This window comes from Pseudophryne corroboree (genome assembly GCF_028390025.1).
Source record: "Pseudophryne corroboree isolate aPseCor3 chromosome 3 unlocalized genomic scaffold, aPseCor3.hap2 SUPER_3_unloc_1, whole genome shotgun sequence".
Taxonomy (NCBI): domain Eukaryota; kingdom Metazoa; phylum Chordata; class Amphibia; order Anura; family Myobatrachidae; genus Pseudophryne; species Pseudophryne corroboree.
The window spans coordinates 2,293,596-2,437,774 of record NW_026967493.1 but is presented as its reverse complement, the minus strand read 5'-3'; the positions used below and the strand labels follow the sequence as shown (position 1 = coordinate 2,437,774).

Sequence of the window (144,179 nt, the reverse complement as noted above, 5' to 3'; positions counted from 1 at the left end):
GGATATGTATAAGTAACATTATTACCGGCGAGAATGACAGAAGTCAGATCTAGTTACACCATACGTTACATATACAGAAGGGGAAATGTATAAGTAACATTATTACTGGTGAGAATGACAGAAGTCAGATCTAGTTACACTATACGTTACATACACAGAAGGGGGGATATGTATAAGTAACATTATTACCGGTGAGAATGACCGGAGTCAGATCTAGTTACACCATACGTTACATATACAGAAGGGGAAATGTATAAGTAACACTATTACTGGTGAGAATGACAGGAGTCAGATCTAGTTACACCATACGTTACATATACAGAAGGGGAAATGTATAAGTAACACTATTACTGGTGTGAATGACAGGAGTCAGATCTAGTTACACCATACGTTACATATACAGAAGGGGAAATGTATAAGTAACATTATTACTGGTGAGAATGACAGAAGTCAGATCTAGTTACACCATACGTTACATATACAGAAGGGGAAATGTATAAGTAACATTATTACAGGTGAGAATGACAGGAGTCAGATCTAGTTACACCATACGTTACATATACAGAAGGGGAAATGTATAAGTAACATTATTACTGGTGAGAATGACAGGAGTCAGATCTAGTTACACCATACGTTACATATACAGAAGGGGAAATGTATAAGTAACATTATTACTGGTGAGAATGACAGGAGTCACATCTAGTTACACCATAGGTTACATATACAGAAGGGGAAATGTATATGTAACATTATTACAGGTGAGAATGACAGGAGTCAGATCTAGTTACACCATACATTAATGTATAAGTAACATTATTACTGGTGAGAATGACAGGAGTCAGATCTAGTTACACCATACGTTACATATACAGAAGGGGAAATGTATAAGTAACATTATTACTGGTGAGAATGACAGGAGTCAGATCTAGTTACACCATACGTTACATATACAGAAGGGGAAATGTATAAGTAACATTATTACCGGTGAGAATGACAGAAGTCAGATCTAGTTACACCATACGTTACATATACAGAAGGGGAAATGTATAAGTAACATTATTACTGGTGAGAATGACAGTAGTCAGATCTAGTTACACCATATGTTACATATACGGAAGGGGAAATGTATAAGTAAGATTATTACTGGTGAGAATGACAGAAGTCAGATCTAGTTACACCATACGTTTCATACACAGAAGGGGAAATGTATAAGTAACATTATTACCGGTGAGAATGACAGAAGTCAGATCTAGTTACACCATACGTTACATATACAGAAGGGGAAATGTATAAGTAACATTATTACTGGTGAGAATGACAGAAGTCAGATCTAGTTACACCATATGTTACATATACAGAAGGGGAAATGTATAAGTAACATTATTACCGGTGAGAATGACAGAAGTCAGATCTAGTTACACCATACGTTCCATATACAGAAGGGGAAATGTATAAGTAACATTATTACCGGTGAGAATGACAGAAGTCAGATCTAGTTACACCATACGTTACATATACAGAAGGGGAAATGTATAAGTAACATTATTACTGGTGAGAATGACAGGAGTCAGATCTAGTTACACCATACGTTCCATATACAGAAGGGGAAATGTATAAGTAACATTATTACTGGTGAGAATGACAGGAGTCAGATCTAGTTACACCATACGTTACATATACAGAAGGGGAAATGTATAAGTAACATTATTACTGGTAAGAATGACAGGAGTCACATCTAGTTACACCATAGGTTACATATACAGAAGGGGGGATATGCATAAGTAACATTATTACCGGTGAGAATGACAGAAGTCAGATCTAGTTACACCATACGTTACATATACAGAAGGGGAAATGTATAAGTAACATTATTACCGGTGAGAATGACAGATATACAGAAGGGGAAATGTATAAGTAACATTATTACTGGTGAGAATGACAGGAGTCAGATCTAGTTACACCATACGTTCCATATACAGAAGGGGAAATGTATAAGTAACATTATTACTGGTGAGAATGACAGAAGTCAGATCTAGTTACACCATACGTTACATATACAGAAGGGGAAATGTATAAGTAACATTATTACCGGTGAGAATGACAGAAGTCAGATCTAGTTACACCATACGTTACATATACAGAAGGGGAAATGTATAAGTAACATTATTACTGGTGAGAATGACAGAAGTCAGATCTAGTTACACCATATGTTACATATACAGAAGGGGAAATGTATAAGTAACATTATTACCGGTGAGAATGACAGAAGTAAGATCTAGTTACACCATACGTTCCATATACAGAAGGGGAAATGTATAAGTAACATTATTACCGGTGAGAATGACAGAAGTCAGATCTAGTTACACCATACGTTACATATACAGAAGGGGAAATGTATAAGTAACATTATTACTGGTGAGAATGACAGGAGTCAGATCTAGTTACACCATACGTTCCATATACAGAAGGGGAAATGTATAAGTAACATTATTACTGGTGAGAATGACAGGAGTCACATCTAGTTACACCATAGGTTACATATACAGAAGGGGGGATATGTATAAGTAACATTATTACTGGTGAGAATGACAGGAGTCAGATCTAGTTACACCATACGTTACATATACAGAAGGGTAAATGTATAAGTAACATTATTACTGGTGAGAATGACAGGAGTCAGATCTAGTTACACCATACGTTACATATACAGAAGGGGAAATGTATAAGTAACATTATTACTGGTGAGAATGACAGAAGTCAGATCTAGTTACACTATATGTTACATATACAGAAGGGGGGATATGTATAAGTAACATTATTACCGGCGAGAATGACAGAAGTCAGATCTAGTTACACCATACGTTACATATACAGAAGGGGAAATGTATAAGTAACATTATTACTGGTGAGAATGACAGAAGTCAGATCTAGTTACACTATACGTTACATACACAGAAGGGGGGATATGTATAAGTAACATTATTACCGGTGAGAATGACCGGAGTCAGATCTAGTTACACCATACGTTACATATACAGAAGGGGAAATGTATAAGTAACACTATTACTGGTGTGAATGACAGGAGTCAGATCTAGTTACACCATACGTTCCATATACAGAAGGGGAAATGTATAAGTAATATTATCGGTGAGAATGACAGAAGTCAGATCTAGTTGCACCATACGTTACATATACAGAAGGGGAAATGTATAAGTAACATTATTACTGGTGAGAATGACAGGAGTCAGATCTAGTTACACCATACGTTACATATACAGAAGGGGAAATGTATAAGTAACATTATTACTGGTGAGAATGACAGGAGTCACATCTAGTTACAACATAGGTTACATATACAGAAGGGGGGATATGTATAAGTAACATTATTACTGGTGAGAATGACAGGAGTCAGATCTAGTTACACCATACGTTACATATACAGAAGGGTAAATGTATAAGTAACATTATTACTGGTGAGAATGACAGGAGTCAGATCTAGTTACACCATACGTTACATATACAGAAGGGGAAATGTATAAGTAACATTATTACTGGTGAGAATGACAGAAGTCAGATCTAGTTACACTATATGTTACATATACAGAAGGGGGGATATGTATAAGTAACATTATTACCGGCGAGAATGACAGAAGTCAGATCTAGTTACACCATACGTTACATATACAGAAGGGGAAATGTATAAGTAACATTATTACTGGTGAGAATGACAGAAGTCAGATCTAGTTACACTATACGTTACATACACAGAAGGGGGGATATGTATAAGTAACATTATTACCGGTGAGAATGACAGAAGTCAGATCTAGTTACACCATACGTTACATATACAGAAGGGGAAATGTATAAGTAACATTATTACTGGTGAGAATGACAGTAGTCAGATCTAGTTACACAATATGTTACATATACGGAAGGGGAAATGTATAAGTAACATTATTACTGGTGAGAATGACAGTAGTCAGATCTAGTTACACCATATGTTACATATACGGAAGGGGAAATGTATAAGTAACATTATTACTGGTGAGAATGACAGTAGTCAGATCTAGTTACACCATACGTTACATATACAGAAGGGGAAATGTATAAGTAACATTATTACTGGTGAGAATGACAGGAGTCAGATCTAGTTACACCATACGTTACATATACAGAAGGGGAAATGTATAAGTAACATTATTACCGGTGAGAATGAAAGAAGTCAGATCTAGTTACACCATACGTTACATATACAGAAGGGGAAATGTATAAGTAACATTATTACTGGTGAGAATTACAGTAGTCAGATCTAGTTACACAATATGTTACATATACGGAAGGGGAAATGTATAAGTAACATTATTACTGGTGAGAATGACAGTAGTCAGATCTAGTTACACCATATGTTACATATACGGAAGGGGAAATGTATAAGTAACATTATTACTGGTGAGAATGACAGTAGTCAGATCTAGTTACACCATACGTTACATATACAGAAGGGGAAATGTATAAGTAACATTATTACTGGTGAGAATGACAGTAGTCAGATCTAGTTACACAATATGTTACATATACGGAAGGGGAAATGTATAAGTAACATTATTACCGGTGAGAATGACAGAAGTCAGATCTAGTTACACCATACGTTACATATACAGAAGGGGAAATGTATAAGTAACATTATTACTGGTGAGAATGACAGGAGTCCGATCTAGTTACACCATACGTTACATATACAGAAGGGGAAATGTATAAGTAACATTATTACTGGTAAGAATGACAGGAGTCACATCTAGTTACACCATAGGTTACATATACAGAAGGGGGGATATGTATAAGTAACATTATTACCGGTGAGAATGACAGAAGTCAGATCTAGTTACACCATACGTTACATATACAGAAGGGGAAATGTATAAGTAACATTATTACCGGTGAGAATGACAGAAGTCAGATCTAGTTACACCATACGTTACATATACAGAAGGGGAAATGTATAAGTAACATTATTACTGGTGAGAATGACAGTAGTCAGATCTAGTTACACCATACGTTTCATATACAGAAGGGGAAATGTATAAGTAACATTATTACTGGTGAGAATGACAGGAGTCAGATCTAGTTACACCATACGTTCCATATACAGAAGGGGAAATGTATAAGTAACATTATTACTGGTGAGAATGACAGAAGTCAGATCTAGTTACACCATACGTTACATATACAGAAGGGGAAATGTATAAGTAACATTATTACTGGTGAGAATGACAGGAGTCACATCTAGTTACACCATAGGTTACATATACAGAAGGGGGGATATGTATAAGTAACATTATTACCGGTGAGAATGACAGAAGTCAGATCTAGTTACACCATACGTTACATATACAGAAGGGGAAATGTATAAGTAACATTATTACTGGTGAGAATGACAGGAGTCAGATCTAGTTACACCATACGTTACATATACAGAAGGGGAAATGTATAAGTAACATTATTACTGGTAAGAATGACAGGAGTCACATCTAGTTACACCATAGGTTACATATACAGAAGGGGGGATATGTATAAGTAACATTATTACTGGTGAGAATGACAGGAGTCAGATCTAGTTACACCATACGTTACATATACAGAAGGGTAAATGTATAAGTAACATTATTACTGGTGAGAATGACAGGAGTCAGATCTAGTTACACCATACGTTACATATACAGAAGGGGAAATGTATAAGTAACATTATTACTGGTGAGAATGACAGAAGTCAGATCTAGTTACACTATATGTTACATATACAGAAGGGGGGATATGTATAAGTAACATTATTACCGGCGAGAATGACAGAAGTCAGATCTAGTTACACCATACGTTACATATACAGAAGGGGAAATGTATAAGTAACATTATTACTGGTGAGAATGACAGAAGTCAGATCTAGTTACACCATACGTTACATATACAGAAGGAGAAATGTATAAGTAATATTACCGGTGAGAATAACAGAAGTCAGATCTAGTTACACCATACGTTACATATACAGAAGGGGAAATGTATAAGTAACATTATTACTGGTGAGAATGACAGAAGTCAGATCTAGTTACACCATACGTTACATATACAGAAGGGGAAATGTATAAGTAACATTATTACAGGTGAGAATGACAGGAGTCAGATCTAGTTACACCATACGTTACATATACAGAAGGTGAAATGTATAAGTAACATTATTACTGGTGAGAATGACAGTCGTCAGATCTAGTTACACCATACGTTACATATACAGAAGGGGAAATGTATAAGTAACATTATTACTGGTGAGAATGACAGGAGTCACATCTAGTTACACCATAGGTTACATATACAGAAGGGGAAATGTATAAGTAACATTATTACTGGTGAGAATGACAGGAGTCAGATCTAGTTACACCATACGTTCCATATACAGAAGGGGAAATGTATAAGTAATATTACCGGTGAGAATGACAGAAGTCAGATCTAGTTGCACCATACGTTACATATACAGAAGGGGAAATGTATAAGTAACATTATTACTGGTGAGAATGACAGGAGTCAGATCTAGTTACACCATACGTTACATATACAGAAGGGGAAATGTATAAGTAACATTATTACTGGTGAGAATGACAGGAGTCACATCTAGTTACACCATAGGTTACATATACAGAAGGGGGGATATGTATAAGTAACATTATTACTGGTGAGAATGACAGGAGTCAGATCTAGTTACACCATACGTTACATATACAGAAGGGTAAATGTATAAGTAACATTATTACTGGTGAGAATGACAGGAGTCAGATCTAGTTACACCATACGTTACATATACAGAAGGGGAAATGTATAAGTAATATTATTACTGGTGAGAATGACAGAAGTCAGATCTAGTTACACTATATGTTACATATACAGAAGGGGGGATATGTATAAGTAACATTATTACCGGCGAGAATGACAGAAGTCAGATCTAGTTACACCATACGTTACATATACAGAAGGGGAAATGTATAAGTAACATTATTACTGGTGAGAATGACAGAAGTCAGATCTAGTTACACTATACGTTACATACACAGAAGGGGGGATATGTATAAGTAACATTATTACCGGTGAGAATGACCGGAGTCAGATCTAGTTACACCATACGTTACATATACAGAAGGGGAAATGTATAAGTAACACTATTACTGGTGTGAATGACAGGAGTCAGATCTAGTTACACCATACGTTACATATACAGAAGGGGAAATGTATAAGTAACACTATTACTGGTGTGAATGACAGGAGTCAGATCTAGTTACACCATACGTTACATATACAGAAGGGGAAATGTATAAGTAACATTATTACTGGTGAGAATGACAGAAGTCAGATCTAGTTACACCATACGTTACATATACAGAAGGGGAAATGTATAAGTAACATTATTACAGGTGAGAATGACAGGAGTCAGATCTAGTTACACCATACGTTACATATACAGAAGGGGAAATGTATAAGTAACATTATTACTGGTGAGAATGACAGGAGTCAGATCTAGTTACACCATACGTTACATATACAGAAGGGGAAATGTATAAGTAACATTATTACTGGTGAGAATGACAGGAGTCACATCTAGTTACACCATAGGTTACATATACAGAAGGGGAAATGTATATGTAACATTATTACAGGTGAGAATGACAGGAGTCAGATCTAGTTACACCATACATTAATGTATAAGTAACATTATTACTGGTGAGAATGACAGGAGTCAGATCTAGTTACACCATACGTTACATATACAGAAGGGGAAATGTATAAGTAACATTATTACTGGTGAGAATGACAGGAGTCAGATCTAGTTACACCATACGTTACATATACAGAAGGGGAAATGTATAAGTAACATTATTACCGGTGAGAATGACAGAAGTCAGATCTAGTTACACCATACGTTACATATACAGAAGGGGAAATGTATAAGTAACATTATTACTGGTGAGAATGACAGTAGTCAGATCTAGTTACACCATATGTTACATATACGGAAGGGGAAATGTATAAGTAAGATTATTACTGGTGAGAATGACAGAAGTCAGATCTAGTTACACCATACGTTTCATACACAGAAGGGGAAATGTATAAGTAACATTATTACCGGTGAGAATGACAGAAGTCAGATCTAGTTACACCATACGTTACATATACAGAAGGGGAAATGTATAAGTAACATTATTACTGGTGAGAATGACAGAAGTCAGATCTAGTTACACCATATGTTACATATACAGAAGGGGAAATGTATAAGTAACATTATTACCGGTGAGAATGACAGAAGTCAGATCTAGTTACACCATACGTTCCATATACAGAAGGGGAAATGTATAAGTAACATTATTACCGGTGAGAATGACAGAAGTCAGATCTAGTTACACCATACGTTACATATACAGAAGGGGAAATGTATAAGTAACATTATTACTGGTGAGAATGACAGGAGTCAGATCTAGTTACACCATACGTTCCATATACAGAAGGGGAAATGTATAAGTAACATTATTACTGGTGAGAATGACAGGAGTCAGATCTAGTTACACCATACGTTACATATACAGAAGGGGAAATGTATAAGTAACATTATTACTGGTGAAAATGACAGGAGTCAGATCTAGTTACACCATACGTTACATATACAGAAGGGGAAATGTATAAGTAACATTATTACTGGTGAGAATGACAGAAGTCAGATCTAGTTACACCATACGTTACATATACATAAGGGGAAATGTATAAGTAACATTATTACTAGTGAGAATGACAGGAGTCAGATCTAGTTACACCATACGTTCCATATACAGAAGGGGAAATGTATAAGTAACATTATTACTGGTGAGAATGACAGGAGTCAGATCTAGTTACACCATACGTTACATATACAGAAGGGGAAATGTATAAGTAACATTATTACTGGTAAGAATGACAGGAGTCACATCTAGTTACACCATAGGTTACATATACAGAAGGGGGGATATGCATAAGTAACATTATTACCGGTGAGAATGACAGAAGTCAGATCTAGTTACACCATACGTTACATATACAGAAGGGGAAATGTATAAGTAACATTATTACCGGTGAGAATGACAGATATACAGAAGGGGAAATGTATAAGTAACATTATTACTGGTGAGAATGACAGGAGTCAGATCTAGTTACACCATACGTTCCATATACAGAAGGGGAAATGTATAAGTAACATTATTACTGGTGAGAATGACAGAAGTCAGATCTAGTTACACCATACGTTACATATACAGAAGGGGAAATGTATGAGTAACATTATTACCGGTGAGAATGACAGAAGTCAGATCTAGTTACACCATACGTTACATATACAGAAGGGGAAATGTATAAGTAACATTATTACTGGTGAGAATGACAGAAGTCAGATCTAGTTACACCATATGTTACATATACAGAAGGGGAAATGTATAAGTAACATTATTACCGGTGAGAATGACAGAAGTCAGATCTAGTTACACCATACGTTCCATATACAGAAGGGGAAATGTATAAGTAACATTATTACCGGTGAGAATGACAGAAGTCAGATCTAGTTACACCATACGTTACATATACAGAAGGGGAAATGTATAAGTAACATTATTACTGGTGAGAATGACAGGAGTCAGATCTAGTTACACCATACGTTACATATACAGAAGGGGAAATGTATAAGTAACATTATTACTGGTGAGAATGACAGGAGTCACATCTAGTTACACCATAGGTTACATATACAGAAGGGGGGATATGTATAAGTAACATTATTACTGGTGAGAATGACAGGAGTCAGATCTAGTTACACCATACGTTACATATACAGAAGGGTAAATGTATAAGTAACATTATTACTGGTGAGAATGACAGGAGTCAGATCTAGTTACACCATACGTTACATATACAGAAGGGGAAATGTATAAGTAACATTATTACTGGTGAGAATGACAGAAGTCAGATCTAGTTATACTATATGTTACATATACAGAAGGGGGGATATGTATAAGTAACATTATTACCGGCGAGAATGACAGAAGTCAGATCTAGTTACACCATACGTTACATATACAGAAGGGGAAATGTATAAGTAACATTATTACTGGTGAGAATGACAGAAGTCAGATCTAGTTACACTATACGTTACATACACAGAAGGGGGGATATGTATAAGTAACATTATTACCGGTGAGAATGACCGGAGTCAGATCTAGTTACACCATACGTTACATATACAGAAGGGGAAATGTATAAGTAACACTATTACTGGTGTGAATGACAGGAGTCAGATCTAGTTACACCATACGTTCCATATACAGAAGGGGAAATGTATAAGTAATATTACCGGTGAGAATGACAGAAGTCAGATCTAGTTGCACCATACGTTACATATACAGAAGGGGAAATGTATAAGTAACATTATTACTGGTGAGAATGACAGGAGTCAGATCTAGTTACACCATACGTTACATATACAGAAGGGGAAATGTATAAGTAACATTATTACTGGTGAGAATGACAGGAGTCACATCTAGTTACACCATAGGTTACATATACAGAAGGGGGGATATGTATAAGTAACATTATTACTGGTGAGAATGACAGGAGTCAGATCTAGTTACACCAAACGTTACATATACAGAAGGGTAAATGTATAAGTAACATTATTACTGGTGAGAATGACAGGAGTCAGATCTAGTTACACCATACGTTACATATACAGAAGGGGAAATGTATAAGTAACATTATTACTGGTGAGAATGACAGAAGTCAGATCTAGTTACACTATATGTTACATATACAGAAGGGGGGATATGTATAAGTAACATTATTACCGGCGAGAATGACAGAAGTCAGATCTAGTTACACCATACGTTACATATACAGAAGGGGAAATGTATAAGTAACATTATTACTGGTGAGAATGACAGAAGTCAGATCTAGTTACACTATACGTTACATACACAGAAGGGGGGATATGTATAAGTAACATTATTACCGGTGAGAATGACCGGAGTCAGATCTAGTTACACCATACGTTACATATACAGAAGGGGAAATGTATAAGTAACACTATTACTGGTGTGAATGACAGGAGTCAGATCTAGTTACACCATACGTTACATATACAGAAGGGGAAATGTATAAGTAACATTATTACTGGTGAGAATGACAGGAGTCACATCTAGTTACACCATAGGTTACATATACAGAAGGGGAAATGTATATGTAACATTATTACAGGTGAGAATGACAGGAGTCAGATCTAGTTACACCATACATTAATGTATAAGTAACATTATTACTGGTGAGAATGACAGGAGTCAGATCTAGTTACACCATACGTTACATATACAGAAGGGGAAATGTATAAGTAACATTATTACTGGTGAGAATGACAGGAGTCAGATCTAGTTACACCATACGTTACATATACAGAAGGGGAAATGTATAAGTAACATTATTACCGGTGAGAATGACAGAAGTCAGATCTAGTTACACCATACGTTACATATACAGAAGGGGAAATGTATAAGTAACATTATTACTGGTGAGAATGACAGTAGTCAGATCTAGTTACACCATATGTTACATATACGGAAGGGGAAATGTATAAGTAAGATTATTACTGGTGAGAATGACAGAAGTCAGATCTAGTTACACCATACGTTTCATACACAGAAGGGGAAATGTATAAGTAACATTATTACCGGTGAGAATGACAGAAGTCAGATCTAGTTACACCATACGTTACATATACAGAAGGGGAAATGTATAAGTAACATTATTACTGGTGAGAATGACAGAAGTCAGATCTAGTTACACCATATGTTACATATACAGAAGGGGAAATGTATAAGTAACATTATTACCGGTGAGAATGACAGAAGTCAGATCTAGTTACACCATACGTTCCATATACAGAAGGGGAAATGTATAAGTAACATTATTACCGGTGAGAATGACAGAAGTCAGATCTAGTTACACCATACGTTACATATACAGAAGGGGAAATGTATAAGTAACATTATTACTGGTGAGAATGACAGGAGTCAGATCTAGTTACACCATACGTTCCATATACAGAAGGGGAAATGTATAAGTAACATTATTACTGGTGAGAATGACAGGAGTCAGATCTAGTTACACCATACGTTACATATACAGAAGGGGAAATGTATAAGTAACATTATTACTGGTAAGAATGACAGGAGTCACATCTAGTTACACCATAGGTTACATATACAGAAGGGGGGATATGCATAAGTAACATTATTACCGGTGAGAATGACAGAAGTCAGATCTAGTTACACCATACGTTACATATACAGAAGGGGAAATGTATAAGTAACATTATTACCGGTGAGAATGACAGATATACAGAAGGGGAAATGTATAAGTAACATTATTACTGGTGAGAATGACAGGAGTCAGATCTAGTTACACCATACGTTCCATATACAGAAGGGGAAATGTATAAGTAACATTATTACTGGTGAGAATGACAGAAGTCAGATCTAGTTACACCATACGTTACATATACAGAAAGGGAAATGTATAAGTAACATTATTACCGGTGAGAATGACAGAAGTCAGATCTAGTTACACCATACGTTACATATACAGAAGGGGAAATGTATAAGTAACATTATTACTGGTGAGAATGACAGAAGTCAGATCTAGTTACACCATATGTTACATATACAGAAGGGGAAATGTATAAGTAACATTATTACCGGTGAGAATGACAGAAGTCAGATCTAGTTACACCATACGTTCCATATACAGAAGGGGAAATGTATAAGTAACATTATTACCGGTGAGAATGACAGAAGTCAGATCTAGTTACACCATACGTTACATATACAGAAGGGGAAATGTATAAGTAACATTATTACTGGTGAGAATGACAGGAGTCAGATCTAGTTACACCATACGTTCCATATACAGAAGGGGAAATGTATAAGTAACATTATTACTGGTGAGAATGACAGGAGTCAGATCTAGTTACACCATACGTTACATATACAGAAGGGGAAATGTATAAGTAACATTATTACTGGTAAGAATGACAGGAGTCACATCTAGTTACACCATAGGTTACATATACAGAAGGGGGGATATGTATAAGTAACATTATTACCGGTGAGAATGACAGAAGTCAGATCTAGTTACACCATACGTTCCATATACAGAAGGGGAAATGTATAAGTAACATTATTACTGGTGAGAATGACAGAAGTCAGATCTAGTTACACTATATGTTACATATACAGAAGGGGAAATGTATAAATAACATTATTACCGGTGAGAATGACCGGAGTCAGATCTAGTTACACCATACGTTACATATACAGAAGGGGAAATGTATAAGTAACATTATTACTGGTGAGAATGACAGGAGTCAGATCTAGTTACACCATACGTTACATATACAGAAGGGGAAATGTATAAATAACATTATTACCGGTGAGAATGACCGGAGTCAGATCTAGTTACACCATACGTTACATATACAGAAGGGGAAATGTATAAGTAACATTATTACTGGTGAGAATGACAGGAGTCAGATCTAGTTACACCATACGTTACATATACAGAAGGGGAAATGTATAAGTAACATTATTACTGGTGAGAATGACAGGAGTCAGATCTAGTTACACCATACGTTACATATACAGAAGGGGAAATGTATAAGTAACATTATTACCGGTGAGAATGACAGAAGTCAGATCTAGTTACACCATACGTTACATATACAGAAGGGGAAATGTATAAGTAACATTATTACTGGTGAGAATGACAGTAGTCAGATCTAGTTACACAATATGTTACATATACGGAAGGGGAAATGTATAAGTAACATTATTACTGGTGAGAATGACAGTAGTCAGATCTAGTTACACCATATGTTACATATACGGAAGGGGAAATGTATAAGTAACATTATTACTAGTGAGAATGACAGTAGTCAGATCTAGTTACACCATATGTTACATATACAGAAGGGGAAATGTATAAGTAACATTATTACTGGTGAGAATGACAGAAGTCAGATCTAGTTACACTATATGTTACATATACAGAAGGGGAAATGTATAAATAACATTATTACCGGTGAGAATGACAGAAGTCAGATCTAGTTACACCATACGTTACATATACAGAAGGGGAAATGTATAAGTAACATTATTACTGGTGAGAATGACAGGAGTTAGATCTAGTTACACCATACGTTACATATACAGAAGGGGAAATGTATAAGTAACATTATTACTGGTAAGAATGACAGGAGTCACATCTAGTTACACCATAGGTTACATATACAGAAGGGGGGATATGTATAAGTAACATTATTACCGGTGAGAATGACAGAAGTCAGATCTAGTTACACCATACGTTACATATACAGAAGGGGAAATGTATAAGTAACATTATTACCGGTGAGAATGACAGAAGTCAGATCTAGTTACACCATACGTTACATATACAGAAGGGGAAATGTATAAGTAACATTATTACTGGTGAGAATGACAGTAGTCAGATCTAGTTACACCATACGTTTCATATACAGAAGGGGACATGTATAAGTAACATTATTACTGGTGAGAATGACAGGAGTCAGATCTAGTTACACCATACGTTCCATATACAGAAGGGGAAATGTATAAGTAACATTATTACTGGTGAGAATGACAGAAGTCAGATCTAGTTACACCATACGTTACATATACAGAAGGGGAAATGTATAAGTAACATTATTCCTGGTGAGAATGACAGGAGTCACATCTAGTTACACCATAGGTTACATATACAGAAGGGGGGATATGTATAAGTAACATTATTACCGGTGAGAATGACAGAAGTCAGATCTAGTTACACCATACGTTACATATACAGAAGGGGAAATGTATAAGTAACATTATTACTGGTGAGAATGACAGGAGTCAGATCTAGTTACACCATACGTTACATATACAGAAGGGGAAATGTATAAGTAACATTATTACTGGTGAGAATGACAGAAGTCAGATCTAGTTACACCATACGTTACATATACAGAAGGGGAAATGTATAAGTAACATTATTACAGGTGAGAATGACAGGAGTCAGATCTAGTTACACCATACGTTACATATACAGAAGGTGAAATGTATAAGTAACATTATTACTGGTGAGAATGACAGTCGTCAGATCTAGTTACACCATACGTTACATATACAGAAGGGGAAATGTATAAGTAACATTATTACTGCTGAGAATGACAGGAGTCACATCTAGTTACACCATAGGTTACATATACAGAAGGGGAAATGTATAAGTAACATTATTACTGGTGAGAATGACAGGAGTCAGATCTAGTTACACCATACGTTCCATATACAGAAGGGGAAATGTATAAGTAATATTACCGGTGAGAATGACAGAAGTCAGATCTAGTTGCACCATACGTTACATATACAGAAGGGGAAATGTATAAGTAACATTATTACTGGTGAGAATGACAGGAGTCAGATCTAGTTGCACCATACGTTACATATACAGAAGGGGAAATGTATAAGTAATATTACCGGTGAGAATGACAGAAGTCAGATCTAGTTACACCATACGTTACATATACAGAAGGGGAAATGTATAAGTAACATTATTACCGGTGAGAATGACAGAAGTCAGATCTAGTTACACCATACGTTACATATACAGAAGGGGAAATGTATAAGTAACATTATTACCGGTGAGAATGACAGATATACAGAAGGGGAAATGTATAAGTAACATTATTACTGGTGAGAATGACAGGAGTCAGATCTAGTTACACCATACGTTCCATATACAGAAGGGGAAATGTATAAGTAACATTATTACTGGTGAGAATGACAGAAGTCAGATCTAGTTACACCATACGTTACATATACAGAAGGGGAAATGTATAAGTAACATTATTACCGGTGAGAATGACAGAAGTCAGATCTAGTTACACCATACGTTACATATACAGAAGGGGAAATGTATAAGTAACATTATTACTGGTGAGAATGACAGAAGTCAGATCTAGTTACACCATATGTTACATATACAAAAGGGGAAATGTATAAGTAACATTATTACCGGTGAGAATGACAGAAGTCAGATCTAGTTACACCATACGTTCCATATACAGAAGGGGAAATGTATAAGTAACATTATTACCGGTGAGAATGACAGAAGTCAGATCTAGTTACACCATACGTTACATATACAGAAGGGGAAATGTATAAGTAACATTATTACTGGTGAGAATGACAGGAGTCAGATCTAGTTACACCATACGTTCCATATACAGAAGGGGAAATGTATAAGTAACATTATTACTGGTGAGAATGACAGGAGTCAGATCTAGTTACACCATACGTTACATATACAGAAGGGGAAATGTATAAGTAACATTATTACTGGTAAGAATGACAGGAGTCACATCTAGTTACACCATAGGTTACATATACAGAAGGGGGGATATGTATAAGTAACATTATTACCGGTGAGAATGACAGAAGTCAGATCTAGTTACACCATACGTTCCATATACAGAAGGGGAAATGTATAAGTAACATTATTACTGGTGAGAATGACAGAAGTCAGATCTAGTTACACTATATGTTACATATACAGAAGGGGAAATGTATAAATAACATTATTACCGGTGAGAATGACCGGAGTCAGATCTAGTTACACCATACGTTACATATACAGAAGGGGAAATGTATAAGTAACATTATTACTGGTGAGAATGACAGGAGTCAGATCTAGTTACACCATACGTTACATATACAGAAGGGGAAATGTATAAATAACATTATTACCGGTGAGAATGACCGGAGTCAGATCTAGTTACACCATACGTTACATATACAAAAGGGGAAATGTATAAGTAACATTATTACTGGTGAGAATGACAGGAGTCAGATCTAGTTACACCATACGTTACATATACAGAAGGGGAAATGTATAAGTAACATTATTACTGGTGAGAATGACAGGAGTCAGATCTAGTTACACCATACGTTACATATACAGAAGGGGAAATGTATAAGTAACATTATTACCGGTGAGAATGACAGAAGTCAGATCTAGTTACACCATACGTTACATATACAGAAGGGGAAATGTATAAGTAACATTATTACTGGTGAGAATGACAGTAGTCAGATCTAGTTACACAATATGTTACATATAAGGAAGGGGAAATGTATAAGTAACATTATTACTGGTGAGAATGACAGTAGTCAGATCTAGTTACACCATATGTTACATATACGGAAGGGGAAATGTATAAGTAACATTATTACTGGTGAGAATGACAGTAGTCAGATCTAGTTACACCATACGTTACATATACAGAAGGGGAAATGTATAAGTAACATTATTACTGGTGAGAATGACAGAAGTCAGATCTAGTTACACCATACGTTACATATACAGAAGGGGAAATGTATAAGTAACATTATTACCGGTGAGAATGACAGAAGTCAGATCTAGTTACACCATACGTTACATATACAGAAGGGGAAATGTATAAGTAACATTATTACTGGTGAGAATGACAGAAGTCAGATCTAGTTACACCATACGTTACATATACAGAAGGGGAAATGTATAAGTAACATTATTACTGGTGAGAATGACAGGAGTCAGATCTAGTTACACCATACGTTACATATACAGAAGGGGAAATGTATAAGTAACAATATTACTGGTAAGAATGACAGGAGTCACATCTAGTTACACCATAGGTTACATATACAGAAGGGGGGATATGTATAAGTAACATTATTACCGGTGAGAATGACAGAAGTCAGATCTAGTTACACCATACGTTACATATACAGAAGGGGAAATGTATAAGTAACATTATTACCGGTGAGAATGACAGAAGTCAGATCTAGTTACACCATACGTTACATATACAGAAGGGGAAATGTTTAAGTAACATTATTACTGGTGAGAATGACAGTAGTCAGATCTAGTTACACCATACGTTTCATATACAGAAGGGGAAATGTATAAGTAACATTATTACTGGTGAGAATGACAGGAGTCAGATCTAGTTACACCATACGTTCCATATACAGAAGGGGAAATGTATAAGTAACATTATTACTGGTGAGAATGACAGAAGTCAGATCTAGTTACACCATACGTTACATATACAGAAGGGGAAATGTATAAGTAACATTATTACTGGTGAGAATGACAGGAGTCACATCTAGTTACACAATAGGTTACATATACAGAAGGGGGGATATGTATAAGTAACATTATTACCGGTGAGAATGACAGAAGTCAGATCTAGTTACACCATACGTTACATATACAGAAGGGGAAATGTATAAGTAACATTATTACTGGTGAGAATGACAGGAGTCAGATCTAGTTACACCATACGTTACATATACAGAAGGGGAAATGTATAAGTAACATTATTACTGGTAAGAATGACAGGAGTCACATCTAGTTACACCATAGGTTACATATACAGAAGGGGGTATATGTATAAGTAACATTATTACCGGTGAGAATGACAGAAGTCAGATCTAGTTACACCATACGTTACATATACAGAAGGGGAAATGTATAAGTAACATTATTACTGGTGAGAATGACAGAAGTCAGATCTAGTTACACCATACGTTACATATACAGAAGGGGAAATGTATAAGTAACATTATTACAGGTGAGAATGACAGGAGTCAGATCTAGTTACACCATACGTTACATATACAGAAGGTGAAATGTATAAGTAACATTATTACTGGTGAGAATGACAGTCGTCAGATCTAGTTACACCATACGTTACATATACAGAAGGGGAAATGTATAAGTAACATTATTACTGGTGAGAATGACAGAAGTCAGATCTAGTTACACTATATGTTACATATACAGAAGGGGAAATGTATAAATAACATTATTACCGGTGAGAATGACAGAAGTCAGATCTAGTTACACCATACGTTACATATACAGAAGGGGAAATGTATAAGTAGCATTATTACTGGTGAGAATGACAGGAGTCAGATCTAGTTACACCATACGTTACATATACAGAAGGGGAAATGTATAAGTAACATTATTACTGGTGAGAATGACAGGAGTCACATCTAGTTACACCATAGGTTACATATACAGAAGGGGGGATATGTATAAGTAACATTATTACCGGTGAGAATGACAGAAGTCAGATCTAGTTACACCATACGTTACATATACAGAAGGGGAAATGTATAAGTAACATTATTACCGGTGAGAATGACAGAAGTCAGATCTAGTTACACCATACGTTACATATACAGAAGGGGAAATGTTTAAGTAACATTATTACTGGTGAGAATGACAGGAGTCAGATCTAGTTACACCATACGTTTCATATACAGAAGGGGAAATGTATAAGTAACATTATTACTGGTGAGAATGACAGGAGTCAGATCTAGTTACACCATACGTTCCATATACAGAAGGGGAAATGTATAAGTAACATTATTACTGGTGAGAATGACAGAAGTCAGATCTAGTTACACCATACGTTACATATACAGAAGGGGAAATGTATAAGTAACATTATTACTGGTGAGAATGACAGGAGTCACATCTAGTTACACCATAGGTTACATATACAGAAGGGGGGATATGTATAAGTAACATTATTACCGGTGAGAATGACAGAAGTCAGATCTAGTTACACCATACGTTACATATACAGAAGGGGAAATGTATAAGTAACATTATTACTGGTGAGAATGACAGGAGTCAGATCTAGTTACACCATACGTTACATATACAGAAGGGGAAATGTATAAGTAACATTATTACTGGTAAGAATGACAGGAGTCAGATCTAGTTACACCATACGTCACATATACAGAAGGGGAAATGTATAAGTAACATTATTACTGGTGAGAATGACAGAAGTCAGATCTAGTTACACCATACGTTACATATACAGAAGGGGAAATGTATAAGTAACATTATTACTGGTGAAAATGACAGAAGTCAGATCTAGTTGCACCATACGTTACATATACAGAAGGGGAAATGTATAAGTAACATTATTACTGGTGAGAATGACAGAAGTCAGATCTAGTTACACCATACGTTACATATACAGAAGGGGAAATGTATAAGTAACATTATTACTGGTGAGAATGACAGGAGTCACATCTAGTTACACCATAGGTTACATATACAGAAGGGGGGATATGTATAAGTAACATTATTACCGGTGAGAATGACAGAAGTCAGATCTAGTTACACCATACGTTACATATACAGAAGGGGAAATGTATAAGTAACATTATTACTGGTGAGAATGACAGAAGTCAGATCTAGTTACACCATACGTTACATATACAGAAGGGGAAATGTATAAGTAACATTATTACAGGTGAGAATGACAGGAGTCAGATCTAGTTACACCATACGTTACATATACAGAAGGGGAAATGTATAAGTAACATTATTACTGGTGAGAATGACAGGAGTCACATCTAGTTACACCATAGGTTACATATACAGAAGGGGAAATGTATAAGTAACATTATTACTGGTGAGAATGACAGGAGTCAGATCTAGTTACACCATACGTTCCATATACAGAAGGGGAAATGTATAAGTAACATTATTACTGGTGAGAATGACAGGAGTCACATCTAGTTACACCATAGGTTACATATACAGAAGGGGGGATATGTATAAGTAACATTATTACTGGTGAGAATGACAGGAGTCAGATCTAGTTACACCATACGTTACATATACAGAAGGGTAAATGTATAAGTAACATTATTACTGGTGAGAATGACAGAAGTCAGATTCTAGTTACACCATGCGTTACATATACAGAAGGGGAAATGTATAAGTAACATTATTACTGGTGTGAATGACAGGAGTCAGATCTAGTTACACCATACGTTACATATACAGAAGGGGAAATGTATAAGTAACATTATTACTGGTGAGAATGACAGAAGTCAGATCTAGTTACACTATATGTTACATATACAGAAGGGGAAATGTATAAATAACATTATTACCGGTGAGAATGACCGGAGTCAGATCTAGTTACACCATACGTTACATATACAGAAGGGGAAATGTATAAGTAACATTATTACAGGTGAGAATGACAGGAGTCAGATCTAGTTACACCATACGTTACATATACAGAAGGGGAAATGTATAAGTAACATTATTACTGGTGAGAATGACAGGAGTCACATCTAGTTACACCATAGGTTACATATACAGAAGGGGAAATGTATAAGTAACATTATTACTGGTGAGAATGACAGGAGTCAGATCTAGTTACACCATACGTTCCATATACAGAAGGGGAAATGTATAAGTAACATTATTACTGGTGAGAATGACAGGAGTCACATCTAGTTACACCATAGGTTACATATACAGAAGGGGGGATATGTATAAGTAACATTATTACTGGTGAGAATGACAGGAGTCAGATCTAGTTACACCATACGTTACATATACAGAAGGGTAAATGTATAAGTAACATTATTACTGGTGAGAATGACAGAAGTCAGATTCTAGTTACACCATACGTTACATATACAGAAGGGGAAATGTATAAGTAACATTATTACTGGTGTGAATGACAGGAGTCAGATCTAGTTACACCATACGTTACATATACAGAAGGGGAAATGTATAAGTAACATTATTACTGGTGAGAATGACAGAAGTCAGATCTAGTTACACTATATGTTACATATACAGAAGGGGAAATGTATAAATAACATTATTACCGGTGAGAATGACCGGAGTCAGATCTAGTTACACCATACGTTACATATACAGAAGGGGAAATGTATAAGTAACATTATTACTGGTGAGAATGACAGGAGTCAGATCTAGTTACACCATACGTTACATATACAGAAGGGGAAATGTATAAATAACATTATTACCGGTGAGAATGACCGGAGTCAGATCTAGTTACACCATACGTTACATATACAGAAGGGGAAATGTATAAGTAACATTATTACTGGTGAGAATGACAGGAGTCAGATCTAGTTACACCATACGTTCCATATACAGAAGGGGAAATGTATAAGTAACATTATTACTGGTGAGAATGACAGAAGTCAGATCTAGTTACACCATACGTTACATATACAGAAGGGGAAATGTATAAGTAACATTATTACTGGTGAGAATGACAGGAGTCACATCTAGTTACACCATAGGTTACATATACGGAAGGGGGGATATGTATAAGTAACATTATTACCGGTGAGAATGACAGAAGTCAGATCTAGTTACACCATACGTTACATATACAGAAGGGGAAATGTATAAGTAACATTATTACTGGTGAGAATGACAGGAGTCAGATCTAGTTACACCATACGTTACATATACAGAAGGGGAAATGTATAAGTAACATTATTACTGGTAAGAATGACAGGAGTCAGATCTAGTTACACCATACGTCACATATACAGAAGGGGAAATGTATAAGTAACATTATTACTGGTGAGAATGACAGAAGTCAGATCTAGTTACACCATACGTTACATATACAGAAGGGGAAATGTATAAGTAACATTATTACTGGTGAAAATGACAGAAGTCAGATCTAGTTGCACCATACGTTACATATACAGAAGGGGAAATGTATAAGTAACATTATTACTGGTGAGAATGACAGAAGTCAGATCTAGTTACACCATACGTTACATATACAGAAGGGGAAATTTATAAGTAACATTATTACTGGTGAGAATGACAGGAGTCACATCTAGTTACACCATAGGTTACATATACAGAAGGGGGGATATGTATAAGTAACATTATTACCGGTGAGAATGACAGAAGTCAGATCTAGTTACACCATACGTTACATATACAGAAGGGGAAATGTATATTACTGGTGAGAATGACAGAAGTCAGATCTAGTTACACCATACGTTACATATACAGAAGGGGAAATGTATAAGTAACATTATTACAGGTGAGAATGACAGGAGTCAGATCTAGTTACACCATACGTTACATATACAGAAGGGGAAATGTATAAGTAACATTATTACTGGTGAGAATGACAGGAGTCACATCTAGTTACACCATAGGTTACATATACAGAAGGGGAAATGTATAAGTATCATTATTACTGGTGAGAATGACAGGAGTCAGATCTAGTTACACCATACGTTCCATATACAGAAGGGGAAATGTATAAGTAACATTATTACTGGTGAGAATGACAGGAGTCACATCTAGTTACACCATAGGTTACATATACAGAAGGGGGGATATGTATAAGTAACATTATTACTGGTGAGAATGACAGGAGTCAGATCTAGTTACACCATACGTTACATATACAGAAGGGTAAATGTATAAGTAACATTATTACTGGTGAGAATGACAGAAGTCAGATTCTAGTTACACCATACGTTACATATACAGAAGGGGAAATGTATAAGTAACATTATTACTGGTGTGAATGACAGGAGTCAGATCTAGTTACACCATACGTTACATATACAGAAGGGGAAATGTATAAGTAACATTATTACTGGTGAGAATGACAGAAGTCAGATCTAGTTAAACTATATGTTACATATACAGAAGGGGAAATGTATAAGTAACATTATTACTGGTGAGAATGACAGGAGTCAGATCTAGTTACACCATACGTTCCATATACAGAAGGGGAAATATATAAGTAATATTACCGGTGAGAATGACAGAAGTCAGATCTAGTTGCACCATACGTTACATATACAGAAGGGGAAATGTATAAGTAACATTATTACTGGTGAGAATGACAGGAGTCAGATCTAGTTACACCATACGTTACATATACAGAAGGGGAAATGTATAAGTAACATTATTACTGGTGAGAATGACAGGAGTCACATCTAGTTACACCATAGGTTACATATACAGAAGGGGGGATATGTATAAGTAACATTATTACTGGTGAGAATGACAGGAGTCAGATCTAGTTACACCATACGTTACATATACAGAAGGGTAAATGTATAAGTAACATTATTACTGGTGAGAATGACAGAAGTCAGATTCTAGTTACACCATACGTTACATATACAGAAGGGGAAATGTATAAGTAACATTATTACTGGTGTGAATGACAGGAGTCAGATCTAGTTACACCATACGTTACATATACAGAAGGGGAAATGTATAAGTAACATTATTACTGGTGAGAATGACAGAAGTCAGATCTAGTTACACTATATGTTACATATACAGAAGGGGAAATGTATAAATAACATTATTACCGGTGAGAATGACCGGAGTCAGATCTAGTTACACCATACGTTACATATACAGAAGGGGAAATGTATAAGTAACATTATTACTGGTGAGAATGACAGGAGTCAGATCTAGTTACACCATACGTTACATATACAGAAGGGGAAATGTATAAATAACATTATTACCGGTGAGAATGACCGGAGTCAGATCTAGTTACACCATACGTTACATATACAGAAGGGGAAATGTATAAGTAACATTATTACTGGTGAGAATGACAGGAGTCAGATCTAGTTACACCATACATTACATATACAGAAGGGGAAATGTATAAGTAACATTATTACTGGTGAGAATGACAGGAGTCAGATCTAGTTACACCATACGTTACATATACAGAAGGGGAAATGTATAAGTAACATTATTACCGGTGAGAATGACAGAAGTCAGATCTAGTTACACCATACGTTACATATACAGAAGGGGATATTTGTATAAGTAACATTATTACTGGTGAGAATGACAGTAGTCAGATCTAGTTACACAATATGTTACATATACGGAAGGGGAAATGTATAAGTAACATTATTACTGGTGAGAATGACAGTAGTCAGATCTAGTTACACCATATGTTACAAATACGGAAGGGGAAATGTATAAGTAACATTATTACTGGTGAGAATGACAGAAGTCAGATCTAGTTACACCATACGTTACATATACAGAAGGGGACGTGTGTCTACGTCGGGGATTCTGTGTGACCTCTGATCACACATTGTATCCTGATGCCGGCTCTATGTGACCTCTCACATCTATTACTTGTGTAACATTACATCTTATACCTGTAGTTTATGTTTTTTCCTGTTACCTGTTCTGTAAGATCACCTGCTCTCATTGTGTGGATATGGCAGGGTGGGGGTCACTTTCTAGAATGAGTAGTTGTTTCTGGAACTGTATCGTCCAGAAAAATGTGGGAGTGCCAGCCTGGAGGTGACATGGGTAAGTGCCTATTACCTAATTATAGGGATATGGTCTGAAGCCTGACTCGCGTTCCTATTACACACCTCCGCTCTGCCTAACAATGATTGCCACTTTACATATGGGCAGCTGTGCCAGTGTCGTGCCCACGTCTGTATCTCAGGCTGTTATATAAGCCCATATATCTTTCCTATATGGGAATGGAGCGTTCCCTGCCACTACACAACAATACACAATCATCAGATAAATACACCTAAGAGTGAGTATCCATCTCTCCCAGTAGATCCCCATATTATCTGTGTGATACTATCAGCATTTCTCAGCTGCCATCTTAGGTCCTTTAACCACTCCCCCTGTCACCGTGCCAATGCACAAGCTACTCTCATTACTGGTTCAGGAATTTTGATTCTCAGATGTGCTGAACTTTTGGCTCCTCCCCAAACAGCCCTCCCAATTAACTGAACATATGCCTCATGTGGTATAAATAGGAGCACTAGGCCCTCTCACACTTACCTTGGTGAACAAGCCTTATTCTTGGGGTGAAATGTGCGTCCAACCACTACCTATCTGGGTACCCATGGTCCTTGTGCACAGGACCATGTCACGGCACTGACGGCTTGATAAGTCCAGTCCCTCCCTTTTTTTCTCTATATTTGTGTATATATTGTACACTGGAAGGCAAGGCTTCTTTCCTCTGGTGTTGGCACCCCTCCCATCTACCCTCAGGTGTTTTAATTAGCTCAGGTTCCTACATTGCTGACCACACATTAATAAGGGCTTTATTTGAAGGTAAGACCTAGATAAATGTATCTAATGTAATAGAATTAGAGATGTTAGGGACCAATGTAATGAAGCCACCAGGTCGCGGTGGATGGGCCCACATGTGTGCTAAGAACTTCACTTATAGGGGGTCATTCCGAGTTGATTGCTCGCTAGCAGTTTTTAGCAGCCATGCAAACGCATTGTCACCGCCCACCGGGGAGTGTATTTTCGCTTTGCAGAAGTGCGAACGCCAGTTCAGCAGAGCGCCTGCAAAAACATTTTGTGCAAAACAAGACCAGGCCTGGACTTACTCTTCGTGTGCGTTGATTCTAACGTTGGAGGGTTGGCTTTTGACGTCACACATCCGCCCAGCCACACCTGCATTTTCCCTGGCATGCCTGCGTTTTTCTAAGCACTCCCTGAAAACGGTCAGTTGACACCCAGAAACACCCTCTTCTTGCCAATCTTCTTGGGCCGCCACTGCGAATGAAAACGTCACTAGAACCTGTGCAAAACCACAAAGGACTTTGTACCAGTATGTTGCGCGTACGCATTGATACGCTTGCGCAGAAATGCCCATTTCTCTGACGTCCTAGTGGATGCTGGGAACTCCGTAAGGACCATGGGGAATAGCGGCTCCGCAGGAGACAGGGCACATCTAAAGAAAGCTTTAGGATCACCTGGTGTGCACTGGCTCCTCCCCCTATGACCCTCCTCCAAGCCTCAGTTAGATTTTCTGTGCCCGACGAGAAGGGTGCACACTAGGGGCTATCCTGAGCTCTTTGTGAAAGTTTTAGTTTAGGTTTATTATTTTCAGTGAGACCTGCTGGCAACAGGCTCACTGCATCGAGGGACTAAGGGGAGAAGAAGCGAACTCACCTGCGTGCAGAGTGGATTGGGCTTCTTAGGCTACTGGACATTAGCTCCAGAGGGACGATCACAGGTTCAGCCTGGATGGGTCACCGGAGCCGCGCCGCCGGCCCCCCTTACAGAGCCAGAAGAGCGAAGAGGTCCGGAAAAAAGCGGCGGCAGAAGACTTTCCTGTCTTCAGATAAAGGTAGGCGCACAGCACCGCAGCTGTGCGCCATTGCTCTCAGCACACTTCACACTCCGGTCACTGAGGGTGCAGGGCGCTGGGGGGGCAGCGCCCTGAGACGCAATAAATCGATAGAAAACCTTTTATGGCTAAAATAAATGCATCACATATAACTCCTGGGCTATATGGATGCATTTAACCCCTGCCAAAACATACAAGAAATCGGATGATAAGGACGCAGAGAAAGGGGCGGAGCCTATCTCCTCAGCACACTGGCGCCATTTTCCCTCACAGCTCAGTTGGAGGGAAGCTCCCTGGCTCTCCCCTGCAGTCACTACACTACAGAAAGGGGTTAAAAAAGAGAGGGGGGCACAAATTAGGCGCAGTATAAACAATACAGCAGCTATAAAGGGAAAAACACTTATATAAGGTTATCCCTGTATATATATAGCTCTCTGGTGTGTGCTGGCAAACTCTCCCTCTGTCTCCCCAAAGGGCTAGTGGGGTCCTGTCCTCTATCAGAGCATTCCCTGTGTGTGTGCTGTGTGTCGGTACGTTGGTGTCGACATGTATGAGGAGAAAAATGATGAGGAGACGGAGTAGAGTGTCTGTAATAGTGTTGTCACCCCCTGGGGGGTCGACACCTGAGTGGATGTACTGTTGAAATTGCGTGACAGTGTCAGCTTTGTATAAAAGACAGTGGGTTGACATGAGACAGCCGGCTACTCAGCTTGTGCATGTCCAGACGTCTCATACAGGGGCTCTAAAGCGCCCGTTACCTCAGATACAGACGCCGACACGGATACTGACTCCTGTGTCGACGGTGAAGAGACAACCGCGATTTCCAATAGGGCCACACATTGCATGATTGAGGCAATGGAAAAAGTTTTACACTCTTCTGATAATATAAATACCACCAAAAAAAAGGGGTATTATGTTTGGTGAGGAAAAACTTCCTGTAGTTTTCCTGAATCTGAGAAATAAAATGAGGTGTGTGATGATGCGTGGGTTTCCCCCCGATAACAATTGATAATTTCTAAAAAGTTATTGGCAGTATACCTTTTCCCGCCAGAGGTTAGGGTGCGTTGGGAAACACCCCCTAGGGGGGATAAGGCGCTCACACGCTTGTAAGCAAGGGCTCTACCCTCTCTTGAGATGGCCGCCCTTAAGGATCCTGCTGATAGAAAGCAGGAGCGTATCCTAAAATGTATTTACACACATACTGGTGTTATACTGCGACCAGCAATCGCCTCAGCCTGGATGTGCAGTGCTGGGTTGGCGTGGTCGGATTCCCTGACTGGAAATATGATATCCTAGATAAGGACAGTATATTATTGCCTATAGAGCAATTAAAAAATGCATTTCTATATATGCATGATGCACAGCGGAATATTTGCCGACTGGCATCAAGTATAAGTGCGTTGTCCAATTATTCCAGTAAAGTGGTCAGGTGATGCGGATTCCAAACGGCATTTGGAAGTATTGCCTTAAAAGAGGGGATGTACCCCAGGTCGCCTCTCAAAAATAAGACGCCGTATTATCAGGCGCAGTCCTGGTTGGCAAGCGGACAAAAGGGTTCCTCTTTTCTGCTCGTGACAGAGGGAGAGGAAAATGGCTGCAGAGATCAGCCAGTTCCAAGGAACAGAAACCCTTTTCCGCCTCTGACAAGCCCTCAGTATGACGCTAGGGCTTTACAAGTTCAGGCACGGGGGGGTCCCGTTCTCAATGAATTTCAGTGCGCAGTGGGCTCACTCGCAAGTAGACCCCTGGATCCTTCAGATAATATTTCAGGGGTACAAATTGGAATTCGAGACGTATTCCCCTCGCCGTTTCCAAAAGTCTGTTTTACCGACGTCTCCCGCTGACAGGGAGGCAGTTTTGGAAGCCATTCACAAGCTGTATTCCCAGCAGGTGATAATCAAGGTACCCCTCCTGCAACAGGGAACAGGGTATTATTCCACACTATTGTGGTACCGAAGCCAGACGGCTCGGTGAGACCGATTTTAAAATCTAAAATCTAAAATCTTTGAACACTTGCATACAGAGGTTCAAATTCAAAATTGAGTCACTCAGAGCAGTGATTGCAAACCTGGAAGAAGGGGACTACATGATGTCTCGGGACATCAAGGATGCTTACCTTCATGTCAAAATTTACCCTTCTCACCAAGGGTATTTCAGGTTATGGTACAGAACTGTATCAGTTCGGACGCTGCCGTAGGGATGGTCCACGGCACCCCGGGTCTTTACTGAAGTAATGACCGTAATGATGATATTCCTTCGAAGGAAGGGAATTTTAGTTATCCTTTACTTGGACGATTCCCTGATAAGGGTAAGATCCAGGGAACAGTTGGAGATCGGTGTAGCACTATATCAGGTAGTGTTGCGGCAGCACGATTGGATTCTCAATATTCCAAAATCGCAGCTGGTTCCGACGACTTGTCTTCTGTTCCTAGGGATGATCCTGGACACAGTCCAGAAAGAAGGTGTTTCTCCCGGAGGAGAAAGCCAGGGAGTTATCCGAGCTAGTCAGGAACCTCCTAAAACCGAACCAAGTTTCAGTGCATCAATGCACAAGGGTTCTGGGTAAAAATGGTGGCTTCCTACGAAGCAATCCCATTCGGCAGATTCCACGCACAGTGGAACCTACTGGACAAATGGTCCGGGTCGCATCTTCAGATGCTTCAGCGGATAACCCTGTCACCAGGGACAAGGGTATCCCTCCTGTGGTGGTTGCAGAGTGCTCATCTTCTAGAGGGCCGCAGATTCGGCATTCGGGACTGGGTCCTGGTGGCCGCGGATGCCAGCCTGCGAGGCTGGGGAGCAGTCACACAGGGAAGGAATTTCCAGGGCTTATGGTCAAGCCTGGAGACATCTCTTCATATAAACATTCTAGAACTAAGGGCCATTTACAATGCCCTAAGTCAAGCGAAACCCCTGCTTCAGGGTCAGGCGGTATTGATCCAATGGGACAACATCACGTCAGTCGCCCACGTAAACAGACAGGGCGGCACGAGAAGCAGGAGGGCAATGGCAGAAGCTGCAAGGATTTTCCCTGGGCGGAAAATCATGTGATAGCACTGTCAGCAGTGTTCATTCCGGGAGTGGACAACTGGGAAGCAGACTTCCTCAGCAGACACGTCCTTCACCCGGGAGAGTGGGGACTTCACCCAGAAGTCTTCCACCTGATTGTAAACCGTTGGGAAAAACCAAAGGTGGACATAATGGCGTCCCGTCTAAACAAAAAACTAGACAGATATTGCGCCTGGTCAAGGGACCGTCAGGCAATAGCGGTGGACGCTCTGGTAACACCGTGGGTGTACCAGTCAGTGTATGTGTTCCCTCCTCTCCCTCTCATACCAAAAGTACTGAGAATCATAAGAAGGAGAGGAGTAAGAACTATACTTGTGGTTCCGGTTTGGCCAAGAAGGGCTTGGTATCCGGAACTTCAAGAGATGCTCACGGACGAACCGTGGCCTCTACCCTAAGAAAGGACCTGCTCCAGCAGGGGCCTTGTCTGTTCCAAGACTTACCGCGGCTGCGTTTTGACGGCATGGCGGTTGAACGCCGGATCCTGAAGAAAAAATGGCATTCCAGATGAAGTCATCCCTACCCTGGTCAAGGCCAGGAAGGACGTAACCGCAAAACATTATCACCGCATTTGGCGAAAATATGTTGCGTGGGGTGAGGCCAAGAAGGCCCCTACAGAGGAATTTCAACTGGGTCGTTTCCTCCATTTCCTGCAAACAGGACTGTCTATGGGCCTAAAATTAGGGTCCATTGAGGTTCAAATTTCGGCCCTGTCGATTTTTTTCCAAAAAGAACTGGCTTCAGTGCCTGAAGTTCAGACATTTGTAAAAGGGGTACTCATATATACAGCCTCCTTTTGTGCCTCCAGTGGCACCTTGGGATCTCAATGTTGTGTTGAGTTTCCTAAAGTCACAATGGTTTGAACCACTCACCACTGTGGACTTAAAATATCTCACATGGAAGTGACGAGTTAGCCCTGGCTTCAGCCAGGCGTGTGTCAGAATTGGCGGCTTTATCATATAAAAGCCCTTACTTAATATTTCATTCTGACAGGGCAGAATTGAGGACTTGTCCTCAATTTCTACCTAAGGTGGTTTCTGCATTTCACATGAACCAACCTATTGTGGTACCTGCGGCTACTAAGGACTTGGAGGGTTCCAAGTTGCTTGACGTGGTCAGGGCCCTGAAAATATATGTTTCCAGGACGGCTGGAGTCAGAAAATCTGACTCGCTGTTTATCCTGTATGCACCCAACAAACTGGGTGCTCCTGCTTCTAAGCAGACGATTGCTCGTTGGATTTGTAGTACAATTCAGCTTGCACATTCTGTGGCAGGCCTGCCACAGCCAAAATCTTAAAATGCCCACTCCACAAGGAAGGTGGGCTCATCTTGGGCAGCTGCCCGAGGGGTCTCGGCTTTACAACTTTGCCGAGCAGTTACTTGGTCAGGAGCAAATACGTTTGTAAAATTCTACAAATTTGATACCCTGGCTGAGGAGGACCTGGAGTTCTCTCATTCGGTGCTGCAGAGTCATCCGCACTCTCCCGCCCGTTTGGGAGCTTTGGTATAATCCCCATGGTCCTTACGGAGTTCCCAGCATCCACTAGGACGTCAGAGAAAATAAGAATTTACTTACCGATAATTCTATTTCTCGTAGTCCGTAGTGGATGCTGGGCGCCCATCCCAAGTGCGGATTGTCTGCAATACTGGTACATAATTATTGTTACCAAAAGATTCGGGTTATTGTTGTAGTGAGCCATCTTTTCTAGAGGCTCCTCTATTATCATGCTGTTAACTGGGTTCAGATCACAAGTTGTACAGTGTGATTGGTGTGGCTGGTATGAGTCTTACCCGGGATTCAAAATCCTTCCTTATTGTGTACGCTCGTCCGGGCACAGTGTCCTAACTGAGGCTTGGAGGAGGGTCATAGGGGTAGGAGCCAGTGCACACCAGGTGATCCTAAAGCTTTCTTTAGATGTGCCCTGTCTCCTGCGGAGCCGCTATTCCCCATGGTCCTTACGGAGTTCCCAGCATCCACTACGGACTACGAGAAATAGAATTATCGGTAAGTAAATTCTTATTTTTTAGCCTGATTGCTGCGCTGCAAACCGGCAGCTAGCGTTCAACTCTGAATGAGCCCCATACTCCATGTTAATTGTGAGGGGTTATCTAAATTATTGTTACTATCAGTGTTCTTAGTGCTTAGAGTGTGCATCATCATTTCTGTTCCCCCGGCTTGAAAAGGAATTGTTTCTCTTACTAATACCCCTTTTCCCCTAGCGTAGCTCGGGTCGCAGCCGTGTCGCCTGACACGGCTGCGACCCGTGCTACAGCCCCCTGCAGACAGCGCTCACCAACCCGGCAATTGCCGGGTTGGTGATGCGCTAGTGACGCGGCAGGGGAGGCACTAGGAGAACACATGTTCTCCCAGCGCCGCCCTCCATATGCACTGTGAACGGGAGCCGTGTCGCCTCGACACGGCTCCCGTTCACACTAGACAGCTTACCGGGTTGAACACGTCTTCAACCCGGCTAGCTACCAGGGTAGGATTCCCGAATCACTTGATCCGTGAATTTGCCGGGGGACCTGTTTCCACTAGGGAAAAACACGGGTAAATGCGCGCCCCCGCGCATTTACCCGTGTTTAAAAATGCTAGTGGAAAAGGGGTATAACAATATGTTTTTCTTTCAGTCGTATCAAAGTTTTTGTGCTTACAGTATGTTTTACCGCCATTAAATGACAGCTATCTGTACACTCTATCCCATCTGTGTCACCCCTGTTCTGTCTGTCCCTCCCCTTTAGATTGTAAGCTCTCATGAACAGGGCCCTCAACCCCTCATGTGCTTTTCCTTCTCTTAAACCATCGACAACGGCACCAAAACCCGTGGTTTTCTGCTGCCCTGATACTTATGTCAGTGTCCTCTGCTGCTGTACCTATGTTTATTTATCCTGTACTTGTCCTATATTGTCTTCGCCTGTAAGTCACTATTATCCTGTTTTGGTTATTTTGTGTGTGTACTCTGTAATTGGGCGCTGCAAATCCCTTGTGGCACCATATAAAGGATAATAATAGTAATAATACTCTGCTAGTTCTACAATGTATAATATACGTGCTGCATGCTAGATACACAGCTATAATATTACTTGTGCTTGGCTACTAATACCAATACATATAATTTCTGAGGGACTGTCATTGTGTGGGGTGTGGTATATAAGTTACACAGCTAAAACAGACGGTCAAAGGTCCAACAGGGTCAGAAGGTCAACACACAATTTTTTTTTTGTTATTTTGTTGAAATTCGTCCCCTCACGGGCTTCCTACGCTTACCACAAGGTTACTAAAGGAAATACTTTGTGACGTGTATAGTAAATGGAAAAAAAAGTTGGTAAAGCATGAAAAACCATAAAAAAAACGTGTCGACCCGGTTGACCTTTTAACGCTGTTGGACTGCCTATGTTTTAACTATCAGCCTCCTCCCCATTGTGGTGCTGTGATGGAACGCGGCCATGCCATCGTCACGTTGTGTTTTTTTTGGCCAGCCTGGTCCTGCGCTTCAGTAGTGAATGGCAGAATGCCGGAGATAACGGTATGTTATCTTTTATAACACCAGGCTGGCATTCGCATCTGAGCTGTATACCCCATGCTACTGTATGCAGCAGACATAACAGGAGTGTGTGTTGGACAAGAATATAATGTTATACTGAATAATCCAAGAAGGTGATTTTGCTAGGTACCAGATGTGTGCCTGCAGTGGGAAGTAGTCTCGTGTATATATGTTATGCCTATCATGGAATATATCCCTGAGCCTTATATGTGTCTGTCAGATTAATGTACTGGTTATTGCATGGGTGTAATATTTTGTTGTCCAGTGTGGGCCCAGCCAGGTAGCTGTCATGTAAATAAACAGGAAGTGCAGGGCTGACTCCCCCCCCCCTCCTTGACAGGAAACAGTCAACTGAAGGGCTAGTGACATCACAAATGACTACAAGGGGTTAATCGTGACTCATTCTACTATACCAATGTGAACTACCCCCTTATCAGCATAATTACCTGCCCTTTGTTCTAACAGGGCTCTTTCTAGACTTAGTGACTCCAAAGCCACAGGGGGTTTCCGGGCTGCTCTGAGACGCATCCTAAAAACAGAATTGAAATCCCACCAATCAGGACACTCTGCAGCCTCACCAGGTGAGCACAGTATCAAGGGAGTTTGGAAGGTTTAAAAGCACCCGCAGAGAGATTGGTGTGAACAAAGCTGACTGGAGAGCACAGGCTGCTGCCAGGAGAATGGCCTGTCTGCGAGTGCATGGATACCGGAGGCCCAGCAAGCGATAACGCAGCCAAGCGTATTGCTCCCACAGGAGCTATCCTAGGTACCTGGCTTATGTGTGTCAGCAGTAGCTAGGTGACTTTTCCAGCATACCCTACTTGCAGGAGTAGTGGATTCACACAGGCCACGTGGCCGGGATCAGCAAGACAGACGTCATCGCCCCTTCCAGCATCCACCAGGAGTTGCCAAACGCAAGTATTCCCTGAGGTGGCTAGTGACTGTGCAAGGGGGAGGGGTTTTTGCTTTGTGTGGCTTTTATATTAGTATAGTCCTACTGAGTGCAATGTTAATGCTATCTGTAAATAATGTACAAAGTGTGGTTACAGTTTTTATATTGTATGTTTAGTGTGTATAAAATAAAGGTGCTTTTGTACCTTGCTATGGTGCTTACGGTGTAATCTCAGAACCCGGTAGTGACCTCAGGGCACCGTGCGAAGCTGTAAACACTGCCTTTCTCTAGGCAAAGATGAGTGATAGGTGAGAATAATGCACACATGAAACCAGGGTCCTCACAGCGATATCGTGACCGCGATCACGTCTCTGCTCACCTAACTTTATTGTACATCGTACAGGTGAACATTAATGCTCCCCACCCTGTCTCCCCCCTCTCACACCTCACCTGGATACATGACCCTCACTGCCTGCTAGGGATGGCCATTGCTGTGTTACCTGTGTAATGTCCCCACCCTGTCTCCTCCCTCTCACACCTCACCTGGGTACATGCGCCTCAGTGCCTGCTAGGGATGGCCATCGCTGCATTACCTGTTTAGTGCCCCCCACCCTGACTCCCACCACACCTGGAAACATGCCCTTGACTGCCGGCTATGGATGGCCATTGCTGCATTAACTGTGTAATGCCCACCACCCTGTCTCCCCCCCTCACCTGGGTACATGCCCCTCACTGCCCACTAGGGAATTCCATTGCTGCATTACCTGTGTAATGCCCCCACCCTGTCTCCCCCCTCTGACACCTCACCTGAGTACATGCCCCTCACTGCCCACTAGGGATGTCCATCACTGTGTTATCTGTGTAATGCCCCCCCACCCTGTCTCCCCCTCTCACACCTCACCTGGGTACATGCGCCTCAGTGCCCGCTAGGGATGGCCATCGCTGCATTACCTGTGAAATGCCCCGCTGTATCCGCCTTCTGACACCTCACCTGGATACATACCCCTCACTCCCCGCTTGGGATGGCCATTGCTGCGTTACCTGTGTCATGTCCCCTGCCCTGTCTCCCCCCTCTCACACCTCACCTGGGTACATGCCCCTGACTGTCCGCTAGGGATGGTCATCGCTGCATTACCTGTGTAATGCCCCCAACCTGTCTCCCCCTCTGGCATCTAACCTGGGTACATGCCCCTCACTGCCCACTAGGGATGGCCATCGCTGCATTACCTGTGTAATGCCCCTGCCCGATCTCCATCCTCTCACACCTCACCTGGGTACATGCCCCTCACTGCCCACTAGGGATGGTCATTGCTGTGTCACCTGTGTAGTGCCCTCTGCTCTTTCTGCCTGATGCCTCAGCGCTGCTTGGGGACAAGATCAACCACATATACACTGCCTCCGGTGTTTTGTTTTGCCCTGGGGAAGGCAGATATCCATCAGAATGCGCATAGGCGTTATTCCGATCCATTGAGTCTCGTTGAAAAAACGATGAATATTTGACAGAAAATAACACTGCATATACCTCTGCTGCTGTTTATATTAGTCTAGAGTTCAAATGAATCTGGACGTCAGAGAGCTGAAAGTAACAACACATAGTGCCGCATAAGCTCACACCGCTCAAAGCGGAACACTGCGGCCGCATACAGGAAGAGCGGCGGCAGTTATCACTAACGGCTGGTCTGCCCGGGAGCCGCTGATGCCCCTGCAAATAAATTATAAGTTGTTTTATTTTCCGAGTAGCAGCGGCTGGAACTGACGCCATGTGTTCATACACATACAGAGCAGGTCACAACATTCACAAGAGAATTACTAATGACCAGTGAGTCACTTCATAACCTACTAGGAATTGTCCAAACATATGAACAGCCACTAATATATAAAGGAATACACAACAGATTGCTTAGTGTCTACTGATCATACCATCTAGAAATCACACTAAGGGCATTTAACACGCCAATGCCAAAATCCCATGAGCCGACAATGCCGCCAGCAGGAATTCTAGTGCGCCAGGGCTATGCCCACTTGTGATTGTCCACGACACCCATAGAGTGGGAATAAATACTGTGGTGAGCGCCCTTAGCCATCAAGCCCGCAGCATGGTAAGCGCAGCGAGTCCGCAAGGGGACTCTTATTTCTCGCCCCTCTGCTGGGATATTGACAGCTGACATCCAGGATAGCGTATGTAGGGCTTAACCTGATCACTGTTGTGCACAGTGGACGATTACACCGGTCAACAAAAATAAAAAATAAATCAGTCTTTATTTTAATGACTATTTTCTGATTCTCTATATCGAAAAATAACCAAAACTTTTGATCATTTTTTTTAAAAAACTTTGCTTTTGTCCCTTTTACAATGATCAATAAATATTAAAGTTTTTGAATGACCATATAAGGAGAAGTTTGATTTATTAAGTAATGGAGGGGACGAGCGGGGGGGAAAGCAAGTAGTATCCTGACCATCATTACACGTAAGCAGTGTGTAACTATTCAGATAGCTAAACCATGTCCATCTCTCAATGCACAGACAGAGTTTCCATATAATATAGCTGTAGTTCTGCAGAATAGATTACTGTACATGTAACAAATAAGAGTCTAAACAGTGCACGGAAATAAGATAGAAGTCTCTGGGGTAGAGGAGACGTAACACAGCCTGTCAGCAACTCATGCACAGATAATGGAGTTGTAACAAAAATGGAGTATGATGGGGGATTCTATTTGGGGGCTAATACGAGAAAGTCCATATAATCACAGAAGAAATACTCTCATGATTCCACCTCCCCCTCACTTCCACTACCTGTAAGTGTACCCCAAGGTTCTTTCCTTGGGCCCCTTCTTTTCTCTCTATACATCCTCACTAGGTAAGCTCATTAGTTCTTTTGGTTTCCAATATAATCTCAAATCTATCTTTCCTCCCCTGACCTCTCCCCTGCTCTCCTCACTCGTATCTCCAACTGTCTCTCTGCTATCTCTGTTTGGATGTCCCAGCGCTTTTTTAAGCTTAACATGTCTAAGACCGAGCTGATCATCTTCCCTCCCTCCCGCATAACCTCACCTCCTACGATCTCACTATCTATTGATGGCACTACTATTTCCTCTAGTCCCCAAGTGCGCTGTCTTGAAGTAATCCTTGAGTCCTCCCTCTCCTTCAAACCACACATTCAGCACCTCTCACAAACCTGCCATTATTATCTAAAAAATATTTCCAGGATCAGACCCTTTCTGACCCAGGATGCTACTAAGGGCGTGATGTACTAAGCCTTGAAAAGTGATAATTTCACTGTGAGAAAGTACCAGCCAATCACCTCCTAACTGTCATTTTTCAAACCCAGCCTGTGACATGGCAGTTAGAAGCTGATTGGCTGGTACTTTCTCACAGTGAAATTATCACTTTTCAAGGCTTAGTACATCCCACCCTAAGACTCTTATCCACTCACTGGTCATCTCCAGACTGGACTACTGCAATCTCCTCCTGACTGGCATTCCTCACAAATACCTCTCTCCACTCCAATCTATCGTCACTGCTGCTGCCCGGCTCATTTTCCTCACCAAATACACTATGTCCACCACTCCTCTCTTACAAGACCTTCACTGGCTTCCCTTCCCTTTCAGAATCCATTTCAAGCTTCTCACACTCACAAAGCCCTCACCCACTCCTCTCCCATCTACATCTCTGACCATATTTCCCTTTAAACTCCCACCCATCTTCACTCTGCTAATGGCCCTCATTCCGAGTTGTTCGCTCGTTAGTGGTTTTCGCAACGGAGCGATTTGTCGCAAACTGCACATGCGAATGTTCGCAGTGCATCTGCGCAAAGTAAATTTGCAAAAAAGTTTGGTATTTTACTCACGGCTTAATAAAGAAATTTCTTTGTTCTGGTGATCAGAGTGTGATTGACAGGAAGTGGGTGTTTCTGGGCGGAAACTGGCCGTTTTATGGGTGTGTGCGGAAAAACGCTGCCGTTTCTGGGAAAAACGCGGGAGTGGCTGGAGAAACGGGGGAGTGTCTGGGCGAACGCTGGGTGTGTTTGTGACGTCAAACCAGGAACGAAACTGACTGAACTGATTGCAGTGGCAGAGTAAGTCCCGAGCTACTCAGAAACTGCAAAGAAATTTCTTTTTCGCAAGTCTGCTAATCTTTCGTTCGCAATTCTGCAAAGCTAAGATTCACTCCCAGTAGGTGGCGGCTTAGCGTGTGCAAAGCTGCTAAAAGCAGCTAGCGAGCAAACAACTCGGAATGAGGGCCAATGCACGCTGTCTCTCCTGCCTACTGAGTACTTCCTCCCACTCCTACATCCAAGATTTTTCACGTGCTGCTCCATTTCTCAGGAATTCCCAACCTCTCCCCATCAGACTATCCACCTCTCTACAAAACTTCCAACGGGCTCTCAAGACCCACTTCTTCCCCAAACCCAGCCAAATCTCATTCTAACACACCGTTTTACGCTCTCTATGTACCCTGTCTGTGTCACCCGTCTGCCCCTCCCTTTTAGTGTGTAAGCTCTCACGAGTAGGGCCCTCTTATCTCATGTGCTTATACTTTTTCTTACTTTAATAATCTTCAACTGCACCAAATCCCGCAGTCTTCTGCCACCTGATACTTATTCCAGTGTCATCTGCTGATGTAGCTATGTTTATTTACCCTGTACTTGTCCTATACTGTCATCAACTGTAAGTTGCTGCTTTCCCATTTTGATTATTTATGTACTGTGTAATTGGGTGCTGCGGAACCCATATAAAGGATAATAATAATAATAATAAATACAAAAAATATTAATTTCTAAACTTTTTTCATATTTTCTGTTAGTCGTTGTTTGTTTTATTTTTACATACAATAAAATTATGAAAATAGTGAGAGAAAAAAATTAAAATTCGAAATTTAATTCTGATAGCTACAAAAGCAAACTTTGTCAGGTAAAAGTATATTTTCTTTAATTAGTAATGCGGAAGAAATAAAAATCACATATGCAGAACCCAGACTCAAAATGTGTTATGAAACGACTGCGCATGTGTATGGATCGTAATGTGCAGGCGCAAGGCCAAATTTGGATCACTAGGTGAACGCAGGCCGATTGACAGGAGGTGGACATTTAGAGGTGGTAATTGGCCATTTTCTGGGAGTGTTTCCAGGGCGGGTGTGTGACGTCAGCTCTGGTCCCGATCAGCCTGATTCTATCGCCCTGTAGGAGTAAGTCCTGCGCTACACACAGACTGGAAAATCATTCCATGGTGAGTTGGTATGGAAAATCATTCCATGGTGAGTTGGTAACGGATTCTCAGCTGTCCGGCATTTGCAAAACTTTTCACACGGCGTACGCAGACTTACACAGGGAGGAAATTTGCCTGGGCTGTGACTATCTGATCGCAGACCTCACAAATTCCCAGAGGAGCAATCAGGTCTGAATTAGACCCGTAACCCCCTATAAGAGCTCACATGATGATAAGCCATAGCAATATCATTAGTGACCCCATATTGTAATCATCAACGGCCACATCAATACATCAATAAGAAGCCATGCTGGCAGTACAATTGCTTAATGTCAGTGGCATGCATGAGGGGTCGCAGTGATATACATAACATGGGACTGGATCTATGGTGACCAACAATTAGCACGCATCAGTATACACTAATAACGGCACTGATACACATTTATGGGTGTGGTTCATAGGGTCGACCACTATTGGTCGACAGTGACTAAGTCGACACCCAAAATAGGTCAACACAAGCATTCGGTTAACATGAGCAAGGATCGTAAAGTATAAAAAAGTTCAAAAGATGGAAAGAAAAGTTAGCACATATCGCAGCGTGAGTACACCGCTTGTGATACCGATGCGCACTCCGCGGGACCATTATCTCAAGAAAAACAGACTGTGCAGGCATGGCAATGTTCACTATATTGTGTACTATCTAGTGCATATCGCACGTGTTTCCAGTAGTGACCGATATTCGCTTGTGATTCCGATCTACGTCATCACAGCCTCTCCCCACCGCCCATATTGTGTATTCTCTGCGCGGAGGCTGAGGAACAGCAAGAATGGGCAGTGTGCAGGAGGGGGTAATACACAAAGCGGTAAGTATACTGAGACTGTACACCACCAATGGGAGGCACATGGGAACAAACACTGGGCATTGTGATAATGTGTAATGGGCATTACGTGTGTAATCTGCATTATGGTGTGTAATAATGTGTGAGGGGCATTACAGTGTGTAATAATGTGTAATCTGCATTACCGTGTATAATAATGTGTAATGTGCATTATGTTGTGTAATAATGTGTGAGGGGCATTACAGTGTGTAATAATGTGTAATGGGCATTACGGTGTGTAATAATATGTAATGGGCATTATGATGTGTAATAATGTATATTGGGCATTTCAGTGTGTAACAATGTGCAATCTGCATTATGGTGTGTAATAATGTGTAATGGGCATTACGGTGTGTAATATCAGGATTTTGGTACTTACCGATAAATCCCTTTCTCCGATTCCACAGGGGCCACTGGAGTGTAGTTACAATGGGGAGATAGTAGGTGGTATTGGTAGCTGGCACTTTAAAAATTCTCACACTGTGGCTAGCTCCTCCCCTACTATCTCCCCTCCAAGCCAGTCTACGTTAAACTGTGCCCGAGGAGAGCTGTAATAAACAAACCGTAAGGTAGAGGAGGTTAGCGACGCCCTGTAAACCAGGCGAACACAAACTAAACCTGGAACAGAACCTGACAAAAACCAGGCTAGCCTGAACCCAACAAGCAGTCATATGGTGATCTGCAATCGTTAATCAAACAAAAATCAGGAGAAACAGCGCTGGGCGGGCGTCCAGTGGCCCCTGTGGAATCGGAGAAAGGGATTTATCGGTAAGTACCAAAATCCTGATTTCTCCTTCATCCACTAGGGGCCACTGGAGTGTAGTTACAATGGGGACGTCCCAGAGCTCCCAAAAAACGGGTGGGAAAACGCTGAGAGTCCTGTAAAAACTGCTCGGCCAAACAGTGATGCAGAGGCCGTAAAAGTGTCAAACTTGTAGAATTTGACAAAACGAATGTCGGTTTGACCAAGTAGCCGCCCGACAAAATATTCATGGAGACCCCGCGGGCGGCTGCCCACGAAGGTCTTACAATGCGCGTAAAGCGCGCTGAAATGGAAAACGGAGGCTCCCTAGTAACCGCCAAGAAGACTGTCTGATGATCAGATGTATCCAACTGTCCAGCATATGCTGGGACCCCGGCTATTTAGTATGGGAGCATCGTCCAGAGCAAAGAAGAAAAAACACTTCATCGAATAGCCTGAGACCTCTGTAGAGAGAGTTGACGAGCCCTGACAACATTCAGAGAGGATTGAAAACCACTAGTGTCAGATTTATATGAAAAATGGACCTCCCCTCTGGAAGAAACGACCGCTGAGGCCGAAGCACAGCCCGGGGAGTTGCCAATAGAGTACTCCCTGAACAAGAGGCCGAATTTACGGCCGCTAGGCTAATCTCATTTGGAAGAAAAGCGAAAAAGGCAGAGACCTAAAATTCCGGTCAGTGTGGTTTGAAGCGCAGCGGAGCAAAAAACCTCCCAGAGAAACCAAAGATGAATGGTAACTGGAAGAAGGGGGAAAAACCCCTTTTATCTTCATTATGTCCCATAAAGTTTTCCCAAAGTGGCAAAAGCGAGAAGAGGTAATAGACTTCTGAAATCGGAGCCCAGTAGGCCTAACCGAACTAGGGAACTCATCCCTTCTGAGGTCTCGTGAACAGTCACACGGGTAACCGAAACCAGTGTAAAATTGAACAAGGAGAAAAAAGGAGCCTGTTGAAGTAGACAGTCCAGTCGAGGTAGGAGCCAAGGCTCCTCTACTGACAACAGGCGTATCTGTATCTTCAAGTCATGCGTGGCCCAACCAGCGCCACCGAGAGGACTAGCACGCATAATCCCCTCCTGTGTTACTGAACATGAAGTAGAAATAGAAAAGGAGGCAGGATAGAATAACCAGAAAACTCCCCGGAGCCCTGAGGGCCTCCACGGCTACTGCCGTCCGAGAGTAATAAAGGGTTAAAGAGTCAGTCAGAACGCCCTGAGGTCGATCCGAAATCTCCGCCCACAGCGGACCAGCTGACAAAACTCCGGGGCATGCTCCCTCACCCAGGAGTCTGACCTGGTGGCTTGATCTGGAAACAAGATTGTTGTCCCCCGCTCCGAGAGGAATGGAGGCGACCACTCATTGCGTCGCAACTTGACTGAAGAAATAGAGTCTCTGGTGCCGAGGAATGAAAAATCCTCTGACGGACCGTGTTGAGAAACGTCTATGCGGAGCATAAATTGGATCTGTGTCGAATCAGAAGCTCGTGGATCCTCCGGATATTCAGAAGCCACCTAATGTACAGAGTGGGATAGTAGCAGTAAATTGTCCCATTAGGGAACCAACGTCACCCACTGCCCTTGAAAAAGAGTTATTCTGTTATCTTCCTAAACTCTGTGGGAGCGGAAGAGAGAAGAGTAAAGGACTTACAGTGAAAATGAGAATCCTGTTAAGGGGGAATCTGAGAAAAGCCTGTCCAACGGAAATCAGTAAACAGGCATCTCTGAAGACAAGGGACACGTAAAACACCCTTTCTTGTTTAAACTAGCAATCACAGACTAAAAGGATTGTAAGGCCAGAATAGGCCTGTCCGAGCCACTTGGCTTCGGAACGTGAAAAGAAAACAAAGGCCTGAGAACTGTCCTAATTCAAATGATATGTGAAAAACAGGGATCAACACCCTTTGCGGTTAGAAACCTATGGAGCGCAGCCTGCAGTATGACTCTCTTGTCATCGTAAATCAGCCGACCCATGCCGAGGGGACTCCTGAGACGGTTGTAACCGCCCAAGCCTTCTCCCATCGACCTGCGCCTACCCTGGGACCCTGCAGGTGGTAGAAAAGTCTGTGTAATGGGTGTATAGGATGACATAAAATCAGACTGGACCGAGGATGTTGAACCTCTGCTTCAGCCTTTTTACCCTGAGAACCCCTGGCGACGAAGATATCACCCGTGTGGAGTCAAAAGCCTGAAAGGGCACGGAAAAATCTAAAGGGAAGACCAGTAAAGGTCTGTCTTGGAGCTGGGGCAGTAGTAGGAGAAATCAAAGTGGACCTACCTCCATTGGTTCAAGAAATCCTGCAGAAAGTTCCTTCCCCAGAACCATCTGCCCCGTAGGATTTCATGTTTACCTGTCACTGTCGCAGCCCCAGAGGTCGTCGGGTTAAGACAGCCCAAGCGAAGATGCAGGGTCCGAGTCTGTAGACGTGGAGACCTCCAAGGAACATAAAGCAGAATCGTGATTCTGACCTGTATCAAAGTATCAATTGATCCTGATGCGAAGCATCCTGTAACCTAGAGGACAATTGTTCCCCAACCTACCTGCTCCGGACACGGTAGAACCATGCTGCCGCATATGTCGATGGATCCCTGAGCAAGGTTGCCTCAGGAAAACGGCGGCTTGATGGACCGGCGATACACCGAGGTGTATACCCTAGAGAGGTTCTGATACCATCTCCTGCCATCTGCGGGGAAAAGATAGGAAAACAAACCTTGTTTGATACCTGATATTGTGTATTCGTGTCTGTCGGCCGCCTACCGGAGCCTGCCCAGCTCATCCGAAACTGGACCAGTCGCTGTCATTTTCGTCAATGGCGTGGAACCCTGATGGACTTGACGTGTCCTCCTCCTTTACCTGCAGTATCAGATGAACTGCTGTATTATGTACCTGTATATTCTGAGACACTGGTTCAGATCCACAGAAAACAGACATCAGTAATGCATGGAATGTTAGCAAAGTTTCTTTTTGGAAAGGTGTGTTTGGTCCCGCTGTGATTTGATCCTGTGACCTTGGAAACCAAAGTCCAAGGGCTTACCCGATTTGAGCTATTGTCTGGTTAATAGTGACATTACCTGCATCATTGATCAAACAGGGGTGTGCAGGTGCGTGGAGGGCGAAGCAGATGGCTCCGCCGCATACTTCACACCTAAGAGGGAATTCTTCGACTATCCCAGGAGAGACAAACGAAAGGAGAAAAGGTGGGTTAAATAAACAGAGCCCTACGTAAGGTCTGCACTATAATGTGTAGTGACCGATACGATTAAAATAAACTTTCTGGAGCAGCGGAGACCTGAACCAGTAACGCTGCGCTGTGGGACAGGAGTCTTAGCCCTAGGCTATAGGAGTTCTCCTTAAAGTTTTGTTTGGATTCAAACCCCTGTTCAGATACCCGCTACTAGCGTACTGAGCCGCAGCGCTATTTGTCTGATGCCTTACACGCATTCCACAATTACAAATAGCATTAGTAACTAGTGACACCAAAGAATAATAAAGGGAAGGCAACACCCCGCCCTATATTTAGTGTACCACTAATTAAGGTGCACCAGATGTTTCTCGGAGGTTCCGCTGGCTTTTCAAAATGGTGACCAGCCTGTGAGAAATAATGGGGAAAATGTTATGTGCAAGATGTTATTAGAAAACATTGCGGAAGTTTTGTTTTATCCCCTATATCTGTATCACCCGGCTGCCTTCTGCTGCAGCCGGGGATAGAAGAGCGCTGAGCCCGCTTACAGAGCGGGCTGAAGCTCCGCCCCCCTCATAATGGCGCCAAGATTACACTATGTGTTTAAGATTTGAACCCAGACTTCAGTGGAACTGGTACTTTCTATGCTGTGGGTCCCTGAATTTACTAGATGAGCCACAGCTCCTTTCTGTACTCTGTTCAAACACTGGTTGTTATACAGGACACACAGTAAAAAACCATCACATTTAAGTGTAAAATCATACATCAGTCTGGAGGGGGGGAGATTGTACTCACCGCTGTCCTTCTGATGGAGTGGCCCCGACACGCGCTGCCGTAGCGGTGTCCGGCCGGAATCTTCTGTGATGGAGTGGTCCCGACACACGCCGCACGCAGCGGTGTCCGACCATTTTTTATACTCACCACTGCCATGCTGCCGGAATCTTCTGCTGGATGGAGTGGCGGCGACACGCGCCGCACGCAGCGGTGTCCGCCAACTCAGGAGAGCTCAGTGTCTCCCTCAGCCGGGGCCCATCCCTAGCCGCACGCAGCTGCGATGGGACCCCGCCGGCAGCTCCCACGGTGCAGACTGGCAGTGGCAGAGCTGCCAGTCTGTGAGTGTGTGTAAGAAAAATTAAATAATAAAGAAAAAAGAAGAAAATTCTTCAGCTAAACCCAAGTGAACCAGCTACCTCGGGCACTAAACTAAGACTGGCTTGGAGGGGAGATAGTAGGGGAGGAGCTAGCCACAGTGTGAGAATTTTTAAAGTGCCAGCTACCAATACCACATACTATCTCCCCATTGTAACTACACTCCAGTGGCCCCTAGTGGATGAAGGAGAAAATGTGTAATGGGCATTACAGTGTGCAGTATGTGTAATGGGGATTACGGTGGGTAATAATGTGTAATGGGCATAACAGTGTGCAGCATAATTTGCAATAGGCATTACGGTGTGTAATGGGCATTATGGTGTGTAATAATGTATAATGGGCATTACGGTGTGTAATAATATATAGTGGGCATTACGGAGTGCAGCATGTGTAATGGGCGTTACGGATGTGTAATAGGCATTATGATGTGTAATGGGCATCACAGATGTGTAATAATGTGTAACAGCGCTGCAGATGGGTTTAAATTTTCAGCTGGGAGCTCATAATTCAAGTTGCTGTTTGTGCTTTATTATACAGGATGTATGACATAGGTATGTAAATTACACTTGTACTTTTTTAGTTGAATTGTGTTTAATATTTTTCCCACAGAGATGTCAGCAGAGGAAAATCACAAATTCTGGTTTGGATCAATTGAATTGAATCACGGGTGCCTGTGGCGCGTAATAAGTGTAGACTATGCCAACAGGACAAAGAGGAATCGGGCATATGAACAGATTATCAGGTACAGTAGAGCCAGGAACAGTGCTGCAGACCTAAAGTGGGTAAAGAAGACTGCAAATATCCGAACAGTGTTTTTGTAGGAGCACAACAAGTACATGGAATCGCAATGTTCAGGAGCCAGGACGGATGAGGTTTAGAAGCCAACACTGTGGTATTATGACCTCATGAAATTCACTTTGGAGCAAGAGCGAAGGATAAGGTCACAGTGTAATCTGGATCCGGATTCTCCCACTCTTGTGGAAGAGGAGGTATCGGAGAGACTGGATCTGGTAAGTACCCACACATTTTTACATGGAGTTCATTTTTGTTTTATACTGCAGGATATTACACTGGACCAGGAAGAAGAGCCTTCCATGAGTGAGGTAACTGAAGTGGAAAACCTAACCCCACAGCCACGACCCCCGAAACAGCGGAGGTCGTCCAAGAAGCCCACTTTTGCCCTGCCCAGCTCACAACAGTTTTTGACTCACGCCGAGTGAGCCCCCCAGACTTGGAGCAAACTTTTGTCAATTACATCGTGGCGGAGATGTGACTGATGAAGGAGGATCAAAAGAAGATCTACAAGCGTCTGGTTCTTTATACTACCTCACGTGCAAATGACAAATCTCTTGATGAGGATAACATCACCTGCCAGGTACTGTCTCCCAAATGTGCCCCCACCCACCTACCCACATCACCAACCCATGCATTATGCACCAGGAAATCCTCAACAATCGAGCTGTTTTCCGCCAGGACCCATACAGTCCACCCTCCACCCATACCAGCACTTTGTCCAGTGGCACGTACTTAGACATGCTGAGTACACAGTCCTCTGTACTGGACGATCCTCATTTTTAAAATGAATAATTCGGTTTTTTTTGATGGTTTAAAAAATTGTTGTTGCCCTTGCCCTAGTCTCTTGCTCCAAATGAACTGTATTGAGGGCATTAGTACCACAGCGTTGGTTTCTTGACCTCATTGTCCTGGACTTCTGATCATTGTGATCTATGCACTCTTGTGTTCCTTCTAAAAGCACTGTTCAGAAATCTGCACTTTATCTTCTCAGTGTATGGTGGCAGCAATGATAACCTGTGGGATATGCCCGATTCCTCTACTGTGTACTGTTGGCATAGGCCTTGCTAAAAAGGCACTTGTTCTCGTGATAGCCAATTCTGGTCTGAATTGACTATTTGTTTTCTATTTTTTTGGGAAAAAATTTTTTTCTTGTTTAATTTGTTAATGCAAACGTCATTTTGTGTAACATACTTTTGTAAAAATCCGAGGGTCAGCGAGACGTTATGGAGCCAAGTCAGCGTTGGTTTCTTGACCTCATTGTCCCGGACATCTGATCATTGTGATCTATGCACTCTTGTGTTCCTTCTAAAAGCACTGGGGGTAATTCCAAGTTGATCGCAGCAGGAATTTTTTTAGCAATTGGGCAAAACCATGTGCACTGCAGGGGAGGCAGATATAACATTTGCAGAGACAGTTAGATTTGGGTGGGTTATTTTGTTTCTGTGCAGGGTAAATACTGGCTGCTTTATTTTTACACTGCAAATTAGATTGCAGATTGAACACACCACACCCAAATCTAACTCTCACTGCACATGTTATATCTGCCTCCCCTGCACTGCACATGGTTTTGCACAACTGCTAAAAAAATTCCTGCTGCGATCAACTTGGAATTACCCCCACTGTTCAGAAATCTGCACTTTATCTTCTCAGTGTATGGTGGCAGCACTGATAACCTGTGGGGTATGCCTGATTCCTCTACTGTGTACTGTTGGCATAGGCCTTGTTAAAAAGGCACTTGTTCTCGTGATGGAGTCAATTAATCCAGGCCAGAATTGGCGATTTTCTTCCATTTTTTGTTATATATAAAGTTTAAAAAAAATCTATATAAAAGTTTTTCTTGTTTGATTAATGGTTGTTAATACAAACGTAATTTTGTGTAAAATACTTTTGTAAAAATCCGAGGGTCAGCGAGACGTTATGGAGCCAATGTATCATTTAATATTTGCTGCTAATTCCCCAAAACAACCGTACCTCCCAAATGTAAGTAGAAGGGACTGCAGCAGGTATCTCCCATACCTTCATACATGTACATTTCCAGGCAAGGTCAGGTAAGTAAAAAAGAAACAGATTATTTGAATAGACATAATTTATTTAACACCAACAAATGATAAAACTATTTATTTACACAGAAAGAAAATACCCCCACGCCGTAATATCATCACACTATTCAAATGAGCTGTCAAAATCGCACCAGTAATCTTTTGCTTTTAAACTACTTTATTTCATATCATTAATACACAGATTTTTGTCTATCTATATTAAACCGTAAAAAATACTTTACTCTATGAACAACAGCTTATGGGGGTCATTCAGAGCGGTCCGCAGCAGTTTGCTGGTGGTGGCAAAATGCACATGCGTAGCGGTCACATCCCTGAGGGGCAAACGAGAGCGGGCGGGATCGTTTTCCAGGGGGCTGCGTGATGTCACATCTGCGTTCATCTTTGATTAACCCCTATAAGCTTCGAGAGTGGACCTCAGCAAATAACAATACATTAACAAATACAAGGGATTAATTAGCAATAAGGAAGCATAATCATCATTAAGTCTAATTATCAACTGGTTCTGTGTGGGACCCATACACCTCTTTACTGCCTCATGCAGCCCCTGCTACTGCACTGCGGCCACCCACCCCATCTCCCCCCACTACTGCCACCAGCCCGTCTCCTTCCACTTCTACCACCCGCCCTGTCTCCCCCTACTACTGCCACCCACCTCGTCTCCTTCTACTACTGCACTCGCCCTATCTCCCCTCACTTCTGCCACCCACCCTTTCTCCCCCCACTACTGCAACCCACCCCGTCTCCTTCCACTACTGCCACCCACCCTTTCTCCCCCTACTGCCACCCACCCCGTCTCCTTCCACTACTGCCACCCATCTCCCCCCACTTTTGCCACCCGCCCTGTCTCCCCCTACTACTGCCACCACCCTTTCTTTCCCCACTACTGCCACCCGTCCCGACTCCTCCCACTACTGCCACCTGCCCTGTCTCCCTCCTACTACTGCCACCCATCTTCCCCCACTACTGCCAGCCACCCTATCCCCCTCTGCCACCTCAGCGCTGCTTGGGGATATTACCCACAAACAGTGCAGCCGGCAGCCCCCTCTGCAGCAATAGTGCCACCGACCCTGTCTCCCCCCTGACATCTCAGCACTGCTTGGGGATAACATTACCCACAGACAGTGCCTCCGGCAGCCCCCTCTACAGCAATAGTGCCACCTGCCCTGTCTCCCCCCTGACACCTCAGCACTGCTTAAGGATTCTTGGTACTGCTGGTAACAGTCCTTCATCTGCAGATGGAAGCAAGCATGGCAGTAAGGAGGCAGAAGCAGCTTCTGGTTCCTTGGACCTGGTCATGTAGGGCTGGGACAGTCAGTAAGCAGATTATGTAATAGTCACCATCTTACAGGCAGCCAGTGAAGGGAGCGGAGAATGGGTGCTATGTGGCAGGAACGGGCTAGTTAGGTAACAGCCTAGCTGCTGCATTCTGTATAAGCTACAAGCAGCGTAATTCTTTTGCTGGGAGACCCAGGTAGAGGACATTGCAGTAGTCTCTGCGTAATGATACAAGTGCATGTATGAGTATAGGTAGATCTTCTGAGGGAAATAAGTGCTGGAGTCTGGCTATGTTCCTCAGATGAGGATCTGATTATGGCAGATACCTGATGTCTAAGTGTCACTCCACCATCCAGGACACCAAGATTCCGCACATGATCAGCATTTTGTAACTCTGAACCCCCAAGTGTAAGTGTCTGGTTAGTTTGCAAAGCTGAGCTGTAGCCCTGCCCTTTGTTGGTAAGCTTCTATCATAAGGACCGGTTTCACTAGGACCGAGTCACATCCGACTGGTATCACCCACACATGGAGCTCAGCTAGACAACCATTTAGGATCTGTACTGGGTTCTCAGTACCCGGAGCAAAAGACAGGTCATCTGCATAGCAGTGGTAGATGAGGGCATGACATCTGATTATTTTACCCTGCAGTAGCATGTATATAGCAAAAAACACAGGAGATAGGATAAGAACCTTGAAGAACAACTCATGGCAATGATACGTATACTCCAGAAGATTAAAATGGTTTCTCACCCGAGTGAGGTCTATTGTGTGCAACAAGAGCTGATTTATTTTTCAGAGTATGGAAATGGCTTCTCACCTGTGTGACTTCGCTGATGTGTAACAAGTTGTGATTTCTGTGTAAAACATTTCTCACACTCAGAGCAAGAAAATGGCTTCTCACCTGTGTGAATTCTCTGATGTATAACAAGATTTGATTTCTGTGTAAAACATTTGCCACACTCAGAACACAGAATTGGCTTCTCACCTGTGTGACTTCTCTGATGTAAAACAAGATGCGATTTCTGTGCAAAACATTTCCCGCACTCAGAACATGGAAATGGCTTTTCACCAGTGTGGCTTCGCTGATGTGTAATAAAATCTTGTTTCCGTGTAAAACATTTTCCACACTCAGAGCAAGAAAATAGATTCTCACCTGTGTGACTTCTGTGATGTATAACAAGTTGTGATTTACTTAAACAACATTTCCCACACTCAGAGCAAGAAAATGGCTTCTCACCTGTGTGACTTCTCTCATGTGTAACAAGTTGTGATTTCTGGGTAAAACATTTCTCACACTCAGAGCAAGAAAATGGCTTCTCACCTGTGTGACTTCTCTGATGTATAACAAGATTTGATTTCTGTGTAAAACATTTCCCACACTCAGAACACATAATTGGCTTCTCACCTGTGTGACATCTCTGATGTAAAACAAGATGCGATTTCCGTGCAAAACATTTCCCGCACTCAGAACATGGAAATGGCTTTTCACCAGTGTGGCTTCGCTGATGTGTAATAAAATCTGGTTTCCGTGTAAAACATTTCCCACACTCAGAACAAGAAAAAAGATTCTCACCTGTGTGACTTCTCTGATGATTAACAAGATCTGATTTGTGTGCAAAACATTTTCTACACTCAGAACATGGAAATGGCTTCTCACCTACCTTACCTGTCTGATGGGTAATAGGCTTTGGGTTCTGTGTAAAACATTTGTCATCTATAGAACAGGGAAACACTGTATCTACTGTCAGAGCTGTAACAGATGCACCAATATTACAGTGATCAGAAGAACATTTCCCATGATCAGGGGGATCAACTGATAGAGCTGGATGTATAATTGGGGTAATGGGGTTAGCCCCTGGAGAATCCTGTCTACTGTCATTATCTTTTATTTCACAATCCCGGGATAACATTAGATGTCCTTCTGAGATATTCCTGCTTGTGTGTCCATCTGCTGGAAATAAAATACATTATGGAAATACAAAATTTTCTGCAACTATTAATCTTGTAAACAATAGGAGATGACGACTTTCTGAGACACAATTGTAAATATGTGTGTGTATTAAAACATAACTTTTAATGAAGGCTTTATAATATTGTGTCTCAGACTATTATTGTGTCCACCCTCCTGAGAACACTCACAATAACAAATGCAATATTATAAGAAGACTTAGATATATGTATCTTTTGTACTGGCAACTAACCATGAAGTATAAAGGGAGATGTAGTCACTCGCCAAGTCCTATGTCAGCACCAATGTAAAACAATGGATGGGGAACATACCGTATGAATTGGAGATTCTAGATGATCAATAACGTCAGTCATATGAGCTGATGGATCAGAGAAAGGTCTCCTAACGTTACTCCTGAAAGCATTGGTAAAGTGGCATTCCTTTATGTGTGTGCTCATACACTGATAAACCTGTACATGTGTTACTAACCCTTATATAAGGTATATTGCTACAGCAGAGTAGGTGTGAAACAAGGTATTTTACATGCAATACACTGCAATCATCATCATCTGCTAGGATATAATCCTCTGTTACACCCCCATCATCAGTGTCTTATCTCTATACTCTAATAGTAATAAAGATTATGTGTGTATGGTAAGTATGATGCAGAGAATTACATATCAGAATCTATACAGCTGCCGCCATACTTCTGCTTCTCATACGTGTGCTACTGGCAGCAGTGAACATCTGGGTGAGAGTGCAGGGAAGACAGCAGAGTCTGATGAGAAAGAGACTGGATCTGCCTTTGCAGGGATGTACCACACCTGTTAGTATATAAAATAATAAATAAGAGGGGCGTGGTCCATCCAGACGTGCTTTCTGGAGCTCTCCTCACTAAGCGCCTTCTTATCTACCCTACCTGATAGCTCTCAGCTGCCACTGGGAACAAGACAAAATCTATTAAGTCCCCCACTCCTCCTGCCCTAAAGCCGCTCGCTCCACTCAGTCCGGGCACCGTTCACTGCCGCAGCCTAGTGACGCCGCTGAAGCCATGGGCTGTATTCTGGGGCTAAGTGCGCCCAGTCTTTCCTGCATGCTCCGGCCACCTGACTTGGAGGACTTGCTCTTCCACTCACACAGGTGCGCAGCTCCCGCTACTGCTGGGGACAGAATGGGCTGCCCACAGTCACTGGAGCCCGGTGGTGATATTGGGAAGCTTGCTTTGACTTCTGCCTTCAATAAGGCGTAAAACTGATATAAGCTGCAAAATAAGTGTCCTGACCGCATTGAAGCATTTGTCTGGAGGTGAAACTACCTTCTATTTATATGGTACCACAATAATCTACTTCCTCTCAGTCTACATGCAGAGCCCAGTATCAAGTATGGTCTGAGTACAGCTCATTACACGCTGATTGATTACAACCTCACAGTATATTATTTAGTGGATTTATTCACTGAATATATTTTGCCATTTGTGTCTCTCTGTGCTTAGTACTTCAAGTCTGTGATCACGCTGACCTCTAGTGGAATTTATTGTTCATTACTGTGTTATTTGAGTTGCATTACATACATCATGTCTACTTGAAATTTTGGCTGGGATACCCCCGTCACCCCAACTAAGAATGTCATTTTGAACAGAGTCATCTTGATGTAACCTCCTGACAGCGTACTACTGCTCCTTTTATTTATAGATCGTTTGAATTTTCCCATCTCTGAGAGGTCAATCTCTTTGGAGCCTGCTTACCTTGCCTCCAATAAAAAGGTTAAAAGTACCAAATTGGCCCCACCTGTCCATCTCTTTGGTATCTAGAATGCAGGTGGTCCTTCTGAGACCGCTACAACATCATCTGCTTCTTCTTATCAGTCACACAGCCCAGATGTAATGGCTGAAGACATCTTAAGACACTCTAGATGGTCCTGTTACTCTACGCTCTATCCATTCTATGTTATTTACATTTAAGGACTGAAATAACATCAGAACTTAACTCTAATGTTCAAGCATTGAGGTCCACTATCAGTGAGATTGGCACTCGTACAGACTAAGATGAAAGAGATTGTTGCGTCTCACAAAGATCTGATTTCAGCACATAAAAACCCTTCAGGAAGACATGGTCTCTGTTCGTGATAAAGTCATTGATTTAGAAGACTGCTCTTGGAGTAATAATATCAGAATAATGGGCATTCCGGATATTGTTACAAATTCTGAGCTTTATGATTATGCCACGGACCTCTTTTCAAAAACCTTCACCAAAAGCTTCTGCCGCGGACCTTCTTGATAGGATCTCATAGACTCCCAAAGTCCAAACAGGCCCCTATCCAAGCACCGATGGACACTCTGCGAGTCCATTTTTTTCATATTTAAGAATGCATTCTACAGGCTGCTTTGTCTTCCTCATCCACAACTGAGTGCCTGGATAATCTGCAGCTATTTCTAGATAGTTCTCCTGTGACGCTGGCCACTTGGCATCTATTCCACCCATGGAAATGTGCAGTACAAATGGGGCTTTCCTACTAAGATTATTGTATTGCAAAACGGCCCCTTCGCAGTGATACCTTCACCTGAGGATGGCCCTGCTATTCAGAAAAAGTGGGATATGACACTTTACCTAAACCAATCTCAGAGGAGTGGTCTTCCGTCTCGAAGTATTATGCTAAAGGAGTAAGACAGTGGCAGACACTCAGAGGGCTTGTTTCCTACAGTAATATGTGCCAACTGGGACTAAGTTACTGGGCATGGATCTATTTTTGGGCCACATTTATTTGCTCTTGTTATGAGTATGAAACATATCTTTTTATCTTTATTTCCTGTGCTATTTAATTGCTATATGGTATACGGTCTGATATTCTTTCCACTGTTACGTTTCATAATACCTTTCTAGAATGTTTGGGGGTTCAGGCAAAGCATGACTGATCGTCTAACATCCCGTTACCCTTATAACTGTGTTGGTACAGGTTGAGTATCCCATATCCAAATATTCCGAAATACGGAATATTCCGAAATACGGATTTTTTTTTGTGAGAAAGAAATAGTGAAACCTTTGTTTTCTGATGGCTCAATGTACACAAACTTTGTTTAATACACAAAATTATTAAAAATATTGTTAAATTACCTTCAGTCTGTGTGTATAAGGTGTATATGAAACATAAATAAATTGTGTGAATGTATACACACTTTGTTTAATGCACAAAGTTATTAAAAATATTGGCTAAAATGACCTTCAGGCTGTGTGTATATGGTATATATGAAACATAAATGCATTCTGTGCTTAGATTTAGGTCCCATCGCCATGATATCTCATTATGGTATGCAATTATTCCAAAATACGGAAAAATCCCATATCCAAAATACCTCTGGTCCCAAGCATTTTGGATAAGGGATACTCAACCTGTAGCACCTAAATTGGATAACAGACCAGGTTCTTGGCCTTTACCTCCTTTGGTTACATTGAGAATAAGAATAGTATTATGTTATGCTACATTTGATATTTCTTTGTACAATTGTTACTATGATGACTAGATTTTGCACTGTCGTATGGCTACTTGGGGTAGTCAGTGGCCTTTTTCCACCTTTCTGTCACGGTACCCTAATGACGGAATCACTAGCTCCTTCATGGACGCTATTTCTTTTTGTCTCCCATTTTGTTTCCTATTTTATTAAATTTGTTTCTGTTTTTTTAAGTATGCACACACCCTACAGACTCTATTGGACTTTACACAGATGATCCTAGATGGTTCATACCATGATCTGATCTCTCTCTATCACTGTGAAGTTTTTAAGTCTTAATGTAAAAGGTCTCAATTCTCCTCGTAAGAGAAGTCTTGTAATAAAATATTTAGCTGACCAGAAGGCGGCGGTGGTAGCCATTCAGGAATCACATGTTCCATTGCACTCTCCCCCTCAGTTTACCAATAACTACCCCACATGCTATATCTCCTGTGGTGTAGCCATCTTTTCTAATAGATCCTGCCGCTTTCAACTAGAAAGGAAGTGGGTGGATTGTAATGGTAGATATTTGATTCTAGTTGTGAAAATTCATTATAAATATGTCACCTTCACTTCTCTCTATGCCCCTCATGCCAGATAGCCAGGATTTCTTAAATAATTTTTTTCAAAAGCTACAAGAAATTACTCTTCTCCTTATGGGATATTTTAATCTTGCTCCAGACCCTCATCTTGATAGATCCTCCACTACTGATGAACAGACCAGTAATACTGCCCGTTCCTTAGCTTCCTCATGCTCCCTTTATTAGCTGAATTTGACCTCTATAATACTTGTAGAATTAAGACATCTAGGTGTGTGTGATTATACTTATTACTCTGCTGTACACAGGTCATATTAGAGAATAAACCTTCTTCTAGGTCGTTACAATTGATCCCTCCCATTGGTATATTTCTGTATGGGGTGATATTTTTAACTACTTTTTAGATGCCATTGTGTCCATGTGTAACTCCATTTTGTATATGTATGACCTCATTGCTTTATATATGTACATTTTATTACGATTTGTGCTTTAGGCACCAGTTAGAAATATAGTCTCATGTTAAGCTCCACAGCCGTCTTTCACCTTTGACCTAGTGTGAAGGACATAGTGAGTGGGAAGAATATACACAGCTTTTAGGCTAGCTGATTATAATAGATATATGTTCCTATTATCTGTATCTCAGATGGAAACTGTCTAGTAAGATGTTTGGGGTATTGTGTTAATAAGTGGGTGAAAGGGGACAGCTGTCCAGGATAACAAAAAATAAGAATTTACTTACCGATAATTCTATTTCTCGTAGTCCGTAGTGGATGCTGGGACGTCCGTAAGGACCATGGGGAATAGCGGCTCCGCAGGAGACTGGGCACAAAAGTAAAAGCTTTGAGACTACCTGGTGTGCACTGGCTCCTCCCCCTATGACCCTCCTCCAAGCCTCAGTTAGGATACTGTGCCCGGACGAGCGTACACAATAAGGAAGGATTTTGAATCCCGGGTAAGACTCATACCAGCCACACCAATCACACCGTACAACCTGCGATCTGAACCTAGTTAACAGTATGATAAACGAAGGAGCCTCTGAAAAGATGGCTCACAACAAAAATAACCCGATTTTTGCAACAATAACTATATACAAGTATTGCAGACAATCCGCACTTGGGATGGGCGCCCAGCATCCACTACGGACTACGAGAAATAGAATTATCGGTAAGTAAATTCTTATTTTCTCTGACGTCCTAGTGGATGCTGGGACTTCCGTAAAGACCATGGGGATTATACCAAAGCTCCCAAACGGGCGGGAGAGTGCGGATGACTCTGCAGCACCGAATGAGAGAACTCCAGGTCCTCCTCAGCCAGGGTATCGAATTTGTAAAATTTTGCAAACGTATTTGCCCCTGACCAAGTGGCTGCTCGGCAAAGTTGTAAAGCCGAGACCCCTCGGGCAGCCGCCCAAGATGAGCCCACTTTCCTTGTGGAATGGGCTTTAACAGATTTTGGCTGTGGCAGTCCTGCCACAGAATGCGCAAGCTGAATTGTACTACAAATCCAACGAGCAATCGTCTGCTTAGAAGCAGGAGCACCCAGCTTGTTGGGTGCATACAGGATAAACAGCGAGTCAGATTTTCTGACTCCAGCCGTCCTGGAAACATATATTTTCAGGGCCCTGACTACGTCCAGTAACTTGGAGTCCTCCAAGTCCCTAGTAGCCGCAGGTACCACAATAGGTTGGTTCATGTGAAACGCTGAAACCACCTTAGGGAGAAATTGAGGACGAGTCCTCAATTCTGCCCTGTCTGAATGAAAAATTAGGTAAGGGCTTTTATATGATAAAGCCGCCAATTCTGAGACACGCCTGGCTGAAGCCAGGGCTAACAGCATTACCACTTTCCATGTGAGATATTTCAAGTCCACAGTGGTGAGTGGTTCAAACCAATGTGATTTTAGGAACCCTAAAACTACATTGAGATCCCAAGGTGCCACTGGTGGCACAAAAGGAGGCTGTATATGCAGTACCCCCTTGACAAACGTCTGAACTTCAGGCACTGAAGCCAGTTCTTTCTGGAAGAAGATCGACAGGGCCGAAATTTGAACCTTAATGGATCCTAATTTTAGGCCCATAGACAGTCCTGCTTGCAGGAAATGTAAGAAACGACCCAGTTGAAATTCCTCTGTGGGGGCCTTCTTGGCCTCACACCACGCAACATATTTTCGCCAAATGCGGTGATAATGTTTCGCGGTTACATCCTTCCTGGCTTTGATCAGGGTAGGGATGACTTCATCTGGAATGCCTTTTTCCATCAGGATCCGGCATTCAACCTCCATGCCGTCAAACGCAGCCGCGGTAAGTCTTGGAACAGACAAGGTCCCTGCTGGAGCAGGTCCTTTCTTAGAGGTAGAGGCCACGGATCCTCCGTGAGCATCTCTTGCAGTTCCGGGTACCAAGTTCTTCTTGGCCAATCCAGAGCCACGAGTATAGTTCTTACTCCTCTCTTTCTTATGATTCTCAGTACTTTCGGTATGAGAGGCAGAGGAGGGAACACATACACCGACTGGTACACCCACGGTGTTACCAGAGCGTCCACCGCTATTGCCTGAGGGTCCCTTGACCTTGCGCAATATCTGTCCAGTTTTTTGTTGAGACGGGACGCCATCATGTCCACCTTTGGTTTTTCCCAACGGTTTACAATCAGTTGGAAGACTTCTGGGTGAAGTCCCCACTCCCCCGGGTGGAGATCGTGTCTGCTGAGGAAGTCTGCTTCCCAGTTGTCCACTCCCGGAATGAACACTGCTGACAGTGCTACCACATGATTTTCCGCCCAGCGGAGAATCCTTGCAGCTTCTGCCATTGCCCTCCTGCTTCTTGTGCCGCCCTGTCTGTTGACGTGGGCGACTGTCGTGATGTTGTCCGATTGGATCAATACCGACTGACCCTGAAGCAGAGGCCTTGCTTGACTTAGGGCATTGTAAATGGCCCTTAGTTCCAGGATATTTATGTGAAGAGACGTTTCCATGCTTGACCACAAGCCCTGGAAATTTCTTCCCTGTGTGACTGCTCCCCAGCCTCTCAGGCTGGCATCCGTGGTCACCAGCATCCAATCCTGAATGCCGAATCTGCGGCCCTCTAGAAGATGAGCACTCTGTAACCACCACAGGAGAGACCCTCGTCCTTGGAGATAGGGTTATCTGCTGATGCATCTGAAGATGCGATCCGGACCATTTGTCCAGCAGATCCCACTGAAAAGTTCTTGCATGGAATCGTCCGAATGGAATCGCTTCGTAAGAAGCCACCATTTTTCCCAGGACTCTCGTGCATTGATGCACTGACACTTGGCCTGGTTTTAGGAGGTTCCTGACTAGCTCGGATAACTCCCTGGCCTTCTCCTCCGGGAGAAACACCTTTTTCTGGACTGTGTCCAGAATCATCCCTAGGAACAGTAGACGTGTTGTTGGAATCAGCTGTGATTTTGGGATATTTAGAATCCACCCGTGCTGACGTAGCACTACCTGAGAAAGTGCTACTCCGACCTCTAACTGCTCCCTGGACCTTGCCCTTATCAGGAGATCGTCCAAGTAAGGGATAATTAAGATGCCTTTTCTTCGAAGAAGAATCATCATTTCGGCCATTACCTTGGTAAAGACCCGGGGTGCCGTGGACAATCCAAACGGCAGCGTCTGAAACTGATAATGACAGTTTTGTACCACAAACCTGAGGTACCCTTGGGGAGAAGGGTAGATTGGGACATGGAGATAAGCATCTTTGATGTCTAGAGATACCATATAGTCCCCTTCTTCCAGGTTCGCTATCACTGCTCTGAGTGACTCCATCTTGAATTTGAACCTTTTTATGTAAGTGTTCAAAGATTTTAGATTTAAAATTGGTCTCACCGAGCCGTCCGGCTTTGGTACCACAAACAGCGTGGAATAATACCCCTTTCCCTGTTGTAGGAGGGGTACCTTGATCACCTCCTGCTGGGAATACAGCTTGTGAATAGCTTCCAATACTGCCTCCCTGTCGGAGGGAGACGTTGGTAGAGCAGACTTCAGGAACCGGCGAGGGGGAGACGTCTCGAATTCCAATTTGTACCCCTGTGATACTACCTGCAGAATTCAGGGGTCCACTTGCGAGCGAGACTACTGCGCGCTGAAATTTTTTAGACGGGCCCCCACCGTGCCTGAGTCCGCTTGTAAAGCCCCAGCGTCATGCTGAAGACTTGGCTGAAGCAGGGGAGGGCTTCTGCTCCTGGGAGGAGGCTGCCTGGTGCAGTCTTTTTCCTCTTCCTCTGCCCCGGGGCAGAAATGAGTGGCCTTTTGCTCGCTTGTTCTTATGGGAACGAAAGGACTGAGTTTGAAAAGACGGTGTCTTTTTCTGCTGAGAGGTGACCTGGGGTAAAAAGGTGGACTTTCCAGCCGTTGCCGTGGCCACCAGGTCCGATAGACCGACTCCAAATAACTCCTCCCCTTTATATGGCAATACTTCCATATGTCGTTTGGAATCCGCATCACCTGACCACTGTCGCGTCCATAACGCTCTTCTGGCAGAAATGGACATAGCACTCACTCTTGATGCCAGGGTGCAAATATCCCTCTGTGCATCTCGCATATATAGTAATGCATCTTTCAAATGCTCTATAGTCAATAATATACTGTCCCTATCCAGGGTATCAATATTTTCCGTCAGGGAATCCGACCACGCCACTCCAGCGCTGCACATCCAGGCTGAGGCGATTGCTGGTCGCAGTATAACACCAGTATGTGTGTATATACCTTTTAGGATATTTTCCAGCCTTCTATCAGCTGGTTCTTTGAGGGCGGCCGTATCAGGAGACGGTAACGCTACTTGTTTTGATAAACGTGTGAGCGCCTTATCTACCCTAGGGGGTGTTTCCCAACGCGCCCTAACTTCTGGCGGGAAAGGATATAGTGCCAATAATTTATTAGAAATTAGCAGTTTTTTATCGGGGGAAACCCACGCTTTATCACACACCTCATTTAATTCATCTGACTCAGGAAAAACTACTGGTAGTTTTTTCACACCCCACATAATACCCTTTTTTGTGGTACTTGTAGTGTCAGAAATGTTCAATGCCTCCTTCATTGCCGTGATCATGTAACGTGTGGCCCTACTGGACATTACGTTTGTCTCGTCACCGTCGACACTGGATTCAGTATCCGTGTCTGGGTCTGTGTCGACCAACTGAGGTAACGGGCGTTTTAGCGCCCCTGACGGTGTCTGAGACGCCTGGACAGGCACTAATTGATTTGCCGGCTGTCTCATGTCGTCAACAGTCTTTCGCAAAGTGCTGACATTGTCACGTAATTCTTTAAATACAACCATCCAGTCAGGTGTCGACTCCCTAGGGGGTGACATCACTAACACAGGCAATTGCTCTGCTTCCACATCATTTTCCTCCTCATACATGTCGACACAATCGTACCGACCCCCAGCACACACACAGGGAATGCTCTGATAGAGGACAGGACCCCACGAGCCCTTTGGGGAGACAGAGGGAGAGTTTGCCAGCACACACCAGAGCGCTATATATATACAGGGATAACCTTATATAAGTGTTTCTCCCTTTTATAGCTGCTGTTTTATATTAGCTGCCAATAGTGCCCCCCCTCTCTTGTTTTACCCTGTTTCTGTAGTGCAGGACTGCAGGGGAGAGTCAGGGAGCCGTCCTTCCAGCGGAGCTGTGAGGGAAAATGGCGCTTGTGTGCTGAGGAGAAAGGCTCCGCCCCTTCACGGCGGCCTTTTCTCCTGGTTTTTTCTGGAAAACTAGCAGGGGTTAAATACATCCATATAGCCCAGGAGCTATATGTGATGTATTTCTTTTGCCATCCTAAGGTATTTATGTGTTTTATTGCGTCTCAGGGCGCTCCCCCCCCAGCGCCCTGCACCCTCAGTGACCGGAGTGTGAAGTGTGCTGAGAGCAATGGCGCACAGCTGCAGTGCTGTGCGCTACCTTAGTTGAAGACAGGAACGTCTTCTGCCGCCGATTTCACCGGACCTCTTCGCTCTTCTGGCTCTGTAAGGGGGCCGGCGGCGCGGCTCCGGGACCCATCCAGGCTGAACCTGTGATCGTCCCTCTGGAGCTAATGTCCAGTAGCCAAGAAGCCCAATCCACTCTGCACGCAGGTGAGTTCGCTTCTTCTCCCCTTAGTCCCTCGATGCAGTGAGCCTGTTGCCAGCAGGACTCACTGAAAATAAAAAAACCTAAGTCTAAACTTTTACTCTAAGCAGCTCAGGAGAGCCACCTAGATTGCACCCTTCTCGGCCGGGCACAAAAATCTAACTGAGGCTTGGAGGAGGGTCATAGGGGGAGGAGCCAGTGCACACCAGGTAGTCTCAAAGCTTTTACTTTTGTGCCCAGTCTCCTGCGGAGCCGCTATTCCCCATGGTCCTTACGGAAGTCCCAGCATCCACTAGGACGTCAGAGAAATTATGTTATACTGAATGATTACTGCACCCAGCTTCACAGACCCTGAATTTAATATCTGAAAAGACAATGTTAGCTTATCCTTGCAGGGCTATAAAGCCTGGAGACTAAACGGCCCTACACATTTAGCGATCCGCCGCCGAGCTGCCCGACGGCGGATACGGCCGACCCGGCGGCAGGAGGGAGTGAAGTTTATTCACTCCCCCCGTCACCCGGCTCCATAGCAGCACAGGCAAATATGGACAAGATCGTCCATATTGGCCTGCATGCACAGTCGACGGGGCACCAGCGATGAACGAGTGCGGGGCCGCGCATCGTTCATCGCTTGGGCCTCCACACTCAAAGATATGAACGGTATTTGACTATTATCGCCCAGTGTGTAGGGCCTTTTACACATAGCAGATCAGTTCCGATTGAAGCTAGGTCTGGCTGCAGCGGATATAGACTTCCATAAGGTATTCAAGAGGGACCCTGAGGGCGACTGAACAATAATATTTAAACTACTTAGTCGATGAACATAATCTGGGACAGATCTTGAAACATCAGAGATAAGAGCTGAGTATTCTGATATGTTCTTGCTATTATTATAACGGAGTGTAACTTGTAATTACTTGTATGTTTTCATTATTGTGACGTAGAGAAATAAATGCTTATCCTTTATGAAATGTCCTGTGCCAGTCTATTTAACACATTGTATGCGAGAACCTGGTCGCTTGAATTTTTCTAGCAACAGCAATTTTATGGTCTGATCACACCCCTCTGATATGGTTCTGGTCGCCTTTTCCCGCTACTCCTCCTTTACGACCTTGGAGATTGCAGGATTATATATTAATGGATGCTGAAGGCACCACAATTTTGCAAGAGGCACTGTCCTCCTACTTAGACATGAACATTCCTGAAGATACTTCCATTACGAACCATTGGTGTGCCCTTAAGGCCATGGATCAGAAGCCAGAGAATGCCATCACCCAAGTGCCAGGGGACAGGTAATCAGCTGGGAACTTCTTATATACCTAAGGTGACGGTAGCAAGATTCAGATGCTGCCAACTCAGTAACAGAAGCTGGTCAGTAGCCAATTCAGTGAAGCCGGCTGTTACAGGAGAATGTGGATACATGACAGAGGCTGCACCAGATATGTCCTAAGCATTACGTGGCATGAGGAACCCTGAGACTGCACCCAAGCAAGCGTCCGCACCATGCCACAAATAATACACATCCAGAGCGTACATAATATAGCATGTAATATACGTAGTTATGGTAGACTTACAGTCGATAACTCTATTTCTCCTAAGTCCATAGTATCCACAGGATATACATTGGGATATGAGGTAGCATCAGCTGATTGACAACAACGATCAACAGCTTTCGGCCTCCCAGAATGCAAAGGGACAGTCTCCTATATCCCCACCTCCTGGTTCAGGCAATTCAGTTCTTTTTCAAAGCTCAAGGCAAGAGCATCATAGAGAGCCCGAATTAGGCGAATAGAACACACATGCACACACTGCCGTACAAGAAGGAAGAGGTTAGTAGGTGTAAGGCTCCTCAAATCAGATCCATCAGGGTGGGAACCCTGTGGATACTGTGGACGTAGGAGAAATAGAATTATTGACAGTAAGTCTACCATAACTATGTATTTCTCCTGCAGGGTACACAGTAGTATCCACAGGATATACATTGGGATGTCCCAAAGCAAATTTAGAGGAGGGTACGCTCCTGATTGGACAGGAGAATCCTTCACCTGAATGCAGCGTCCTGAGAGGCAAAGGTATCACAGCATAATGTCTAATGAATGTGTTGATGGAAGACCATGTGGCTGCCTTACATATCTGTTCAGCTGTGGCACCACAGCGTGCTGCCCAAGATGGACCTACCTTACGAGTAGAATGAGCAGAAACATTAGCCGGAATAGGGAGATCAGCACGAGAGTAAGCTTCTGAGATAGTCATTCGAAGCCACCTCGCCAGCGTTTGCTTGTCCGCAGGCCATCCTCTCTTGTGGCATCCATAGAGCATGAAGAGAGTATCTGTCTTTCTAATGGCCTTGGTACGATCCACGTACATCCTTAAGGTCCGGACTACGTTCAATGATGCATCTCCCACTGAATGATCCGGCCCTTGGAAAGGCGGCACTACAATTTCTTCATTAAGATGGAATTTAGACACCACCTTAGGAAGATAACCAGATTTGGTTCTGAGAACCACTCTGTCTGGGTGAAAGATCAGAAAAGGAGGGCGCCATAACAATGCCCCTAAATGTGACACTCTTCTGGCTGAAGCAATAGCTAGCATAAAGAGATCCTTAGCTATCAACCATTTAAGATCCACTTGGTTCAGTGGTTCAAATGGAGCAACTTGAAGCGCCTGTAGGACTATATCTAGATCCCAAGGAACAAAAGGCGGTTGGATGTGAAGTGCTCCCTGGAAAAAACCATAGTCTGAGTTTTTATTGTCTATTCCATTTGGAAAGGATCAGACGTTGAAGAGGCCTCGAGTGGAATTGAGCATACTCCACAATGTCGAATGTGAGCCCATCACACACGCATAGCTGCGTGAATGGAAACCCTTTGACTGTGTAGCAGATCCTGAATCCTCGACTGTATTGTGGATATTTTGTTCAGAGGTAAAAACACTCTCTGAAGACTGTAATCCAACAAAGCCCCCAAGTGCGTCATCCGTTGTGACGGAACCAGGGACGACTTTGCCCAATTTATGAGCCAACCGTGTCTCTGTAAAACAGGCAATTGTCTGTTGCAGATGACACTGAAGCAATTCCTGAGATTGTACCAGAATTAATAAGTCGACTGAGATAATTAATAAGTCGGAGATAAGCCGCCATTACCACCATATTTTTGGTGAACACTCTTGGAGCTGTGGCCAGTCAAGATAGCAAACCTGAGATAGCACTGATGGGACTGTGCTATAGGAACATGCAAGTAAGCATCCTAAATATCCAAGGACACCATAAAATCCTCCAGCTATTTGGCCAAAATAATGGAACGTAAAGTCTCCATATGAAATTGAGGCACCCAAATGTACTTGTTCAGAACTTTGAGATTGAGTATAGGCCGGGACGACCCATTTGGTTTCTGAACTAGAAACAGGTTGGAGTAGAAACCTTGTCCTTGTTGCGCTGGAGGAACTGGAATTATCACTCCTGATTGAACTGAACTGCCTCTTGTAAGGCCCTGGCCTTTGTTTCTACTGAAGACGGGCTGGTACAAAAAACCTTTGTGGAGGGTGTTTCTTGAAGGCAAACGCATAACCGTGAGATACCGCTTCTTGCACCCAGGCATCTGAGGTGGACTGCTGCCAGATCTGTGCAAAATGAAGAAGTCGGCCTCCCATCCTGGGGTACCCAAGGTGGAGATCCGCACCATCAGGCTGATGGCTTATCTTCTGGTTTAGAAGCAGGCCTTCTGGTAGCCCAATGCTTTTTAGTCTTTCCAGACTTATCTGATCGGGACTGTTTGCCGTAACCTTTTCCTTTTGCTTTTCCTTGGGACCAAAAGGACCGAAAAGCTGGAAAATTAGGTTTAGACTTGTAAGTAGAAGGAAACTACACTTTCTGAGAGACTGCTTCAGACTCCAAAATACTGTTTAATTATTTACCAAAAAGAATATCTCCAGTAAAAGGCAAAGACTCTAGAACCTTCTTGGACTCTGAGTCAGCCTTCCACGTACGTAACAATTCTGCCCTGTCCATATGGAATATCAGATAGGGGCTTTTACATGACAAAGCCGCCAATTCCGACACCCGCCTAGCCGATGCTAAGGCCAACAGCATGACCACTTTCCACATGAGATATTTTAGCTCCACGGTCTCAAGTGGCTCAAACCAGTGGGATTTCAGGAAATCCAACACAACGTTAAGATCCCAAGGTGCCACTGGTGGAAGAAAATGAATAGGGCCGAGATCTGGACCTTTATGGACCCTAATTTGAGGACCATAGTCACCCCTGACTGTAGGAAGTGCAGAAATCGTCCCAGCTGGAATTCCTGTGTAGGGGCCTTCCTGGCCTCACACCAAGCAACATATTTTCGCCATATGCGGTGATAATGCTTTGCTGTCACATCCTTCCTAGCTCTTATCAGCGTAGGAATCACTTCATCCGGGATGCCCTTTTCCGCTAGGATCCGGCGTTCAACCGCCATGCCGTCAAACGCAGCCGCGGTAAGTCTTGGAACAGACATGGCCCCTGTTGCAACAGGTCCTGTCTGAGAGGCAGAGGCCATGGGTCCTCTGTGATCATCTCTTGTAGTTCTGGGTACCAAGTCCGTCTTGGCCAATCCGGAACGATGAGTATTGTTCTCACTCCTCTTTTTCTTACTATTCTCAGTACCTTGGATATGAGAGGAAGAGGAGGAAACACATAGACCGACTGAGGGTCCCTTGACCTGGCGCAATATCTTTTTAGCTTTTTGTTGAGGCGGGACGCCATCATGTCCACCTATGGCAGTTCCCATCGATTTGCAATCTGAAGACTTCTTGATGAAGTCCCCACTCTCCCGGGGTGGAGGTCGTGTCTGCTGAGGAAGTCTGCTTCCCAGTTGTCCACTCCTGGAATGAACACTGCTGACAGATACAATCTGTATAGCCCAAGGATCCACCTGTGAGCGAACCCACTGGTCACTGAAGTTTCGGAGACGCACCCCCACCGCTCCTGGCTCCGCCTGTGGAGCCCCAGCGTCATGCGGTGGACTTAGTGGAAGCCGGGGAGGACTTCTGTTCCTGGGAACTGGCTGCATGGTGCAGTTTCTTTCCTCTACCCCTGCCTCTGGCAAGAAAGGATGCACCTCTGACCTTCTTGCTTCTCTGAGAATGAAAGGACTGCATTTGATAATACAGTGCTTTCTTAGGCTGTCAGGAAACCTGAGGCAAGAAAGTCGACTTTCCAGCTGTCGCTGTGGATACTAGGTCCGAGAGACCGTCCCCAAACAATTCCTCACCCTTATAAGGCAAAACCTCCATGTGTTTTTTAGAGTCGGCATCCCCTGTCCATTGCCGAGTCCATAAGACCCTCCTGGCAGAAATGGACATTGCATTAATTCTAGAGCCCAGCAGACAAATGTCCCTCTGGGCATCCCGCATATATAAGACTACGTCTTTAATATGGCCCAGGGTAAGCAAGACGGTATCCCTGTCCAGGGTACCCATCTCCTCCGACAGAGTATCTGTCCATGCTGCTACAGCACTACACATCCAGGCTGAAGCAATAGCTGGCCTCAGTAGAGTACCAGAGTGTGTTTACACTGACTTCAAAATAGCTTCCTGCTTCCTATCCGCAGGCTCCTTCAGGGCGGCCGTATCCTGAGACGGCAGGGCCACCTTCTTAGATAAGCGTGTCAGGGCCTTGTCTACCCTAGGGGAGGATTCCCAACGTAACCTATCCGTTGGCGGGAAAGGGTACGCCAGCAGCAATCTTTTGGGAATTACTACCTTCTTATCAGGGGAGCTCAACGCTTCTTCACATAACTCATTTAATTCATGTGATGGGGGAAAAGTCACTGCCTGCTTTTTCTCCCCAAACATATGTACCCTCTTGTCAAGGACAGGGTTAACCTCTGAAATGTGCAATACATTTTTCATTGCAATTATCATGTAGCGGATGGCCTTGGTCATCTTAGGGTGTAATTGTGCCTCATCATCATCGACACTGGAGTCGGACTCCGTGTTGGCATCTGTGTCAACCAACTGCGATAGTGGGCGTTTTTGAGACCCTGACGGCCTCTGATTCGCCTGGGCAGGCCCGGGTTGAGAGCCCGGCTGTAACGTCATCAAACCTTTTATGTAATGAGTTTACATTGTCATTTAAGACCTTCCACATATCCATCCAATCAGGTGTCGGCACCGACAGCGGCGACACCACATTTATCTGCACTTGCTCCGCCTCCACGAAACCTTCCTCTTCAAACATGTCGACACAGCTGTACCGACACACAGCACACACACACAGGGAATGCTCTGACTGAGGACAGGACCCCACAAAGGCTTTTGGGGAGAGAGAGAGAGAGAGTATGCCAGCACACACCACAGCGCTATATAACTCAGGGATACACACTACAACAAGCGATTACCCAATAGCTGCCGAATATATAACTTTTGAGCCTAAATTTATGTGCTCCCCCTGTCTTTTTACCCTTCTGGTACCAGGATACTGCAGGGGAGAGCCTGGGGAGCGTCCTTCCAGTGGAGCTGTGAAGAAAAAATGTCGCTGGTGTGCTGAGGAAGAAGGCCCCGCCCCCTCAGCGGCGGGCTTCTGTCCCGCTTTCTGTGGTAAAAAATGGCGGGGGATTTTACATATATACAGTGCCTGACTGTATATATGTAGTTTCTGCCAAAAGGTACTTCAATTGCTGCCCAGGGAGCCCCCCCCCCCCAGGGAGCCCCCCCCCCCAGCGCCCTGCACCCTACAGTGACCGGAGTGTGTGGTGTGCTGTGGGAGCAATGGCGCACAGCTGCGGTGCTGTGCGCTACCTTAAATGAAGACAGGAGTCTTCAGCCGCCGATTTCGCCGTCTTCAAGCTTCTGTTCTTCTGGCTCTGCGAGGGGGGTGGCGGTGCGGCTCCGGGAACGGACGATCGAGGACAGCTGCCTGTGTTCGAACCCTCTGGAGCTAATGGTGTCCAGTAGCCTGAGAAGCGCAACCTAGCTGTGAACAGGTACGTTTGCTTCTCTCCCCTCGGTCCCACGTAGCAGTGAGTCTGTTGCCAGCAGAAGCTCACTGAAAATAAAAAACCTAACAAATACTTTCTTTAACTAGCAGGCTCAGGAGAGCCCACTAGGAGCACCCAGCTCTGGCCGGGCACATATTCTAACTGGGAGGAAGGGCATAGAGGGAGGAGCCAATGCACACCAGCTAGTACCTAATCTTTTCTTTAGAGTGCCCAGTCTCCTGCGGAGCCCGTCTATTCCCCATGGTCCTTACAGAGTTGCCAGCATCCACTAGGACGTCAGAGAAAAACTGAATTGCCTGAGCCAGGAGGTGGGGATATAGGAGACTGGCCTGTTGCATTCTGGGAGGCTGAAAGCTTTTGATCGTTGGTGCTGACGCTACCTCATATCCCAAAGTATATCCTGTGGAGACTACTGTGGACCCTGCAGGAGAAAACATAGGTACCACACAGTGACATGATGTGAGGGGGAGAGCAGGAGTATAATAGGGACTGATGGCTCCTGATGTACGAGATACACCAGAGAGAGTGGGGAGGAGACTGGTCAGATCTCTGGGCTGGTAACACAGAGTGACATGATGTGAGGGGGAGAGCAGGAGTATAATAGGGGCTGATGGCTCCTTTTGTATGAGATACACTAGAGAGTGTGGGGAGGAGACTGGTCAGATCTCTGGGCTGGTAACACACAGTGACATGATGTGAGGGGGAGAGCAGGAGTATAATAGGGGCTGATGGCTCCTTATGTATGAGATACACTAGAGAGTGTGGGGAGGAGACTGGTCAGATCTCTGGGCTGGTAACACACAGTGACATGATGTGAGGGGGAGAGCAGGAGTATAATAGGGGCTGATGGCTCATTATGTATGAGATACACCAGAGTGTGTGTGGAGGAGACTGGTCATATCTCTGGGCTGATCTCACAGTGACATGATGTGAAGGGGAGAGCAGGAGCATAATAGGGACTGATGGCTCTTGACTCCCTTACTGAGAAAATACATAATCCTCATTAGTTTGTACTGACAGAGGAGGGTGTAGTATAAGGGATTGTTGTAGTGACTAAGCAAGGAGAATATGTGACTCTTTTCTGTAATTTGTGTTTATTACTCACCTGTGCTGATATCTGTAGGGATCTCCTCTTCCTTACACTGCTGATCACCCCTCACATACGTCTCTTCTTCTCTCTTTATATCTTCTTCCTTTATATCAGTCACATACATCTCTTCATCTCCCTCTGTATCTTCTTCCTTTATATCAGTCACTTCTTCTCCTTCTATGTCTTCCGTTTTAATATCAGACAGAAGTTCTACCTAAAAAAAAAACAGACAAATTTTTTTTAGGATTTTAATTACCTAACGGTAAATCCTTCTCGTAGTCCATAGAGGATACTGGGGTCCACATTAGTACCATGGGGTATAGACTGGCCCACTAGGAGCCTTGGGCACTTTAAGAAATCAACAGTGTGTACTTGCTCCTCCCTCTATGCCCCTCCGACCAGACTCAGTCTAGAAACTGTGCCCGAGGAGACAGACATATCCAGAGGAAGGATGTAACAGAACAGTGGTGAGATTCGAACCAAAACACAAAAACGAGAGGAAAGCCATGCTAACCAAAACTGAACAGGAACAGCAACAGCTGAACCAACAACATTACTTAACCAAGTAACAGTGCAGGACACACGAAGCACTGGGCGGGCGCCCAGTATTCTCTACGGACTACGAGAAAAATAAGATTTTACTTACCGATAAATCTATTTCTCGTAGTCCGTAGTGGATGCTGGGACTCCGTCAGGACCATGGGGATTAGCGGCTCCGCAGGAGACAGGGCACAAAAATAAAGCTTTAGGATCAGGTGGTGTGCACTGGCTCCTCCCCCTATGACCCTCCTCCAAGCCTCAGTTAGGATACTGTGCCCGGACGAGCGTACACAATAAGGAAGGATTTTGAATCCCGGGTAAGACTTATACCAGCCACACCAATCACACCGTACAACTTGTGATCTGAACCCAGTTAACAGTATGACAAACGTAGGAGCCTCTGAACAGACGGCTCACAACAATAACAACCCGATTTTTTTGTAACAATAACTATGTACAAGTATTGCAGACAATCCGCACTTGGGATGGGCGCCCAGCATCCACTACGGACTACGAGAAATAGATTTATCGGTAAGTAAAATCTTATTTTCTCTGACGTCCTAGTGGATGCTGGGACTCCGTCAGGACCATGGGGATTATACCAAAGCTCCCAAACGGGCGGGAGAGTGCGGATGACTCTGCAGCACCGAATGAGAGAACTCCAGGTCCTCTTTAGCCAGGGTATCAAATTTGTAGAATTTTACAAACGTGTTCTCCCCCGATCACGTAGCTGCTCGGCAGAGTTGTAATGCCGAGACCCCTCGGGCAGCCGCCCAGGATGAGCCCACCTTCCTTGTGGAATGGGCCTTGACAGATTTAGGCTGTGGCAGGCCTTCCACAGAGTGAGCAAGTTGAATTGTGCTACAAATCCAACGAGCAATCGTCTGCTTAGAAGCAGGAGCAACCAGCTTGTTGAGTGCATACAGTATAAACAGCGAGTCAGACTTTCTGACTCCAGCCGTCCTTGAAATATATATTTTCAATGCCCGGACAACGTCCAGCAACTTGGAATCCTCCAAATCGCTAGTAGCCGCAGGCACCACAATAGGCTGGTTCAAGTGAAACGCTGACACCACCTTAGGCAGAAACTGAGGACGCGTCCGCAGTTCAACCGCCATGCCGTCAAACGCAGCCGCGGTAAGTCTTGGAATAGACACGGTCCCTGCTGAAGCAGGTCCCGTCTTAGAGGTAGAGGCCACGGATCTTCCGTGAGCATCTCCTGAAGTTCCGGGTACCAAGTTCTTATTGGCCAATCCGGAGCCACGAGTATCGTTCTTACTCCCCTTTGCCGTATAATTCTCAGTACTTTTGGTATGAGAGGCAGAGGAGGAAACACATACACTGACTGGAACACCCACGGTGTTACCAGAGCGTCCACAGCTATTGCCTGAGGGTCTCTTGACCTGGCGCAATACCTGTCCAGTTTTTTGTTGAGGCGAGACGCCATCATATCCACCTTTGGTTTTTCCCAACGGTTCACAATCATGTGGAAGACTTCTGGATGAAGTCCCCACTCTCCCGGGTGTAGATCGTGTCTGCTGAGGAAGTCTGCTTCCCAGTTGTCCACTCCCGGAATGAACACTGCTGACAGTGCTATCACATGATCTTCCGCCCAGCGAAGAATCCTTGCAGCTTCTGCCATTGCTCTCCTGCTTCTTGTGCCGCCCTGTCTGTTTACGTGGGCGACTGCCGTGATGTTGTCCGACTGGATCAACACCGGCTGACCCTGAAGCAGGGGTTTTGCCAGGCTTAGAGCATTGTAAATCGCTCTTAGCTCCAGTATATTTATGTGAAGAGACATCTCCAGGCTTGACCATACTCCCTGGAAGTTTCTTCCCTGTGTGACCGCTCCCCAGCCTCTCAGACTGGCATCCGTGGTCACCAGGACCCAGTCCTGTATGCCGAATCTGCGGCCTTCTAACAGATGAGCACTCTGCAACCACCACAGAAGAGACACCCTTGTCCGTGGCGATAAGGTTATCCGCTGATGCATCTGCAGATGCGATCCGGACCATTTGTCCAGCAGATCCCACTGAAAAGTTCGTGCGTGGAATCTGCCGAATGGAATCGCTTCGTAAGAAGCCACCATCTTTCCCAGTACTCTTGTGCATTGATGCACAGACACTTTTCCTGGTTTTAGGAGGTTCCTGACAAGTTCGGATAACTCCCTGGCTTTCTCCTCCGGAAGAAACACCTTTTTCTGAACCGTGTCCAGAATCATTCCCAGGAACAGCAGACGTGTCGTCGGGTTCAATTGAGATTTTGGAAAATTCAGAATCCACCCGTGCTGTTGCAGCACTACTTGGGTTAGTGCTACTACGTCCTCCAGCTGTTCTCTGGACCTTGCCCTTATCAGGAGATCGTCCAAGTAAGGGATAATTAATACGCCTTTTCTTCGCAGAAGAAACATCATCTCGGCCATTACCTTGGTAAAGACCCGAGGTGCCGTGGACCATCCAAACGGCAGCGTCTGAAACTGATAATGACAGTTTTGCACCATGAACCTGAGGTACCCTTGGTGTGAAGGGCAAATTGGGAGATGCAGGTAAGCATCCTTGATGTCCAGGGACACCATAAAGTCCCCTTCTTCCAGATTCGCTATCACTGCTCTGAGTGACTCCATCTTGAACTTGAATTTTTGTATGTACAGGTTCAAAGATTTCAGATTTAGAATAGGTCTTACCGAGCCGTACGGCTTCGGTACCACAAATAGAGTGGAATAATGCAGTATCCAGGGGTCCACCTGTGAGTGAGCCCACTGTGCGCTGAAATTCTTGAGTCGACCCCCCACCGCCCCCGAGTCCGCTTGTAAAGCCCCAACGTCATGCTGAGGGCTTTGCAGAAGCCGGGGAGGGCTTCTGCTCCTGGGAAGAAGCTGCTTGGTGCACTCTCTTACCCTTTCCTTTGCCTCGGGGCAGATAAGACTGTCCTTTCGCCCGCTTGTTCCTATAGGAACGAAAGGACTGCGGCTGAAAAGACGGTGTCTTTTTCAGTTGGGAGGGGACCTGAGGTAAAAAGGTGGATTTCCCGGCTGTTGCCGTGGCCACCAAATCCGATAGACCGACCCCAAATAATTCCTCCCCCTTATACGGCAATACTTCCATATGCCGTTTGGAATCCGCATCACCTGACCATTGTCGCGTCCATAAACTTCTTCTAGCAGATATGGACATCGCACTTACTCTCGATGCCAGAGTGCAAATATCCCTCTGAGCATCTCGCATATAAAGAAAAGCATCCTTTAATTGCTCTAAAGTCAATAAAATACTGTCCCTATCCAGGGTATCAATATTTTCAGTCAGGGAATCCGACCAAACCACCCCAGCACTGCACATCCATGCAGAGGCGATGGCTGGTCGCAGTATAACACCAGTATGAGTGTATATACTTTTCAGGGTAGTTTCCAGCCTCCTATCCGCTGGATCCTTGAGGGCGGCCGTTTCAGGAGACGGTAACGCCAATTGTTTTGATAAGCGTGTGAGCGCCTTATCCACCCTAGGGGGTGTTTCCCAGCGCGCCCTAACCTCTGGTGGGAAAGGATATAATGCCAATAACTTCTTTGAAATTAGCAGTTTTCTATCGGGGTTAACCCACGCTTCATCACACACTTCATTCAATTCTTCTGATTCAGGAAAAACTACAGGTAGTTTTTTCAGACCCCACATAATACCCCTTTTTGTGGTACATGCAGTATCAGAGATATGCAAAGCCTCCTTCATTGCCGTGATCATATAACGTGTGGCCCTACTGGAAAATACGTTTGTTTCTTCACCGTCGACACTAGATTCGGTGTCTGGGTCTGTGTCGACCGACTGAGGTAAAGGGCGTTTTACAGCCCCTGACGGTGTCTGAGACGCCTGTACAGGTACTAACTGGTTTGCCGGCCGTCTCATGTCGTCAACTGACTTTTGTAATGTGCTGACATTATCACGTAATTCCATAAACAAAGCCATCCATTCCTGTGTCGACACCCTAGGGGGTGACATCACCATTACCGGCAATTGCTCCGCCTCCACACCAACATCGTCCTCATACATGTCGACACACACGTACCGACACACAGCAGACACACAGGGAATGCTCTTATCGAAGACAGGACCCCACTAGCCCTTTGGGGAGACAGAGGGAGAGTTTGCCAGCACACACCCAAGCGCTATAATATATAGGAACAACCCTATAGAAGTGTTGTCTGTTTTTATAGCAGCTTAATATATATAAAAAATCGCCAAAAAAGTGCCCCCCCCCCCCCCCTCTCTGTTTTACCCTGTTTCTGTAGTGCAGTGCAGGGGAGAGTCCTGGGAGCCTTCCTCGCAGCGGAGCTGAGCAGGAAAATGGCGCTGTGTGCTGAGGAGATAGGCCCCGCCCCCTATTTCGGCGGGCTCTTCTCCGGTGACTGTGAGACCTGGCAGGGGTTAAATACATCCATATAGCCCCAGGGGCTATATGTGATGTATTCTTTTGCCAAAACGAGGTCTATCATTGCTGCCCAGGGCGCCCCCCCCCCGCGCCCTGCACCCTCCGTGACCGCTGGTGTGAAGTGTGTGACAACAATGGCGCACAGCTGCAGTGCTGTGCGCTACCTCATGAAGACTGAAAAGTCTTCTGCCACTGGTTTCTGGACCTCTTCACTTTTCGGCATCTGCAAGGGGGTCGGCGGCGCGGCTCCGGGACCGGACTCCATGGCTGGGCCTGTGTTCGATCCCTCTGGAGCTAATGGTGTCCAGTAGCCTAAGAAGCCAATCCATCCTGCACGCAGGTGAGTTCACTTCTTCTCCCCTAAGTCCCTCGTTGCAGTGAGCCTGTTGCCAGCAGGACTCACTGTAAAATAAAAAACCTAAAAACTTTTTCTAAGCAGCTCTTTAGGAGAGCCACCTAGATTTGCACCCTGCTCGGACGGGCACAAAAACCTAACTGAGGCTTGGAGGAGGGTCATAGGGGGAGGAGCCAGTGCACACCACCTGATCCTAAAGCTTTATTTTTGTGCCCTGGCTCCTGCGGAGCCGCTAATCCCCATGGTCCTGACGGAGTCCCAGCATCCACTAGGACGTCAGAGAAAGGATTTACCGGTAGGTAATTAAAATCATATCTTCTCTTACGTCCTAGAGGATACTGGGGTCCACATTAGTACCATGGGGATGTACCAAAGCTCCCAAACCAGGTGGGAGAGTGCTGAGGTTTCCGCAGAACTGACTGACCAAACTGAAGGTCCTGAGAGGCTAAAGTATCGAACATGTAGACTTGCAAACATGTTCGAACCCAATGAAGTAGCTGTTCGGCAGAGATGCAAAGCCAAGACACCCCGGCCAGTCACCCAGGAAGAACCCACCGACCTAGTAGAGTGGGCTTGTACTTTAGGAACCTGCAATCCTGAAGATGAATAAGCATGCTGGATAGCAAGCTTGATCCAGGGAGCAATAGACTGCTTTATAGCAGGACCCCAATATTCTTGGGATCATAGAGAACAAACAGCGAGCTTCATGTACATCTTCAAAGCCCTCACAACATCCAAGGACTTTGAGGTAGCAGAGGTGTCAGTAAGCACCGGAACCACAATAGGTTGGTTGATATGAAATGCAGACACCACCTCAGGAAGAAATTGCTGAGTTCAGCTCTATCTTCATGAAAAACCAAATAGGGGCTTTTGTGAGACAACACCCCTAGTTCGGACACACGCCGTGCAAAAGCTAAGGCCAATAGTGTAACAGTCTTCCACGTAAGAAATTTAACGTCAACCTCCTGTAAAGGCTCAAACCATTCCAGTTGTAGGAACTGCAACACCACGTTCAGATCCCAAGGTGCCGTGTGAGGCACAAAGAGCGGTTGGATGTGCAGAACCCACTTCAAGAACATCTGAACCTCAGGGAGGGAAGCCAATTGTTTCTTGCAGAAAATGGATAAGGCCGAAATCTGGACCTTCAAGGGGTCCAAACGTAGGCCCACATCCACAGTCGACTGCAGAAAAAGGAGAAACTGTCCCAGTTGAAATTCCACAGCAGGAAATTTCCTTTTTTCACACTACGAGACAAATTTTTTCCAAATACGGTGGTAATGTTTAGACGTTACCCTTTTCCTGGCTTGGATCAGGGTTGGAATGACCTTGTTCGGAATGCCTTTCCGGGCTAAAATCTGACGCTCAACTTCTATTCCATCAAACGTAGCAGTGGTAAGTCTTGATAGACGAATGGCCCCTGTTGTAGAAGATCCTCTCGAAGAGGTAGCGGCCACGGGTCCTCTAGGAGCATCTCCAGTAGATCTGCGTACCAGGCCCTTCTTGGCCAATCCGCAGCAAAGAGAATTGCTTGAACCTTTTCCCCTTTTTATTCTTTGAGAATTCTTGGGATCAGTGGGAGAGGTGAAAACACATAAATCAAATGGTAGACCCATGGAGTCACCAGAGCATCCACCGCAACTGCTTGTGGGTCCCTTGACCTGAAACAATACCGCTTTAGCTTCTTATTGAGACGAAAGGCCATCATGGCTATTTGTGGAATTCCCCACCGACGTGTTAAGGACTCAAACACCTACGGGTGAAGGCCCCACTCTCCCCGGTGGAGGTCGTGACTGCTGAGGAAGTCCGCTTCCCAGTTGTCTACTCCTGGAATGAAGATCGCCGACAGCGCCAGCGCGTGTCTTTCTGGCCAGAGGAGAATTTGTTACCTCCGACATTGCTGCTCTGCTCTTTGTTCCACCCCGTCGGTTTATGTACCTTACTGCCGTTACATTGTCCGATTGAACCTGAATGGCGTGATTTTGAAGAAGATGCGATGCTAGTAGAAGGGCGTCGTATATAGCCCTTAGTTCCAGAATATTGGTTGGTTGACTTGACCATTTTCCTTGGAACTGTTTCCCTTGGATGACTGCTCCCCAACCTCGGAGGCTTGAGTCTGTGGTTAGCAGAATCCAATTTTGAATCCCGAACCTTTGACCCTCGGTCAGGTGAGAAGTCTGAAGCCACCACAGAAGAGAAATCATGGCTTTTGGCAACAGACGTATCCTCTGGTGCATGTGAAGATGCGATCCGGACCATTTGTTCAACAGATCCAGCTGGAAGGGCCTTGCATGAAACCTTCCGTATTGCAGAGCCTCGTAAGAGGTTACCGTCTTCCCCAGAAGGCGAATGCATAGATTCACCGATATCCGGTTTGGTTTTACAACATCCCGCATCACTGACTGGATTACCAATGCCTTTTCCAACGGAAGTAATACCTTGTTCCTCCGTATCCAGTATCATCCCCAGGAACGGAAGCCTTCGTGTTGGTTCCAGGTGGGATTTTGGTAGGTTCAGAATCCACCCGTGGTCCTGGAGTAGTCGGGTTGAGAGGGCAATGCTGTCCAACAACCTCTCCTTGGATGGTGCTTTTATCAGCAGGTCGTCCAGGTAAAGTATTATGTTCACTCCTTGCTTGCGGAGGAGAAACCTCATCTCTGCCATTACCTTGGTGAACACCCTCAGTGCCGTGGAGAGGCCAAATGGCAGGGCCTGGAACTGGTAGTGACAGTCCTGTAATGCAATCTTTTGAGAAGCCTGATGAGGCGGCCAAATCAGAATATATCCAGAGACACCAGGATATCCAGGGACACCAGGAAATCCCCTTCTTCCATACCAGAGATCACCGCTCTCAGAGACTCAATCTTGAATTTGACCACCCGTAAGTACGGGTTCAGTGACTTGAGGTTTAAAATGGGCCTTACCGAACCATCCGGTTTCGGTACCACAAACAGGTTTGAATAATAACCCTTGTTTTGCAGTTGAAGTGGAACTGGAACAATGCTCAGTACCAGTTTTTGAATTGCTGCCTGTAAAGTCATACTTGCTTCTGGAGAAGCGGTTAAGCCCGATTCGAAGAATCTGTGAGGTGGGAGTTCCTGAAACCCCAGTCTGTATCCTTGGGCGATAAGATCTTTGACCCAGGGATCCTGGCGTGATGTTTCCCATATCAATCGGGTTCCTATCTGCCAGTCTTCCAGGCAGTGTGGTCCACCGTCATACAGAAGGCTTAGAGGAAGCAGAAACGGAGGTATGTTCCTGTGAACCTGCAGATGCCGGTTTTCTGGGTTTACCTCTAGCACCTCTGAAGGCTGTAGAGGAACCCCTGGATTTATTCTTACATTTGGCTGTCCGAAAGGACTGCAACGTTGGAGCAGAGGAGGACTTCCCAGCTGGGTGCTGCGGATGGAAGATATGCAGACTTACCCGCAGTTGCCTTGGATATCTCCAAACAAGATCTCACCTGTGAAAGGTAGGCTCTCCACGCCTTTCCTGGAATCTGCGTCCGCAGTTCACTGGCGTATCCATAAGCCTCTGCATGGTGACACTGCCATGGCAGTGACGTGTGCGGTGAGCAAACCTATTTCATTCATGGCCTCCACCATAAAATTCGCAGAGTCTTGTATATGTTACAGGAGCAAAACGATCTCTCCCCTGTGTAGAGAATCCAAATAATCATTTTGGTTACCTGACCATTTTGCAATGGACCTACTGATCCATGCACAAGCAATAGTGGGTCTCTGGGCCACCCCCGCAGCTGTGTACAGGGATTTGAGAGTTTCAATCTTGCGGTCAGCTGTGTCTTTTAAGGAGGCTGCGCCTGGGACAGGTAAAATAATTTTACGTGACAATCAAGATACAGATGCGTCTATGATCGGTGGGTTTTCCCATTTCTTCCCATGCTCCTGAGGGAAAGGGAAGGAAATGAGCAACCTCTTAGTGATCTGAAACTTTTGCACTGGATTTACCCAAGTTACTTCAAACAGAAAATTTGACTCTTTTGATGCAGGAAAAGTAGCTGAGGATTTCATCTTGAGCTGCGTACCCCACTCACGTGTCAGAAGTGATCTTTCTGCGTATAAAACGTATCTTTAAATAAGCAGCAGATTCAATTGATTTTTGGAAAAATATGCATTTTAATTAATAAAAGTTCATGACGTAAACTTGCAAAAAGGTTCAAAATAGTCCAATCTCTCAGTTTGCACCAACGAATAGGTCTTTTTGCACACCTTGAAAAAGACCTATTCGGTCGAAACGGCGTTGGTGCAAGCTGAGATTGGACTATTTTGAACCTTTTTGGAAGTTTACGTAATCTCTTTCACTGATAAGGTACACCGGGGCCATATACACACAGTGGGTATTCCGGATTTCCCACTTGTATTGGAGTTTTTTGTTTTCATCTTCTCCCTATGCCCTGGTAGGCACCTCACAGTGACAGGCTTGACCAGCTTGTATTTTATTTTGAAATTTTATTATTAACACACGTGAGTGGGGTACGCAGTACCTATATGAACAATTGTGAAAGCTCTACATAAAGATACCATTATATGTAATTCCCCAATTTCTGTCTATGTGAGTTTCGGTACGCGTCATTCTGTACTTGGATTGGTGGCGAGATTTTATCCTTCTCTCCTATCAAGTTTATCTTCACACCAGGTTTCCATTTCTGGACATCACCGAAACAGATTTGTTTAAACATCACTACACATTGGACTTTTATTTCATTTTTTTGCATATTCTCTGTGGACATTTGGAGCACGACTTGATGATCTGAGGACTCTCTGAAATACCTACCGTATTGTAATAATAAGATTTTAAACCTACCGCTAAATCTTTTTCTCCTAGTCCATAGAGGATGCTAGGGACTCCGTAAGGACCATGGTGTATAGACGGGCTCCGCAGGAGACATGGACACTATAAAGAACTTTCAGTATGGGTGTGCACTGGCTCCTCCCTCTATGCCCCTCCTCCAGACCTCAGTTAGAAAACTGTGCCCAGAGGAGATGGACAATATGAGGAAAGGATTTTGTAAACCTAAGGGCAAGATTCATACCAGCCCACACCAATCATACCATATTACCTGGAATATACACAACCAGTCAACAGTATGAACAAAAAACAGCATCAGTCAAAGACCGATCCCAACTGCAACATAACCCTTATGAATGCAACAACTATATACAAATCTTGCAGATTTAGTCCGCACTGGGACGGCGCCCAGCATCCTCTACGGACTAGGAGAAAAAGATTTGCCAATAGGTTTAAAATCTAATTTTCTCTTATGTCTTAGAGGATGCTGGGGGCTCCGTAAGGACCATGGGGTTTATACCAAAGCTCCAAACCGGGCGGGAGAGTGCGGATGACTCTGCAGCACCGACTGAGCAAACGCAAGGTCCTCCTCAGCCAGGGTATCAAACTTGTAGAATTTTGCAAAGGTGTTTGAACCCGACCAAGTTGCTTCTCGGTAAAGCTGTAATGCCGAGACGCCTCGGGCAGCCGCCCAAGAAGAGCCCACCTTCCTAGTGGAATGGGCCTTTACGGAATTTGGTAACGACAATCCAGCCGTAGAATGAGCCTGCTGAATCGTGTTACAGATCCAGCAAGCAATAGTCTGCTTAGAAGCAGAGGTGCCAACCTTGTTGGCTACATACAGGACAAACAGAGCCTCTGTTTTTCTAACCCTAGCCGTACTGGCTACATAAATCTTTAAGGCCCTGACTACATCCAGGGACTTGGAGTCCTCCCAGTCCCCCATAGCCACAGGCACCACAATAGGTTGGTTCATATGAAAAGAAGAAACCACCTTCGGCAAAAATTGAGGACGCGTCCTCAACTCAGCTCTATCCACATGGAAAATCAAATAGGGGCTCTTGTGGGACAAGGCCGCCAATTCGGACACCCACCTTACAGATGCCGAGGCCAATAACATGACCACCTTCCACGTGAGAAATTTTAATTCAACTGTTTGAAGAGGTTCAAACCAGTGAGAACTCAGGAATTTTAAGACCACGTTAAGGTCTCACGTGCCACTGGAGGCACAAAGGGGGGCTGGATGTGCAGCACTCCCTTCAAAAACGTCTCGACTTCTGGAAGAGAAGCCAATTCCCTCTGAAAGAAGACAGATAGGCTCCATTAAGGTACAGATTTCGGCCCTAACTTCAGGCCCATATCCACTCCTGTCTGTAGAAAGTGAAGAAATCGGCCCAAATGGAAATCTTCCGCAGGAGCATTCTTGGCTTCACACCACGATACATACTTCCTCCAGATACGGTGATAATGCTTAGCCGTCACCTCCTTCCTAGCCTTGATGAGAGTAGGGATGACTTCCTCCGGAATACCTCTATCAGCTAGGATCTGGTGTTCAACCGCCATGCCGTCAAACGTAACCGCAGTAAGTCTTGGAACACACATGGCCCCTGCTGTAACAGGTCCTCCCTGAGAGGAAGAGGCCACGGGTCTTCTGAGAGCATTTCCTGAAGATCTGAGTACCAGGCCCTTCGAAGCCAATCTGGGACAATGAGTATTGCCTGTACTCTCTTTAGTCTTATGAGTCTCAATATCTTTGAGATGAGAGAAAGAGGAGGAAACACATAGACCGACCGAAATACCCATGGTGTCACTAGGGCGTCTACTGCTACTGCTTGAGGGTCCCTTGACCTGGCACAATACCTCAAAAGCTTCTTGTTGAGGCGTGACGCCATCATGTCTATTTGAGGAATTTCCCAAAGACCCGTTATCTCTGCAAAAACTTCTTGATGAAGTCCCCACTCTCATGGATGTAGATCGTGTCTGCTGAGGAAGTCTGCTTCCCAGTTGTCCACTCCCGGAAAGAAGACTGCTGTCAGAGTGCTTACATGATTTTCTGCGCAGCGAAGAATCCTGGTGGCTTCCGCCATCGCCACTCTGCTCCTTGTCCCGCCTTGGCGGTTTACATGAGCCACGGCTGTGACGTTGTCTGATTGGATCAGAACCCGGGAGGACCCGAAGAAGAGTCTCCGCTTGTTGCAGGCCGTTGTATATGATCCTCAATTCCAGTATGTTGATGTGTAGGCAAGCCTCCTGGCTTGACCATAATCCTTGAAAATTTCTTACTTGTGTGACTGCTCCCCATCTTGGAGGCTCGCGTACGTGGTCACCAGAACCCAGTCTTGAATGCCGAACCTGCGACCCTCTAGAAGGTGAGCACTCTGCAGCCACCACAGGAGAGACACCCTGGCCCTGGGGGACAGGGTTATTTTCTATGTATGTATGTATTGTCTATTATGTATTTGTAGATGAGACCCGGACCACTTGCCCAGAAGGTCCCACTGAAAAGTCCTCGCATGAAACCTGGCGAAGGGGATGGCCTCGTAGGCTGCCACCATTTTCCCCAGAACTCGAGTGCATTGATGAACAGACACTCTTTTTGATTTTAGCAGGTCTCTGACCATGTTTTGGAGATCCTGGGCTTTTTCCAATGGGAGAAAAACCCGCTTTTGTCCCGTGTCCAGAATCATGCCTAGGAAAGATAGCCGAGTCGTTGGAACCAGTTGTGACTTTGGCAGATTGAGAATCCAACCGTGCTGTTGCAGCACCTTCAAGGAGAGCGACACGCTCTCCAGCAATTTGTCTCTCGATCTCGCCTTTATCAGGAGGTCGTCCAAGTATGGGATAATTGTGACTCCCTGCCTGCGCAGGAGCACCATCATCTCTGCCATAACCTTGGTGAAAATTCTCGGGGCCGTGGAAAACCCAAACGGCAACGTCTGAAACTGGTAATGACAGTCCAGTACAGCGAATCTCAGGTATTCCTGATGAGGAGGGTATATGGGGACATGAAGGTATGCATCCTTTATGTCTAATGACACCATAAAAACCCCCCCTTCCAGGCTGGATATGACCGCTCTGAGTGATTCCATCTTGAATTTGAACTTTTTTAAGTATAGGTTTAGGGATTTCAGATTTAAAATGGGTCTGACCAAACCATCCGGCTTCGGGACCACAAACAGGATTGAATAATACCCTTTTCCCTGTTGAACCAGGGGAACCTTGACCACCACTTGCTGTTGACACAGCTTTTGAATTGCAGCTAACACCACCTCCCTTTCCGCTGGTGAAGCTGGTAAGGCTGACTTGAAAAATCGGCAGGGGGGCACCTCTTCGAATTCCTGCTTGTAGCCCTGGGAAACAATTTCGATTGCCCAAGGATCCACTTCTGAAAGAACCCAGATTTGGCTGAAAAGTCGAAGACGTGCACCCACCGGTGCGGACTCCCTTTGGGGAGCCCCAGCGTCAAGTGGTGGATTTTGTAGAAGCCGGGGAGGACTTTTGCTCCTGGGAGCTAGCCAACGCAGGTGTTCTTTTCCCTTTACCCTTACCTCTGGCAAGGAAAGAGGAGCCCCGACCTCTTCTGGTCTTATGCGACCGAAAGGAATGCATTTGATACTGTGGAGTTTTCTTTTGCTGTTGGGGAACAAAAGGTAAAAATGTACATTTACCAGCGGTGCCTGTGGCAACCAGGTCCGTGAGCACCTCCCCAAACAACACTTCACCCTTGTAAGGTAAAACCTCCATATGTTTCTTGGAGTCTGCGTCACCCGTCCATTGGCAGGTCCATAGAGCTTGCCTCGCAGAAATAGCCATCGCATTGGTTCTGAAACCCAGCAGTCCAACGTCTCTTTGAGTGCCCCTCATAAATAAGACTGCGTCTTTAATGTGGGCTAATGTTAATAAAATAGTATCCCTGTCCAGGGTATCCAAGCCCTCTGACAAGGTATCTGTCCATGCTGCAACTGCGCTACATACCCATGCCGATGCTATTGCCGGTCTGAGCAAAACACCTGTATGCGCATAAATAGACTCGGCGATCAGCAGGATCCTTGAGGGCTGCCGTGTCCGGAGACTGTAGCACCACTTTCTTGGACAGGCGCGTCAAAGTCTTGTCCACCCTGGGAGAGGATTCCCAACGCACCCTGTCCTGAGCAGGGAAAGGATACACCATAAGAATCCTTTTGGGAATCTGCAGTTTTTTATCTGGAGTTTCCCAAGCTTTTTCAAACAACTCGTTCAGCTCATGAGAAGGGGGAAAGGTTACCTCAGGTTTCTTCTCCTTATACATGCGCACCCTCGTGTCAGGGACAGAGGGGTCATCTGTGATATGCAAAACCTCTTTCACTGCAATAATCATACACTGAATACCCTTTGCCACCCTTGGGTGCAATCTAGCATCATCGTAATCGACACTGGAATCAGAATCCTTGTCGGTATCAGTGTCAATTATTTGGGAAAGGGGACGTTTTTGAGACCCCAACAGGCTCAGTGACCCAGCCCAATCCGTGGATTGACCCCCAGTCTTTTCCCTGAACTCTGCCAGGTCCAGTCTCTTATGTAATGAGGCCACACTTGCATTTAACATATGCCACATGTCCATCCATTCATGAGCCGGCGTTGCCGACGGAGACACACCACTCATTCGCTCCATCTTTTCCTTGGATGAGCCTTCCGCCTCAGACATGCCGACACGCACGTACCAACACCCCCACACACACAGGGAAATATCTATATGGGGTCAATTCCCCAACAAGGCCCTTTGGAGAGACAGAGAGAGAGAATGCCAGCACACACCCAGCGCATACAGATACTGGAAAATAACCCTGATAGCGCTTTTATTACCAATCAATGTGTAATACACTCACCGCGCCTTGAAAATGACCCCCCCCCCCCCCCTCTTTTCCAGTCTGTCACCGAGTTCAGCAGGGGAGAGTCCGGGGAGCCAGCTTCTCTGCAGCGTTTTGTGGGAAAAAATGGCGCTGTTAGTGCTGAGGGATCAAGCTCTGCCCCCTCCAGCGACGGGCTTCGGTCCCACTTCAACATCTAAAAAATGGCGGGGGATTTTTCCATTTACTGCCTCTGCAGCCTAATGCCTCCCGATATGCCATTCCCTACGTTTATTGCTGCCCCCCCTGCGCCCTGCACCCATCAGTGCCTGTACTGTGTGTGTAGTGTGTGGGAGCAATGGCGTGCAGCGTTTCCGCTGCGCGCTTACCTCAACGAAGATCTGAAATCTTATTTTCTTCTTATACTCACCAGGCTTCTATCTTCTGGCTCTGCGAGGAGGACGGCGGCGCGGCTCCAGGATGAACGGCGGGGTGAAACCAGCGTTCCGACTCCCTCTGGAGCTAATGGTGTCCAGTAGCCTAAGAAGCAGAGCCTATCACTTAAGTAGGTCTGCTTCTCTCTCCTCAGTCCCACGATGCAGGGAGCCTGTTGCCAGCAGTGCTCCCTGAAAATAAAAAACCGAACAAAATTATTTTATCAGAGAAACTCAGTAGAGCTCCCCTGTAGAGCACCCATTCTCCTCTGGGCACAGGATCTAACTGAGGTCTGGAGGAGGGGCATAGAGGAAGAAGCCAGTGCACACCCATACTGAAAGTTCTTTATAGTGCCCATGTCTCCTGCGGAGCCCGTCTATACACCATGGTCCTTACAGTGTCCCCAGCATCATCTAGGACGTAAGAGAAAATTATTTTATTAATTTATGATCTTATTTCATTTAGTTTTTTATTTGTATTTGATATTGTGATTACTTTGTCGCCTTTAATCATTCCTCTTTCATTGTAATGTGGAAGTTTACACACATGCCAAACAGCACTGTCTGAAAATAACAAACAGAAAAAATAAATGTAGAAAACTCTTCAGAAGCTCTCCAAAGCGTGACCGGCTCCTCTGGGCACATTTTCTAAACTGAGTCTGGTAGGAGGGGCATAGAGGGAGGAGCCAGTACAGACTATTGATTTCTTAAAGTGCCCAAGGCTCCTAGTGGACCCGTCTATACCCAATGGTACTAATGTGGACCCCAGTATCCTTTAGGACGCAAGAGAAAAACAATATACTATAATGACACATTTGCATACAGTCAGATTAAACTGAGGTGAAAAAGTATAACATCAGTGTATAAGACACACAGCTCCTCTACAGATCATATATTGTGTGGTCTGTTGGTATATTGGGGAGACCCTAAATCCCACCTACCTGATCCTCCTGTGGGATCATGTGATTCTCCTCTGTACAATCCTGGGAATACAGAGGATGGGGACATCTCTCTGGGGTATATCTGTTACTGGCCCCATCTGTAGGAGACACACAGTGACTGAGTACAGTGTATATATGTGATTATCAGATGATGTGTGTGTATATAGGAGGCCCCCATATATACTCTCCCCTGTACAATACATGACAGTCTCCTCTTACCCAGTGATGTGAGTGGCCGGTGATTCTCCATCATCACGTCCTTGTACAGACTCCTGTGTTCCTCTATATACTCCCCTTCCTGCATGGAGACATAGACAGTGACATCCTGACACCTTATAGGAACCTGACAAACACAATGATACAGTCATCACCCAGACACATCTCCTGGTGTTACTGTATAATGCCCCATTCCCAGCAGTCACCTCTCCAATCATCACTCGTACACATTCCCTGGTGTTACTGTATAATGTCCCATTCCCAGCAGTCACCTCTCCTGTCATCACCCAGACACATCCCCTGGTGTTACTGTATAATGTCCCATTCCCGGCAGACACCTCTCCAGTCACCACCGGACACATCCCCTGGTGTTACTGTATAATGCCCCATTCCCAGCAGTCACCTCTCCAGTCATCACCCAGACACATCCCCTGGTGTTACTGTATAATGTCCCATTCCCAGCAGTCACCTCTCTAGTCATCACCCAGACATAACCCCTGGTATTACTGTATAATGTCCCATTCCCAGCAGTCACCTCTCCAGTCACCACCCAGACACATCCCCTGGTGTTACTGTATAATGTCCCATTCCCAGCAGTCACCTCTCCAGTCATCACCTAGACACATCCCCTGGTGTTACTGTATAATGTCCCATTCCCAGCAGTCACCTCTCCAGTCATCACCCAGACACATCCCCAGGTGTTACTGGATAATGTCCCATTCCCAGCAGTCACCTCTCCAGTCATCACCCAGACACATCCCCTGGTGTTACTGTATAATGTCCCATTCCCAGCAGTCACCTCTCTAGTCATCACCCAGACATAACCCCTGGTATTACTGTATAATGTCCCATTCCCAGCAGTCACCTCTCCAGTCACCACCCAGACACATCCCCTGGTGTTACTGTATAATGTCCCATTCCCAGCAGTCACCTCTCCAGTCATCACCCAGACACATCCCCTGGTGTTACTGTATAATGCCCCATTCCCAGCAGTCACCTCTACAGTCACATCCCCCAGTGTTACTGTATAATGTCCAATCCCAGCAGTCACCTCTCCAGTCATCACCCAGACACATCCCTAGTGTTCACTCTAGGAGTGAACTGGGGCAGGGCGCCGGACTCAGCGGGGGCACACGTGTGCGCGCCCGAAATGGGGGCGTGGCCACGCAAATTAGGGGGCGTGGTCACGCCTCCGTCATTTTAGGGGGCGGTGCGGCCCACAGACGCTACTATAGAGAGCGTCTGTGGCCGGCGACGTCACTGTTGGGGGCGTGCCCAGCACCTCCGTCGGTGCTGGGCTTCCCCCAGCCCTCTCCCAATGCGTAAATGGATGCCGCGCGCATGCGCACGGCATCTATACACGCCGGGAGGGCAGGGAGCGGGCGGCTGTTATAGCAGGGCGCCGCAAAAGGGCAGGGCGGGTTTTGCCTGTTAAAAAACGGGCAGGGCGCGGCGCCCTGCTAAAACAGCCTAGAGGGAACACTACATCCCCTGGTGTTACTGTATAATGCCCCATTCCCAGCAGTCACCTCTCCAGTCACCACCCAGACACATCCCCTGGTGTTACTGTATAATGGCCCATTCCCAGCAGTCACCTCTCCAGTCATCACCCAGGCACATCCCCTGGTGTTACTGTATAATGCCCCATTCCCAGCAGTCACCTCTCCAGTCAGCAGCTGGATGATCTTATTGGTAAGTTCCAGGATCTTCTGGTCATTATGTCTCATGTATCAGTGAGTGAGTTGGAGGCACAGAGATGGGGCTCTGGGTTTTGCTCAGTCCTCCTGACACAATGCGATGGCTGCTGGGTGTCTCACACTCACCAGATGTCTTTTTCACTACTGTGTAACCCTGCAAAATGGGGGAGACATCAATATCACTGTAAATACTGCCAGATCCCCTTACCTCCCCAGTTATGTCTGTGGCCGGAGACCCCCCTCAGCCACGTGTCCTGGGGCCGCGGCGCTGAAGGGGTTAACCCTCAGCTGCCCAGCGCCATTTTAATGGACGAATTGGTGCTTGGTGTCATGTTCTGTAAAAGCATGTTTAGTTATGTGTTTTAACATGTGATATGTAGTGCTCTGTGTACAATTGTAGGATTGCATGTTTAAATGTATTTATATTTAAGATGTGGTCACATGTATTTTACAGGGAAACATGCACTTACTATATATGACTGAATAAGGATCCCCTATCTTCTGTGACTAGGAAATGGGATGCTAATTGCCCTCTCCTAGCAGATCAGGTGAATAACAAAAACCTTTTGATGCTGGACAGGGCACAGCCGGTAATGGCTGGGCGTGTGAGTTCCTTAGACAAAGACGCTAATCACACGGGATGTTTTCTTACTCCATATGTAAAGTGGTATGGATTGGTATTTGTAGAAAGGAGGAACATTTGTTTGAGAAATACAAATACAAACCGTATTTTGAAGCTATGTGATAGATGTATCAAAATCAAATTGTAAACTACCAGGTGGTAAGGAATGGAGTTTAAATGACACCAAACTTTGTCTGCGTGACAGGAAGGAGGAAATTGCTTAATGCCCTTATAGCTTTTTAAAATGTAATCTATTTATTTATATTAAAGTTATTTAGATTACAGGATCTGAGCCTGAAAAGGTTTTTGAGATGGAAATGGCAGTACTGTGAGAGGTAATAGATGTGTGGTTTGAAGGAGAGGGAGGAGTCAACGATTACTCCAATACAGCGCACTTGGGGGCTAGAGGAGACAGTAGTGCCATCAATAGATAATTAAATTGTGGGAGGTGAAGTTATGCAGGAGGGAGGGAAGATGATCAGCTCAGTGTTAGACATAAGTTTAAGAAAGCGCTGGGACATTCAGGAAGAGATAGCAGAGAGACAGCTGGAGATACGAGGACAGCTGGGGGAGAGATCCAGGGAGGAAAGGTAGATTTGAGTATCATTAGCGTAGAGATGATAGTGTAAGTCTTGTAAGTCAAGAGCTAAAGAGCTCACCTAAAGAGGATGTGTAGAGAGAGAAAAGGAGAGGTCCAGAATAGAACCTCGGGGACACTGACTGCTAGAGGAAGTGGGGAGAGTTGGAGTCATAAGAAAAGACAAAAGGAACCATCAGAAAAGTAGGAGGACAGCCAGGAGAGAGCAGTATCATGCAGACCAAGGGAGTAAAGTAATTGCAGGAAAGGGTGATCCACAGTGTCAAATGCAGCACAGAGGTCTAAGAGAATAGGTAGAGAGTAGTGACCACTGGATTTAGTAGCAAAGAGGTCATTGCAGACTTTTGTGAGGGCAGTTTGAGTGGCGTGGAGAGGACGGAAACAAGACTGGAATGGGTCAAGTAGTAAATTGGCGGAAAGACAGGCAGTAACGTGGTTGAAGACAATATGCTCAAGGAGTTTGGAGACAAAAGGGAGGCGAGAGATGGGTTTTAGTTGGAGAGATTGGTTGGATCAAGGGTAGATTTTTAAGGATAGGGGAGACAAGTGCATGCTTGAAGGCAGAAGGGACAGTGCCTGATGAGAGTGAGAGATTTAGTAGATGGGCAAGATAGGGAGGTGGCAGAGGGTGAGGACTGCATGAGGACCATGACTTCCTTTCTAGATACAGTGAAGAAAGATGTCAGAGTTGGTAGGAGGGAAGGGGGGGTCGGGAAAAGGAGGAGGGGGGTTGCTCAGGTTCTGATGGGATGTTATGCCCTGACGAATGGAGTCAATTTTGGAAGTGAAGTAGGTGGCAAAGTCAAGAGCAGAAAGTGAAGAGGGGCGTTAAGGCGGTGTGGGCAGAAGAGTGAGATGACCGTGGCAAAGAGGAGCCAAGGGTTTGAGGATTGGGAGGAGATGAGGTTTTTGAAGTAAGATTGTTTAGAGAAGGTAAAGGCACCAAAGGAGGATGAGAGCATAAATTTGTAGTAGAGGAAGTCCTCCACTGTAGCTAAGCGGTACGTGAGCATTTTTGTTGATATCTTGTGCATTTGGTGTGCCAGGGCTGAGATGTCGATCTGCAAGGGTGAATAGTGGTTGGAGGTGCGACAGAGTCAAGAGCAGAGGTAAGGCATGGATTGTATAGGGATGTAGCTTCTTCTGGACAGGAAAGAGAGAGAATAGGAAAGAGGAGAGAGTCAAACAGGGAGGACAAGGAAGTGGTGTCAATAGCCTCAATGTTATGCTTAGTGATGGTAGCCTTAGGAGGTAGAGATGGAGAAGCAGATAGAGATTGGTTAAAAGTGATGTCACTGTGACGCTCCCAGATCCCCTCACCTCCTCAGTCATGTCCCTGTATTATTACTATAGATATAAGTGACGTCACAGTGACACTCCCAGGAGTCTGATATACATTTGCTTCATACTGCTCCAATTATCATCCGTTACAAATGCCAGGGATATTATGGTCTCTGCTTTAATATATCCTAGAATTTGAGCAATATTTTCAATCCCCACAATAACATATAATACAATTAATAATAATAACAACACTAAAGGCTGCACCACAGTATAAAAATAATAACAGATGTATTTAAAAGCAGGACACCTCAGACCATTCCATCTGTATCATAGGACATTACCACCACTCCCAATGTATAATAATAAAACCAGGACACCACAAGCTGCTGTCCTTGTATAATAATAACAACCGTACACAAAAACCTGCGGTTGTAGTACGGCTGACCGGCGGCCTCCTGACCGCCGGTCGGCTTACCGACGCCGGGAGGGACGAGTGCGGGGAGGGACGAGTGCAGCAAACCCCTTGCGGGCTCGCTGCGCTCGCCACGCTGCTGGCTAGGTGGTGATCTGCGGTCGCCACGGGTTCTATTCCCACTCTATGGGTGTCAAGGACACCCACGAGTGGAAATAGTCCCTGTTGGTCGGCATGCCGGCCATCGGGACAGTGACCCGTCGGGCTGGTGGAGGAGGTCATGTGACTGTCGGTCAGCTGACCGGCAGTCACATGAATACCACCCAAAACCTGCTCCCCCTGTATAACGTTAATAACAGGACACCCTATTCTGCTCTCCGTTAATAGTAATAATAATAAAATGACACCACAGGCTGCTCCCCTGCAAAAAAATAATAATAGGGCACAACAGGCTACTCCCCCTGTATAATAATAACAGGACACCACAGGCCGCTCCCTCTGTATGATAATAACAGGACACCACAGGCTGCTCCTACTGTATAATAATAATAACAACAACAACAACAAGACACCACAAGCCTCTCCCTCTGTATAATAATAATAGTAATGACAACAACAACAACAACAACAGGACACCACAGGCTGCTCCCCCTGTATAATAATAATAATAATATTACTACACCAGAGGCTGCTCCTCCTGTATAATAATAATAATAATAACCACCAGACACTACAGGCCGCTCCTCATGTATAACAACAACAACAACCCGACACTACAGGCCACTCCTCATGTAAAATGAAAAAGACAAGACGCCACAGGCTGCTCCTCCTGTATAATAATAATAACAACAACAACAACAACAACAACAAGACACCACAAGCCTCTCCCTCTGTATAATAATATTAGTAATGACAACAACAACAGGACACCACAGGCTGCTCCCCCTGTATTATAATAATAATAATAATAATAATAATAATAATAATAAAAAATAAGATTTTACTCACCGGTAAATCTATTTCTCGTAGTCCGTAGTGGATGCTGGGAACTCCGTAAGGACCATGGGGAATAGCGGCTCCGCAGGAGACTGGGCACAACTAAAGAAAGCTTTAGGATTACCTGGTGTGCACTGGCTCCTCCCACTATGACCCTCCTCCAGACCTCAGTTAGGATACTGTGCCCGGAAGAGCTGACACAATAAGGAAGGATTTTGAATCCCGGGTAAGACTCATACCAGCCACACCAATCACACCGTATAACTCGTGATACTATACCCAGTTAACAGTATGAAATATAACTGAGCCTCTCAACAGATGGCTCATAACAATAACCCTTTAGTTAAGCAATAACTATATACAAGTATTGCAGACAATCCGCACTTGGGATGGGCGCCCAGCATTCATTACGGACTACGAGAAATAGATTTACCAGTGAGTAAAATCTTATTTTCTCTGACGTCCTAGTGGATGCTGGGAACTCCGTAAGGACCATGGGGATTATACCAAAGCTCCCAGACGGGCGGGAGAGTGCGGATGACTCTGCAGTACCGAATGAGAGAACTCAAGGTCCTCCTCAGCCAGGGTATTAAATTTGTAAAATTTTGCAAACGTGTTTGACCCTGACCAAGTAGCAGCTCGGCAAAGTTGTAAAGCCGAGACCCCTCGGGCAGCCGCCCAAGAAGAGCCCCCTTCCTCGTGGAATGGGCTTTTACAGATTTAGGATGCGGCAATCCAGCCGCAGAATGCGCAAGCTGAATTGTGCTACAAATCCAGCGAGCAATCGTCTGCTTCGAAGCAGGAGCACCCAGCTTGTTGGGTGCATACAGGATAAATAGCGAGTCAGTTTTCCTGACTCCATCCGTCCTGGAAACCTTAAATTTTCAAGGCCCTGACTACGTCCAGTAACTTGGAATCCTCCAAGTCCCTAGTAGCCGCAGGCACTACGATAGGTTGGTTCAAGTGAAACACTGATACCACCTTAGGGAGAAACTGGGGACGAGTCCTCAATTCTGCCCTATCCATATGGAAAATAAGATAAGGGCTTTTACATGACAAAGCCGCCAATTCTGACACACGCCTGGCCAAAGCCAAGGCCAAAAGCATGACCACTTTCCTTGTGAGATATTTTAGACCCGCGGTTTTAAGTGGCTCAAACCAATGTGACTTTAGGAAACTCAACACCATGTTGAGATCCCAAGGTGCCACTGGAGGCACAAAAAGAGGCTGAATATGCAGCACTCCCTTAACAACAGTCTGAACTTCAGGCAGTGAAGCCAGTTCTTTTTGGAAGAAAATGTACAGAGCCGAAATCTGGACCTTAATGGAAGCCAATTTTAGGCCCATAGTACCTCCTGACTGTAGGAAGTGCAGAAATCGACCCATATTTCCGCCATATGCGGTAATAATGTTTTGCGGTCACATCTTTCCTAGCCTTAATCAGCGTAGGAATGACTTCCTCCGGAATGCCTTTTTCCTTTAGGTTCCGGTGTTCAAACGGCCATGCCGTCAAACGCAGCCGCGGTAAATCTTGGAACAGACAGGGCCCCTGCTGCAGCAGGTCCTGTTTGAGCGGCAGAGGCCATTGGTCCTCTGAGATCATTTCTTGAAGTTCTGGGTACCAAGCTCTTCTTGGCCAATCCAGAACCACGAGTATAGTTCTAACTCCTCTCTTTCTTATTATTCTCAGTACCTTGGGTATGAGAGGCAGAGGAGGGAACACATACACCGACTGGTACACCCATGGTGTTAACAGAGAGTCCACAGCTATCGCCTGAGGGTCCCTTGACCTGGTGCAATATCTTTTTAGCTTTTTGTTGAGGCGGGACGCTATCATGTCCACCTGTGGCCTTTCCCAATGGTGTACAATCATTTGGAAGACTTCTGGATGAAGTCCCCACTCTCCCGGGTGTAGATCGTGTCTGCTGAGGAAGTCTGCTTCCCAGTTATCGACTCCCGGAATGAACACTGCTGACAGTGCTATCACGTGATTTTCCACCCATAGGAGAATCCTTGTGGCTTCTGCCATCGCCATCCTGCTTCTTGTGCCGCCCTGTCGGTTTACATGGGCGACTGCCGTGATGTTGTCTGATTGGATCAGTACCGGCTGGTTTTGAAGCAGAGGCCTTGCCTGACTCGGGGCATTGTAAATGGCCCTCAGTTCCAGAATATTTATGTGTAGGGAAGTCTCCTGACTTGACCAAAGTCCCTGGAAGTTTCTTCCCTGTGTGACTGCCCCCCAGCCTCAAAGGCTGGCATCCGTGGTCACCAGGACCCAGTCCTGTATGCCGAACCTGCGGCCCTCTTGAAGATGGGCACTCTGCAGCCACCACAGTAGAGATACCCTGGTCCTTGGAGACAGGGTTATCAGCCGATGCATCTGACGATGCGATCGGGACCACTTGTCCAACAGGTCCCACTGAAAAGTTCTTGCATGGAACCTGCCGAATGGGATTGCTTCGTAGGAAGCTACCATTTTTCCCAGGACTCGCGTGCAATGATGCACCGATACCTGTTTCGACTTCAGGAGGTCTCTGACTAGAGATGACAGCTCCTTGGCTTTCTCCTCCGTGAGAAACACTTTTCTTCTGGTCTGTGTCCAGAACCATCCCCAGGAACAGTAGACGTGTCGTAGGAACCAGCTGTGACTTTGGACTGTTTAGAATCCAACCGTGCTGTTGTAGCACTTTCCGAGATAGTGCTACCCCGACTAACAACTGCTCCTTGGACCTCGCCTTTATAAGGAGATCGTCCAAGTACCGGATAATTAAAACTCCCTTTTTTCGAAGGAGTATCATCATTTCGGCCATTACCTTGGTAAACACCCTCGGTGCCGTGTACCGTCCAAACGGCAGTGTCTGGACTTGGTAATGGCAATCCTGTACCACAAATCTGAGGTACTCCTGGTAAGGATGGTAAATGGGGACATGCAGGTAAGCATCCTTGATGTCCAGGGATACCATGTAATCCCCCTCGTCCAGGCTTGCAATAACCGCCCTGAGCGATTCCATCTTGAACTTGAATTTTTTTATGTATGTGTTCAAGGATTTTAAATATAAAATGGGTCACACCGAACCGTGCGGTTTCGGTACCCCAAACAGTGTGGAATAGTAACCCCGTCCTTGTTGAAGTAGGGGCACCTTGACTATCACCTGCTGGGAATACAGCTTGTGAATTGCCTCTAGCACAGCCTCCCTGCCTGAGGGAGTTGTCGGCAAGGCAGAATTGAGGAAACGGCGGGGGGGGGGGGGGGGAGACATCTCGAATTCCAGCTTGTACCCCTGAGATACTACTTGAAGGAAACAGGGATCCACCTGTGAGCGAGCCCACTGATCGCTGACATTTTTGAGGCGGTCCCCCACCGTACCTGGCTACGCCTGTGGAGCCCCCGCGTCATGCGGTGGACTCAAGAGGAAGTGGGAGAAGAATTTTGATTCTGGGAACTGGCTGACTGGTGCAGCTTTTTCCTTCTTCCCTTGTCTCTGTGCAGAAAGAAAGCGCCTTTGACCCGCTTGCTTTTCTGAAGCCGAAAGGACTGCACCTGATAATACAGTGCTTTCTTAGTCTGTGAGGAAACCTGAGGTAAAAAAATTTCTTCCCAGCTGTTGCTGTGGGTACGAGGTCCCAGAGACCATCCCCAAATAATTCCTCACCCTTATAAGGCAGAATCTCTATGAGCCTTTTAAAGTCAGCATCACCTGTCCACTGCCAGGTCTCTAATACCCTCCTGACAGAAGGATGCCAGCCGGCAAAATATCCCTCTGTGCATCCCTCATATATAAGACGACGTCTTTAATATGTTCTTATGTTAGCAAACTAGTATCCCTGTTTGACAGGGTCACCGACCACGCTGCAGCAGCACGATCTGCAGGTCTCAGTCTAGTACCTGAGTGTGTAAATACAGACTTCAGGATAGCCTCCTGCTTTTTATCAACAGGTACCTTCAAAGTGGCCGTATCCTAAGACGGCAGTGCCACCTTTTTTGACAACCGTGTGAGCGCCTTATCCACCCTAGGGGATATCTCCCAGCGTAACTTATCCTCTGGTGGGAAAGGGTACGCCATCAGTAACTTTTTAGAAATTACCAGTTTCTTATCAGGGGAACCCACGCTTTTTCACACACTTCATTCACTCATCTGATGGGGGAACAAAACACTGCCTGCTTTTTCTCCCCAAACATAAAACCCATTTTTAGAGGTACTTGGGTTAATGTCAGAAATGTGTAACACATTATTTATTGCCGGGATCAAGTCACGGATGTTCCTAGTGGATTGTGTATATGTCTCAACCTTGTCGACACTGGAGTCAGACTCCGTGTCGACATCTGTGTCTGCCATCTGAGGGAGCGGGCGTTTTTGAGCCCCTGATGGCCTTTGAGACGCCTGGGCAGGCGCGGGCTGAGAAGCCGTCTGTCCCACAGCTGTTACGTCATCCAGCCTTTTATGTAAGGAGTTGACACTGTCGGTTAATACCTTCCACCTATCCATCCACTCTGGTGTCGGCCCCACAGGGGGCGACATCACATTTATCGGCATCTGCTCCGTCACCACATAAGCCTCCTCATCAAACATGTCGACACAGCCGTACCGACACACCGCACACACACAGGGAATGCTCTGACTGAGGACAGGACCCCACAAAGCCCTTTGGGGAGACAGAGAGAGTATGCCAGCACACACCAGAGTGCTATATAATGTGGGGATTAACACTATAACTGAGTGAATTTTCCCCAATAGCTGCTTGTATATACAATATTGCACCTAAATTTAGTGCCCCCCCCTCTCTTTTTAACCCTTTGAGCCTGAAAACTACAGGGGAGAGCCTGGGGAGCTGTCTTCCAGCTGCACTGTGAAGAGAAAATGGCGACAGTGTTCTGAGGGAGATAGCTCCGCCCCTTTTTCACTGACTTTTCTCCCGCTTTTTTATGGATTCTGGCAGGGGTATTTATCACATATATAGCCTCTGGGACTATATATTGTGATTATTTTGCCAGCCAAGGTCTTATTATTGCTGCTCAGGGCGCCCCCCCCAGCGCCCTGCACCATCAGTGACCGGAGTGTGAAGTGTGTATGAGGAGCAATGGCGCACAGCTGCAGTGCTGTGCGCTACCTTGGTGAAGACTGATGTCTTCTGCTGCAGATTTTCCGGACCTCTTCTTGCTTCTGACTCTGTAAGGGGGACGGCGACGCGGCTCCAGGACCGAACACCAAGGACGGGCCTGCGGTCGATCCCTCTGGAGCTAATGGTGTCCAGTAGCCTAAGAAGCCCAAGCTAGCTGCAAGCAGGTAGGTTCGCTTCTTCTCCCCTTAGTCCCTCGGTGCAGGAGCCTGTTGCCAGCAGATCTCACTGTAAAATAAAAAACCTAACATATACTTTCTTTCTAGAAGCTAAGGAGAGCCCCTAGTGTGCATCCAGTTCGGCCGGGCACAAAGATCTAACTGAGGCTTGGAGGAGGGTCATAGTGGGAGGAGCCAGTGCACACCAGGTGACCTAAAGCTTTCTTTAGTTGTGCCCAGTCTCCTGCGGAGCCGCTATTCCCCATGGTCCTTTCGGAGTTCCCAGCATCCACTAGGACGTTAGAGAAAATAATATTACTACACCAGAGGCTGCTCCTCCTGTATAATAATAATAATAATAACTACCACCAGATACTACAGGCCGCTCCTCCTGTATAACAAAAACAACAACAACAACAACCCGACACTACAGGCCACTCCTCATGTAAAATGAAAATGACAAGACGCCACAGGCTGCTCCACCTATGTAGCCCCCTGTATAGTAGGTGTCATGTCACTTACCGGTGCTGTGATGCGCTGGCCTCTAGAGGTCACATCCTCAGCCTGGCAGCATATTCCATGATTGCCTGCAATGTGCAGAGACTCTCTCCAGTGTGTACCCCGCTTGCCATACAGCGTGTACCCCAATGTATTCCCTCCACCTCCGGAGTGTGGGCACCGCCATGACACCTGCAGTCAGCTGACTTGGTGCTATCCACTCCTGAGCATTGGAGCACTCACATGACTTGATTCTCCAATCCCTGCTGACCACGGGGTATATACAGAGGCGTAACTAAGGCAGAGCGAGTGGGGCACGTGCCCTGGGTGCCTTGGCAGGCCCAGCAGAGGGGGGCGCCGACGGCGGCCAGGGCATCATGCCCACCCGCCCCTGTCCCACTGCAATGTGAGGGGAGGAGAGGGCTGTGTCTCTCCTGCCCCTCAATGTGCTCACTGTGTGTCTGTCTCTGGTCTCCAGCGGCGTTAGCCACTCAGAGCTTGCAGACTGGCTCCTGATTGGCCAACAAACCGGCGCCACATTTAAGATAGCCGCCGCCGGAGACCGGACTTCATGAAGCGTTGAGGGGCAGGAGAGGCACTGCGCTCTCCTCCCCACGAATAGCAGAGGGCCGGGATCCTGACTGAAGTAAGCGGCGGCGGGGAGGGAGGTCAGGGGTGCATCTGGCCCTGTGGGGCACTGTGCATCTGGCCCTGTGGGGCACTGTGCATCTGGCCCTGTGGGGCACTGTGCATCTGGCCCTGTGGGGCACTGTGCATCTGGCCCTGTGGGGCAATACGTATCTGGCCCTGTGGGGCACTGTGGAGCAATACGTATCTGGCACTGTGGGGCAATTGTGTATCTGGCACAGTGTAAAAAGGGGACTCTGCATGCGTACTGTGCAAAACTTGAATGTAGGTGTGCTGAGAGGCGACACAGGGGGTAGGTGATAGTAATGTTGGCATGCCCCATTTTCAGTGGCCACACCCCTTCTGGAGCGTGGCCGTGCCGGGGGGGGGGGGGGGGGGCACTCTTTGTCTTGCCCTGGGCTCCGAAAACCCTAGTTACGCCTCTGGGTATATAGCCACAGTTCCTGCTCAGTGTCATTGCCTAGAACAACGCGTCACATCCTGTGAATGAGTGTCTCCTGGCTCCAGTCTCCTGAGACTCTCCTGTGTCAGTGCTCCGTGGAACTACAGGCACCAGCCATCCAGTTCAGCTGCAGCTCCATCTGCATTCTGCTCCAGCAGTCACTAGCAGTCTCCTGAAACTCTCCTGTATCAGTGATCCGTGGAACTACAGGCACCAGCCATCCAGTTTGTCTTCAGCTACACTCTGCTCCTACAACCACTTGCAGTAAGAGACTCCCTCCAGGTGCTGCATATCATACTCACGTTGAGGTAATTGAAGAGTCAGTAGTATGAAAAGCCGACACAACCTTCGGAAGAAATTGCTGACGTGTCCTGAGCTCAGCTCCATCTTCATGGAAAATCAAGTAGGGGTTCTTGCAGGACAATGCCCCCAATTCTGACACGCCTAGCAGATGTCAATGCCAATAGTGTGACGGACTTCCAAGTAAGAAACTTGACCTCAACCTCCTGTAAAGGCTCGAACCAATCCGATTGCAGGAACTGCAGCATCAGGTTGAGATCCCAAGGTGCCGTAGGAGGTACAAAGGGAGGTTGGATGTGTAGAACCCCTTTCAAGAAAATCTGAACCTCAGGGAGGGCATCCAATTGTTTCTGTAAGAAAATGGACAAGGCCGAAATCTGGTCTTTTATGGAGCTCAGACGCAGTCCCACATCCACTCCTGCTTGCAGGAAGAGTTTGAACTCCCCCGTCCAAGTTTGAACTCCCCCGTAGGAAACCTCTTGGATTCACACCAAGACACATACCGTTTCCAAATCCGATGGTAAATGTCTTGACGTTACGCCTTTCCTAGCCTGTATCAGGGTAGGAATAACCTTGTTTGAAATGCCCTTCCGAGCTAAGATCTGGCGTTCAACCTCCATGCCGTCAAACGTAGCCATGGTAAGTCTTGATAAGCGAACGGCCCCTGTTGCAGAAGGTCCTCTCGAAGAGGAAGAGGCCTCGGATCTTCCAGCAGTAACTCCAGAAGATCCGCGTACCAAGGCCTTCTTGGCCAGTCCGGAGCAATGAGAATCGCCTGAACTCTTGTTCTTTTGATTAGTTTGAGAATCCTCGGGATGAGTGGAAACGGAGGGAACACATACACTGACTTGAACACCCACGGAGTTACCAGGGCATCCACTGCCACTGCTTGTGGATCCCTCAAACTGGAACAGTACAGTTGAAGCTTCTTGTTGAGGCATGAGGCCATCATGTCTATTTGAGGTACGCCCCAAAGACTTGTCACCTCTGCGAACACCTCTGGGTCGAGGCCCCACTCTCCAGGATGGAGATCGTGTCTGCTGATGAAGTCCACTTCCCAGTCGTCCATTCCAGTGTCTTTCCGCCCAGGAGGATGATTCTTTTACCTCTGACATTGCAGCTCTGCTCTTCGTTCCGCCTTGTTGGTTTATGTAGGCCACCGTCGTTACATTGTCCGACTGAACCTGAATGGCCTGATCTTTCAGAAGATGTGCTGCTTGTAGAAGACCGTTGTACACAGCTCTTAGTTCCAGAATGTTTATTGGAAGGATGGATTCCAGACTTGACCACCTTCCCTGGAAGTTTTCCCCTTGAGTGACTGCTCCCCAACTTCTGAGACTTGCATCCATGGTTAGGAGGATCCAATTCTGAATCCCAAACCTCAGACTCTAGTACGTGAGAGGTTTACAGCCACCAGAGGAGCGAGATTCTGGCCTTTGGAGACAGACATATCCTCTGCTGCATGTGAAGATGAGAACCCGAATATTTGTCCAGGAGATCCAGTTGGAAGGACCGTGCATGAAATCTTCCGTACTGCAGAGCCTCGTAGGAGGCAATCATCATCCCCAGAAGGCAAATGCACTGATGAACCGATACCCGGGCAGGCTTCAAGACCTCCAGAACTATTGCTTGTATCACCAACGCTTTCTCTTCCGGTAGAAACACCTTCTGTACTTCCGTGTCGAGGATCATCATCAGGAAGGACAGTCTCCTTGTCGGCTACAAATGCGACTTTGGAAAGTTCAGGATCCATCCATGATCCTGGAGCAGTTGAGTTGTGAGAACAATGCTCTAACAGCTTCTCCCTGAAAGACGCTTTTATCAGCAGGTAGTCCAGATAAGGAATTATGTTCACACCCTGCTTGTGGAGGAGTAGCATCATCTCCGTCATCACCTTGTTGAACACTCTTGGTGCCGTGGAGAGACCAAACGCTAGCACCTGGAACCGATAGTGACAGTCCAGCAGTGCAAATCTGAGATATCCTGATGAGGCGGCCAGATCGGGATGTGAAGGCATGCATCCTTGATATCCAGGGATACCAGGAATTCCCCTTCCTCCAGACCTGAGATGACCGCTCTCAGAGACTCCATCTTGAATTTGAATTCCCTCAAGTAGTGGTTCAATGACTTTAGGTTTAATATCGGCCTTACCAAACCATCCGGTTTCGGTACCACAAACGGGTTTTAGTAATAACCCTTGTGTTGTAGGTGAGGTGGAACTGGAACAATGACATTTGACCTTAGCAACTTTTGAATGGTTTCCTGTAAAATAGCACTTTCTGTCAGCGAAGCTGGCAAGCCTGATTTCAAGAATATGGGAGATGGGAGTTCTTGAAACTCCAGTCTGTACCCCTGGGTAACAATATCTTGTACGCAGGGATCCAGGCATGAGGACGCCCAGACAAGACTGAAATTTTGAGTCTTGCTCCCACCTGCCCGATCTCCAGGCTGGGAGGTCCACCGTCATGACGAGGATTTTGAGGAAGCATAACCAGGTGTCTGTTCCTGGGAACCTGTGGGTGCAGGTTTTCGGGATTTCCCCCGACCAACTCTAAAGAAAGTGGAGGGGGATTTGGACTTTTTTGCTTTAGCGGTCAGAAAGGACTGCATTGCAGACATAGGATATGATATCTTAGTAGGTGGTGTAGCAGAGGAAAGAAAAGTCAACTTACCTTTAGTTGCCGTGGAGATCCACGCATGTAACGATTCCCCAAACAGAGCATGACCTGTGAAAAGTAGGTTCTCCACACTCTTCTTGGATTCCGCGTACGCAGACCATTGGCACAGCCAGAGTCCCCTGCGTGTAGAGACAGCCATGGAAGAAGCTCTCTCGTTCAGATGTCCAAGGTCTTTTATGGCTTCCACCATGAAACCTGCAGAATCCTGTATGCGACGTAAAAATAATTCAATGTCACTTCTATCCATAGAATCTAAGTCCTCTAGTAAAGTGCCTGACCACTTTACAATGGCTTTAGAAATCCATGCACAAGCAATAGTAGGTCTTAAAGCTACACCATTTGCTGTGTATAAAGATTTGAGTGTAGGCTCAATCTTGCGGTCGGCCGGCTCCTTTAAAGCGGTGGACCCAGGTACAGGTAAAACCACTTTTTTTGACAACCTAGAAACAGAAGCATCTACAACCGGCGGGTTTTCCCACTTTTTCCTATCCTCAGGGAAAGGAAAAGCAATGAGAACTCTTTCAGGGATCTGAAACTTTTACTCCGGGTTTTCCCAGGATTTTTAAACAATGCGTTAAATTCTTTAGATGCAGGGAATGTAAGGGAGGATTTATTTTTGTCCGTAAAAGTAAGCCTCCTCCACCTGCTCAGGAACCTTATTAGTAATGTGTAAAACATCCCTAATAGCCTCAATCATGAGTTGCCCCCCCTTAGCAAGAGATGACCCCCCCCCCCCTGTATATATCATCATCACCGACCCCTGAATCAGAGTCGGTATCCGTGTCGACATGTATTATTTGTGCAAGAGCACGCTTTTTAGGATATACATCAGGGGTCTTGGATGAGGTAGCGGGAGCTGAATACGACAAAACCTCTACAGATCTATTTAAATCCTGTGCTTCAGTCTCATTATGAGCTATCCTAGATGAAATCTGGGATATCATTCCCTTAATAGAAGCCACCCGTTAGGGTTCGGATTCAGAGGGCTGAAACAGTATATTACATTCTTGAGTACATGGAATAGACTCCTCTGGAGAAGATACACACTCTGCAGCACAAGACACAGAGTCCCTAGACATGGTAATGTGAGATATATACACACACACACACACACACACACACACACACACACACACACACACACACACACACACACACACACAAGAAAATGTCAGACACAATTTCCCCCAGAGTACCTTCAGGGGGACACAGAGTATGAGGAGCCAGCACACACAGCGCCCCAGTAGGCAGTTATATGATAAATGCCTGGCGCTGACTGAGTAACCTTAAAAGATTAAACAGTAAATAACACTCTCCCCCTCTTCTATAAGCCCCTGGTACCGCACAGGATAGCTGGAGTTATGTGGAGGGTCAGCATTCCCAGTCAGAGTTTTGGTAGCTGTGATCTGCAGAGAGAAAATGGCGCTGGTGAGTGCTTGATCCGCTCTAAGGAGAAGCCCCGCCCCCTTTAATGGCGCATCTGCCCTCACTTATTAGTTTATACTGGCCTGAGGTTTCCTGCAGCTAACAGTGGGATTAGCCCCTGTTAGCTAGTTTGACCAGTGTAGGGTATTGCACTGGCCCAGGGCACCCCTCATAGCGCCGCATACTATGGTACGGCTGAGCCCTCCGGAGTGCAGCCTGTTCGACCCTTATGCCGCCATTCTCACGGGTCACCGGCGTCATACTCACCACTCCATCTTTTGGCTCCGTTAGGGGGTGGCGACAATGCTGCGGGAGTGAGCGGTCGCCTCGTAGGCTTGCGATCATCACCCTCAGGAGCTCAGTGTCCTGTCAGCGGAGATAGTGGCCATTAACCTCTCAGGGTTGGACACTACTCCCCCTTCCCTAAGTCCCACGAAGCAGGGAGGCTGTTGCCAGAAGTCTCCATGTAACTAACTCTTTAAAAAACAAAAAAACTAAAAGAACTCCTAGGAGCTCCCCTATCTGTGACCGGCTCTACCGGGCACATTTTCTAAACTGAGTCTGATAGGAGGGGCATAGAGGGAGGAGCCAGCCCACACGATTAAACTCTTAAATAGCCCTTGGCTCCCAAGGGACCCATCTATACCCCATGGTACAAATGTGGACCCCAGCATCCTCTAGGACGTAAAAGAAATCCTGTTCATGTCACCATCGGTTTCCAGGCCGATCATCGACATTGCCAAGCATCTGTTTTAAGTTCTGTTTCAAGTCATCATCAGCTCCCAGGCCGACCAGCGTTTATTCCAGGTGATACATTATGTGACTGTTTTGCTTCCAGAGACTCTATCCGTCCCTCTCACAGAATTGCTGTTGAATTTGCTATTGCTCCAGTTATTTTATATATTTCTGTGCTTCAATAAACACCATTGCGCACATGCGCAGGAACTTACTACAGTCTCCTCATTTCCTCCACCACTGACCCCACCGGGAACAGACCCAGACAAACCACTTCCACTGTACAGAAGGACAACACATCCCTCTCACCCTGTATAATAATAACAACAAGACACAACAGGCCTCTCTTCCTGTAAATCACAGTGTCACAGGCCTCTCTTCCTGTGTATTATGACATCGAAGGCTGCTCCCCCTTTATAGGAGGGTGCCACAGGCTGCTCCCCATGTATACGAGGTCACCACAGGCCGCTCTGCATGTATAATAGGATCCCACAATCCGTTTTCTGTGTATAATATGACACCTATAGTAGAATGCCACCCCCCGTATATTATAACACAGGCCACTCCCCCTGTAGTGTAGCATGCAACAGGCCGCTCCTCATGTCTATTATGACAACACAGGATGCTACCCTTGTATATTATGACTACACAGGCCGCTCCTCCTCTCTATTATGACAACACAGGATGCTACCCCTGTATATTTTGACAACACAGGCCACTCCCCCTGTATACTAGGACAGCACAGGATGCTACCCCTGTATATTATGACAACACAGGCCACTCCCCCTGTATACTAGGACAGCACAGGATGCTACCCCTGTATATTATGACAACACAGGCCACTCCCCCTGTATACTAGGACAGCATAGGATTCTACCCCTGTATATACTGACAACACAGGCCGCTCCTCCTGTCTATTATGAAAGCACTGTATATTATGACAACACACGCCACTTCCCCTGTAAATTATGACAACACAGGCTACTCCTTCTGTATAGAAAGACAATACATATCGTTCACCCTATATAATAATAGAAACAAGACACCACAGACCCCTATCCCTGTATAATAGGGCAACACAGGCTGCTCCCCCTGTAAAGTAGGATGTCACAATCCACTACTCCTGTAGAGTAGGATGCCACAGGCCGCTCCTCCTGTCTATTACGACAACACAGGCTGCTCCCCCTGTATAGCAGGATGCCACAGGCTGCTCCCCCTGTATAGGAGGACACCACAGGCCGCTCTGCATGTATAATAGGATCCCACAATCCGTTTTCTGTGTATAATAGGACACCTATAGCAGAACGCCAAAGGCCACCCCCCGTATATTATAACACAGCCTGCTCCCCTGTATACTACGACAGCACAGGATACTACCCCTGTATATTATAACATAGGCCGCTCCCCCTGTAGAGCAGGATGCCACAGGCCGCTCCTCCTGTCTATTATGACAACACAGGATGCTATGCCTGTAGCCTGTATATTATGACTAGTGATGTGCACCGGAAATTTTTCAGGTTTTGTGTTTTGGTTTTAGATTCGGTTCAGCAGCAGCGTTTTGGATTCGGACGCGTTTTGGCAAAACCTCCCTGAAACGTTTTTGGCGGATTTGGGTGGTTTTTTTTTTACAAACCCCCCTCAAAAACAGCTTAAATCATAGAATTTGGGGGTCATTTTGATCCCATAGTATTATTAACCTCAATAACCATAATTTCCACTCATTTTCAGTCTATTCTGAACACCTCACAATATTATTTTTAGTCCTAAAATTTGCACAGAGGTCGCTGGATGGCTAAGCTAAGCGACCCAAGTGGCCGACACAAACACCTGGCCCATCTAGGGGTGGCACTGCAGTGTCAGACAGGATGGCAGATTTAAAAAATACTCCCAAACAGCACATGATGCAAAGAAAAAAAAGAGGTGCACCAAGGTCGCTGGATGGCTAAGCTAAGCGACCCAAGTGGCCGAAACAAACACCTGGCCCATCTAGGAGTGGCACTGCATAGTATACTTGACGGCACAGAGGTAGAGCTACTGTACCGTACTGCTATATATATACTGGTAGTCACAGCAAAATTCTGCACTGTCCTCCAACTATATACTGCGCACAACTAAAATGCAGCACAGGTATGGATGCATAGTATACTTGATGACACAGAGGTAGAGCAATGGACTACTGTACCGTACTGCTATATATATACTGGTGGTCACAGCAAAATTCTGCACTGTCCTCCTACTATATACTGCGCACAACTAAAATGCAGCACAGGTATGGATGCATAATATACTTGACAACACAGAGGTAGAGCAATGGACTACTGTACCGTACTGCTATATATATATACTGGTGGTCACAGCAAAATTCTGCACTGTCCTCCTACTAGACACTACAATGCAGCACAGATATGGAGCGTTTTTCAGGCAGAAAACGTAGATATTTTCAGCACACTGAGCACAGATATTTGCATCACACTGAAAACAGAAACTGAGAGAACGCAGCCACGTCCTTTCGCCATCATCTCCAAAGCACGAGTGAAAATGGCGGCGACGCGCGGCTCCTTATATAGAATACGACTCTCGCGAGAATCCGACAGTGGAATGATGACGTTCGGGCGCTCTCGGGTTAACCGAGCAAGGCGGTAAGATTCAAGTCTGTCTTGGAACTGTGTAAAATGGGTGAAGTTCGGAGAGTTTTGGATCCCGAGGAACCGAACCGCTCATCACTAATTATGACAACACAGACCGCTCCCCCTGTATAGTATGACAGCACAAGATTTTACCCCTGTATATTATGACAACACAGGCTACTCCTTCTGTATAGAAAGACAATACATGCTGCTCACACTATATAATAATAGTAACAAGACACCACAGGCCACTCTCCCTGTATAATAGGGCAACACAGACTGCTCCCCCTGTATAGTAGGATGTCACAATCCACTATCCCTGTATTATTTATTATTATTACATTTTATTTATAAGGCGCCACATGTGTTTCGCAGCGCCGTACAAAGGACAGTACAGGGGACAAAACATTGCATTACAGTAAATAAATAACAGAAATAGAGTACAGGTAACAGAGCACCACACATTCTCAAGACATAATACAGCTAAGATGTAAGTATCGAGGGAGTGATCATCGTACTACTAGAGGCTGGTGGCCCTAGATGGAGATGAGCCTTTACTAGCAGGATAAAGATGGTCGTTGAGTAGGGGAGAGCTGTGAATGAAATGTGTTGAGACGAGGGCTTAGATAACAAGAGGAAAGAGGGCCCTGCTCTGAAGAGCTAACAATCTAATGGGGAGGGGCGACAGACAGATGACAAGAGGTGCAGGTAAGTGGGAGGTAGCCTGATGGCAGTATGCAAGCAAAACTGAGATGTTCACGGCATGAGGCAGGGGGGTGGAAGCGCGGCTTCAGCACTGGGTTATGCATCGGGAGGGTATGCTTTGATGAATAGGTAGGTTTTTAGTGCCCGTTTGAAGCTTTGCAAGGTTGGGGAGAGTCTAATGGAGCGGGGGAGTGCGTTCCACTGAAGGGGTGCAGCACGGGCAAAATCCTGAACTCGTGCATGGGAAGCAGTGACCAGGGCGGTGGAGAGGTGATGGTCATTAGTCGACCGTAGGGGCGGATAGGAGGATGCCAAAGACCACTCCCCCTGTAGAGTAGCCCAACACATGCTGCTCCCCTGTATATTCAAATAGCTCCTCTGTAGTTTAATACAACGCAGGCCGCTCTCTCTGTACAGTAATAAAACACAGGCCCCTCTCTCTGCATAGCAAGACAACACAGGCCGCTACCCCTGTATAGTGGTGCAAGTGGGCGGGTACGGGTGGGTACGGCGTACCCGTAAGAATTTAGCCATGGGTACGTCGTACCCACACCGACGGGCCGCCGCTCCTCTTCCTTCCCTCCCTCCTTCCCCTGCTCCACGCCGCACCCGCCGCTGATGTGAGGGAAGGAGAGCGCAGCCTGCGCCTCTCCTTCCCCTCAGTCTCCGGTGGGTGTCTCAGTTACTTCAGCGCCGATCCGTGAGCCAATCAGAGCTCGCGGGTGCGAGCTCTGATTGGCTCACGGATCGGCACTGAATTAAACTGAGACACCCGCCGGAGACTGAGGGGAAGGAGAGGCGCAGGCTGCGCTCTCCTTTCCTCACATGACAGACTGGACGGCGACGGCAGCGGTGAGTAGGGGAGGGGGGCATGTTTACCTGGCACTGGGGGGGGGGGGTCATGTTATACCTGGCACTGGGGGGGGGGGGCATGTATACCTGGCACTGGGGGCATATCTGGCACATGGGGGCATATATACCTGGCACTGGGGGATATCTGGCACAGGGGGGCATGTTATACCTGGCACTTGGGGATATCTGGCACTGGGGGGGCATGTTATACCTAGCACTGGGGGAGGCATGTTATACCTGGCACTGGGGGATATCTGGCACTGGGGGGGCATGTTATACCTAGCACTGGGGGAGGCATGTTATACCTGGCACTGGGGGATATCTGGCACTGGGGGGGCATGTTATACCTGGCCCTGGGGGCATATCTGGCACAGGGGGGGTATATATACCTGGCACTGGGGGATATCTGGCACAGAGGGGCATGTATACCTGGCACTGGGGGCATATCTGGCACAGGGGGGGCATACATATCTGGCACTGGGGGATATCTGGCACAGGGGGGCATGTATACCTGGCACTGGGGGATATCTGGCACTGGGGGGGGGCATGTTATACCTGGCACTGGGGGATATCTGGCACTGGGGGGGCACGTATACCTGGCACTGGGTGATATCTGGCACTGGGGCATATCTGGCACAGGGGGGCATATATACCTGGCACTGGGGGATATCTGGCACAGGGGGGCATGTATACCTGGCACTGGGGGATTACTGGCACTGGGGGCATATCTGGCACTGTAGGGGCATTTCTGTATCTGGCACGGGGGGCAATGTATATCTGACACAGTGGGGGCAATGTGTATCTGGCACTGTGGGGCAATGTGTGTCTGGCACTGTGGGGCAATGTGTATTTGGCACTCTGGGGACATTTGTGTATCTGGCACTCTGGGGACATTTGTGTATCTGGCACTCTGGGGACATTTGTGTATCTGGCACTCTGGGGACATTTGTGTATCTGGCACTGTGGGGCAATGTGTATCTGGCACTGTGGGGCAATGTGTATCTGGCACTGTGAGGCAATGTGTATCTGGCACTGTGAGGCAATGTGTATCTGGCACTGTGAGGCAATGTGTATCTGGCACTGTGAGGCAATGTGTATCTGGCACTCTGGGGACATTTGTGTATCTGGCACTGTGGGGGATATCTGGCACTGTGGGGCAATGTGCATCTGGCACTGGCACTGTGGGGCAATGTGCATCTGGCACTGTGGGGCAATGTGCATCTGGCACTGTGGGGCAATGTGCATCTAGCACTGTGGAGCAATGTGCATCTGGCGCTCTGGGGACATTTGTGCATCTGGCGCTCTGGGGACATTTGTGCATCTGGCGCTCTGGGGACATTTGTGCATCTGGCACTCTGGGGACATTTGTGCATCTGGCACTCTGGGGACATTTGTGCATCTGGCACTCTGGGGACATTTGTGCATCTGGCACTCTGGGGACATTTGTGCATCTGGCACTCTGGGGACATTTGTGCATCTGGCACTCTGGGGACATTTGTGCATCTGGCACTCTGGGGACATTTGTGCATCTGGCACTCTGGGGACATTTGTGCATCTGGCACTCTGGGGACATTTGTGCATCTGGCACTCTGGGGACATTTGTGCATCTGGCACTCTGGGGACATTTGTGTATCTGGCACTCTGGGGACATTTGTGTATCTGGCACTCTGGGGACATTTGTGTATCTGGCACCGTGGGGCAATGTTTATCTGGCACTGTGGGGTTATGTGTATCTGGCACTGTGGGGCAACGTGTATCTGACACTATTGGGGTCATACGTGTATCTGCCCCTCCCCATATGTGTATCACGCCCCCATTTTCATTGACCACGCCCCCTTCGGCGCGCGCACACAGTACCCGTAAGACATTTTTTCTACTTGCACCACTGCCCCTGTATAGTACAATGCCACAGGACACAACACCTGTGCCACCTGTATTACGGTAATGGCAGGGTCTGCGACACCTGTATTACAGTAATAGGACACTAGAGTGTCAGCCACCTGTACAGGTATAATGCATCACCAGAGGCTGCTCCAGCTGCACTATAACAAGGCACCAGAGGCTGCTCCCCCTGTAGTACAGTAACCTAACACCAGAGCTGCTCAGCTTATAGAATAATACTAATAATAATATTACCTGCTGCCAGACACAGCAGTGGTTGCTCTCTGCTCCTGCTGCCTTGGTTGATGCTACCTTCCCTAGGTACATCAGAAGGTCCCTTCTCCCACTCCAATATAGAATCACTCCTACTGGCCTTGTGGGATTGATAGAAGGAAGGCGGAGCTCAGACCAGGGGAAAATGGCCGCCGTTCCTGACGTCACTAGACGGCCAGGGAACCTATCGCTGCTGCAGGTGCCGGACTGGTCTACAAGAAAATGGCCGCCGGCCTCCGGCACTGAGGACATGTATGGTAATAAACTTTACAGAGGGCGGGCCTGAGACGGGGTGTAGAGGGGAGGGGCCAGTCACCTGGAAGCAGCTTGTCCAATCACTCTCTACTTCCGCCCTGTGCGTTCCACCTTACTTCCGGTCACTGCATTAATCCGTTCCACACATAGGATGCCTCCCGGTGGTGGTGGTGTAGTATTATACAGGAGGCGCAGCCTGTGGTGTCCTTTTATTATAACTACACAGGTGGTGCAACCTGTGGTGTCCTGTTGTTGTTATTATAATACAGGAGGAGCGGCCTGTGGTGTCTTATTATTATTATACAAGAGGAGCAGCCTGTGGTGTCCTGTTATTATTATTATTTTACAGGAGGAGCAGCCTGAGGTGTCCTGTTGTTTTTAAATAATAATAATAATTATTATTATTATACTGGGGAGTAGCCTGTGGTGTTTTGTTGTTGTTGTTATTTATCATTATTATTATACAGGAGGAGCGGCCTGTGTGTCCTGTTATTATTATTATTATTATACAGGAGAAGCAGCCTGTGGCATCCAGTTATTATTATTATACATGGGGAGCAGCCTGTAGTATCCTGTTATTATTATTATTATGCAGGGGGAGCAGCCTGCGGTGTCCTATTATTATTATACATGGGGAGCAGCCTGTAGTATCTTATTATTATTATACCGGAGGAGCAGCCTGTGGTGTCCTGTTATTTTTATTATTATACAGGAGAAGCAGCCTTTGGCGTCCAGTTAATATTATACAGGGGGAGCAGCCTGTAGTATCCTGTTATTATTATTATTATACTGGGGGAGCAGCCTGCGGTGTCCTGTTATTATTGCTACACAGGGGGAGCAGCCTGTGGTGTCCTGTTATTATTATTATGATAATACAGGAGGAGTGGCCTCTGGTGTCCTGTTGTTATTATTATACAGGGGGAGGAGCCTGTGGTATCCTGTTGTTGTTGTTGTTATTATTACTACACAGGGGGAGCAGCCTGTTGTGTCCTGTTATTATTATTACACAGAGGGAGCAGCATGTGGTATCCTGTTATTATTATTATACAGGAGGAACAGCCTGTTGTGTCCTGTTATTATTATACGGTGGGGGGAGAGCCTGTGGTGTCCTGTTATTATTATAATACAGGAGGAGCAGCCTGCAGTGCCCTGTTATTATTACTAGACAGGGGGAGCAGCCTGTGGTGTCCTTTTATTATTATTTTTTATAAATTATTATTATTATAATACAGGAGGAGCAGCCTCTGGTGTCCTGTTATTATTATTATGCAGGGGGAGCAGCCTGTGGTGTCCTGTTGTTATTATTATACAGTAGGAGCGGCCTCTGGTGTCCTGTTATTATTACTACACAGGGGGAGCAGCCTGTGGTGTCAATGTTACTATTGTTATTATTATACAGGGGGAGTAGCCTGGGATGTCCTGTTGTTGTTGTTGTTGTTATTATTATACTGGGGGAGCAGCCTGTGGTGTTCTGTTATTATTATTATTATACAGGGGGAGCAGCCTGTGGTTTCCTGTTATCATCATTATTATTATTATACAGGGGAAGCAGCCTGTGGTGTCCTGTTATTATTATTATTATTAGTTGTAGTAGTAGTAGTAGTAGTAGTATTATTATTATACTGGGGGAGAAGCCTGTGGTGTCCTGTTATTATTATCGTTGTTATTATTATTATTATAATACAGGAGGAGTAGCCTGTGGTGTCCTGTTATTATTATTATAATACAGGGGGAGCTGCCTGTGGTGTCCTGTTGTTGTTGTTGTTGTTGTTATTATTATTATTATGATACAGGGGGAGCTGCCTGTCGTGTCCTGTTTTTATTAATATTATTATTGTTATTATTATACAGGAAGAGCAGCCTGTGGTGTCCTGTTATAATTATTATACAGGAGGAGCGGCCTGTGGTGTCCGGTTGTTATTATAATACAGGAGGAGCATCCTGTGGTGTCCTGTTGTTGTTGTTATTATTATTATTATGCTACAGGGTGAGCAGACTGTGGTGTCCTTTTATGATTATTATTATTAATAAACAGTGGTAGCAGCCTGTGGTGTCCTGTTGTTATTGTTATTATTATTATACATAAGGAGGAGCCTGTGGTGTCCTGTTATTATTATACAGGAGGAGCAGCCTGTGGTGTCCTGTTATTATTATTATTAAACAGGAGGAGGAGCCTGTGGTGTCCTGTTGTTGTTGTTATTATTATACAGGAGGAGCAGCCTATGGTGTCCTGTTATTATTTTTATACAGGGGGAGCGGCCTGTGGTGTCCTGTTAATAATAATAATAATATTATACTGGGGAAGAAGCCTGTGGTGTCCTGTTATTAATATTATTATACAGGAGGAGCAGCCTCTGGTGTCCTGTTATTACTACAGAGCGGGAGCAGCCTGTGGCGTCCTGTTATTATTTTTATTATTATACAGGGAGAGTAGTCTGTGGTGTCCTATTAAACAGGATTTTCATACTGTTAACTGGTTCGTATATTCCATGTTATACGGTGTGGATGGTGTGCGCTGGTGTGAATCTTGCCCTTGGATTAACAGAATCCATTCCTCGTACTGTCCATCTCCTCTGGGCACAGTTTCTTTAACTGAGGTCTGGAGGAGGGGCATAGAGGGAGGAGCCAGTGCACACCCATATCTAAAGTTCCTTTTAGTGCCCATGTCTCCTGCGGAGCCCATCTATTCCCCATGGTTTTTATGGAGTCCCCAGCATCCTCTACGGACTAGGAGAAAAAGATTTACCGGTAGGTTTAAAATCTTATTTTCTCATACGTCCTAGAGGATGCTGGGGTCCACTTCATGACCATGGGGTATAGACGGTTCTGCTGGAGCCATGGGCACTCTTAAGACATTTCAATGGGTGTGAACTGGCTCCTCCCTCTATGCCCCTCCTCCAGACCTCAGTTACAGGAACTGTGCCCAGGGAGACGGACATTTCGAGGAAAGGATTTACTTTAATACTAATGGTGAGATACATACCAGCTCACACCTCAACCATGCCGCACAACATGGCATTCAACATAACACACGCCAACAGGCATGAACCAATTACAGCAACAAGCTGAAACTAATAAAACACAACATGTGTAATTCTAATAAACAAAACTGCAGGTAAAGTACGTACTGGGACGGGCGCCCAGCATCCTCTACAGACTAGGAGAAAAGGATTTATCGGCAGGTATCAAAATCCTGTTTTCTCATACGTCCTAGAGGATGCTGGGGTCCACTTCATGACCATGGGGTTTATACCAAAGATCCAGTACAGGCCGGAGAGTGCGGATGACCCTGCAGCACCGATTGACCGAACTTGAGGTCTTCATCGGCCAAGGTGTCAAACTTGTAGAATTTTGCAAATGTGTTTGACGCCGACCAAGTAGCTGCTCGGCAAATTTGCAGTGCCAAGACCCCCGGGCAGCCGCCCAGGATGATATATGCATTCTGTGCTTATATTTTGGTCCCATCGCCATGATATATCATTATGGCATGCAATTATTCCAAAATACGGAAAAATCCGATATCCAAAATACCTCTGGTCCCGAGCATTTTGGATAAGGGATACTCAACCTGTAATGGCAATCCTGAACCGCGAATCTCAGATAAGCCTGGTGAGGAGGATAAATGGGAGCATGCAGGTAAGCATCTTTTATGTCTACAGACACCATGTAGTCCCCCTCCTCCAGACTGGAAATCACTGCCCTCAGTGATTCCCTTTTGAACTTGAATCGTTTCAAGTAGAGATTCAGATTTTTCAGGTTTAGGATCGGTTTGACCGAGCCGTCCGGCTTCGGAACTACAAAAAGGTTTGAATAAAACCCCTCCCCTTGTTGTGACAAAGGCACCAGGACTATGACCTGATCCTGACATCATTCTTGGATTGCCGCTGTTACTGCTTCCCTTTCTGGAAGAGAAGCTGGCATGGTCGATATGAAAAATCGGCATGGGGGAACGTCTTGAAACTCCAGCTTGTATCCCTGGGACACTATTTGCAACAAACAGGGATCCAGGCCAGACAGAATCCAACCTTGGCTGAACAGTTTGAGACGTGCCCCCACCCGAGCGGCCTCCCGCCAAGGAGCCCCAGCGTCATGCTGAAGATTTAGCAGAAGTAGGGGTAGACTTCTGCTCCTGGGAACCTGAAGCTGCTGTGGACTTCTTTCCCATTCCCCTACCCTCAAAGAAGGGGTAACCTCTCGCTTTTTTGTATTTATTAGGCCGAAAGGACTGCATGTGCGGGTGATATGTCTTTTTTGCCGGTGCAAAGGGCAAAAATGACGACTTACCTGCGGTAGCCGCAGAGACTAACGCATCCAGTCCATCGCCAAATAAGGCCTTACCATTATATCGGATAAGCCTCCAAAACTCTTTTGGATTCTGCATCCGCGTTTCACTGGCGAATCCACAACGCCCGCCGAGCCACATCCCTTCAAAGAGTGTATTAAGCTCGTGGGAAGGAGGGAAAGTGACCTTAGATTTATTTTCTTTATAGAAATAAGCCTTCTCCTGATGTACAGGAGTGGCTTCCGTGACTTCCAGAACTTACCTTATAGCCACAGTCATATATTGTATATTTTTTCCAATTTATGATCTATTACTCTGGAGTCACTATCGTCGACACAAGAATCAGTGTCCGTGTCGGTATCAGTATTCGCAAATGGTCTCTTATGTGACCCAGAGGGGTCGCCTGCGGATGGAAGAACAGAGCCCTGAAAAATCACATCCTCCACAGATTTTCTCCAGCACTCAGCATGAGATTCAGACTTATCTAACCTCCTATTGATATGATGCATACTATCACGTATTTCTTTCACCCATGCAGGCTCTTGGTGTGCCGGCAGCGCCACCACATTACACTTCTGTGTCCCTAAAATGGTTTCCTCCAGGGAGGAACTTCCTGCCTCTGACATGTCTTACACACGTGTACAACACACACACAGACACACTGGGACTTATAGGGGACAGACCCACAGTAAAATCTGTCAGAGTTTAGGAGCAGCCAGTTCACAACCCCAGCGCCAGTATTTCATGCCTGTGAACACAGAATGCCCACTGACATGCAGCACTTTTTACACAGTAAAACACACTTGTAAAGCACCAAATTCGCTTGTGCTCCCCCTGTTTTGCACCCTGATACTTGTAGTCAGAAGTGAAGGAGGACCAGCGAAGTCTCTGCAGCCTGAGGAGAGAGAAAATGGTGCTGAGCAGTGTGCTGGCTGCCTGAGGAAGAAGCTCCGCCCCACAATGGCGCGTTTTTACCTCAGAAACTTTTCGTAATATTTACAAGGAACTTTAGATATGGGTGTGCACTGGCTCCTCCCTCTATGCCCCTCCTCCAGACCTCAGTTAGAGAAACTGTGCCCAGAGGAGACGGACAGTACGAGGAAAGGATTCTGTTAATCCAAGGGAAAGATTCACACCAGCACACACCATCCACACCGTATAACATGGAATATACATACCAGTTAACAGTATGAAACAAAACAGCATCAGCCCGAGACTGATCAAACTGTAACATAACCCTTATGTAAGCCAAAACTTTATTCAAGTCTTGCAGAATTTAGTCCACACTGGGACGGGCGCCCAGCATCCTCTACGGTAGGTTTAAAATATTATTTTCTCTTACGTCCTATAGGATGCTGGGGACTCCGTAAGGACCATGGGAATTATACCAAAGCTCCAAAATGGGCGGGAGAGTGCAGATGACTCTGCAGCACCGATTGAGCAAACATGAGGTCCTCCTCAGTCAGGGTATCACACTTGTAGAACTTTGCAAAGGTGTTTGAACCCGACCAAGTCGCCGCTCGGGAAAGCTGTAACGCCGAGACACCTCAGGCAGCCGCCCAAGAAGAGCCCACTGTCACAACTGAGGGTTTTAGCTGACAGGAGAAAGCCTCAGTTGTAGGGGCTGAGAGGAACTTAAACCAGGGAGGTTTAATCAGACCCCTGCACATGTAAGTGTTTAAATGAAACCCGAAGGTGTGACCATGACAACCAGGTAAAAGTCAAAATAAAAGTTTATTCACAGACTCCGTGTAAACAGACAGCATTCAAGGTTAAATAATGGCAATAATAAATAATATAATTCCTGGAGCACTCTGACCATGAAATGGTTTCACAGGACACTGGTAGGTTAAGAACAGCTGTTAAAGTCCTTAGATGGAGTAACCTTACCAGGCCTGGCTGTAGTAGTGAAGATATCCAAGGAACATGCCAGTAGATGGAACAGATGAAGTTGGTAACTTGAATAAGCTGTTTGTATATGCTGGATAGAACCAGCCAGGTGGTAAGACACGGAGTGGATGCGGAATGGGATCAGCCAGATGATAAAGTCACTGAATGAATGCTGGGTGGAACCAGCCAGGTGATGAAACACGGAGTGAATATAGGAGGTCATTCCGAGTTGTTCGCTCGCAAGGCGATTTTAGCAGAGTTGCTCACGCTAAGCCGCCGCCTACTGGGAGTGAATCTTAGCTTCTTTAAATTGCGAACGACGTATTCGCAATTTTGCGATTACAAACTTCTTAGCAGTTTCAGAGTAGCTTCAGACTTACTCGGCATCTGCGATCAGTTCAGTGCTTGTCATTCCTGGTTTGACGTCACAAACACACCCAGCGTTCGCCCAGACACTCCCCTGTTTCTCCAGCCACTCCTGCGTTTTTTCCGGAAACGGTAGCGTTTTTTCCCACACGCCCATAAAACGGCCTGTTTCCGCCCAGTAACACCCATTTCCTGTCAATCACTCTACGATCGCCGGATTGAAGAAAGAGCCGTAAGTAAAAATCCTAACTTCATAGCAAATTTACTTGGCGCAGTCGCAGTGCGGACATTGCGCATGCGCACTAGCGGAAAATCGCTGCGATGCGATGAAATTTACCAAGCGAACAACTCGGAATGAGGGCCATAGTAAGATGCTAGGGAGTGTGGAAATAGAGGAGTTGAAGGATGATTACCGGTGATAGTGGATATTGCTGGAAGCAGATGCAATAGCTGGAAACTGGAAACTGGATCAGCCACGGAGGACTGCAGAGTCAGGCTGCACCGCAGGATGCTAGGCAGGTGTGGGTCTCTTTAGTGGATGCTGGAGACAGGAGCTGGAACTTGGAGGAACAACCACAGGAGAGAGACTGGAACAAGGTATGACAAACAAAGCACTGACGATTTCCTAGCCCAGGCACAGGATACTTATACCTGCAGCAATGCAGGTATTGGCTGGGCAATTATGCAGATTTCCAGGCAGTGGATTGGAGAAATTGAAACGTGATTGAATCCAACATGGCTGCGCCTATGTTAGAACTTGGAGGGAAAACTGGTTTGGGAATCCATGTGGAAACATAACTGTAATGGCGGCGCCGGCTGCAGAGGACAGGAGTTGCCAGACTGATAATGTATGCTGAGACTCGTGGATGACAGCGGAGGCTGCGGCAGGCATGGAACACCACACTGACAACCTGCACTTATAACACAGGAGCGGCAGAGGAGGCCGCGGAGAACGGGAGACGCCATGCAGGATTTAAACATGGCACCGCTGTGACAGCATCTCAGCGTGACAGGAGGGATATGCAGTATGTGAACACAGATGAGATCCGGCCTTGGAACGCTGAGCCAGCCTCAGAAGACATCTGAAAGGCAATTAATGGCGTCCAGATACCCGGATCGTGACACCCACCTTCCTAGTGGAATGGGCCTTTACTGAATTTGGTGACAGCAATCCAGCCGTAGAATGAGCCTGCTGAATCGTGTTACAGATCCAGCGAGAAATAGTCTGCTTAGAAGCAGGAGTGCCAACCTTGTTGGCTGCATACAGGACAAACAGTGCCTCTGTTTTCCTAACCCGAACCATCCTGGCTACATAAATTTTCAATGCCCTGACCACATCAAGGGACTCGGAATCCTCCAAGTCCCGCGTAGCCACAGGCACCACAATATGTTGGTTCATATGAAAAGAGGAAACCACCTTAGGCAAAAATTGAGGACGAGTCCGCAACTCAGCTCTATCCACATGGAAGATCAGATAGGGGCTCTTGTGAGACAAAGCCGCTAACTCAGATACTCTCCTAGCAGACGCAAAGGCCAACAACATGACCACCTTCCAAGTGAGATACTTTAATTCCACCGTTTAAAGCGGCTCAAACCAGTGAGACTTAAGGAACCGTAACACCACGTTAAGGTCCCATGGTGCCACTGGAGGCACAAAAGGAGGCTGGATATGCAGCACTCCCATCACAAAAGTTTGGACTTCTGGGAGAGAAACCAATTCCTTCTGAAAGAAAATGGATAGGGCCGAAATCTGAACTTTATTGGAGCCTAATTTTACGCCCAAATTCACTCCAGTCTATAGGAAGTGAAGAAAACGGCCCAGATGAAATTCTTCCTCCATATACGGTGATAATGTTTTGCTGTCACCTCCTTCCTAGCCTTTATCAGAGAAGGAATGACCTCATCTGGAATGCCCTTTTCCGCTAGGATCCAGCGTTCAACCGCCAAGCCGTCAAACGCAGCCGCGGTAAGTCTTGGAACAGACAGAGCCCCTGTTACAACAGGTCCTCTCTGAGAGGAAGAGGCCACGGATCTTCTGTGATCATTTCCTGCAGATCCGGATACCAGGCCCTTCGAGGCCAATCTGGAACAATGAGAATTGTCTGTGCTCCTCTTTGTCTTATGATTCTCAATATCTTTGAGATGAGAGGAAGAGGAGGGAACACATAGACCAACGGTGTCACCAGGGCGTCCACTGCTACCGCCTGAGGGTCCCTTGACCTGGCGCAATACCTCGGAAGCTTCTTGTTGAGGCGTGACGCCATCATGTTTATTTGAGGCAGTCCCCACTGACTTGTAATCTCTGCAAAGATTTCCTGATGAAGTCCCCACTCTCCTGGATTTAGATCGTGTCTGCTGAGGAAGTCTGCTTCCCAGTTGTCCACTCCCGGAATGAAGACTGCTGTCAGAGCGCTTACATGATTTTCTGCCCAGCGAAGAATCCTGGCGGCTTCTGCCATTGCCACTCTGCTCTTTGTTCCGCCTTGGCGGTTTACATAAGTCACTGCAGTGATGTTGTCTGACTGGATCAGAACCGGTAGGTCACGAAGCAAATTCTCCGCTTGACGAAGGGCGTTGTATATGGCACTTAATTCCAGTACGTTGATGTGTAGACAAGCCTCCGGGCATGACCACAGACCTTGGAAGTTTCTTCCCTGTGTGACTGCTCCCCATCCTCGGAGGCTCGCGTACGTGGTTACCAGAACCCAGTCCTGAATGCCAAACCTGCAACCCTCTAGAAGGTGAGAACTCTGCAGCCACCACAGGAGAGATACCCTGGCCCTTGGGGACAGGCTGATCATCTGATGTATATGTAGATGTGACCCGGACCACTTGTCCAGAAGGTCCCACTGAAAAGTCCTCGCATGAAACCTGCCGAATGGAATGGTCTCGTAAGACACCACCATCTTTCCCAGAACTCGAGTGCATAGATGCACCAACATCCTTTTCGGCTTCAACAGGTCTCTGACCAAGCTCTGGAGTTACTGGGCCTTTTCCACTGGGAGGAAAACCCTTTTCTGTTCTGTATCCAGAATCATGCCTAAGAAAGGCAATCGGTTTGTTGAAACCAGCTGTGACTTTGGTAGATTGAGAATCCAGCCGTGCTGCTGCAACACCCTCAGGGAGAGTGATACGCTGTTTAACAACTGCTCTCTTGATCTCACTTTTATTAGGAGATCGTCCAAGTACGGGATAATTGTGACTCCCTGCCTGCGCAGGAGCACCATAATTTCCACCATTACCTTGGTGAAAACCCTCGGGGCCGTGGAAAGCCCAAACGGCAACGTCTGAAATTGATAATGACAATCCTGTACAGCAAATCTCAGGAACGCCGGATGAGGAGGATATATGGGGACATGAAGGTAAGCATCCTTTATGTCTAGGGATACCATATAATCCCCCCCTCCAGGCTGGCGATGACTGCTCTGAGCGATTCCATCTTGAACTTGAACCTTTTTAAATATAGGTTTAAGGATTTTAAATTCAGAATGGGACTGACGAACCGTCCGGTTTCGGGACCACAAAAAGGGTTGAGTAATACACTGTTGACGCAGGGGAACTTTGACCACCACTTGTTGAAGACACAATTTTTGAATCGCATTTAAAACCACCTCCCTCTCTGGGGAAGAAGCCGGTAGGGACGATTTGAAAAACCGTCGAGGAGGCACCTCTTCGAATTCCAGCCTGTAACCGTGGGAAACAATGTCTATTGCCCAGGGATCCACCTGTGATTGAACCCAGACAAGGCTGAAAAGTCGAAGACGTGCCCCCACTGGGGCGGACTCCCTCAGCGGAGCCCCAGCGTCATGCGGTGGATTTTGTAGAAGCCGGGGAGGACTTCTGCTCCTGGGAACTAGCTGTAGTTGGCAGCTTTTTTACCTTGCCCTTACCTCTGACAAGAAAGGAAGATCCCCGTACTCTCTTGGATTTATGCATCCGAAAGGACTGCATCTGATAATGTGGTGTTTTCTTAGGCTGTGAGGAAACATAGGGCAAAAAAGTTGATTTACCTGCCGTAGCTGTAGAAACCAGGTCCGTGAGACCTTCTACAAACAATTCCTCACCCTTGTAAGACAAAACCTCCATATGCCTCTTCGAGTCCGTTTCACTCATCCATTGTCGGGTCCATAGGGCTTGCCTAGCAGAAATCGCCATCGCGTCGGCTCTGGAACCCAGTAGGCCCACGTCTCTCTGAGCAGCCCTCATATATAGGACCGCATCCTTTATATGACCCAGGGTCAATAAAATGGTTTCCTTATCCAGCGTATCAATATCAGCCGATAAGGTATCTGTCCACGCTGCTACAGCGCTACAAACCCAAGCCGACGCTATTGCCGGTCTGAGTAATGTACCAGTATGTGTGTAAATTGACTTCAAGGTTGTCTCCTGCCTGCGATCAGCAGGATCCTTGAGGGTTGCGGTATCTTGAGATGGCAACGCTACCTTTTTGGATAAGCGTGTCAACGCTTTGTCCACCCTTGGGGAGGATTCCCACCGTATCCTATCCTTAGCCAGGAAAGGATACACCATAAGAATCCTTTTGGGAATCTGCAGTTTCTTGTCTGGAGTTTCCCAAGGCCTTTCAAACAACTCATTTAGCTCATGTGAAGGGGGAAAAGTAACCTCGGGTTTCTTTTCTTTAAACATGTGGACCCTCGTGTCCGGTACAGAGGGGTCATCAGTGATATGCAACACATCTTTTATTGCAATAATCATATAATAAATACTTTTAGACAATTTTTGCATCATCGTAGTCGACACTGGAGTCAGAATCAGTGTCGGTATGAGTGTCTACTAATTGTGATAGTGGGCGCTTTTGAGACCCAGAAGGTCCCTACGACATAGTGAAAGGAAGGGCTAGACTCCCTGTACATTCCCTGGAATCTGCTTAGTCCAACCTTTTGTGTAATAAATTCACATATGCATTTAAAACATTCCACATATCCAACCAGTCAGGTGTCGGCGTTGCCGACGGAGACACCACACTCATTTGCTCCACCTCCTCCCTAGAAGAGCCTTCCGCTTCAGACATGCCGACACACGCATACCGACACCCCACACACTCAGGGAAACTATCTGGAGACAGTTCCCCCACAAGGCCCTTTGGAGAGACAGAGAGTATGCCAGCACACACCCAGCGCCAATGACCCTGGAAAAAATACCCAGATAGCGCTTTTATTATATCTATATATATATCTATATATATCTATATATATATTCACTGCGCAAAATTATGTGCACCCCCCCCCCCCTTCTTTAAAACCCTCTGTCACCGTGTTCAGCAGGGGAGAGTCCAAGGAGCCAGCTTCTCAGCGGTGTGCTGTGGAGAAAATGGCGCTGGTGAGTGCTGAGGGATCAAGCTCCGCCCCTCAGTGACGGGCTTCGGTCCCGCTCGATTCCTATTAAAAACTGGCGAGGGATCTCCAATATACAGTGCAGAGCCTATATATATACTTTTTCTGCCAGTGCCAGGTGTAAATTGCTGCCCAGGGCGCCCCCCCTGCGCCCTGCACCCATCAGTGCATGTGTGGGAGCTGCGCGTTACCTCTGTGAAGATCTGAAGTCTTCTGCCGCCTCTGAAGTCTTCTATCTTCTCATACTCACCCGGCTTCTATCTTCCGGCTCTGTGAGGAGGACGGCGGCGCGGCTCCGGGACGAACTGCGAGGGGAGACCTGCGTTCCGACTCCCTCTGGAGCTAATGGTGTCCTGTAGCCTAAGAAGCAGAGCCTAGCATTTAAGTAGGTTTGCTTCTCTCTCCTCAGTCCCACGATGCAGGGAGCCTGTTGCCAGCAGGTCTCCCTGAAAATAAAAACCTAACAAAATTCTTTCAGAGAAACTCAGGAGAGCTCCCTGTAATGCACCCAGTCTCCTCTGGGCACAGTATCAAACTGAGGTCTGGAGGAGGAGCATAGAGGGAGGAGCCAGTGCACACCCATATCTAAAGTTCTTTTTACTGCCCATGTCTCCTGCAGAGCCCGTCTCTTCCCCATGGTCCTTACGGAGTCCCCAGCATCCTCTAGGACAGGCATGTCCAACCTGCGGCCCTCCAGCTGTTGTGAAACTACACATCCCAGCAGGCCTTGACACAGCTTTAGCATTCTTTAACAGCAAAACAGTGTCAGGGCATGCTGGGATATGTAGTTTCACAACAGCTGGAGGGCCGCAGGTTGGACATGCCTGCTCTAGGATGTAAGAGAAAATAGTGGAATTTTTTTGACATTCGTAATTTCATTCTGATAGCTACAAAAGCAAACTTTTTCAGGTAAAATTATTTTTCTTTAATTAGTAATGTGGAAGAAATAAAAATCACATATGCAGAACCGAGACTCAAAATGTGTTATGAAACGACTGTGCATGTGTATGGATCGTAATGTGCAGGCGCAAGGCCAAATTGGGATCACTAGGTGAACGCAGGCTGATTGACAGGACGTGGACGTTTGGAGGTGGTAATTGGCCGTTTTCTGGGAGCGTTTCCAGGGCGGGTGTGTGACGTCAGCTCTGGCCCCGATCAGCCTGATTCTATCGCCCTGTAGGAGTAAGTCCTGGGCTACACACAGACTGGAAAATCATTCCATGGTGAGTTGGTAACGGATTCTCAGCTGTCCGGCATTTGCAAAACTTTTCACACGGCGTACGCAGACTTACACAGGGAGGAAATTCACTTTGCCTGGGCGGTGACTATCTGATCGCAGACCTCACAAATTCACAGAGGAGCAATCAGGTCTGAATTAGACCCGTAACCCCCTATAAGAGCTCACATGATGATAAGCCATAGCAATATCATTAGTGACCCCATATTGTAATCATCAACGGCCACATCAATAAGAAGCCATGCTGGCAGTACAATTGCTTAATGTCAGTGGCATGCATGAGGGGTCGCAGTGATATACATAACATGGAACTGGATCTATGGTGACCAACAATTAGCACGCATCAGTATACACTAATAACGGCACTGATACACATTTATGGGTGTGGTTCATAGGGTCGACCACTTAGGTCGACAGTGACTAAGTTGACACCCAAAATAGGTCAACACAAGCATTCGGTTAACATGAGCAAGGATCGTAAAGTATGAAAAAGTTCAAAAGATGGAAAGAAAAGTTAGCACATATCGCAGGGTGAGTACACCGCTTGTGATACCGATGCGCACTCCGCGGGGCCATTATCTCAAGAAAAATAGTGCAGGCATGGCGATGTTCACTATATTGTGTACTATCTAGTGCATATCGCACGTTTTTCCAGTAGTGACCGATATTCGCTTGTGATTCCGATCTACGTCATCACAGCCACTCCCCACCGCCCATATTGTGTATTCTCTGCGCGGAGGCTGAGGAACAGCAAGAATGGGCAGTGTGCAGGAGGGGGTAATACACAAAGCGGTAAGTATACTGAGACTGTACACCACCAATGGGAGGCACATGGGAACAAACACTGGGCATTGTGATAATGTGTAATGGGCATTACGCTGTGTAATAATGTGTAATGGGCATTACAGTGTGTAACAATGTGCAATCTGCATTATGGTGTGTAATAATGTGTAATGGGCATTACGGTGTGCAATAATGTGTAATGGGCATTATGGTGTAACAATGTGTAATCTGCATTACCGTGTGTAATAATGTGTAATGTGCATTACGTTGTGTAATAATGTGTGAGGGGCATTACAGTGTGTAATAATGTGTAATCTGCATTACAGTGTGTAATAATGTGTAATGGGCATTAGTGTGTAATAATGTGCATTATGATGTGTAATAATGTGTAATGGGCATTACATTGTGTAATAATGTGTGAGGGGCATTACAGTGTGTAATAAGGTGTAATCTGCATTACGGTGTGTAATAATGTGTGAGGGGCATTACAGTGTGTAATAATGGGTAATGGGCATTACAGTGTGTAATAATGTGTAATGGGCATTACAGTGTGTAATAATGTGTAATGGGCATTACGATGTGTAATAACGTGTAATGGGCCTAACAGTGTTTATAAATGTGTAATGGGTATTACAGTGTGTAATAATGTGTAATGGGTATTACAGTGTGTAATAATGTGTAATGGGCATTACGGTGTGCAGCATAATGTGTAATGGGCATTACGATGTGTAATAATGTGTAATGGGTATTACGGATGTGTAATAATTATTGTGTGTAATAATGTGTAATGGGCATAACGGATAATGTGTAATGGGCATAATAGTGTGTAATGGGCATTACAGATGTGTAATAATGTGTAACAGCGCTGCAGATGGGTTTCAATTTCAGCTGGTTGCTCATAATTCAAGTTGCTGTTTGTGCTTTATTATACAGGATGTATGACATAGGTATGTACATTACACTTGTACTTTGTAGTTACATTGTGTTTAGTATTTTACCCACAGAGATGTCAGCAGAGGAAAATCACAAATTCTGGTCTGGATTAATTGAATTGAATCACGAGTGCCTGTGGCGCGCAATAAGTGTAGACTATGCCAACAGGACAAAGAGGAATCGGGCATATGAACAGATTATCAGGTACAGTAGAGCCAGGAACAGTGCTGCAGACCTAAATTGGGTAAAGAAGATTGCAAATTTCCTAACAGTGTTTTTGTAGGAGCACAAGAAGTACATGGTATCGCAGCATTCAGGAGCCAGGACGGATGAGGTTTAGAAGCCAACACTGTGGTATTATGACCTCATGAAATTCACTTTGGAGCAAGAGCCAAGGATAAGGTAACATTGTAATCTGGATCCGGATTCTCCCACTCTTGTGGAAGAAGAGGCATTAGAGAGTCTGGATCTGGTAAGTACAGGTTGAGTATCCCATATCCAAATATTCCGAAATACGGACTTTTTTTGACTGAGAGTGAGACAGTGAAACCTTTTGTTTTTGATGGCTCAATGTACACAAACTTTGTTTAATACACAAAGTTATTAAAAATATTGTATTAAATGACCTTCAGGCTGTGTGTAAAAGATGTATATTAAACATAAATGAATTGTGTGAATATAGACACACTTTGTTTAATGCACAAAGCTACAAAAAATATTGTCTAAAATGATCTTCAGGCTGTGTGTATAAGGTGTATATGAAACATAAGTGCATTCTGTGCTTAGACTTGGGTCCCATCACAATGATATCTCATTATGGTATGCAATTATTCCGAAATACGGAAAAATCCGATATCCAAAATACCTCCGGTCCCGAGCATTTTGGATAAGGGATACTCAACCTGTACACACACATTTGTAATGTATTGTACCCACACGTTTTTACATGGAGTTCATTTTTGTTTTATATTGCAGGATATTACACTGGACCAGGAAGAAGAGCCTTCCATGAGTGAGGTAACTGAAGTGGACAACCCAACCCCACAGCCACGACCCCCGAAACAGCAGAGGTCGTCCAAGAAGCCCACTTTTGCCCTGCCCAGCTCACAACAGGTTTTTACTCACGCGGAGGAGGTTCTTAATAGCCCCCCAGACTTGGAGCAAACTTTTGTCAATTACATCGTGGCGGAGATGTGACTGATGAAGGAGGATCAAAAGAAGATCTACAAGCGTCTGGTTCTTGATACTACCTCACGTGCAAGTGACAAATCTCTTGATGAGGATAACATCACCTGCCAGGTACTGTCTCCCAAATGTGCCCACACCCACCTACCCACATCACCAACCCATGCATTATGCACCAGGAAACCCTCAACAATCGAGCTTTTTTCCGCCAGGACCCATACAGCCCACCCTCCACCCATTCCAGCACTTTGTCCAGTGGCACGTACTTAGACATGCTGAGTACACAGTCCTCAGTACTGGACGATCCTCATTGTTAACATTAATAATTAGTTTTTTTTGATTGTTTAAAAAATTGTTGTTGCCCTTGCCCTAGTCTCTTGCTCCAAGTGACCTGTATTGAGGGCATTAGTACCACAGCGTTGGTTTCTTGACCTCATTGTCCCGGACTTCTGATCATTGTGATCTATACACTTCTGGTGTTCCTTCTAAAAGCACTGTTCAGAAATCTGCACTTTATCTTCTCTCTCCCCAATGTATGGTGGCAGCACTGATAACCTGTGGGATATGCCCGATTCCTCTACTGTGTACTGTTGGCATAGTCCTTGCTAAAAAGGCTCTTGTTCTCATGATGGAGTCAATTAATCCAGGCCAGAATTGGCGATTTTCTTCCATTTTTTTTATATATAAAGTTTAAAAAAAATATATATACATTTTTCTTGTTTGATTAATGGTTGTTAATGCAAACGTCATTTTGTGTAACATACTTTTGTAAAAACCCGAGGGTCAGCGAGACGTTATGGAGCCAAAGTATCATTTAATATTTGCTGCTAATTCCCCAAAACAACCGTACCTCCCAAATGTAAGTAGAAGGGACTGCAGCAGGTATCTCCCATACCTTCATACATGTACATTTCCAGGCAAGGTCAGGTAAGTAAAAAAGAAACAGATTATTTGAACAGACATAATTTATTTAAAACCAACAAATGATAAAACTATTTACACAGAAAGAGAACACCCCCCCCCATCCGTAATATCATCCCACTATTCAAATGAGCTGTCAAAATCGGACATAGCCAAAATCGCATCGATACGCTTTTGCTTTTAAACTACTTTATTTTACATCTTTAATACACACATTTTTTTTCTATCTATATTTTAGTCTTAAAAAATACTTTACTCTATGCACAACAGCCTATGGGGGTCATTCAGAGCGTCCCGCAGCACAGTTTCCTGGTGGTGGCAAAATGCACATGCACAGCGGCCGCATACACACACACACTGCGGTCGCATCCCTGAGGGGTGAACGTGGGGGGGCCGGGGCCGTTTTCCGGGGGGCTGCGTGATGTCACATCTGCGTTCATCTTTGATTAACCCCCTATAAGCTTCCAGAGTGGACCTCATATCTTATACTCATTTTTTGCAAATTAATTCAAATTATATGAGGTCGGTAGCACCTATACTTCCAGGATTATTACAAAGAACACACATAAAGGCTGACACAGCAAATAACAATACATTAACACATACACGGGATTAATTAGAAATAAGGAAGCATAATCATCATTAAGTCTAATTATCAACTGGTTCTGTGCGTGACCCATACACCTCTTTACTGCCTCATGCAGCCCCTGGTACTGCACTGCGGCCACCCGCCCCTCTCCCCCACTACTGCCACCAGCCCGTCTCCTTCCACTTCTACCACCCGCCCTGTCTCCCCCTACTACTGCCACCCACCTCGTCTCCTTCTACTACTGCACTCGCCCTATCTCCCCTCACTTCTGCCACCCACCCTTTCTCCCCCCACTACTGCAACCCACCCCGTCTCCTTCCACTTCTACCACCCGCCCTGTCTCCCCCTACTACTGCCACCCACCTCGTCTCCTTCTACTACTGCACTCGCCCTATCTCCCCTCACTTCTGCCACCCACCCTTTCTCCCCCCCACTACTGCAACCCACCCCGTCTCCTTCCACTACTGCCACCCACCCTTTCTCCCCCTACTACCACCCGCCCTGTCCCCCCTACTACTGCCACCACCCTGTCTCCCCCACTACTGCCACCCATCTCGTCTCCTTCTACTACTGCCACTCGCCCTATCTCCCCTCACTTCTGCCACCCACCCTTTCTCCCCCCACTACTGCAACCCATCCTGACTCCCCCCACTACTGCCACCACACTGTCTTCCCCCTACTACTGCCACCTGCCCTGTCTCCCCCTACTACTGCCACCCATCTTCCCCCACTACTGCCAGCCACCCTGTCCCCCTCTGACACCTCAGCACTGCTTGGGGATAACATTACCCACAGACAGTACCTCCGGCAGCCCCCGCTACAGCAATAGTGCCACCTGCCCTGTCTCCCCCCTGACATCTCAGCACTGCTTGGGGATAACATTACCCACAGACAGTACCTCCGGCAGCCCCCTCTACAGCAACAGTGCCACCTGCCCTGTCTCCCCCCTGACATCTCAGCACTGCTTGGGGATTCTTGCTACTGCTGGTAACAGTCCTTCATCTGCAGATGGAAGCAAGCATGGCAGTAAGGAGTCAGAAGCAGCTTCTGGTACCTGCGACCCTGGTCATGTAGGGCTGGGAGAGTCAGTAAGCAGATTATGTAATAGTCACCATCTTACAGGCAGCCGGTGAAGGGAGCGGAGAATGGGTGCTATGTGGCAGGAACGGGCTGGTTAGGTAACAGCCTAGCTGCTGCATTCTGTATAAGCTACAAGCAGCGTAATTATTTTGCTGTGAGACCCAGGTAGAGGACATTGCAGTAGTCTCTGCGTAATGATACAAGTGCATGTATGAGTATAGGTAGATCTTCTGAGGGAAATAAGTGCTGGAGTCTGGCTATGTTCCTCAGATGAGAATCTGATTGTGGCGGATACCTGATGTTTAAGTGTCACTCCACCATCCAGGACACCAAGATTCCGCACATGATCAGCATTTTGTAACTCTGAACCCCCAAGTGTAAGTGTCTGGTTAGTTTGCAAAGCTGAGCTGTAGCCCTGCCCTTTGTTGGTAAGCTTCTATCATAAGGACCGGTTTCACTAGGACCGAGTCACATCCGACTAGCATCACCCACACATGGAGCTCAGCTAGACAACCATTTAGGATCTGTACTGGGTTCTCAGTACCCGGAGCAAAAGACAGGTCATCTGTATAGCAGTGGTAGATGAGGGCATGACAACTGATTATTTCACCCTGCAGTAGCATGTACATTGCAAAAAACACAGGAGATAGGATAAGAACCTCGAAGAACAACGCATGGCAATGATACATATACTCCAGAAGATTAAAATGGTTCCTCACCCGAGTGATGTCTATTGTGTGCAACAAGAGCTGATTTATTAATATGGAAATGGCTTCTCACCTGTGTGACTTCGCTGATGTCTAACAAGATGTGATTTCTGTATAAAACATTTCCTGCACTCAGAGCAAGAAAATGGCTTCTCACCTGTGTGACTTCGCTGATGTCTAACAAGTTGTGATTTCCGAGTAAAACATTTCTCACACTCAGAGCAAGAAAATGGCTTCTCACCTGTGTGAATTCTCTGATGTATTACAAGATATGATTTCTGTGTAAAACATTTCCCACACTCAGAACACAGAATTGGCTTCTCACCTGTGTGACATCTCTGATGTAAAACAAGTTGTGATTTCCGAATAAAACATTTCCCACACTCAGAGCAAGAAAATGGCTTCTCACCTGTGTGACTTCTCTCATGTGTTACAAGATTTGATTTCTGTGTAAAACATTTCCCACACTCAGAACACAGAATTGGCTTCTCACCTGTGTGACATCTCTGATGTAAAACAAGTTGTGATTTCCGAGTAAAACATTTCCCACACTCAGAGCAAGAAAATGGCTTCTCACCTGTGTGACTTCTCTCATGTGTAACAAGTTGTGATTTCTGGGTAAAACATTTCCCACACTCAGAGCAAGAAAATGGCTTCTCACCTGTGTGACTTCTCTCATGTGTAACAAGTTGTGATTTCTGGGTAAAACATTTCCCACACTCAGAGCAAGAAAATGGCTTCTCACCTGTGTGAATTCTCTGATGTATAACAAGATTTAATTTGTGTGTAAAACATTTCCCACACTCAGAACACAGAATTGGCTTCTCACCTGTGTGACATCTCTGATGTAAAACAAGATGCGATTTCCGTGCGAAACATTTCCCGCACTCAGAACATGGAAATGGCTTTTCACCAGTGTGGCTTCGCTGATGTGTAATAAAATCTGATTTCCGTGTAAAACATTTCCCACACTCAGAGCAAGAAAATAGATTCTCACCTGTGTGACTTCTCTGATGATTAACAAGATCTGATTTGTGTGCAAAACATTTTCTACACTCAGAACATGGAAATAGCTTCTCCCCTGTGTGACTTCGCTGATGTCTAACAAGAGCTGATTTGTATGTAAAACATTTCCCACACTCAGAACATGGGAATGGCCTCTCACCTGTCTTAGCTGGATGATGGGTAATAAGCTTTGTGTTCTGTGTAAAACATTTGTCATCTATAGAACAGGGAAACACTGTATCTACTGTCAGAGCTGTAACAGATGCACCAATACCAGAGTGATCAGCTGATAGAGATGGATGTATAATTGGGGTAATGGGATTAGCTCCTGGAGAATCCTGTCTCCTGTCATTATCTTTAATTTCACAATCCGGGACTAACATTAGATGTTCTTCTGAGATATTCCTGCTTGTGTGTCCATCTGCTGGAAATAAAATACATTATGGAAATGTGAAATTTTCTGTAACAATATTAATCTTGTAAACAATAGGAGATGACTTTCTGGGACACAATTGTAAATATGTGTGTGTATTAAAACATAACTTTTAATGAAGGCTTTATAATATTGTGCCTCAGACTATTATTGTGTCTACCCTCCTGAGAACACTCACAATAACAAATGTAATATTATAATAAGACTTATATATATCTCTCTCTTGTACTGGTAACTAACCATGAAGTATAAATGGAGATGTAGTCACTCTCCAAGTCCTATGTCAGCACCAATGTAAAACAATGGATGGGGAACATACCGTATGAATTGGAGATTCTGGATGATCAATAACGTCAGTCATATGAGCTGATGTATCAGAGAAAGGTCTCCTAACGTTACTCCTGAAAGCATTGGTAAAGTGGCATTCCTTTATGTGTGTGCTCATACGCTGGTAAACCTGTATGTTACTAACCCTTATATAAGGTATATTGCTACAGCAGAGTAGGTGTGAAACAAGGTATTTTACATGCAATACACTGCAATCATCATCATCTGCTAGGATATAATCCTCTGTTACACCCCCATCATCAGTGTCTTATCTCTATACTCTCATAGTAATAAAGATGATGTGTGTATGGTAAGTATGATACAGAGAATTACATATCAGAATCTATACAGCTGCCGCCATACTTCTGCTTCTCATATGTGTGCTACTGGCAGCAGTGAACATCTGGGTGAGAGTGCAGGGAAGACAGCAGAGTCTGATGAGAAAGAGACTGGATCTGCCTTTGCAGGGATGTACCACACCTGTTAGTATATAAAATAATAAATAAGAGGGGCGTGGTCCATCCAGACGTGCTTTCTAGAGCTCTCCTCACTAAGTGGCTTCTTATCTACCCTACCTGATAGCTCTCAGCTGCCACTGGGAACAAGACCCAATCTATTAAGTCCCCCACTCCTCCTGCCCTAAAGCAGCTCGCTCCGGGCACCGTTCACTGCCACAGCCTAGTGACGCCGCTGAAGCCATGGGCTGTATTCTGGGGCTAAGTGAGCCCAGTCTTTCCTGCATGCTCCGGCCACCTGACTTGGAGGCACTTTTGGCTCAGGTGGGAGCACTTGCTCTTCCACTCACACAGGTGCGCAGCTCCCGCTACTGCTGGGGACAGAATGGGCTGCCCACAGTCACCGGAGTCCGGTGGTGATATTGGGAAGCTTGCTTTGACTTCTGCCTTCAATAAGGTGTAAAACTGATATAAGCTGCAAAATAAGTGTCCTGACCGCATTGAAGCATTCGGCTGGAGGTGAAACTACCATCTATTTATATGGTACCACAATAATCTACTTCCTCTCAGTCTACATGCAGAGCCCAGTATCAAGTATGGTCTGAGTACAGCTCATTACACGCTGATTGATTACAACCTCACAGTATATTATTTAGTGGATTTATTCACTGAATATATTTTGCCATTTGTGTCTTTCTGTGCTTAGTACTTCAAGTCTGTGATCACGCTGACCTCTAGTGGAATTTATTGTTCATTACTGTGTTATTTGAGTTGCATTACATACATCATGTCTACTTGAAATTTTGGCTGGGATACCCCCGTCACCCCAACTAAGAATGTCATTTTGAACAGAGTCGTCTTGATGTAACCTCCTGACAGTGTACTACTGCTCCTTTTATTTATAGATCGTTTGAATTTTCCCATCTCTGAGAGGTCAATCTCTTTGGAGCCTGCTTACCTTGCCTCCAATAAAAAGGTTAAAAAGTACCAAATCAGCCCCACCTGTCCATCTCTTTGGTACCTCGAATGCAGGTGGTCCTTCTGAGACCGCTACAACATCATCTGCTTCTTCTTATCAGTCGCACAGCCCAGATGTAATGGCTGAAGACATCTTAAGACACTCTAGATGGTCCTGTTACTCTACGCGCTATACATTCTATGTTATTTACATTTAAGGACTGAAATAACCTCAGAACTTAACTCTAATGTTCAAGCTTTGAGGTCCACTATCAGTGAAATTGGCATTCTTACAGACTAAGATGAAAGAGATTGTTGCGTCTCACAAAGTTCTGATTTCAGCACATAAAAACCCTTCAGGAAGACATGGTCTCTGTTCGTGATAAAGTCATTGATTTAGAAGACTGCTCTTGGAGTAATAATATCTGAATAATGGGCATTCTGGATTCTGTTACAAATTCTGAGCTTTATGATTATGCCACGGACCGCTTTTCAAAAACCTTCATCAAAAGCTTCTGCCGCGGACCTTCTTATTGATAGGATCTCATAGACTCCCAAAGTCCAAACAGGCCCCTTATCATGCACCGATGGACACTCTGCGGGTCCATTTTTTTTCATATTTAAGAATGCATTCTACAGGCTGCTTTGTCTTCCTCATCCACAACGGAGTGCCTGGATAATCTGCAGCTATTTCTAGATAGTTCTCCTGTGACGCTGGCCACTTGGCATCTATTCCACCCATGGAAATGTGCAGTACAAATGGGGCTTTCCTACTAAGCTTATTGTAATGCAAAACGGCCCCTTCGCAGTGATACCTTCACCTGAGGATGGCCCTGCTATTCAGAAAAAGTGGGATATGACACTTTACCTAAACCAGTTCCAGAGGAGTGGTCTTCCATCTCGAAGTATTATGCTAAAGGAGTAAGACAGTGGCAGACACTCAGAGGGCTTGTTTCCTACAGTAATATGTGCCAACTGGGACTAAGTTACTGGGCATGGATCTATTTTTGGGCCAGATTTATTTGCTCTTGTTATGGGTATAAAACGTATCTTTTTATCTTTATTTCCTGTGCTATTTAATTGCTATATGGTATACGGTCTGATATTCTTTCCACTGTTACGTTTCATAATACCTTTCTAGAATGTTTGGGGGTTCAGGTAAAGCATGACTGATTCGTCTAACATCCTGTTACCCTTATAACTGTATTGGTAGCACCTAAATTGGATAACAGACCAGGTTCTTGGCCTTTACCTCCTTTGGTTACATTGAGAATAAGAATAGTATTATGTTATGCTACATTTGATATTTCTTTGTACAATTGTTACTATGATGACTAGATTCTGCACTCTCGTATGGCTACTTGGGGTAGTCAGTGGCCTTTTTCCACCTTTCTGTCACGGTACCCTAATGACGGAATCGCTAGCTCCTTTATGGACGCTATTTCTTTTTGTCTCCCATTTTTGTTCCATATATTATTTTTTTGTTATTTGATAGTTTAAAGTATGCACACACCCTACAGACTCTATTGGACTTTACACAGATGATCCTAGATGGTTCATACCATGATCTGATCTCTATCACTGTGAAGTTTTTAAGTCTTAATGTAAAAGGTCTCAATTCTCCCCATAAGAGATGTCTTGTAATACAATATTTAGCTGACCAGAAGGCGGCGGTGGTAGCCATTCAGGAATCACATGTTCCATTGCACTCTCCCCCTCAGTTTACCAATAACTACCCAACATGCTATATCTCCTGTGGTGTAGCCATCTTTTCTAATAGATCCTGCCCCTTTCAACTAGAAAGGAAGTGGGTGGATTGCAATGGTAGATATTTGATTCTAGTTGTGAAAATTCATTATAAATATGCCACCCTCACTTCTCTCTATGCCCCTCATGCCAGATAGCCAGGATTTGTTAAATATTCTTTTTCAAAAGCTGCAAGAAATTGCACTTCTCCTTATGGAAGATTTTAATCTTGCTCCAGACCCTCATCTTGATAGATCCTCCACTACTGATGAACAGACCAGTAATACTGCCCGTTCCTTAGCTTCCTTATGCTCCCTTTATTAGCTGAATTTGACCTCTATGATACTCAGAGAGTTAGACATCCAGGTGTGCGTGATTATACTTATTACTCTGCTGTACGCAGGTCATATTAGAGAATAAACATTCTACTAGGTCGTTACAATTGATCCCTCGCATTGATATATTTCTGTATGGGGTGATATTTTTAACTACTTTTTAGATGCCATTGTGTCCATGTGTAACTCCATTTTGTATGACCTCATTGCTTTATATATGTACATTTTATTAGGATTAGTGCTTTAGGCACCAGTTAGAAATATAGCCTCATGTTAAGCTCCACAGCCGTCTTTCACCTTTGACCTAGTGTGAAGGACATAGTTAGTGGGAAGAATATACACAGCTTTTAGGCTAGCTGATTATAATAGATATATGTTCCTATTATCAGTATCTCAGATGGAAACTGTCTAGTAAGATGTTTGGGGTATTGTGTTAATAAGTGGGTGAAAGGGGACAGCTGTCCAGCATAACAAAAATTATGTTATACTGAATGATTACTGCACCCAGCTTCACAGACCCTGAATTTAATATCTGAAAAGACAATGTTAGCGTATCCTTGCAGGGCTATGAAGCCTGGAGACTAAACGGCCCTACACATTTAGCGATCCGCCGCCGAGCTGCCCGACGGCGGATACGGCCGACCCGGCGGCAGGAGGGAGTGAAGTTTATTCACTCCCCCCGTCACCCGGCTCCATAGCAGCACAGGCAAATATGGACAAGATCGTCCATATTGGCCTGCATGCACAGTCGACGGGGCACGAGCGATGAACGAGCGCGGGGCAGCGCATCGTTCATCGCTTGGGCCTCCACACTCAAAGATATGAACGGTATTTGACTATTATCGCCCAGTGTGTAGGGCCTTTTACACATAGCAGATCAGTTCCGATTGAAGCTAGGTCTGGCTGCAGCGGATATAGACTACCATAAACCCACCTCAGTTTAATAAATTCAGAAGAAGGTATTCAAGAGGGACCCTGAGGGCGACTGAACAATATTATTTAAACTACTTAGTCGATGAACATAATCTGGGACAGATCTTGAAACATCAGAGATAAGAGCTGAGTATTCTGATATGTTCTTGCTATTATTATAACGGAGTGTAACTTGTAATTACTTGTATGTTTTCATTATTGTGACGTAGAGAAATAAATGCTTATCCTTTATGAAATGTCCTGTGCCAGTCTATTTAACACATTGTATGCCAGAACCTGGTCGCTTGAATTTTTCTACCGACAGCAATTTTATGGTCTGATCACACCCCTCTGATATGGTTCTGGTCGCCTTTTTTCCTGCTACTCCTCCTTTACCACCTTGAAGATTGCAGGATTATATATTAATGGATGCTGAAGGCACCACAATTTTGCAAGAGGCACTGTCCTCCTACTTAGACATGAACATTCCTGAAGATACTTCCATTACAATCCATTGGTGTGCCCTTAAGGCCATGGATCAGAAGCCAGAGAATGCCATCATCCAAGTGCCAGGGAACAGGAAATCAGCTGGGAACTTCTTATATACCTAAGGTGACGGTAGCAAGACTCAGATGCTGCCAACTCAGTAACAGAAGCTGGTCAGTAGCCAATTCAGTGAAGCCGGCTGTTACAGGAGAATGTGGATACATGACAGAGGCTGCACCAGATATTTCCTAAGCATTACGTGGCATGAGGAACCCCGAGACTGCACCCAAGCAAGCGGCTGCACCATGCCACAAATAATACACTTCCAGAGCGTACATAATATAGCATGTAATATACGTAGTTATGGTAGACTTACAGTCGATAACTATTTCTCCGAAGTCCATAGTATCCGCAGGATATACATTGGGATATGAGGTAGCATCAGCGGATTGACACCAACGATCAAGAGCTTTCGGCCTCCCAGAATGCAACGGGCCAGTCTCCTATATCCCCACCTCCTGGCTCAGGCAATTCAGTTATTTTTCAAAGCTCAAGGCAAGAGCATCATAGAGAGCCCGAATTAGGCGAATAGAACACACATGCACACACTTCCGTAAAAGAAGGAAGAGGTTAGTAGGTGTAAGGCTCCTCAAATCAGGTGCATCAGGGTGGGAACCCTGTGGATACTGTGGACGTAGGAGAAATAGAATTATTGACAGTAAGTCTACCATAACTATGTATTTCTCCTGCAGGGTACACAGTAGTATCCACAGGATATACATTGGGATGTCCCAAAGCGGAGGGGACGCTCCTGATTGGACAGGAGAATCCTTTACCCGAATGCAGCATCCTGAGAGGCAAAGGTATCACAGCATAATGTCTAATGAATGTGTTAATGGAAGACCATGTGGCTGCCTTACATATCTGTTCAGCTGTGGCATCACAGCGTGCTGCCCAAGATGGACCTACCTTACGAGTAGAATGAGCAGAAGCATTAGCCGGAATAGGGAGATCCGCACGAGAGTAAGCTTCTGAGATAGTCATTCGAAGCCACCTCGCCAGCGTTTGCTTGTCCGCAGGCCATCCTCTCTTGTGGAATCCATAGAGCATGAAGAGAGTATCTGTCTTTCTGATGGCCTTGGTACGATCCACGTAGATCCTTAAGGCCTGGACTACGTCCAATGATGCATCTCCCACTGAATGATCCGGCCCTTGGAAAGGCGGCACTACAATTTCTTCATTAAGATGGAATTTAAACACCACCTTTGGAAGATAACCAGATTTGGTTCTGAGAACCACTCTGTCTGGGTGAAAGATCAGAAAAGGAGGGCGCCATAACAATGCCCCTAAATGTGACACTCTTCTGGCTGAAGCAATAACTAACATAAAGAGATCCTTAGCTATCAACCATTTAAGATCCACTTGGTTCAGTGGTTCAAATGGAGCAACTTGAAGCGCCTGTAGGACTATATCTAGATCCCAAGGAACAAAAGGCGGTTGGATGTGAAGTGCTCCCTGGAAAAAAACCATAGTCTGAGTTTTTATTGCCTGATGTAACAATTCCATTTGGAATGGATCAGACGTTGAAGAGGCCACGAGTGGAATTGAGCATACTCCACAATGTCGAATGTGAGCCCATCACAAGCATAGCTGCGTGAATGTATACCCTTTGACTGTGTAGCAGATCCTGAATCCTCGACTGTATGGTGGATATTTTGTTCAGAGGTAAAAACAGTCTCTGAAGACTGGAATCCAACAAAGCCCCCAAGTGTGTCATCTGTTGCGACGGAACCAGGGACGACTTTGCCCAATTTATGAGCCAACCGTGTCTCTGTAAAACAGGCCATTGTCTGTTGCAGATGACACTGAAGCAATTACTAAGATTGTACCAGAATTAATAAGTCGACTGAGATAATTAATAAGTCGGAGATAAGCCGCCATTACCACCATATTTTTGGTGAACACTCTTGGAGCTGTGGCCAGTCAGGATAGCAAACCTGAGATAGCACTGATGGGACTGTGCTATAGGAACATGCAAGTAATCATCCTGAATATCCAAGGACACCATAAAATCCTCCAGCTATTTGGCCAAAATAATGGAACGTAAAGTCTCCATATGAAATTGAGGCACCCAAATGTACTTGTTCAGAACTTTGAGATTGAGTATAGGCCGGGACGACCCATTTGGTTTCTGAATTAGAAACAGGTTGGAATAGAAACCTTGTCCTTGTTGCGCTGGAGGAACTGGAATTATCACTCCTGATTGAAGCAACCTCTGAACTGCCTCTTGTAAGGCCCTGGCCTTTGTTTCTACTGAAGACGGGCTGGTACAAAAAAAACCTTTGTGGAGAGTGTTTCTTGAAGGCAAATGCATAACCGTGAGATACCGCTTCTTGCACCCAGGCATCTGAGGTGGACTGCTGCCAGATCTGTGCAAAATGAAGAAGTCAGCCTCCCACCCTGGGGTACCCCAGGTGGAGATCCGCACCATCAGGCTGATGGCTTATATTCTGGTTTAGAAGCAGGCCTTCTGGTAGCCCAATGCTTTTTAGTCTTTCCAGACTTATCTGATCGGGACTGTTTGCCGTAACCTTTTCCTTTCGCTTTTCCTTGGGTCCAAAAGGACCGAAAAGCTGGAAAATTAGGTTTAGACTTGTAAGTAGAAGGACACTTCACTTTCTGAGAGACTGCTTCAGACTCCAAACTACGGTTTAATTATTTACCAAAAAGAATATCTCCAGTAAAAGGCAAAGACTCAAGAACCTTCTTGGACTCTGAGTCAGCCTTCCATGTACGTAACCAGACCACTCGGCGAGCTGCTACTGCTGAGGCTTATGCTTGAGAGGCAATAGTACCCATGTCCAAGGCTGCTTCTTCTATAAACATAGCCACCTGTTTGATATGTGCAATATGGGATTTTTGCTCTCTAGATGCCAATGAGAGATCATCCTCTAATGCATCAGCCCAGGCCGCCACTGCTTTTCCAATCCAGGCTGAAGCCATGGCTGGTCTTACAATTGTCCCAGACAAGGAGAAAATGTGTTTTTTTAAAAATCATCTATTTTTCTATCCGTAACATCATTTAATGATGTTGAAGGCAGAGGCAATGTAGATTTTGGCACCAATCGAATGAGAAGCGCATCTACTTTGGGAGCCACCTCCCTTTTTAAACAGTCCTCAGTTGGAAGAGGATAACAGGATTTTAATTACCTACCGGTAAATCGTTTTCTCGTAGTCCATAAAGGATGCTGGGATCCACATTAGTAACATGGGGTTTAAATGGGTCCACTAGGAGCCACAAGCACTTTAAGAGTTTAACAGTGTGGGCTGGCTCCTCCCTCTACGCCCCTCCTACCAGACTCAGTCTAGAAACTGTGCCCGAGGAGACGGACAACTTCGAGAGAAGGATTTTACACAGATAGTGGCGAGATTCACACCAACTCACACAAACAAGGCAAACCATGCTAACTAGCTTGAAAACACAGCAATAGCTGAATAGCATTACTGAACCAAGTAATACTAATAACGCAGTATGTAACTAAGAACAAAGCAGTACTGACCAAGTAACCACTGCAGGATAACGAAGCGCCCAGCATCTTCTACGGACTACGAGAAAAGGATTTATCGGTAGGTAATTAAAATCCTATTTTCTCGGGGCGTGGCCTAACGTCTGCACAGCAAGGACGTGTTCCTGAAGAGCTCCGGGGCCCAGCGGTATAAAACCCCTGCAAAGTGCCTCCTGCTGCTGGCACCGGGCTTCCCCTGTCTGCCTGAGACCCCCTGGAGCCGGCCGCCGACGGTCACGGAGCCGGGGGACAGCCTGCTCTGTCCCTGCGGGTTGTGGCCTAGGCGAGCCGGAAAGCCGGGGACTGGAGTTTGGGGCCGACCCGCAAGTTGAGCTCCACGGCGCGGGTGCCCCGCGACCGGGCCGGAAACCAACAAGGGACCCCTCCTGACGTCCCCACATCTCCTACCTGCACTCCCTAGGGCCTGCTGTCCCCTGCAGCAGTAGGGGGGACCCCCACACAGCCCCACAGAAGATAAAAGAAGGGAGAGAAGCAGCTCTGTGTGTGCTGCGGCGGCCATCTTGGATTCCGGGGACACAGTCTGGAGTAAGCTGTGCACTCCTGTGTGCAGCCCTGGATGTCAATATAACACTCAGGTAGGCTGCATTCCCTTCAGTGCACAGCCCATCCGGAATACAGTGAGTAATTACTGCTGCCACAGAAGCCATTTCTTATTTGCTCCCCTGCTCCATAGAAGCCTGTGACAGGAGTCCAGGGCCGCCATCTTGCTTCCTGGCAGCCTGCCAGAGTTAAGATAAGCTGCACTACATCACACTCTCCTCACTCCTGCAGGACTATAGATTTGGACCTCACCTCCGCCCGTAGTGGAGACGACCAGAAAATGCTTTAACACCCACCATGCGTGCCCGGGCCACTATGTGAAAGGTCGGGCTGCGATCCACCCCAGATGCAGGGATAGCACCTGAAAGGGTTACGGCTCCAATACTGTGACGATCGGATCCATACATCCCCGAAACACTCTCAAGATGATATAACGCAACACAATAAACTACTACGCGTGCCATAATTAAGTAGCTGGACTTTATATATAATACTCCCTGGCACTTTACTCCCAACTCCGTTGCTGGAGTACCTAAAGCTGGCAAATCCATCCCCCTCTGGCGGCCGTTACTGTTAGCTACTTGTTCTACACTAACTGAAACCCGGAATACGTCGCAGTTTGGACCCCCGATTACTCTCTACGTACTTGCTGCGGCTTCCCCCTCCGTCCTTCGGGCTCCCTGGAGCCTGCAATACTTGTTTTCCATCCTCATAGGAACCCGGCACGGAGTAGTGGACCAACAGCCTGACCTGCCTGGATTACTCGCTCACTGTACAATCTACGGACTGTGTCCATCATCCAATAATTTTCTGATCCCTTTTCCTTTTTCTCTCCCACTCCCACCCCCCTTTTCATACATGCCATTATGTCCAAGAACAAAAAAGTAACGCAAGCCCCGACTAACTTCTTCGGCTCAAAATCTAAGGGCCCGCAGAACGCCAACATGACCTCGAGCTCCCCTCCCTCTCCGTGCTCTTCGGAAGTGGGTATCGATCCCCAGATACAGGCGGTAATGTCGAGCCTACTGGAGGGAGTGCAGTCTGCATTCAAACAGGAACTCTCGAACGCCATTGCAGAATTTAAGTCGGATCTCACAGCCCTTGGCAACCGAACAGACGCCTTGGAAACAAAGACCGACGATCTCTGCCGCTCCCAACATCGCCTTGACAGAGAGCTCACTAGGCTACACGAGGAAATGGAGACCCTTAAAGAGCGACAAGAGGACCAGGAAAATCGCTCGCGTAGAAATAATTTACGCATACGCAGTGTTCCAGAATCGGTCCTCGGCCCTTCGCTGCCGTCATTTCTGAGAGAATTCTTCATACACCTCGTACCAGACCTCACGGACGAAGAGTGTCTCTGTGACAGGGCACATAGAGCACTTCGTGCTAAACCGTCTCCTGCTCAACCGCCCAGGGATGTTATTGTCCGTTTCCATTATTTCCGCTCAAAAGAGAAAATCCTATCCTCCGTCCGAGACTCCCCAGAGATCCTGTTTAAAGGCATGCAGCTACAGATCTTTCAGGACCTGGCTCCCTCCACTATCCAAAAACGACGGGACCTCCAACCGGTCACCCGGGTCCTGCGACAGCACCAGATCAGATACAGATGGGGATTCCCCTTTCAACTCCACGTCTCGGCCAACAACGCTGTTCACTCTGTCAAGACTTTAACTCAAGGCCAGGAACTGCTTGCAAAGCTGGATCTCCTCCCTGCATCATCTGTAGCCGACATGGCGGCCTCATCATCTAAACCGCCACACTCTCAGTCCCCCCTGCCTGAATGGACAAGGGTGACACGACAACGCACTGTGGACAGCGACCCTCCCTGACCTGGTGTGACCCCCGCTACGGCTTGTCCACGAAAAATTGGTGCAGCCCTGAAACGAGCAACGGCTGCGGAAGATTTGACCTCCGTCCAAAATCTAATGTCGTAACTATTCTTTGTTATTGCTGTTATAGTTAAGTTTAATTAATTTGTACTCCTATGGTATCCCCCCCCCCCCTTTTTTTTTTTTTTCTTCTTTTCTCTCCCCCCCCCCCCCCCCCCCCCACTCCCCTTTTATTTATTTTTTTTCCCCCTTAACTTTTTGTTTGTAATTTTACTGCTTGGACACAGTTCTCTGGGTTCTATATTATACTCTGTTCTTTAAAAATGAAAAATGGCCACGACCATTCTCAACCCTTGTGGCCCGGGTGACATACACCCTCTCACATGGTATCTCAGTTACCCCCCCACAATCCCTTATTGTTGCTTACATTGTTACTTATACAATTTTTTTTCCCTGCGGCCCCCGAATGGGACCCACAATTTCAGGGATGTTTCCCCGTTTGGGATTTTTCTTCTCTATGTTCTTCCCCCTCTCCCTTTTCTTGTGGCCTCTGCTTGACCTTCCCGCTCCTTTTCATGCTCTACCCAGAGGGGTGGCCTCCTCCAGGCTCAAACTGTAAGTTATTGGATCATGTTTGGCAATTTGTCATATTCCCTCACGTGAATAGCCATGTCCCTTAAAATATTTTCGGTCAATGTAAATGGCCTGAACTCCCCTAGGAAGCGTACTGTGTTTCTGAGTGCTTGCAGACGTGAGAAAGTCGACATAGCATTCCTTCAGGAAACACATCTCACCGGTTCCCACACTCAGCTTAAGGGCAAATGGTTCTCCCAGTCCTACTTTGCCTCGGCAGACTGTAAAAAACGTGGTGTGGCCATTTTAATTCGCCGCAACATCCCGTTTATCCACTCTAGGACAGTGACAGACCCAGACGGACGGTTCCTTATGGTAATGGGTACCCTCCGCTCTATGGCTCTCACCTTGGTCTCCACCTACGCCCCCAACCAAGACCAATCTCTATTTTTTGACTCTCTCTCTAAACGCCTGTCACGAGAAGCACAGGGAAGCATTATCATGGGTGGCGATTTTAATACCATAATCGACCCGTCGTTAGATAGATCCGGCCCTCCACCTCACGCTTCCATGACGACCCTACCTCGGGCCTCCCGTACACTCACCGCCACCATGAAACACCACGGCCTTTGTGACACTTGGCGTGCCCAACACCCCCACACCAAAGATTTTACCCATTTCTCAGCTCCGCACCAACACTATTCCAGGATCGATATGATTCACATCTCCTCGGCCCTCGTACCTCTGATTACTGATGCGGGCATCACGCCACTGACATGGACAGACCATGCTGGGGTCTACCTCCTCATAGATATATACCGCACGCCCCGCCGGAAATATAAATGGC

The 144,179-nt window shown here is 45.4% G+C and overlaps 1 protein-coding gene across 4 annotated transcripts; it reads right to left on the bottom strand.

Moving 5' to 3' along the window:
• Nucleotides 1–49,532: 49,532 nt before the first annotated feature.
• Nucleotides 49,533–110,736, bottom strand: LOC134983122 (zinc finger protein OZF-like). Of its 4 annotated transcripts, none has more exons than XM_063948850.1 (6): nucleotides 110,545–110,634; nucleotides 88,275–88,464; nucleotides 86,617–86,740; nucleotides 86,398–86,495; nucleotides 70,095–70,293; nucleotides 49,533–51,899 (listed from the first exon to the last, which is right to left on the bottom strand). In XM_063948850.1, exons 2-6 carry the CDS (start codon nucleotides 88,338–88,340, stop codon nucleotides 50,734–50,736), a joined length of 1,653 nt encoding a protein of 550 aa, XP_063804920.1. In that variant the 5' UTR covers nucleotides 88,341–88,464; nucleotides 110,545–110,634; the 3' UTR covers nucleotides 49,533–50,733. The 4 variants fall into 4 exon arrangements, with proteins under 4 accessions (XP_063804920.1, XP_063804921.1, XP_063804922.1 ...); XM_063948851.1 differs by having other exon boundaries at nucleotides 49,533–51,896; XM_063948853.1 differs by having other exon boundaries at nucleotides 49,534–51,899; nucleotides 86,617–86,695.
• Nucleotides 110,737–144,179: the final 33,443 nt, after the last annotated feature.

Bases quoted from the DNA above. Each gene is read 5' to 3' on its own strand.
- LOC134983122 (XM_063948850.1), bottom strand. From the start codon at position 88,340: ATGAGACATAATGACCAGAAGATCCTGGAACTTACCAATAAGATCATC. The intron at 86,496-86,616 runs GTAAGAGGAGAC...TGTCTCCTACAG, and splicing joins CCGGCCACTCACATCACTGG to ATGGGGCCAGTAACAGATAT. The intron at 51,900-70,094 runs GTGAGTAATAAA...TTTTATTTCCAG, and splicing joins CCCTACAGATATCAGCACAG to CAGATGGACACACAAGCAGG.